Source organism: Manis javanica, chromosome 13 (genome assembly GCF_040802235.1).
Source record: "Manis javanica isolate MJ-LG chromosome 13, MJ_LKY, whole genome shotgun sequence".
Taxonomy (NCBI): Eukaryota; Metazoa; Chordata; class Mammalia; order Pholidota; family Manidae; genus Manis; species Manis javanica.
The window spans coordinates 96,436,140-96,578,019 of NC_133168.1; the positions used below are offsets into that span (position 1 = coordinate 96,436,140).

Sequence of the window (141,880 nt, forward strand, 5' to 3'; positions counted from 1 at the left end):
ATCAGCTGTGTTTCTGTACAGTAATAATGATCTACTTAAAGAAAGAAACGAAGAAAACATCCCCTTTACAAGCATCAAAAAGAATAAGATCCTTAGGAATAAATGCAACCAAGGAGGTGAAAGACCTGTGCTCTGAAAAATGTAAGACTTGAAGAAGACACAAATAAATGGAAAGATACACTATGCTCATGGATTGGAAAAATGAATACTGTTAAGAGGTCCATATTACCCAAAGTGATATATATATAGGCTCAACACAATCCCTATCAAAATTCCAATGGCATTGTTTCACAGAAGTAGGAAAAGCAATCTGAAAATTCATCTGGAACCACAAAGACCCTCAATAGCAAAAGCAGTCTTGAAGCACCTGACCTCTCCTGATGTTAGCATCTTGCGATAACCATAGTGCATTTTCTACAACCAGGAATTAACATTGATACAATACTAGTAACTCATCTACAGACCTACAGACCTTATTCAAATTTAAGAAGTTTTGCCTGTCCTGCCCTTTTTCTAGTACAATCTAGATCAATCTAGGACCTCATGTTGTATTTAGTCATCGTGTTTCCTAAGTTCCCTCTGGTCGGTGATAGATTCTTACTCTTTGTCTTTTGTGGTCTTGACGTTCTAAAGGGTACTGGTCAGTTATTTGGTAGGAAGTCCCTCAGTTTGAGTTGGCCTGATGTTTATTCACGATCAGACTGAGGTTGTGTGTTTTGGGGGCAAGAATATCACAGAGGTGATGCCGCGTCCTTGGTGCAGTTTATCAGGAGGCAGACGATGCCGACATGCTCTCATCGCTGGGGATGTTGGCTCTGACCACTTGGCTGAGGTCTGGTTGGCCAGGTTTCTCCATCAGAAAGTTCCTATTTTTCCCTTTGTAAATAAAAGGTGTCCGGTGTGGAGATACTTTGAGAACTATGAAGATTGCTTATCTTTCATCTCCTTTTTTTCACCCACTAGCAAAAAGAATAACTTCTTGTTGTTATTATTTCCTTGCTTGTTGCCTTTTTTCTGAGACATATATTTCACAGGTAACTTATGCCACATAATAAATGCATTTGCATTCCCTAGGGATTAAAAAAAAAAAAAAAGACTCACAAAAATCCCTTCTCTCAAGCAAGCAATTGTAACCCAGGTAGAGAACGCTGCCGTATCACAAAAGGTCGAGAAGAGCCAGTGAACTCGCCTGATTTTGCCAAGAGAGAGAGTTGGAGGTTCAAATGCAAAGGGCAGGTGGTTGGTGGACTTCTCTTTTATATGGAAAATCCCATTTCTTCTGGCCTGTGAGTATACAGTCATAAAGGTCTCAATATGAGGGTGCTGAGTGGTTGATAAGAAATTGGATCAGAGCCACGTGTAGCTGCAAATGCTCTTAGAAGCTGTACCAACTTCAGAAATAGGCCAGTGACTTTTTATGGTAGCTTTGTGACTGGCTTTCTGTTGGGTATTCTTATTCTTTCGAGTACAATTTAAGATGATTCTTGCGAGTTATCTAGGGAGGCACTCAAATCTTTGGCCAAAAAGGAAGTTTGTTTGTTTTTGAGAATAGTGGACATACAATATTATATTAACTTCAGGTGTACGACACAGAGATTCAGCAATTATATACTTTGCAAAATGCTCACCCCAGCAAGCACAGTTACCGTGTACCTCATTCTTGTCTTAGCACATTGGCCGGGGTCTCTAGTATTACGAGAAGTGAGTGTTGTGTAATCGACATTCCTGGCCTCATTTCTGAATTCAGTGGACATGTTTTTAAATCAGGGATTGGCTAACTGTGGCCTGTGGGCCACATGCACCCCATCACCTGTCTTTATAAATAAACTTTTATTGGAACACAGCAAACCCATTCATTTTGTCTATGACTGCTTATAAACCATAGCGCAGCTGACTAGCTGCCACAGACACTTTCTGGCCTGCAAAACCTAAAATATTGATATCTCGTTTTTTACAGAAAAATGTTGCCAATTTTTCTTCTGAAGTTTCAGCATTACTAAGTTAATTTATCAAGTTATGGAACAGTTAATGTTTTTTTTTCATCAAAATGCTTTGGGGAGATAATTCTCCCTTTTCCCCTGGATAGATTTATTATTCCAGATATACAAGATCATGATATAATGGAACCATATCCTTAACACCCAACTTAAAAAGCAAAACACATGTGGTTGAAGTTACCTGTGTGCCCTTGGTTGAATGCATTTCCTCGCCTCCTGCTCAAAAGGAACAATTACCCTGAATTTGTTCATTGGTGAGTTTTTCAAAGAGTTTTACAGTTTTGGCTCATATCTTTATGTCTTTGATCCATTTTGAGTTAATTTTCATAGATGGTATGAGGGGTAAGGGTCCAATTTCATTCTTGCACGTGGATTTCCCGTTGTCCCAGCTCTCTTGTTGGAAAAGACGATGCTTCATCAAATGCTCTTGACACCCCTGTCAAAAATCAATGGGTCCTCGATGCATGGATTTATTTCTGGACTCTCAGTTCTGTCTCATTGATCTGTATATCCAGCCTTATTGGCAGTATCACAGTGTTTTGATGACTGCACGTTAGGAAATCAGGAATTGTGAGTCTCCCAACTTGGTTGTTACATTTCCAGGTTGTGTTATCTCCTCTGAGCCCCTTGCAAGTCCATGAGTTTGATATTGCCATTTCCACAGAAAAAGATCTTTGGGATTTTGATAGGGATTTACTGAACCTGTGGATTGCTTTGGCATTGCCATATAGATGAGTTTTTATATATTTGCTGGCATGTTTTTATCCCTAGCTAATCCATGTTTGCTTTAAATGCCTTAAAATGTTCTATAACGGAAGCACACCGGCCTTTTTCTACCTGCAGTTTGCTGTTTTGCTCAGCATAATTCTGAGGTTCATCTCATGTTGTGGTGCATAGTTCGAATTGGTTCCTGTTCGCTGTTGGGTAGTATTTTTTTATGACTACTCGATTCCTTATTCCCTCTCCTGCTGATGAATTTATTCCCATTTTTTAATTTCTTTCATTTATAATGAAAATGTATCGTACATGGTACATGCATTTAAAAAAAAGAAACAACCTCACATTGGATGCACCTGTACGTATTTCCTTGGGCACACCTACGAGTCTCTCTAAAAGTCTCTGTAAGATACATTCCTATGAATGGACTTGTTAATTCAAGGTTATGTACATCTTCAATTTATTAGATCCTGTCAAGGTAGCAGTTTATTCTCACTCTAATTTGAGATGTTCAACCATTAAGCCATCCTTGCGTTCTGTAACTCCTTCCCTGTGGAGGCATAACATCCCCCTCTTTTAAGGAGATGCTAGATTTGCTTTTCTTATCTTCTTACCCTTTCTACTTCTGGACACACAAGTGAGATGTGCCTATTTTTTCCCTCTTGGATTGTCCTTGGATGGTTGGAGTATGTGCTCCTTTTTTATGTAGTTGATAAAGATGGAAATAATCTCTTTCTTGAAGATTTAGCAAAACCCATCTGAAAAACCAACTCGGAAGGTGCCTTGTATGGGGGAATAGAATTTTGATCATCATTTCAGTATTTTCTGAGATTATTCACTTTATGACTGCCTTTGGTTTTGGTCCTTGTTCTTAGATTTTTTAAAATTTGATTCTCTAGATTTAGTGGTATAAAGGTGTATGTACATGGTATACATCCATCTTTTAAAATATTTCCTTTGTATAAGTAGTTGGGCCTCCTGTCGGCCCTAATGTGTATTTAGGCCTGTTTCTCTTGTGGGTGTTCTCAAAGATCCAGCTTTTTATATTATTTTGTTGTCATTGCTGCTGTACTTCCCCATGTATTCAGTTCTGATCTCCTTAATGTTTCCCCTGACTTCCCTTGACTTTATTTTTTCTCTCTGTAGAGGATTGAGATGAAATGTACTGTGTTTCGCTTTTTTCCTCATAAATTCATGTAAGGCTACACATTTCCCTGTGGGTGCTTCTTTGGCTGCTTGTTTTATTCATGCTCAGTGATCTCTCTCCACAAGAGCACATTTTTGGTTGCACCCCACCAGTTCTAATCTGCAAGGGTCTCCATCATTCAGTTCTAACATATGATTTATCTTTAATTCACTACTTGCTGTAACACTTTCAACTATGTGGATTTGAAGAGCTAAATGTTGTCATTGACTTATAACTTTCTGCATTGTGGCTCTTGAGTGGAGTCTGAATGTTGGTGAGCTTTCCTTTACCACCTAACACACGGTTCATTTGGGGGATGGCTCTGAGCATTTGGACAGAATGTACATTTTTTTATTGGGTACCAAGTGTATGTAGATTTGACCAGGCTTGCTATTGCATTCTTCCCCTCAAGATCCTTGTTTTATCAATTTGGTCTTTCCCTTCCTGAGGTCTAGTCTCCGGTACCACTGTGGTCCTGTCCACTTCTCCTCATGGGTGTTTTTACTTTAAACATTTTAAAGTGATGTCATTAGGGACAAAGTGTGTATTTACGATATTTGCACTTTCCAGAACAATAGAATGCTTCAGCCCCACAGGTCCTTGGTGGTGGGAGGTGGGGGTCCCTCCCAGCCCAGGGCGGCCACGTGTGGCTGAAGCTGACCAGGGGCAGGTGGTGGAGTTCACTGATGCCCTGAAAACTCCTGGGTATTTATCATCTGTGTGACCTTGGGGAAGAGACCTGACCAGTCTGAGCCTCTTTTCTCATCTGTCCATTGCTGTGTTGTCAGAAGGATTAAATGAGATGGCATGAGCCAAGCATGCAGGAAGTGCCCGTAAATGGGGGTGGATGTTATGGTGTCCCATGGTAAGGCCGAGGCAACTGGAGATGCTTAGAGTCTTGGCGGTTATGTGTGTGAGTTAAGGCAATTCCTAAGGGCCTTCCTCTTCCAGGATGTCCTCAGATAAATCCCTGCTTGCCACTACCTACCCGGAACCATAGACCTGAGCATCTGAGCATCTGAATCAGAGTGAGGGTCACACACGTTTATTTTCCCCAGAGCCCCTCTTTGTCCCATTTCTAGTAAGCAAGGCAAGGTAGACCCACTTCAGCCTCAGTGGGCTTCGGGGATCAGAGAAGAGAAACAGGGATACCTTCTAAGAGGGGCTTTTAGTACTGGGCTTTGAGGAATGAATAGGAGTTCTCTGGGCAGAGTAGCCTGTTGGTAGTCTTAGATGATTCAGGTAGGACTGGGCTTGGGCTGGAGTCTGACATTTCAGTCCTTAGAGTCCCATGATCTGTGACTAAGAACAGGAATCCCTGCCCATGACTTCTAGAAGTCAGAATTCAGGGAGCTATTAAACATAGTCCTATGTGCCGCCACTTTGGCCCTTTCTCCGTTTCCTGGTCTTCTCACACACCTGGGGTGTTTTCCCACGTGAGCTCCGTTACACTCCCGTCCACCCCACCCCCAGTGTCTTTCCTCCCTGGCTTCCAAAACTCGCCTTACAATTAAAAAAAGAAACGCCTCTGTCTGTAGTTAAGTGTTGCATTTCCCCACTTTGCTGGTTATTTGTCCTTTTTTTTTTTATGACTATTCTTGCCAAAGATTTACCTATTTTTGGCGTTTTCAAAGAAGTTTCTGATTTTGTTCATGTGAAAGAAGCACCTCAGAAATGCCCGATTGGAGTTAGTGCCAACTTTACCTTTATTTGTTTCCCTGTTCTCATCACCTAATTTGAACACTTGTTTCATTTCTTTTTTGTTTGCTTATTTTCAGAATTTGTTTTCTTTGGGGTATCCGTTTGGCTGTGCCTCACAGGTTTCATGAATGGGCTGCTTGAATTGTTTGGTTTGAAAAACTTTGTAATTTCCATGTTGATTTCTTTCTTTGATCTGTGACTGACTTAGCAATGTATTTAAATTTTCCCGCCGTAGGCCTGTTCATGGGAGGCTCCCTTGATTATAGCATCTGCTCCTTGGGAGCCAAGATCAGGTTGTCTTACCTAATACTTGTTTCTTGGAATTTGTGAAGATCTCCACAGTTGATTTTTGTAAATGATCCATGTGTGTTTGAGAATTTTGGGGGCGGCAAGGGTGTACACCCCAAATGGCTCACCGTCCGTCCCCTGGGGTCAGACTCACTGGGTGGCCTCTAGCACGGGGACGTGGTGCTCCCAGCCTAGGGTCTCAGTTCCATCACTGGCCCTCCCGGAGGAGGCAGCACTGCATGGTGTCTGGGGGCTGTGGATGAGTGACCAGGGTAGGACTGCCAGCTGTGGGTGACTGGACTGCTGCCTGCCCCTCTCTGAGTCTCCTTCCTCATCGGTAAACTGGGCAGATGACTCCCACCTCGGGGCTGGCGGCTGGCACATGCTCAGCTCAGCGGTGGTCACCATTAAGGAGGATGTAAGGCAGCCCCTGCAAGACCAGAGCTTGGGTTTGGGGGTCCTGACCTGGCTGTGTGACCTTGGACAAGGAACGCTGCCTCTCTGTGTCCCATTCCTCACCAGCTTATTCACACAACGGGAGGTCACCTGAGCCCTCCAGGCCCTGCGGGACCCAGGGACGAGACAGAACGGACAGGGGGTTGGAGGGGGGGGCGTGAGGCGGGAGCAGGACAAAGACACCGGCCAGGGTCGGACGATCTTCTTTAATACAAAGTTGATTTATCTACATACACAGAGGTGGGAAATCCACCCGGCTGCTTCCGTTTGAATAAACAGTGTTGAAAGCAACGGCAGATTTGCTCTTGTACAAAGAGAAAAACTTACTTGCCCAGGGGTAGGGGTTTCCATCCTTCTGCCTCCGCCCAGCCACCTGCCCCCCAGCCCCAGGGCAGAAAGGGCTCCGGACCCGGGGCAGCGAGAACCTCCCCTGGCCCCGCCCCCTGGGGGCGGAGCTGCTGCGGCGCCGGCGGGTCCCTCAGGTGGGCGTGACCCTGGCGCCAGGGCCCCTCCCACCGCCCCGCGCTCAGACCCTCAGGTCCTGGATGTGTCTGAGACTTTAATTAACAAAAGGCAAAAAGAAGGAAAGAAAACCAGGAGCAAAACGACGTCCCATTCTTGAGCGGGGCGCGCTTTCTGATGGTGGGAAAAGGAAAAAGCCGGCCTGGGGCGGCCGCCGGCCGCGAGCGCAGCCACCGCGCAAGAACGGTTTTCTACGATGAAAAAATAGACTGTGAACAGAACAGGAATAAGCAAAGGTTTTCTTTTTAAATTCATTGATGGGTGAGTCTTTTTTTTTTTTTTCTGTTTGTTTCTTCTTAAAAAAAAAAAATGAAAAAAAATACACTATTTAAAAAAAAAAGGAAATGTCACCGGATACAGTCACACTGAGTTTGAACAGAAAGCTGAACGCTGCACGCCCCCAGCCCCCGAAGCCCGGCGCCCCCAAGCTGCAGGGCAGGGACGCTCCCGAGTTCGCGGCCCCTGGGCCCCCTCCGGGTCCGGGGAGAACCCCCGATCGCTCACCGCGCCCCCCACCCCCCCACCCTGGAATCTCTAGTTCTGGAGTCGAAAGGAATGTGCCGAGTATTCAAAGGAGGCGACTGGTGCCGGGGAGCTGGCTGGGGGCTGCTTCGGGGGGCCGCGTGGCTCCCGGAGGCCCTGCGGGGCTGCGGCCGCCGTCTCCTCCTGCCTGGCTGCTGGGGGTCCAGGCCTCCGCGGGCACCCCGGCAAGGGCAGAGGCACCTGGGGCGGGGGGCGTCTGGCCGGGGCGACCATGGCTTTAGGTTGCATAGTGGTCAAAGCTTCCGAGGTACTCCAGCGCGGCCTGGTAGCAGAACTGGTACTCGTCCTGCGGGAGGGGAGGAGATGGGGCCTCTAGTCGCTGCCTCCCCTGCCCCAGAGCCTCCCTGGAGGCAGCCACACTCAGCCGGGCTCTGCCCGGGCCGGGCCCTCGGGGCTGGGGGGCTGGGACTCCGGCTTTGACCCCATAGATGGGAGTTTAGAGGATGTTGTTACAACGCCCAGGATGACTGTATTTTAGGGAATACCTTCCCTGCCCCAGGCCTCCCGTTCCCCACCTGCGGGGCGGTGGGACCCCAGATCTGTGCCCCATGCCGGGGTCCTGGCTGGGCGGTGCCCGGGCCATGACCTGGGGGCCGGGCCGCCCCCTCACCTCTGTCTGCACCATGGCTGGCCTCTGCGTTCGCAGCATCTTCACCGTCTGGAAGATGTCCACCACGCCTTCGTACCGCATCCGCTCCAGCACAATGCTGAGGGTGATGAACACGCCCGTCCTGCCCACGCCGGCGCTGCGGGAGATGAGCGCAGCGTTCAGGGGAGGGCCCAGCCTGGGCTCCCCGAGGCGCCCTTGCTAGGCCTAGGATTCCCCAGCAGGGCGCTGGGCTGGGGCTGGGGGGGCGGGCGGCTCACCTGCAGTGGACAGAGATGGGGCCATCCTGGCCGAACTGCTCCTTCGTCTTGTGCACTTGGCCGATGAAGTCAATGAAGCCCTCCCCCGACTTTGGCACGCCCTGTTCCGGCCAGTCCGTGAACTGGAACTGCCGGACTGTCCGGGACTGGCCGTCCTGGGTGGGGACACAGCCGGGTCCCGCTGTCAGGGTCCGTGGTGGTCCCGTTCTCCACCCTGACGATGTGTCTGTCACCCACTGGCACCATCTTCCATTGAGATGCTCCTGCATCCCTTTCAAATGCCACCCTCCTCCACCCTAACCACCCAGCGACACCATCTCACGGCCCTTGCCCACCACACACCTGCTCCCTTCTCCCGTCTCCCCTCTCATCCGCCACAGAGACGTCCAGCACCCCCACCACACGCCCTACACTTCCCAAGTCCTGTTCTCCACCCCCCGCTGGCCACATACTCATCCTTTGCCAATCTCCTCCTCCACTGATGCCTGACGCACCAGTCTTATGCTCACTCAGCCAGTGGTGCCAGCCTGCAGCGCCCAGGCACTCTGCCCCACTGGCAGCGCCCTGACTGACGTTTCCCACCCTCGTCACCCTACCCTGAATTCTCGAATCCCCTTTTCTACTGCTTTGATCTGCTCTTGCCCAGCAGGGCCACCTTCCGCTGTCAGTCTTCTCCGCTCGCCATCTAATACCCACCTCCTCCATGTTGCAGCTTCACTGTCCACCCAGGGCAGCATCAGTCCGTCCGCCCGATCTCCCCCACCGCCTTTTCAGCGCCCTAACATCACCCCCACAGGTCGCTGCTTCCAGGGGGACGCCCCACCCACCCCTTTGTGTGACCCCCTTGGACTGTGTGTCCTAGGAGTGGCGCTACACATGCTAGAGGGGACACTGCGGGCAACAGAGGGACACGGCCTGCTCTTCACCCACTGGCTGGGAGGCGTGACCAGCCAACCAGTCAACTCCCTCTTCTACCCTCCACTGCCCACCAAGCTGATTCCTACCCCTGGGCCTTTGCTGGGGAAGCCATTATCCATTATCACTGGGCGATGCTCAGCAGCCCCAGGCGTCTGGCCCAGATGCCAGTACCCCCCCAGGACTCACCCGGGCATCTGTGACCTTGAACTCCCGTAGGATATACTGAGGCATGTTGTACTCCGCCATCGGATCCACCACAAAGTACTGGTAGCGGGCAGAGCGCTCTGCTGGCCAGTACTGGTGACACTTCTCCTGTGGAGGGGAGGGCAGCTGCGGTCAGCTTAGCCCGAGGCTGGTGCGGCCCCCCCGGCCAGCAGCCCCACCGGCCCGCGGCTCACCCGGCTCATCTCGCGCAGCTTGGTCAGCATCACCACGATGGTGGAGTTGCCCTCCCACAGCATGCGCCAGAAGTCCTCCGTGGTTTCTGCCAGCGGCCCCTGCGTCGCGATGTAGGCCTTCTGCTGCCTGTGGGGTGGGGTGCATGAGGCCAGGACCGGCGGGGAGAGGCAGGCCCAGACCCGGAACTGGCCCGATGCCCTCTGGTGGGTCAGGATCCAAGCAGGACGCCCACCCCCCTCTCCAGAGGCACACCCTCCATGGCCCTGCCTACTGGGGAATGGCGTCCGATGTGCCAGCTCCCTCCCCGTCTCATTCCACCCTCTCCAGGGCCCCACTGTGCACAAGGAGAAACCAACAGCCCCAGGGTACGTTCCAACCCCTCTAGGAAGCTGCAGGACCGATCTCTCCTGCCCTCTGCCACCTCCCTCGGGTGCGGTAAGCTTCACGGCTAAGTTCCCTCTTGCCTCTGGCCTTTGCGCAGGCGGTACCTTCCGCCTGGCACACCACCCCTTGGCTTCTCAGCTTGGCACTCACAACACTCGGGCTGTGTCATTCTTTGGGAGGGGGCAGTGCTCTGGGTGCTGCAGATGTGAGGCAGCGGCCTGAGTCCCCACCCACGAGATGCTAGTCGCAGCCACCTTCCCCCATTCCCACCATGACATTCAAAAAATGTACCCAGACATTGCCACATTCCCCCGGGTGGCAGAACTGCCGGGACTGAGAACCATGGACACAGAGGACAGACTGAACCATGTCACGGACAGCAGCCACGAGTTACGTAGCTTCCGCCGAGCTGTGACTCTGTCCAGCTCTGTCTCTCACGTAAACTGGAGCCCCTGTGGGGGCAAGGTGGGGACCCCAGAATGGCTGGGCAAAGGTGAGGTACCTGTAGCCATCGATGAAGCTGGCGTTGATGTAATCGGACCCCTCCACGCCCCGGATGGGCTGCAGACAGACCCGTGTGCTCTCGTAGGGCATGATGTTTACCAGGCGGTTCTTGAACTTGTTACAAGGCAGATTGGCACTGATGAAGCGGGATGTGTGGGCTCTGGAGTTGGCCAGCCTCTGTGGGGGAGGGCGCGGCCATCAGCATGGCCTCCAGCTGGGGGCTGGCCTTCTCCGGGGATGGGGAGGGCTCTGGGTCTTCAGCCGGAGGCTAATGGTGGAACAGGAGACTGGGGACGCCCTCCCGCCCGCAGCTGCCTCCGCACCCCTGCCGACCTTGAACTCGAGCTCCATGCCGGTGACGTGCTCGCCGGGCTCCACCTGGGCCAGCTTCTGGATGTAGGCGTAGAGGCTGCGGGCGGGCACCTCGGTGGTGCCGCAGCCCACGGCCTCCAGCAGGGCCTCGTGGATGAAGCTGTACTGGTCCTCCGTCTGCACCATGTAGTTGCGCTGGGACCGCATGAGCGTCACGTGGCCGTACACATCCACCGTCTTCTCCGGCTTGATCCGCTCCAGCATGGCATCGATGACGATGAAGCAGCCGGTGCGGCCCACGCCGGCACTGCGGGGACAGATACGGCCATCAGTGGCCCCTCGAGTAAGACGGACGGGGCGCAGCGGGAGGGCCAGGCTACCTGCAGTGGACCACGACGGGGCCTGCGTCTGGCGGGTTGCAGGTCTTGACTCTCCGCAGGAAAGCCAGGAATGGGGTCGGGTACTCAGGCACCCCGTGGTCTGGCCATGCCGTGAACTGGAACTGGCGGACCTCGCGTTTCTCACTGGAGCCGTTCTGGGGGGCCACAGGGACACTGCGTGTCAGCACAGCCCACCGCCCACGCGCAGAGGACGCCCAGCTCACGCCTCCAGATCACAATGCCCTGAGTGCCAGGCTGCGTGTCCAGCTGCCCCCGGTCACGGGGAGAGGGGGTCCCCATGGGCTCCTCACACCCAACGTGGCCAGCACCGTGCCCTTTCACCCCAAACCTGCTCCCACTCGTCCAGTCAAGGGTGGCTCCATCCTTCAGAGGCTCTGAACGTAGGACTCACTTCCCTCCCTCCCCACCTAACACATCTGCCTGTTGGTGGTGTCGGCTCTGCCTTCCGAATCTATCCAGACCCATCCATTTCTCACTCCCACCTTGGCGGCCACCCTGATTCGCCCCCATCACCACCCATCCAGACCAGATTAGTGCCTTCTGCCCACCCACTGTGGTCTGCCTTCCCCACAGCAGCCACCAGAGGGCAGCCGGGAGCACCTGAGTCAAGTCCCCTTCCTGGGGTCAAAGCCCAGGACCTCCCTGCCAGGCAGACCCTGCATGACCTGCCCCGTCCCCTCCCTGCCCTCCCCAGTTCCACCTCACGCATTCTACTCCAGCCACACGGGCCTCCCCACTGTTCCTCCAGTATACCAGGCACGGTGCTGCCCCAGAGCCTTTGCACGAGCCATTCCCGCTAACTCGAACACCCTTCCTCACCCCTTCCAGGTGCCCTGATCCACATTTTTCCCCTCTGCAAGTAAGATTTCTTGTCACTTTACAAATTTATCATCGATGTCTTATTTTTTCAACCAGACTACAAGCCCCACAAGGGCAGGACGTATTGTCTGCCTCCATCCCTGCTGTGTCCCAGAGCCCAGTCTGTGCTTAACCTGTGTGAATGAATAGAAAGTCCTCTCTTGTCTGTGTCCTTGGGTTTCTGGCACTGGGGCCAGCTGTGTGCTGGATGCGGAGAACGGAACCGGCAGGAGCCGGGAGCACTGTGGGGCCGGTAAGCACCTCCCCTAGCCGTCATGACAAAAAATGTCCCCTGGGTGGCACACTGCCCCAAGGGGGAACCACTGACAGGGAACACGGACGGACGGATGCACGTTACAGACGGCGGCCGTGGGCCCTGACCGCCCAGACTCACAGCTCTTTCCAGCTCTGCCTTCCACCCAAGACAGAGGGCAGGCCCAGGCTGGGTGGGGCCAGGGGGCGAGGGGCGTGTTTGGTTCATGGCTAAGTTGGGTTCTGCTCGTTCCGCCCTGTGGCTGGAGACAAGACATGTGCCCTTTGAGCCTCAGTGTGCCCATCCACGAATGGGGTCAGCCTGGGTCCGTGTGTTCGATTTTCTCTTGGTCCCACGGGGAGCTCCAGGCAGACACAGGGGCCCCGTCTCTCTCCTCTGTCCCACAGCCCTCTCCTGCAGCCCCCAGTGCCGGCCCTACCTTGTGCAGGGAGAATGTTCGCACGCAGAACGTGGCCAGCTCGATGGTGTCCAGCAGCGTGACCTGGATGAAGCCGTAGGTTTCCGTGCCCCTGTTGGGCCAGTACTGATCACATTTGATCTGCGCCAGGTGAGAGAACAGAGGTGAGCATGGGCCTGGGGGCGGGCCGAGGGCCTGGGGGCTGCAGGGGCCAGGCCTCACCCGGGACTTCTCCTCCAGCCGGGTCATCATGACAACGGTGGCTGAGCGCTGCTCCCACACCATCCGCCAGAAGTCACCGAAGGTCTCGGGCAGCGGCCCCTGCGTGGCAATGTACGCGTTCTGCCGCCGGTAGCCATCCACGTAGTTGGCATTAATGTAGTCACTGCCCACAATGCCTGTGGCCAGGTGGAGAGAAGCCAGGGCTCAGGGGGGTGTTCTGTCCCTCGAAGCAGTCTGCACCTGGCCCACTGCTTCCTGGAAGCCCTGCTGGACTGCCCCCCTCTGTCCCCAAGCTTGTCCACACTGGCCCTGCCCCGTGTCCGAAACAGGGCAAAGGGCCTGCATGCTCCGTGGAGAGGGGACGGGTGATGGAGCCGGGACGGTCTACCTTCGATGGGCTGGAGGATGACGCGGGAGTGATCGTAGGCGATGACGTTGGCGTAGCGGTTTTTGGGCTTGTTTACTTCCAGGTTGGAGTGCTCCCACGTGAACTGCTGGCCTGGATCGATGGACTGGTGGGAAGGAGTGGGAGGGGTCAGGGTGTGCGAGGCTGGGTCTGCAGGGGGTCTGGGGGGCACCGCTCACCTCGTACTCCTGGGAGAGCTTGAGGCTGTCGTTGGCCTTGAGGCGTTCCGTGTGCTCGGCCATGTCCGCGATGGGGATCGGTGGGTGGCTGAGCATGCCTGGGGGGGAGAGCAGACCCCGCCAGCGCGGGCTGGTCACTGGGGGGCCAGCTCGGTGGCTGGGGGCGGGGGTGCTCTATGGTGTGAGTCTGCATGGACGCGCTGCAGTTAGGGGGGGGGCAGGGGAAGGGGGTTCAGGGCGCCCTTGCTGGGTCTGCCCGCAGGCGGAGCCTCGAGGCTGTAGCTCCTGGCCGAGCCTGACACCCCCGGCTCACATTGTGCACCCATTCTAGCACCCCCAACCCAGATGGAGACGCAAGGACACCCTTTGGGACCTCAGACTCCTAGTCTCTTGTGGCAAGAAGCACGCAGGTGACACAGAAATGGAAAAGCAGATGCAGTGGGCTGGCCTTTGGGAACATCGCTGCCCCTGGTGAGGGAGGGAGACTGACATGCCTTTCTGCCCTTTTGGACTCGGAGGGACGGGATGGTCCTCTGCCTGGGGGGGTCGGGGATCAGGGAGGGAGGCCCAGGACGTGTGCGTGTTGGGAGGGGGCCTCTCCACTTGGGCGTGCACCTGTTTGGGGCTGAAGCAGGTGCACTGAGCGCCCCACCTCTGAGGCTCATTTCCTCCTCTGGGCAATGGAAGGGTGACATTCCTTACCTCCGGAGCCCCTGGCACATGGCGGCTAAGCGTGTACTCCCTGTGCACCCACGCTGAGCTATGTGCCAGCATGGGATTCGGGTGCTGAACGATTAGCTGCCTGGCTGGTAAAGTCTCCCCGTGTGCCCCCTGCACCCCCAGGTGCTCCTCTAGAGCCCACGTCTGAGGGGTCTGAGACTGGTGCCCAATTCACCTGGTGGGCCCCCGCCACCTGCCAGCAGGCAGGCTTCTGTTCTTAGGTACACTGTGTCTCCCTGCGTCCCTGCACCCACACACATACACGCAGTCGTGACCACTGACCTAAGGGCCCAATGGACCAGACCCCTGCCCCCCTCGAGAAGCCAGAGCGGGACAGGTGGGCAGAGATCGGAGGTGGGATGGAGGAACCAAAGATGAAAACAAACGGGGTGGCGGGGGGTGGGGGACAGCAAAAGGAAGCCGAGAACAGAGACACAGGAACTAACTTTCAGAGTGAAACCCCGGCTCCCTGAGGGGGCGGCTGAGGCCTGAATCTGCAGGAACAGCAAACAATAAATGAAAACGCGCCGGGGCCCCGCCTCCCCCGCCCCTCGCAGGGGGCACGCACCACGGCCGGCGACACACGCGGAGGGCAGGGCAACTCAAATGATGGGGGACACATGGCCACCCGGGCCCCACCCCAAGGACGCACAATCATGGCCATGTCTCCCTCTGCACGCTGGCCAGTCCTGGGTTGCAGCCGAGACTTCGGGAAGATCCCAAGGCTTTAGGCGGTCCCGTCCACAGGACCAGCCCCCCACCCCCAGATCAACCCGGCCTCGGGACCCCTGCTGGGGTCGGCAGAGGGGATCTTGGAGGAGATGGAGGGCGGTGCGGGAGAACGTGGGGTCGGGGAAGGACACCCGGGCCCATGCCATGAGCTTTATTTAAGGAAGATAGCAGCCAATCAGTGAAATAGATGTTAAAAACCCTCACTTGGATGGAAGCAGAACTGACTTACGCGAGCCCAGAGACAGAAAAAAGAAGGGAGCACATTAGGGGTGGCGTATGAGGCCTTTTCACTGTCCCTTATGGAGGACTGTGGCCATGAGCTAAATATTAATGATCCAAATAATGTGGACAAAACCAGAACTGATACGAGACAGTCCAGCGGCAGGAAAGAGGACAGAGCGTGTTAGGAAGCACGGAGGCCGTTCCCGGGTCCTTAGGGAGGCCTGTGGCCGTCGGCTAAATGCAAGTGTACGATCGCCATTTGGCTGGAGACGGTTACTAGTTAGGAGCCAGTTCAGAGACAGGAAGTAGAGACCAGGACAGGGGCAGAAAGACAGAGGAAATCATGCTGTGAGCCATCAGTTAAATACAAAATTCTTTGGTTGGAAGCTGCTGGCATGAGTCCATAAAGGGAGGAGACGGACAGGGGTGTGTGTGGGTCCCTGTACGTGGAGATTGTCAGGCAGGAGGACCTGCTTCATCCGGTTCTCCCGCCAGGCGTGGCCGGGGACTTTAGCCGAGTCCTGTTAGCCTACGGAGCCTAAGGAGGCACGGGGACTGTGAGCCCCCATCGCCCAGGAGGGTGGAAGCTCAGGGCATGAGGGAGGTGGAATAAGGCCAAGGGGAAAACCTAGCACCGGCTGCTGAATGGCCTTAAGACTAGCGATGGGAACAGGCGTAGCTTTTTCTACCGGAGGAGATAAGGGTTTGTTTTCAGATGTCCGTTAAGTTCCTGGAGAAGAGCGTGACCCCCGTTGAATGCAACTTTTCAAAGCCTCGCTTGGCGGCAGGCAGAATCAGACTGTGACAGTTCCAAGCCCTGATCCACGGAGGGGTTCGGGACCCGGGAATCGAACTGCACGAAGCCCAGCTCAGTGAGGGCGGGTGATGGTCCCCCAGGTGGTGGCTTCCTCTTCCCCTGTGCTACCACCCCATCAGCACCGCTCCTGGCTCCCTGTGTCGGCACATACCTGGCGTCTGGAAGTTGATGCGTCTCATTTCCACAGGGTCCTTGGGGTGGTGGGGGGCGAGGTCGGCGTTGTTCAGTAGGCATTTGGTGCGAGGCTCTGAGTCTTTGCGTTTACTTTGCGGAAGCAAGTGGGAGAGTGAGTGAGCACCAGTGCAAGCCCAGAGATGCACGTGCACACGTGGGAACACACACCAGGCACCACGAGCGGCACCTCTGCGGCCGGTGGGGGAGGGTTGGCGGATATATACCACCGGGGAATCCCAGGACTGGGCAGTCGCCCATCCGCCCCGCCCAAGCAGCCAGGCCACCCCTCACCCCGTGGGCGCAGGGCCACCCCAGCCCCCTCCTCAGCCTCCCTCCCTGAACCTGCGAAGGGCAAGGCCAGTTCTCACCTGTCAGGCTTGCTGCTCCAGAAAGCAGACACAGGTGAGCAGGAGGAAAGAAGACGGGTGAGGGGGTGCTGGCCGGGAAGGGCGGGTTCTGTGACTGTGGGTGCTTAACCTCTCTAGTCCTTCCTGCTCGGGCCCCCCCACCACAAGGAGGCATGTCTCAGTCCTCCCCTCCTACACTGGGACATGTCCTGTGGGGCCACTTAGAGCACCATTCTCATTAAACTGGCAGCCCTGACCCCAGATCTTGCTCAGGGGAGTGTGGGGCTTGAGAGGCGTGAAACCACTGGCCTGGTGTGAACTGCAGCTCTGCCATTTCCCAGACTGTGCGACTCTGACCGTGTGGCTTAACCTCCGAGCCAGAGCTTTCCTATCTGTGCCACAGAGGACTTCTGTGCCAGTCCTCTGAGGTAGCCGCTCCCCAGACTTTTCCAGACCCCCTTCCTTTTCCAGGAAGCCCTCCCTCCTGTCAAGCAGGGGAGGGCAGGGGGCTCACTTCTTGTAGAGCAAGATAGCAATAACAATGCAGATGATGAAGACCACAGCCAGCACAGGCCCGATCACCCAGATGAGGCCCTCCTCGCCATCCACGATGGGCTGGGGGTCCGGGTTATCCAGCTGGAAGGGATCTGAGAAGGGGCTGGCCGCAAATGTCTGCAAGAACGGGGGTGGCGGGGCTCCATCAGTGCCCACACTCCTTGTGGTGACCAGACAGGTCTTCCTCAAACACAAATCTATACCCCTCCCTACTCGAAACCCTTTTATGACCCCCAAGAACACTGACCCTGGTGGCCTGCGTGGCCTGGCTCTTGCTAATCTCTGCTGTCCCCATTCACCTCTGCTTCAGCCACTCTGAAGCTCGTTTTGTTCCTCTTGTACCTCCAGACCTTTGCACATGCAAATCCTGAGAATACCTGGTCTTTGCTGAACTCCTGTGCATCCGTCAAAACCCCAGTTCTGGACTCCCTTCCTCCAAAAGCCTTCCCCTTGGGATTTCCACAATCTCAAGCCCTTCCCTTTGTCTAGCCCTAGCCCTGGGAGCCGGTAGGATCTGTGTCTGGCTCTGAGGTCAAAGCCCTGGGGGCTGAGGCCACAGAGGGGCCTGCCTCAGTCAGTGGGTATGGCTGGCTGTGGGAAGACACCACTTGGGACTTACGGGCTCACTCTTCTGCAGCACGGCAAGCACAAAGAGAACATATCGGTGGCCAGGCTCCAGGCCCCTGTTGTCAAAGCCACCGTACTGCTTCTGGTCACCAGGATGGAAGGCAGGCGGCAACATGGAGAAGCGAGCGGCAATGTAGGGCCGGGGCACCTCCAGCTGGCGCGAGTGTCGCAGGCTGCGCCTCTGCAGCCGAGAGATGTCCTGGATAAGCTGTGGGAAGAGAGGCATGGGGTGCTCAGAGCGTGCCTGGGAGCAAACGGGATCCCAAAAACCAGGACAGGTCCGGGCCTCACAGGCTGGGCCCCAGCCCCTCACCTCCTCCAGGTCCATGTCTTCTGGGCTGCCTAGTGGGGTCAGAAACTGGCCCCCACGAGACTTGCGCAGTGGCACCATCACAATGAAGTAGTTCCTGTTGGGAGATGAAGAGTCAGGGGCACTGTCTGTAGGCAAGACCAAGGGTTGCTGTGTGGGGGTGAGTGGAAGAGCCCTGCTCTCTGAGGGGTCTATTCTACAGCGCAAGCCATATACAACTATAGTTCTGACTCAAGCCTCCAGGCTTTTGAGCACACTGTGCCTTCAACCTCAAAAGCCTACATGACAGTTATATTTCCCGAACTCCTACAGATCCTTCAAAGCCCTAGCTTCCATGCCCACACATTCTTGTAGCCCGTAATCCTTCTCTGCCTCCCACCCAGAGTCCTCCTCTTCCCATTGGCGACCCTCAACCCTGTTGCCTCTCACTGCCACACCATGGAGCTGAGAGTGTGTTTCCAGCTTTGTTTCCCCACTGGAACCCCAGAACTAGCAAACTGTCAGGCGGTATCTGGGAACACTGGAAGAGCAGGCAGACACACAGGCCACATTTAGTGACAGCTCCCATGAGAAACGCTGGACCTTCAGGGCAAGTGCACGATATGGGGCTGACATGACCCCCATTTTATAGACAGAGAGAGATCAAGTAGCTAGCCCCAGCCCTGCAGCTGGCTAATGATGAGGGGGGTGCCGGGGGTCAAGCATACTGGACAGGCACAGGGCTCTGGCCGTCGGGCAGATACACCATGATAAGGCCATCTGAGTCGGGCTTAGGGGCCACGCTGGGCTTGGCGCTGAGCAGGTTGAAGGCGGTCCAGGCGGTGACCGTCTGCTGGAGGCCCCCCAGGCTGCTGCCACGGTTGGTCAACACAAAGTTGTAGAAGGTGTTGGGTTTGAGGTGCGTGATGAGCCTTTTGGTGGTGCGGCCATCCACGTCGAGCGTGAGCCCATTGTACTGGATCTGTGGGGGAGCCGGCTCAGCAGGGGCTCTGAGCTGAGCCCCAACCCTGGCATAAGCCACCCTCCAGCCCACGTCCCGACCCAAGCCAGCCCTCCTGCCCACGGTGGCCGCACCTTGTAGGGTGTGGGGGAGTTGTAGTTGTCGGGGAACTCCCAGCTGAGCAACACCGATGTCTTCATGATCATCTTGACCTTGAAGTTCTTGGGTGAGACTGCGGGCAGTGGCCGAGCGGGAGAGAGCAGAAGAGAGGCCCGGTGAGTGCCGGACGGGCGGGGGGCGGGGGGTGGAGGGGGCGGCCCAGGCGCTCCCTGTCACTCTCTGTGCCTGTGCTCACGGCCTTACTGCCTGGCCCTGCCTGGCCCTGTCCCAGGTCCCTGCTGTGGGAGACGGCGCGGCTGCAGAGAGAAGGCAGGTCGGGGGAAGGGGGTGGGAGGGGGATGGTGGTGCCCCTAGGCACGTCCCACCTTTGCCAACGCCGGAGCCTCGGGGTCCGGACTTGCCTTGAGCGTCCACAAGGAAGCAGAAAAGTGACCACTTACCTGGGTGGGGGAGAGGGAGGGGGCTGGGGCAGGGGTGGGCGCGAGGCCCGGTCCGGCTCTGGTGCGGGGGTCCCCGCGCGCCTACCTTGGTCCCGCAGGAACGTCCGGTAGCGGACGGGGGGGCTGTAGGGGCCAGGGCCCTGGCGCGTGTGGGCCCGCACTTGGAGGTCATAGGCCGTGTCGGGCTTGAGGCCCTGCAGCGTGAGCACGTTCTCGGCGCCTGGCTCGGCTGCTGCCAGCAGCTCGGTCTCTCGGGCGGGGCCCGGGGCTCCGGCCTCCCGCACAGCCACGGTGTACTTGACAATGGCCCCATTGCGCTCGGCGGGCACGGGCGGCAGCCAGCGGAGCAGGACAGTGCTGGCTGAGGCGTTGCCGGCTGCCTCTAGGATCTGCGGGTGGCCGCGGGGCGTGTCCTCGGGGATGCTCAGCACCTTGGCCGCCTCCTCGCCCAGGCCGCCTCGGCTCCGGGCCGCCAGCCGGAACACGTACGTGGCCCCCTTGTGCGCACCCAGCGCTGTGTAGTGGTCCTCAGAGGGCGGGAACTCCAGGGTGGCCAGAGGCGAGTCCTCGCGGCCGAACTGCAGGCGGTAGCCCAGCACCTGGTCCTCGGCGGTGCCAGCCGGGGGCTCCCAGCGTGCCAGCAGGCTGCCCTCAGGGGTCTGCTGCACCGACAGGGTGGGGCGGCCCAGCACTGCGGGGACAGGGGGCAGGCGTCAGGGCCTCGTGGCTACCCACGGTTCTAGGAGCAAGGGCTATCATTTTTAAAAATGGGTCTCAGGAAGGCCTCACACCGAAGTCAAGACTGAAGGAGCTAAGGGAGCAAGGGGAACAGAGTTCCAGGAAGAGGGAACAGCCAGCGCGAAGGCCCTCGGTCGGCCCACGGTGGTGAGCGTAAGGGACAGCAAGGCAGGGGACTCAGAGAACCCGACGAAGGACGCCATCCACAGATGTCACAGCAAGCCTCATCTATTTACCTCCTCCTTTCGTCCCTTGCCTCATTTATTTGTCCCTTGCTTCCTGCTGGCACATGATTAACACCCGAGAGACAGCAGCACATACAAAACCCTTCCCTTGCCCTGTGGCTCTCACAGTCTGGGCGATCATCAATGCACCACGGTCCTGATAAGTCCTGCAGCAGAGCAGATCTACAAATAAAACCAGCCTTCTCCACTGCAGAACTCGTCAGGACCTTTAATGACCTGCCCTGAGCAGTCACAGCATATACGATGGTGTCTGTTTAGCAAGCATGGCTCTAATGCAAAATCCCTGAGAGAGGCGGAGGAAATCTCGGGAGGTTTCTTGGAGGAGGTGACATGGGCACTGGATGCTGGAGAATACAGAGACTAGGCAGATGAAGGAGCAGCACCAGCAAGGGGCTGTGTCCAGCCGGCCTTGAATGTCACACTATGTGGTCAGAGGTACAGCACTGAGAGTCCCTGGAACACACCAGACCGGTTCCCCACTCCAAGCCTTCGCCCAGGCTGTGCCCTCTGCCATGTGCACTCTCCCTGTATGTTTCTGCATCGCCTCTGTCCTCACTGCTGTTTCGGCTCGGGGGAGAAAACAGCCCACTGGGACTGAATGGAGGGGCCAGAAGGGGAAACTCAGGCAGGGCCGCCAGGAGAGGAGGCGTCATGGGGCAGCAGGGGAGTCAGACACAACCCCCCACCCAGGGTGCTCAGGGCTGTGCTGGGGGAGGCCTCCCAGAGGAAGGGGAGGAGCCCGCCAGCCCTGAGACGGGAGTCCGGGCACAGGGAAAGGCGGCACGGGACACAGAGCTGCAGAGGGTTCCGTCTGGCGGGGGCTGAGCTGGCAAGGCGGTGGGTGAGGAGGAGGAGGCAGGGCTGGGCTGTGCCAGCCCTGAAGGCCCTCCCGAGCAGCTCCCCCCCTTTGCCCTCGCTGTGCCCTCTGCCTGGTGCACCCGCTCCCCCACGGGCCCCGCATACCTGCTGCCATGGTCACTGCCACCTTGGGTTTGCTGCGAGCGCCGTCGCCTTTCATGGTGTAGGCGGCTACAGTGACGGAGTAGGCGGTCTCAGGCTGCAGGTTCGTGATGACCATCTCCTAGGGGCAGGGGGGTGCCAGTCAGCAGCGCAACCTGGGCTGAGGGCAGCCCTCCCCACCCTCCTCCCCATGCACACGTGGGGCAGGGCCTGGGGGCAGGGACGTGCACACGAGCTCATGCACACACCCTGATCTGCAGCATGTCCATGCTGATGGGCACACACAGCCTGACACGTCGTCACTGCCCGCCTGGGCCAGTGCAGCCCCCTCCCCCTGTCCTCAGCTACCACACTTGCCCCACAGCCTGGCCTCCCCCAGTGGCCACCAGAGGGCGCCTGTGAGCACCCGCGTCACCTCCCCTGCCCTGCCCACAGCCCTCCAGGGCTCCCACCTCCCTGGAGGTAAAAACCCTAATCTCCCCCACTGCCCAGCGGGCCCTGCATGACCTTCCCCATCTCCTGCCTTCCCTCCCTCCCCTCTCTCTCCCCTTCACTCACTCTGCCCCAGACACGGGGGCCTCCTGGCTGCTCCTCCCACACACCAGGCCTGACCAAGCCCCCTGTGCTTTCATCTGGGCTGTCACCCCCTCAGCACGCTGGAGATTCCCTAGACCAGCTCGGGAGAGCTAATACGTTTTCAGGAATTTTGTGAGCCAGGATTAAACAGCTGGCATTAAAAAGTAACATATAATCTTATAAATAAAAAAGACAAAGATAGTAAGTACTCAAAACGCACCCCTTCCTAATCGTTTTGTTAACTACTATCTCTGCTCACGGAGTTACCAGGTCTCCTGTCTCTGCGGTAGGAGACTGGAAATCACGAGCACTCGCATATCAGCATTAGCTTGAAGTCAACGTAGCGAGAATATTTACACCACGGAAATGGGCAAATTCTACAAATCAGGACTGTACCCGCCCACCCACCCAACCCCGAGAGCTCAGCGCTCAGCATTTACACTGCCATCTACACCTTGCCCCAACCAGAGCTGCAACTAGACTTGAGTTTGTGTCCTGTTCTGATGACCACCCCTTTCCCACGCGGACTCTGACGCCCGGGAAGTGGGGCTTGTCCTCTGTCTGTCATCGCCACCCCCTGAGCGCCAGCCCCGGGTCCACGCACAGCGGGCACACACACAGGCCATTGCCGCTTACTCAGGCACACTCACTGCACGACAGCACCCGACCTGCACACCCCCCCAAAGACAGCCCCTCCAGTCACACATGTGCTCATGTCCCCACGCATGCACACCCACAAACATGGTGTGGCATGCCTGGGAGCTGTGGGGTGGCCCTAGGTCAGGAGCATGAGGAGGAGGAAGAGGGATGCACAAATGGGGGGGGTCTCCTGCCCCTGAGCCTCACATTCAGTCCCTCCTGGGGTCTTGGTGGGAGTGAGGTGCTCACCCAGAACCACATGAGAACTGCCTCCCCAGGACTCAGGGCTGGGGGGAGCAGGTGGCATTGGGGTCAATTTAACATCAAACTTGGGGCTCTCAGAAAAGCCTGTGGCCTGTGTTAGGGGCCCAGAGACAGGCAGCATCTTGTTCAAAGTCACACAGCAATGCTGACTGGTTCAGGGCCTCCCGGTAAGCCTGGAGGGGTGGACACGGTGCACTGCAGGCCTCCTTTCCCACCCTGGGCCCACTGACCCATCCCATCCCTCAAGGGCCAGAATGAAGTGGACGCTTTGTCCTGAGGGAAATTTCTGGGTCAGGGGGGGAGCTGAGCTGGGTGTAAGAGGGTCAGGCTGGGTTGGTACATGACCCAGTTCTGATCGGCCAGCTGTGTCCACCAAAGGCCATGGTGCGGAGTGGAGGGTTACGGCGGTGGGGGAGGCATCTCAGAGTTGCAGGAATCACTTGAGTAAAGGTGTGGGGAGCGGAAGGCGTGAGCCTAAGGAGTAGGGGCTCCCCAGGTAAGTGGGCTGACAGAGGCCCCTCCCCCCCACCCCCACCGGGCCAGGCCTTTCCCTCGTGTCTGGGTCAGGCTCCCAGTCCCACTGGCCTGATCTGCAAACAGATTGCAAGCCCCAGCCCCTAACTGGGTGCACAGCCGGGGCTCAGGGGAGGAGACCCTTTAGGAGGGGCGTGCAGGGGGTGGTCACAGCACAGCACGGCCGCAGCAGGAGCACGGCAGTAGCCAGGTGGCGCTACTTACATATTCGGCCGTGTCGTCCGTCTCCCACTGAGCGCGGGAGGAGGCGGCAGGGGAGAGAGGAGGAGGTGAGCGGGGAGGCCAGGTGGAGAGAAGCAGCGGGGGCCGCCCGCCCCGCCCGCCCCGCGCACCTGGGCATCGGCCAGCATGACGTCCTTGATGCGCGGCGGACCGCGGGCCTCGGCGCCCTCCATGCGCACGTAGTGGACCTGGTAGCCGCGGATCTGGCCGTGCTGCCGGCCGGGCGCGGGCGAGCGCCACAGCACGCGGATGGCCGTGGCATTGAGCGCCTCCGCCTCCACCTTCCGCGGCGGCGCGCTGGGCACTGGCGGGGACGGGAGGGCAGGGGCGGGCGGGGCCGTTACTGGGGCGCCGAGTGGCTGCGGGGTCCCTGGGCGGTCTGAGCACTCACCACTGGCCGGGCGGGCATGCCTCGTGCACGCCTCCCACAGCCTGGGGAGGGGCCCTGCCCAGGAGCGGGCCACACAAGGTGATGCGTGCGGGCCATGCGCACCCTGTTCCGCGAGCTTGACCCACACTGCCTCCATCCCGCACTACCTCTTCCTGGTAGGAGCTCCCACCTTACAGATGGGGAAGCAGAGGCCCAGAGCCTTGACTCCGTGACCACAGGGCAGGGCAAAGCTGGGCGGTCCAGCTGCGTGGCTCCTACTTACTCCAACACGCGGCCAGCCCACTTGGCACCCGGGACCCTTCTCACCTGCCCCCAGGTCGGAGCCCCCACCCGAGGCCTGGCAGGAAGCACTGCTCAATTCTTCCCCACGCTTAGGGCATGACATGGGGCTGCCAGCCGACCTTTCTAGGCCAATGGCTGGGAAAGCAAACGAGGTTCCCAGAACCAAGGGGCGTGCGATTTTACTGGGGGGTTTCTCCCCATACCTTCAGCCTCTACCCCGTCTAAAGTCTACTGGAGGAAAGCCACACCTTTGCAGCTGAAAACTTTCTAGTTTGAAACTGGCCGTGGTGGAAATACTTACACCACAGAAACCGGCCAGCGCTGCAAAACAGGGTCTGTCCCCTGGAGAGCCACCTGCTAAACCTGACGAGGATGCGGCCGTCTACAAACTTTGCGGGCGGGATGGCCCAAATCGAGGAAGCTGCAGGTCCCGGCTAATCCCGAGTCCAAAAGCTAGAGTTCTGGGGTCAGGGGCCCTTATGTGTTGCAATCGCTGCTTGCTATTTCTTACACCGTTTCCACGGTTTTCCACCACTGGACCCAAATACAGGGGCTGCCAGCTTAACTTCCCAGGCACAAGGCTCAGAGAGAAAAATGCTGCCCGGAAGGCCTGCGCACTTCGTGTCTCCCTCTCATGACCGCGGCGTGTCCCCTTCGGCCAACAGCGAGCCCCGTTTTGCAGAGACAGAAGGCTCCGAGGCGGGGGCCGGGCTGGGCCTGGTGCTTACCGTCCTCGTCGGTGCGGACGACCACGGGCGAGCTCTCGGGCCCTGGTCCCACCTCTGTGTGAGCGACAGCCGTGACGCGGTACTCTGTCCACTTGTCCAGCGCCTCCAGCAGGATCTGGGTGGTGGTCGGGGGGATGCCGTTCACCTCCTTGGGTTGCGGGTCCTCCGAGCCCAGCGGGCGGTAGCGGACGCTATAGCTCACCAGGGCCCCGTTGTGCGTTTCCGGCGGCGGTGGGCGCCAACTTACCAAAATGGCTGTGGAGCGCGTGCTGACACATTTAACGTCTTGAGGGGGGGCTGACGGCTCTATTGGAGGGGGGAGAGCGTGGGGGGTGGGGAAGGGAGGCGGGATGGGTGGGGAGGGGGCGGGGAAACAAAAGATGGGAAAGAGAAAATAAAAAAGAAGATGATAACAAACAAAACAGAACCAAACCAAAGAGAAGTCGAACCCAAAAGAAGCGGGTGTCAACCAAAGGTGAGATGGGTGGGTGGGGATGGGGGCCGGGAGGGCTGGCCAAGAACACTGCGCTCACCACCCAGGGCTGCGCCCACCTGGCACACAGTAGGCCTCAGGTAGAGGGCAGCCACAGTCCCCATGGAGCACACCATATGCGTGCCAGGCCCTGTGTCTGGTGGGATAGCAGTAAAAGCCCCACTTATTGGGTACCTACTATGCACCAAGCACACTGCCGAGTGGGATAGCAGTAAAAGCCACATTTATAGGGTACCTACTGTGTGCCAAGCACAGTGACCCTGGGATAGCAGTAAAAGCCCCATTTATAGGGCACCCACTATGCACCAGATACTGTGCCAACTGGGATAGCAATAAAAACCATTTATTGGGCACCTACTATGCACCAAGCACTGTGCCAAGAGGGACAGCAGTAAAAGCCCCATTTATTGGGCACCCACTATGTGCCAGGTACTGTGCCAATTGGGATAGCAATAAAAATCCCATTTATTTGGCACCTATTATAAGCCAGGCACCATGCCAAAGGCTTCATAGAATAACAATATATTTTTTTACTGAACACCTACTGTGTGCCAGGCACGCCATCAGGACAGAATGACAGTAAACATTTATTGGCTATCTAGTATGTGCCAGGCACTGTGCCATGGGCTTCAGAGAGTAACAGTAAAATACTTATTCACTCAGCACCTACAATGTACCAATAGGCACAGCAAAAACTCACTTACTGGGTACCTGCTATGTTCCACGCACAGCACAGGGATAGGATAACAGTAAGCACACTAATTTACTAAACACCTACTGTGTGCCAGGGAAATAGCAGTAAAAGCCCCATTTATTGGGCACCTACTGTGCACTAGGTATGCTGCTAAGAACTTCATAGGACACCAGTAAAATCACATATTTACTGAACACCTATCCTCCCAGGCACCCCAATAGCTCACTTCAACTAGGACCACTTCATTGGCCTCACTCCAAGAGAAAATAATGCCCATCTTAGGTACCCACTGTGTGCCAGTTGGCATGCCAAAGGCTTTACAGAATAACAATATAAGTGCTGCTTATTGTACACTTGCTATATTGGTACCAGGCTCACGGCTTTATAGATAACACAGCCTAAATGTAGTACCTACTGTGTGCCAAGGTCTTTCTAGATCATAATTCTGGTTTGCGCCCCTACTGTATACCTGGATCACACTAAGCCTAATTTCCTGAGCACCTACTATGGGCTGGGCATGATTATAGTCCTCTATAAAGATAAAAATAGTGGTTGCCATTATGTGGCACCTACTGCATGCCAGGCACTGTGCTACGGGCTTTATCAGGTATCAGTAATAGTCCTCACATAATAAGTCCCATACTATGTGCCAGGTATTGCGCAAGGCCCCTGCTTGAGCAATTAAGCACCTACTGTATGTCAAATGCTGTTAGTAATGGATAATGGTAGTCCCCAGATATTAAGTACTTACTGTGTGGCAGGCATTGTCATAAGGACCTTATATATAAATGGCAGTAATTCTTACTCACTGAGTACCTACTGTTTGCACACATGCTGCCAACAGCTTTGCAGACAACACTTCCGTGTTTTGAGCTGAAACTGTCCCCAAAGCTGCGAGGGGCCCTTTTAGAATGATGCTGGCTCACTTCCGAGCCCCTACGTGTGCCTAGAGCCAGGCCAGCATGTTTAAAGAAAGTGCCACTCATTAGGCACTTACTGTATGCCAGGCATTGTGCCAAGAATAATCAATCATCATACTTCATGCTCCAGTTACCTACTGTGTGCCTGGCACAAGGTTAAGCTTGTTACAAACTACAAGTAGTTCCTGTTCACTGAGTGCCTACTGGGTACACAGCACCGTGCCAATCCACACTTGGATTTTAAAACAGCAGCTGCATTTAGGGAGTGCCTACTGTGTGCCAGGCAGCAGGCTAAGGCTTTGTTGAAGAACAGTAATAGTTCCTACATTATTAAGCACATGCTTCAGCAGAAGACTCTATGGGTTTAGCACCTCCTAAACACCTCCAGGGCCTGTGTTTAGGGCACTGATTGGTAATAAAACTCACGTTCTGTGCATTTTCTGCACAACTAGTACCCTATACCCTTTATAGACTCACAATGCACCTCCTTTAATTCTCAAGCACCCCTAGGTGGCTGGAACTATAATCCCGCCCCACCCCACCCCCAGCCTATGTCACAGGTTGGAGAACCGGTGTCAAAGCCTCCTTGCCTGGCTTCCTATTATCATTCATTTTGTACCTGTGGGTGCCAGGCCCCACCTATCCTGGTGCCTTTCCTGTATCATGTCTCCCATTTTACAGATGAGGCAACCGAGCCCGGGAAACAGCACGCTTGCCTGCCTGAGGGCATGTGGCAAGAGCCAGGATTCGAAGGTGGGCTCAGCTGTTGTCCACAGCCTGTCTTGGCTTGAGATTGGGACTTCAGACTTTCGCCTGTGTCTTCATCAGCTCGGGTCAACTGAGGATGGCCAGAGCCACACTCCCTCAGCTGTCCATGACTCTAGGGTCCGCCTCGCCTGGTGGGAGGCCCAGGAAGGTCATTGGCTTTGCTCAATGTCAAGGCACAGGAACCATCATGCCAGCCCCATTTGTTCACTGAGCACCTGTTTATAGAGTGTTTACTATGGGCAACCCCGTGCTGGGGTCTGGGACCCAGAGATGAATCAGAGGCTCCTGATCTAAAAGACCAGCGGCCACGTCAATGGCTTACTTCAACTAAAATGACCCCTGGCCTCAAAGTGAAACACCAGAACTCCCTCCTCCAAAATTAGACACTATGGGGGCCCCCTCCCCCATTTCTTGACCAGCCACCCCAACCAAAAGTGCCTGGGGGGATCAGGCAGGAGCAGAAAAACCAACCGAGGAATGTGCCAGAAGGAATGGATTCGCTGAGAAAGGGGGAGGAAAAATAAAACCAAAACCATAATAAAATAAGAAACAACGGTGATGGTGACGATGATGAGAAAAACCATAATAAAAGAAAGAAAGACGCCTTCCAGAAAACTCCCAGTCTGGTTACCTACCTTCCACTCTTCAACTGCTAACTTATAAGACTTTCTTACGAGGGAGGGAATGCGGAGTGCTGAGCTACAAGGCCAGACCGAGCTCTGGGTGGGTCTCCGGACGCAAGCGGGCCCTCAGCCCTGCTCCAGCCCCCCAGTGTGGGCACGCTGCAGTTCCTGGCGCCGACGAGGCGGGAAAGTGGGACGGTGTCTGGGGAGACCCACGGCTGAGTGGTCTGGCCTCCACCTACCCTTGACTTCAGCCTAAGAAGCCCGCAGTCCCCGGGGTGGGAGCAGGCACGCCTGGCCCTGAGTCTTGGCTGCCAGTTCTCTTGGGGCCCACCCAGCTTTCGGTGAGAAGCAGGGAGCCCCTTCTTCCCCACTCCCTGTCCTGGGCCGCCCCAGAGGTTTGCGTGGCTGGGCCAAAGCCGCTTTCTTGACAGCCACGGAGGCTGCCTCCTTCACAATCCAGCCCAACCTGCGTGATGTCTCGGGAGGGGGTGCAGTGCACAGGGCTCCAGATTCCCCATTTCTGGGCAGGCGTGCCTCCTGGGCAGTGGCGTGGAGTCTTAGGGGCTGGATTTGGTCTCTGGACTGTCTGTGCAGCCCAGAGTGGCTGGGAGGCACGCAGGTTGGGCCGTTTTTGTGAACCTGCTTGAGACCAGCGCGTACTCACCTTTGTGGCACCTGTGCCAGCCTCTCACGTGGCCACCCAAGCCACAGGACACCCTCACTGATCGCCTCACGCACAAACACACCCAGTGGGTGCGAGCGCCTGCTCGCCCGGTTCAGCAGGGGAAGTGGGGAGGGGGTGGCACTGGGCGGTGTCTCCAAGGCCCCCATCCCAGAGGCTCGGATGCCCCGGCCTGAGGTGCTGTTACTCTCAACTGACCCGTGGCCCCCTGCGTGCACACACCAGGGGGGCTCCAAGATTTGTACTCCGAGGCTGCTTCCGGAACAAGGCCTGGGAAGGCTACACCATGACTGACTGAGAAGGGGGGTGGGGGTGAGGGGCCACAGCAGCGGGGGCCACGCCGGCTCGGCTGAGTGGACAGGAGGGAGCACAAGGAGGGAGAGGCAGGGAGAGAGCGGGCAGGGGGCCTGGCTAGGCCCGGAGCTCAGAGCAGGCACGGAGGTCGGCAGCCATGGCACACGGCCCAGAGCCCACTGCAGCGTTCCGGCCAAAGGTGACACATGTGACGGGGAGGCCGGGGGGCACAGCGCAGAACTCCAGGCATCTGAGAGCCCTGTCCTGGGGCCTGCACTCCCCACTCCACCCCCTCCCCCATCTCAGCAATGGGGGGCTTGTCCCAGAGGACAAAAGGCCATGGGGAGGTGCCCTTCACGCCCTCTGGGAAGGGTGGGGCACACCCCCTCCGGCAGAGCATGGCCTTTTAATTAGCCCCAAATCCAGGACAGGAAGAGGAGAGGCAGTGCGGCCAGAACCACTCCCAACTAGGGATAAGACCACGTCCTCTGGGTCTCCAGGTCCGGAAGATGGAGATGCTGCCGCCTACGGGAGCCCCCGGGGCCACCCCTCACTGCACTGGTGGGGAAACCAAGGCACAGTGCGGGTGGACGTGTCCGAGGTTGAAGAGCGAGGTGGGGACGGGCCAGAGGTGCCCCCCACCCCCTGCGGCAGGCTCGCCCCGGCAGAGAAGGTTGGGGTCCGCGAGACACCTACTGGACTGCAGCGTGCGCTGCCGCACCGCCGAGGTGAAGGCGCCCAGGCCCTGCGCAGAGCGGGCCGCCAGGCGGAAGGCGTACTCCGTGTTGGGCTTGAGGTCGTCCACCACAAATGCTGTGGCTGGGTCGAATGTCCTGCCCACCTGGGGATGGGGGCAGAGGGACAGGGACACAGAGACACGGAGAGGCAGAGATACAGAGAGATGGAGAGACAGAGACAGAGGCACACAGAGAAATGCAGAAAGAGACAAACAGAGATGGAGAGACAGAGACACAGAGAGACAGAAACAGAAAGACGCAGAGTGATGGAGACGGATGGAGAAATAAGGAATGGGATGTGGGAAAAATTAGCAATAAATAGGGGTAAGCGGCAGGGGAGGAGAGAAATGCAGGCAGGGCCAGCAAGGCCCGAGGGCAGCCCGGAGGAGGGGGAGCCACCCACCCAGGTACCTCTCTGCCATGCTCGCCTTCCCGGAACAGGAGCTCGTATTTGATGACGCTCTCCTGCCGCGGGGGGCTCCACGAGAGCCCGATGCTCGTCTCGGACTTGGCCTCGGCCCGGAAGTTCATGGGCTGGCCAGGCACTGGGTGGGGGTGGGGAGAGGAGCAGAAGTGGGAGGCAGCCGGGGTGCAGACGGTGTGTCCAGCCCACTGGGGGTTCCCATTCCCCTGGAAAGGGCCCCGTGAACCTCAGCACCACCCTGAAGCAAAGGCTGTTTGTCTCCAGATGCTTCTGGAATATTCTCCACTATTCTTACTTCTCCTGTTTTCCCAGGGACCCCCTACTGCCCCTCGCTCTCAGCTGTCCACCTGAAGTCTTCCACCCTCTCTGCTTCCGGTGGAAAAAAAACAAAACAAAAACCCTTTTCACATCGATCCAGCACCCTCCCCCACCCCAAATTAAATGACAGAGAAAAACTGGGGGTGGTATTTGGAAACACAGGTCTGCACCCTGTATGAGCCCTCCGGTCCCCTTCACCTAGGCCGGTGCCTGAGTTTTCCTGAGGTTCCAGAAGTTTGAGCCCATAGCCAAGGACCAGAAACCCAGAGAGCTGGGACCCACACATACCTAAGTGCCCTGCACCCCCAACCCCATCCTTTAACCCAAGGTCTCTCTAGGGGGAGACCAGCCCACTGCCTCTGAGCACTTTGCACTTTGCACTTATGATTTCCAAACAGGAGGCACCCATCTCTCCAATGAGTGCACTGAAGAGGGGTCCTCAAACTCAGATGCAGCCAGCGGCCAGGCGGTTAATGGAGGGGAGGGAGGCAGGCAGAAACCGTACCCCTTTTAACTCAGACACAGCTGCCGGGATCTATCTGCATGTCCGCCCGGGTGTCCCATGGACTTCTCAAACTGGACTTTCCAAGGGAAGCCAGAAATTAAGGGTTTTCTGGGACAACTTCCCGTTTTGAAACGCTGGCATGAAAATAATTTGTGTTTAAAGCACCACATGGGACAAATAAACCACTTGGTTACTTCCGGGTGAGATCAGCCAGCCGTACGCCGGGAGCGGAGTCACTGAACCACTGTCTCCTCCTGTTCCGATGGCCCCGAATCCCACCGCGCCCACGGAGGCCGCACCTCCTGCAGGCATCTCACCTCCCTGCTGCGTCTTGACCTGGATGGGCTCCGAGAGGGGCCCGTCGCCCACGGAGGTGAAGGCCAGCACGCGCACGGTGTAGGTCTCGTCCTCGAGCAGGCTGCCCACGGTGGTCAGCAGGCTGTCGTCCACGTTGTGCTTCTGCCAGTTGCCCACGGGGTGCTCGGGCTCCATGGTGTAGTAGATGCGGTAGCCCCGGATCAGGCCGTTGGGCTCCACGGGCTCCTCCCACTGGATGATCATGGTGGTGGCGCTCAGCATGCGGGCCTGCACGTTCCGCGGCGCGCTGGCGGGGGCCTGCTCGCCCGTACGGGTGACCACCGACTCGCTGGGGGGGCCCTGGCCGATGGAGTTCACGGCCGACACCCAGATCTCGTACTCCGAGTTGGGGCTAAGGCCGCCGATGCTATAGCGTGTTGTGGTGATGTCCTCTTTGATCTGGTACGGCCCGTCCTGGCTCTTGGACTTATATTCGATGACGTAGTAGGACACAGGGTCTGGGTTGCCCGAGTCCCACGTGACGGTGATGCTGGTGGCCGTGTTCTCTGTTACCACGGGAGTCCCGGGGGCTTTGGGGAGGGCTGTGGGTATGAGGCACAGTCACACACATACCGGCAGGCACAGGGGGTGCTGTGTGACTTTTAGCCACATAGCTGCCCTCTCTGAGGTTTACTTTCCTCAGCAGTGACCACAGGCCTAGCCACCCCATCCTATCTTCTACACCGGCTGGCAAGCTACAGCCTGAGAGCTGGCACCTGTTTATAGAAATAAAGTTTTATTGGAACAAGGCCATGCTTATATATTGTCAATGGCTGCTTCAGCAACACGGTGGCAGAACTGAGTGGCCACAGCAGAGACCAGATGGCCCATAAAGCCAAAAATATCTTACTTTTTAAAAAATTTGTGCTCTGAGAAATATGTTTACTTTTGAAGGAAACGGACATGGCCCCTGGTCTCCAGTTCTCTCTGTGGTTCACTGTCAGCCGCAGGGGTCTTGTGTCTGTTCCGACTTCCCACCTGCTGTTCCCTGTACCTGGAATGCTCCACCCCTCGACAGCGTGTGGCCGGCTGCTTCTCATTCCTTAGAGCCCCCCACACCACCCTGGCCAGAGCCACTCCTGCTCAGGTCTAAAGCCCCCCTGAGGGTATCTCTGAGGTTTATGTTTTCACCACCAGCAGGGACCAGAGTTTTGTTTATAGCCGCACCCCTAGCACCTGGATAATTACGGCTTTCTCTCCCACTTGTGCCAAGATCTCATACCACACAGGCCCTAGGAAGCATGCACCAGGAGAATCCAATCCCTCAGCAACCCAACGGACACGGACACGTCCTGCGGTCCTGCCCCTGGAGCGGGGCTTGGCAAACGGACCACACAGGGCCCTGCAGGAGCTGTTCTCAGCTTTGCGGCCCAGACAGTCTTCGTGGAGACCCTCCAGCTCTGCCACAGACAAGGCATGAAGGAACGGGCATGGCCGGCCATGTGCCAATATAACTTCATTTATAAAAACAAGTGGAGGGCCAGATTCAGCCTGTGGCCTGTACTTTGCTGGCCCCTGTTCTAAAGCTAGAAAAATATTTGGGGGCACTTTCCTCCGAATCTTACCACAAACTGGAGACATCAGGAGAATCTGTAGCCCCTGTTTCTGCTCAGCACCCACCCCCTGCCGATCTTTGGCTGATTCCCATTCAACTTCTAAGTCTTTCTCCCAGCTTTCCCGGGAGGTGAGATCTTTACTCTGTGGGTCTGAATGGTGCTACGTGGCTCCTGTCTCAGTCCTAACCGGCTTGTACCACAGCAGCCTGGCTACATGGGTGTCTCCCACTTTGGACTATGAGCTCAGAAGAGCGAGACCATGCCTCGCTCCACAGGGCCAGGCCCAGAATCACACCGTCCCCTTCATAGCCACAAATGACCGAAACCAGAATGGTTAACTCAGAAGTCTTCCGCCTATCCGTTCCACCCGTTGCCTAGAGCTGGGGAACGACCTGCCTTCCCCCACCCTGTGGGCCCTGCTTACATTTCACTGTGATCTGGGCCACGGCCTCGATGACGCCCAGGCTGGACATGGCCACACACGTGTAGTTGGCGGAATCCTTGACATCCGTGAGTTCTAGCACATTCCGACCCACGGGCATGTCATCTTCGGGCGTCAGGTCCTCGGCCCCCTGCATCCACTTGACGTAGGGCATGGGTGAGCCCACAGCCACGCAGGTGATGTTCACATTGCCACCTGGCATGATCTCGTGGCTCATGGGCAAGATGGAGAATCTAGGAGCCACACGGCGGACTGGGGGCGGTGGGTGGGCGGTGGCGGGCGGGTGGGAGATGCACAGGGTTGGAGGGTGGGGTGGGAGACAGAATGTGGAGAAAAAAAGAAAGGAAAGCAGGAAGAAAGAGAGAAGGAAAGAAAGAAAAAAAGGAAAAAAAAAAGTGGAAAACAATTTAAATATAAACAGGGCTGTTTCTTTCCCCCCAGCTGAAAATTTTTTTTCTTCCAAATGAAAAGAAAAAAAAAAATTAAAGAAAAACAAATTTCAACACAAAGAAATCAAAACTTCAAAGGAAGGTACTTCACAAACAATATATAGATAGAGAGATATATTGATATATAATAAAAAAGACATGAAGCATTATTTCATAGCAACAGGGTTTCAGAGACCAGAGTGGCTGGTCACAGCACAGTTACGAACACAAAAATTTATCAGCTGTTTCTCATCTTTGCGGACAGACGTGGCTTTGGGGGGCAGTGCCTCCACCCACTCTCCCAAGCGGGGAGCTTGGGAAGATCCTGGCACAAGTGCTGGGGGCTCTGGGGAGGTCGGGTGGGGAGCAGGGAGGGCCTGGGAATAATTGGAAGCAGGCGGGGATCCGATCTCGGTCCCCTACCCTCAGGGGCCCCGCCCACATCCCGGGGGGCCCTCCAGGAAAAGATGAGAAACTCTAATGAAATTTTTGTGGTTTTTGGGTATAGAAACCCTTCTAAAAGCTTCTGTCGGATCTGACAAGTTTCCATTGATAGATGCAGCTCTCAGAATCACAAACAGCATGCAAAATAGGTTGGCTAAGAGAGAGAGAGAGAGAGAGAGAGAGATAGAGAGAGAGAGAGAGAGAGAATGCGACAGAGGCTGAAGAGGGGCAGAGAGAGAGGCCGGATCTCAGGGGCCTTCAGTGCACACTCGTGTGGGTGCCAGAGAGGATAGATGGAGAGAGAGAGAGAGAGAGAGACCAGGAAGAGGGGGGCAGCGAGGGCAGGGCAGAGAGAGAGAAAGAGGAGGGGGAGGGCGCCCACTTCAATGCTGCGTATTAATTCTAGCGGATGTGACCCAATGTGACATGTCACATTGTCACATCACAGCCCTGGCAGAATAATAGGATATTAATAATAATAACAATAATAATAATAAAACGAGGGAATGAACTTGAACGCTGAGGGAACAGGGACATGTTCTGTGCATTTCATTAGCGGGGAAGCGGATGCAGCCTTCTGTCCTGATCTCGCAGAACCATGAAGGCAGCAGGATGCATTTCGGGGGCTCCATTTTCAGAAGCTGGACAGGTTTGGGGGTGGGGGGTGGGTGGAAGGGGCGGACACTGAAGGGCCCTTGAACTTCGCAAAGGTGTTGCCTTCCCAACAGATGTGGGCACCTGGGGTGGGAGCAACCTGGGTCTGCCTGGCAAGGCCTTCCGGCCAGAAAGAAGTTATCCCTGGCCAAGATCTTGAGGCTTCGAGAAGCCACGTAGGTGGGTCCCCAGCTTTGAGTGGATCAGGGAATCTTGTCTCAAACTATGCATTTGACAGATCTGGGGGCTCAACAAGGCTAAATAGGGTCATGACATGACTGTCAGCAACCTGACCTGCCTCTCATTTTCCCGTAGTGTTTAGGTGCAGCTGCGTCACAAAGGGGGTGACTGGAGGGGGTCTGGCTGGCCCTACAAAACAGGGGGCTCCAGAGGGTAAAGGGAGGCAGCCTGGTTCCCTCTCTTCCGGCCTGGGTTACGAACCGGGACACCCCACCCCCTGCTCCCTGAATCCCGGCTGCAGGTGAACAGAGAGGGGTGCTCCATGGGGGAAGGGGGAGGGCCGGAAGGCCAGCAGTCCTTCGGAAAAGGAAGCCCCAGAAAAAGTCCAGAGTCACATGTAGAGACAGGATGGAGGAGGTGGAAGGGACCGCTGTGAAGGGAGGGGGCAGGGGGCAGGGGGAAGACGGAGGGGCCATGCAGACAGACTGGGGCTGAGGGGCGGCTTTCCGGTGGGACCGGGTGGAGGGTGGGGGCAGTCGTGGGGAGAATGGGGTCCGGCCAGCCAGCGGACGCGGTCCAGGCCAGCCGCCGGCATCCACAGCGAGGCAGGAGTGGGATGCCCGACGCTGCGTTGTCATGGAAACGGAACACGATGGGGGATGAGCGTGGGGGAGCTAATTAATCAAGGACAGAAAACGGCATCGACATCCAAAACAAAACCAGGAGAAACAAATGAAAAAACAAAGCGGAAAAATAAAAAATCCAAAAAAAAAAAAAAACAACACCCCAACCAAACAGAAAACCCCTCCGAAACAAAACACGAGAAGAAAAACAAAACCAAACAGAACATGGAATGGGTGTGGGGCTGAAAATCGGGGTCTGAAAGGAGAAGGGCTGTGGCTTCCCCAGGGAGATGCCCCCCTCCCCCCGGCAGAACACAGGGTCTGGCCTTCCCACCCAGCACCCAAGAGCCTTGGCAGAGGGTTGAAGGTGGCCACAGAGGTGAGCTTCGCGGGGAGAAAGAAGCTTCAGAGCAAACCAACCCAGGCCCCCTGGAGCCCCTCTCGGCCCACTTCTCAGGGACACCCTGCCCCTCGCTCAGGGCTGAACAGAGGTCCAGACGCTCTATCACAAAGCCAGGCAGCCTCCGGGAGGCCTCAGAATCTCAGCAAACCTCTCCAAGCAGAGGTGGGGGAGCTGATGTAACCGCAGGAGCCCTGTGCCCTTGGGAAGGTCCCTCACCCTCCTGAGGCCTCAGTTTCCCCCATCTGTGAAATGGAGGCAATTCATGGCACGCCGAGAAGGCTGTCAAGCTGGGGCGGTGCCAGGCACGAAGCAGATGCTCAGCCTGGGCATGAGGCCAGCAACGTTTTCCTTCTGGCTTTCCGGGGCGCTGGAGAGATCAACTACATTCTCTACCGTCAGGGAGTTTGGGGATGGCTTAAAGTCTAACAAAAAATGAAAGGAAACAGGACAAATGTCTATGGGATCCTCGTCTCGCTCTGTCCCTCCCAACTTTGACGGGTAAATGATTCCTCAGGCCCACTTTGTGGCTGAGGGAGGGGAGGCTCGGAGAGGCAGCGGGACCGTCTGGAAGGCCCACACAAGGCGTGAGGCCAGCGCTCAAAGCCGGGTGCCGGCTCCTTGCATGTTCCCATGATAAAGCAAGCCTTCTCTAACCACGGGAATAAGCAACAAGAGTTCTAGCCAGGCGTCTAGCTCTTACAAACTTTGTCTTAACCTCTGGGGACACCAAAGAGGGCAGAAGTACCCATCACATGTCAAATTAATAATGCCCGGTAAACCACCAGCTGACCATATCCAGCGGCCATCATCACAAAAGTCCAGAAGCCGTCAGCGAGAGGGTCATATCGACAGGGGTTATTGAAACATCAAAGGGAGCAAGAGCTAGTTTGGGGATTTAAAGGTTAAAATGTGGGCTGGACTTAACCCTGGGCAAGCTCAGCCATCCCCCCTTACCCTAACCTATCTCCTACTGGGACTGTCATCATTTAAAAGGTGCCTCTAACTGGGCTCAGAAGAGACGAGGCGATACATCCCGAGTATGTCAAGCACGTGCTGTACAGGGTTGGCACTTGAAAGCCAGTTGGATGTGGGAGGGCACTGATCTACAGGAGTGGTTTTAGTGCCCACGACCCCCAGCATCTGACGGCAGCCATCAGTGAACTGGATCTGCCCTTGTGCCATTAAGGCGGGCACCTGAGACACACCGCCCACCTGCTTTCTCACCCTCCTCCTTCAGCTCTAAGGGTGCACTGCAGGGAGGGGGCCGGTTTGCCAAGAGTCCGGGGAGGCTCAAGCCTGCTGGCACTAGGTGGCTCAGAACCGCCTGGGGGTCTCAAGAGGCCTCTTGCATCCCCCCAGCCAGCGAGGGCGGGCAGCCGACGCTGTGTTCTGCCCAGTTTGGTGGTGACACCCCCCCCGCCCCACGTCATCTTTCCACCCCCGGCTGCAAGCTTGAGGTGCGGGTTAGAAAGTAAGGTGGGCACGGAGCCCACGGGACAGAGTGGCCCCGCGGGACCCCCGCCCCCAATTACCGACCTGAATGGAGGGTCCAGGCGGGTTATAAGGGGACCACACCAGCCTTGGTCCTCAGCAGGCTCCAGCTGGCTCTCGTTTCCAGCTCTTCTCACCACCGAGTAGCCGGGGGGTCCCAGCGGGGGGACCCGCGTGGGTGAGGGGGTCAGGAGGGTGGGGGGGGGGGCGGGGGGGTTGGGGGTGGGTGGGTCGCTTCAAACCCCGATTCACATGGAAAAAAACAACTCAAAAACCGTCAAAGCAACCAGGAAACGACCCCTCCCCCAGGCGGGAAGAGGCAGAAACTCAAAAACCAAAAAGGGGGGAGGGTTCACGGGAAAAGGGGTAGGGGAGAGGGGTGGGGGAACTGAAAAGTGAGGTGATCTGGTTGAAGCACTGAGGTGGGGAACTGGACAGTGTCAGACATCTCAATGACCCAGCAAGCTGCAGCTCTGGGGTGCGGGGAGGGCGCTGCTGGGGTGCTCCCCCGGACTCCAAAACGAGGATGCGGGCAGGGAGGGTGCAGGAGAGATGCCAAGCCTCCACAGGTTTACTGAAGCTTAGATTACACCTGTCCGGGGGACAGGACGGGGGCCAAGGCCTAATTCCAAAGCCTATTTCTCAGCTGGTCCACTGCACCCCAGCCGGTGGCCCAGGGAGGGTGGGTACCACCCTGTGGCCCGCCATGTGTGTCTTCGGTCCCCTAACCTGGTCTCCACCATCGTGCCCTGCCCGTCCCACCTCCAGTTCCCTCTGCCACGGGAACAGCGTGCAAGGCCTGGAGGGACCTGGCTGGACCCCAGGCCCACGGGTTGACCAGCCGCCTTGACAGGCAGTCGGCATTTTGAGCTGGATGTTTTACTGTGCCGTGGCTATTTCTTTATTCTTTCCCTCTTTGGTGTCCTCTCTCCCTCTCTCTCTCTCTCTCTCTCTCTCTCTCTCTCTCTCTCTCTCTCTCCCCACTACTTATTTTTTCTTTCTGGTTCTAGCAGAAAATGGATGACATCTTGCCAATCGACTGACCCTCTCCCACTTGTCCCCCTCACTGCGGCCACCGGAGATGTGGGGCTTTCCAAGTGACAAGGTGTAATCTAATATTCCCCGCACCCCACAAAACAGAGGAAACAGCAATGCAAAGGGTGTGAGGCAGGCAGCAGGCGAGAGGTGTCTAGAGCGCAGTGTTCCTGCAGAATGCCCCCCCTCCCTGCCACCCGCCATGCCCAGAGGGAAAGCTTGCCCCCCCACCCCAGGAGCCCCCTCTCCCCTCGGGATGAGGGTGGGATGAGGAGAAAGGCTGGGTCTTGATCTGTTTTCACCTACCCCCAGGGTCAAATCAGGGGCCTAGGGGGGCAGATGTGGCCAGCTGTGGTCATCAGAATCTGGAGAGCTCCCCAACAAAACCCCAGTGGAAGATACAGGCTGCCAGGGGAGTTCCAGGACCACTATCTTTATCTACTCCTGTCTGGGGAGGCCAGGAGGAAAGGGGGACACCTACAGGTCATGTCCACCCATTATATGGCTTGCGTGCCAGAAATCCAATTTTAAAAACGATTTGTCCCATGGAGTTCCATGCTGTGATCGATCTGAAAAGGCCCAGAGAAGGCTCACAAAGGGTTCTGAAGAACACCTGGAAGTTGGGGCAATCTAGAACTCCCACTGGAGTTAGGCCAGTCCCAGACGTTGAGTTCAGCATTCAAGACCTGGCGTTAAATTATCCCAGCCCCATCTGGCTTCCTCCAAAATCCTCACGATATCCTAACTCCCTTGAGGGTGGTTAAGTTCTTCCCATGCCTCCAGCCTGCCCTGACTTTTCCCTGCACATTCCCATGATACAGGTGGACGGCACACCATTTAACTGTGTCCTGTGCATCGTGGTTCAATAATGCTATGTTGCTAGACCAGGTGGTTAAGGACACTATCTTTAGCCGCTAATCGACACCTTCAAGGCTTACAATTTTAGAGACAAGGAAGGAAATGAATTGCCAGGGAGAATGTAATCTGATCATCTTCCCACCTTGTCAAAAGCCTGAGCCGCATCTTCCCCAGGGGAATTCTGGGAGTAGAACTGTCAGCTACATTAAAAAATGGGCCTGGCTGTGACTTTGGCCCTTTGGGTCTCAGAGTTAAATTCCAGGAGAAGAAGAGAAAGCCTGAATATTCCACCCCCTGAACCACCCAGGGACAGCAGAAGCTGGTGATTGTGAATCAAAGTTAGGTGAGGGTGGAGAATCCCCCCAATTAACTCCTGGGACTGGCTGTTCTGGTAATCATGTAAACACTTGGAGCGGTCAGCAGAACACGCTAGGTGGCCCACTTCTGATAGGCTGGTGCTTATCTGCAAAGGTAGCTGAACACCCAAGATAGGCCTTTTTTTTTTTTGCTCCCTTCTGACTCTGGGGCCATGGGACTTCCTGGGGGAGCACCAGGGGGTGAGATGAGATCTGTGGCTCTGGGGAGGCCACTGACCTCCTGGGAATGGGGCTTGGAGCCAGGAGAAAATGAGATAATGGGATGGGTTCAGAAAAGCAGTAGCGAAAATGAGATCTGAGCAAATGAATTAGCTTCTGCCCTCTGAGTCTTTTCAAAGCAGTTCCCCATAAAACCATCTATTCAAACTGTAGATCTGTAAAGTACATAACAGGGAAACCGAGGTCCCCAAAGAAGGGGAATGGCTTGCCCAGGTCATTTGCTTCAATTCTTTACTTCTCTGTTCTAAAACAATCCCACTAATGGTCTCTTATGTGCCGTGCCCTACACAGGGCACTTAAGTATTAATCAGCCCAATGGAATCTTCCCAACTACCTTGTGAGCTACAATAGCTCATGGGACTCCAAGCAATCAAGTGACCAACCCAAGGTCACATTCATGGAGGTGCGGAGGCAGGGTTTGAAGCCAGGTCTGACCAAGCCCAGAATTTATGCTCTCACCACTAGGCCACACTGCCCCCAAAGTCCAAGTGGTCTTCAGAGACCCTCAGCCACCCCTTAGTTCCAATGAGGCTCTCACACTGGGTTAAAAAGGAGACAGGAGTAATACATCCCCTCTTACTGCACCTGAAGTCTCCCTGCCAACTTGGCCCTGGAAGTAGTAATAATTGGGAGTTTGGAAAGACAGATGAGAGGCAAGAGGGAATAGAGGTGACCCCAAACAGGCTGGCCTCCGCTCTCAATCACTATGCTAGGAAGCGAGCTGGGGGCCAGAAAGCCAAATGGGTATCTCTTTGGGGGCTGGTTTTATTTGCGATTGGAGTGTGAATCTCAAGGGCTTGCCTTTCCTCAGAGAGGTAGCAAAAGACGGGAACGTGCATCTCTGAAAGTCTGCAAGAGTGAGAGAGACACAGAGAGAAAGAGCTGAGAGGGGTGGGGGGGGCAGGGGGAGAGTTGGGGAGGCAGAGAGAGACGGGGAGAGGCTGCGTCCAAAGTTCCCCCGGGTTTTCTCCAGAATTCCACAGCTCTGATGCTCAGGTTCTCAGAAAGTGACCGTGCTGTGTTGCTGGACAAAAGACCCCTATGAGTGCGACTGGAGCCCATGCAGGAAGGAGTGGGAGAGGCAGCCAACCCCACCTGGGAGGTGGAGGTGTAGCACTGAAGGGCAGGATTACTGGCTATTTCTTTGAAAATCATACTACATTTTTCTAATGGGTGGTTCCATATTTGTGCCCAGCCAGCCATCACGTCAGCTGCCATTCTAAGCAATATCTATGCAGCAAGCATGCTTCATTTTTGGAGGATGGTTCGTTTTTAAGGTGGCCACTTCCCACCTGTAGACATGTTGCTACATTGAACAAGAACTCAAAATGCCAGTTGCCTGTTCAACTGTGTGCTTCAAATGCCTGTTTTGGGGGGTCCTTTGGGAGTGTGAGAGGTGGTTTCGTGCTGAGGCAGGATGGGAATGTGACTGTTGAAGCCCCCTGCTGACATGGTGGTCCTGTGGAGCTGGGGCGCCAGCTCTGGGTCAAAGGGGGCTGGTTGGTGAGGTCAGCCAAATTGGGCTGCTCTCTCCACAGACCCCACCCAGGCTCTGACCGCCTACCGTCTGTCTGTGCTGCTCCCTTGTACCCATGAGCCTGGGCGGTCACTTTCTGCCCTAGCATCCCAGCTGTGGGACCCCTTCCGCCCTCCTGGATGGTAGTTGGGACAGGAACACTGGCTTTTAAACCACAATGCGTTTGGAGAACAACCACAGAACAGCTCAGCCCAAGAAACCAAACCCACAGAGCACAGAAACACGAGACAGAACCAAAGACAAAAATGCTTTGGGGGAGAAGGGGGCTGGGTGGAGGGGATGGGAGGGGGAAAAAAAACAAACTGATCGGTTCCCCACCCCCAAAATGAAACAAAACAAAACAAAACAAAATAATACTACTACTACTTAAATAAAAGGAAGAAAAGAAAGGTAAACGAAGAAAACCAAAGTAGAAAAACAGAACGGAAGACGAGAAACACTCCCACAGAAGGCGTTGGGAATTCACCAAACCAAACCGACAAGAGTGGCATGCAGAGAAATTGTTACATTCTCCCAGCATGCATCAGGCCCAAGTTACCATGACGACGAGGAGTGCATAAAACTTAGCAACAACATTACCAACGGATGCATAGAGGCGACCACAATGCAAGCATCGCATGTGTGCGGCCGGCCCTGGGCCGGGCTGGGCACGGCTGAGGTTTTCGTGTCTTTCTGGGTTTTTGCTCTCGCTTGGTTTTTTTTTTTTTTTTTTGTCTTGCTTTGTTCGCTTTGTGCTTATAATTTGTATTCCATCATGTGTATGAACGTATATACGTATTCGGTTCGTTTTTCTATTTTTTTTTTCTGTATGCGTGTCTGCGTGCGTCTGTGTGTACGTGTGTGCGCGTTTCGTGTGCGTGTCGATTTCAGAATGTAAAAATGTGGGTAAAGAAAGTAAAAAAGAAAAAAACACACCAACCTTCTCGAAGCTCTGAGGGATGTAAAGGGGGTTGGATGCAGAACACAATGACATGAGGAGAAGAGAAAAAATAGGGGAGATACAGAGAGTAAAAAGAGGACTTCCCAAGGCTAAAAGCTGCAATAGTTTGTCGTTGTTTGTTTTGTTTTTTTTTTTCTTTAAACCAAAAAAAAAATTAAAATTAAAAAATAAAAGAACAGCAATGACAGTATTTTTTTTTTCCCCTCTGCTCTTTCCTGGACATATAAGATCTACATTTGCCTTCCACGATTCTTTTTTTAAATTCAATTTTGGAGCACCTGAGACCCAGACAAAGATTGGGAGGCTGGACCCCCCAAACGAAAGGAGGCTTGTGCCAGGGACCTCACCCCGGGTGGGGAACTGGGGAGGACACAGACGCCCCCCTCCCTGGCTGCGCCCGTGCTCAAGGCCCCACCCCTGCCCTGCTCCACGCCTGCTGTCCATACTCTCCCGGAGCACTGCCAGACGTACAGACCCCCACCCCAGGTGTTTGCAGAGAAATGAGCAACTTAGACGAAGGCCAGTCAGCTGGAGCCACAGATGTGCTATAACTCACCAGAGGTGCCGCGGCAGCGGATCAGACGTGTGCCCCCTGCCCGCCCACGCACCCGCATCCCCGTCCCTCCCCCAGTGCAGCCCCTTCCTCAGAATCAAGGTGTAAAACCAGGGACCTGCTCCCAAGGGGCTGGTGCCTGGTGGGGGCCGGGCTTAGGGTCTGTGCGTGGGGGAAGATGGCAGGGGCTCCGTGCGTCGAACGAGAGAAACTGAGGCCTGGAGAAGGGTGTGATGCCCACAGGTATACAGAGTCAACAGGGCAGCCCCGGAGTTTGACTGGGGCCCTGTTTCCCGGCAGGCAGATGCTGTTTCAGCCATGAATCTGACCAGAAACAGACATCAGGAGGCAGAAATGGAGGACAGCGAATGGTGGCGGAGCCGCCGGATTAAAACTTGTGAGAGGACCTAAGAGAACCAGCACAGGGCTAAGTGAGGCTCCACGGAGGCCTCTGGAGGCAGGGGGAGCCCCTGGTGCCTCTCAGGGGACACGAGACCCAGAAGGCGGCTGGTGCAGGGGTTTCCCGGGCCTTCGTCGGGTGCGGCGGGGGCTCTGGGGCGAGGACGCGGGGCTTCTGGGGATGACCGGGTGGGAGCCAGGGCCGGCGCTAAGCCCTGCGGGCGTGCCATGTCTGGTGTGGCCCCGTGAGTGGTTTCGGCCTAAATTAATCTCTTCCTGAGGGTTGGCAGGACAACGCAGAGAGCTCCAGGCTCGGGGACAGCGGAGACTGTGGGGACCGGCACGGGGTAGCCTGGAAGACCCCTCCCCCACTCCTAGATGGAGGGTGCTGGGGGGGTGGTAAAGCGGGGGGCTATGAGGCCACGGAGTTTGGAGAAGCAGAGCGAGCACATAGCAAAGGGGGGGTCACCGCACGACACACCACAGAAGCCGACTCGGAGGGCGGGGTGGGGGGGCAGAGGCCTACAGGCTCCCCCGGCCCTGTAGGCCCAAGACTGACACCCGCCGGCCCTGCCCCGTCCCCTTCTACCTCCCAAGTCCTGCAGCCCACAGGGTGTCCATCACAAGGCACGGGGTGGGGACTTCGAGCTGCCCCCCGTTTTACAGGCAGGAAAACCGAGGTCCAGAGAGGGACGCCGCCTCACCCGAGGTCCCCCCACAACGTGGGGGAGGGGCCCCTCCTGCTTGGGTCTGCAGGGGACAGGGGAGCCCGCAGGCTGTGAGCCCAAGGAGAGAAGGGGAGCGGGATGGGGCGGGTCCCTGCCTTCAACCTGGATTCGGCGTCCCCTACCTCGCACGTAGAGGTTGGCGGGCGAGGAGTAACGCACGCCGGCGCTGTTGGTCGCCACACACTCGTATTTGCCCTGGTCTGTCTCCTCGCTGCTTTCAATCTGCAAGGCCCCTGTTGGGAGAGGGGAGAAAGCCTGGCTGGTTAGGGGAGGCCCAGGGGTGCACTGGGTGGGCTGTCCGAGCCCTGTCTGGCCTGTCTCTTGGTCTGGCCGGGCCGGGGAGGCAGACGAAAAAGTTGAGTTAGCTAGAAGCCCTAGCTGGGCCGGGGTCTCCCCGGCTCATGTCCCCCAATCCCACGCCTACAGAACCTCCACTCTTACTGTAAAATTCAGGGAGCTGATGGCTGCTCTGCTGGCATCAACCAGTGCCCATGTGTAAATGAACACGGGTTCCTCAAGTGTGTTTGGAATCTGAGACCTCAGTATACAGTGCCCGTAAGTAAGCAGAGACAGGGTTGTATTTCTTTGAGGGTGTCTGAAATTTCAGCACTGGGTTACCTCCCATGACAGCTATGGTCAAGGATACTGAGACCGATCTACGTCACGTATGCTTGAAATTAAAAGCCTGGATCAAATCCTTCCATACCTCAAACTAACTTGCGGAGAGTCTGAATTTAAAGTTATGGATTTAAAGTCATCTAAGTCAGTCAGTCTGAATCCACCCATCTGTTTTAAAACCTCAGGCTTAGATGAAGGATCCTGGTGCTCATGAGTAACTGAACCAACTTCCTCAAGTGTGTTTGCGATTATAGTCCTAGATGCTTGTGGGTGAATGGGGAAATTTTCTAAAAGCGAAATCAGAGGTCTGAATGAAAACGTCTGATATCCACAAATAAAACTGAGGTTGAAATGCCCCAACTGTGTTCGAAAATCACAAGCCAGGATCAAAGAATTTGTTGGGCGAATAAAATGCATGAGTGAATAAAAATGTAAAGAAGATGCTAATCTTCTCAGGCATATTTAAAGTCACAGGCCCAAATCTAAGGTCTTAATGTCTGTGAGTAAATGAAAATAGGGCTGATGTCCCCTCCACGGGTCTGAAATCACAGGCCCAGATCAAAAACTTCACTTCCGATGAACTTATAAAAATGAATGAACCTTCTCAAGAATACAGGAAAACACAGGCCTTGATCAAACACTACAGTGTGCGTGAATAAATGAAAATGAGGCCAAGATTTCCCCAAGGATAGCTGAAATCACAAGCCTGGGACAAATCCTCATTTTCACAAGTCAGTGAGGCCAAGCAAACATCTCTTAAGTATGTTTGAAATCATGGGCCTTGATAAAATACTTGAGTGCCTGTGAATAAATAAAAACGAGGCCTAGGTTTCCACTAGTATGTTTGAAATGAGGGCTTGACTCAAAGTCCTCATCTCCTTAAGGAAATGAAACTGAGTGAACATGTGAGTGTGTTTGACTCACAGGCCAGGACCCCAGTGCCGCTGGCCATGAGTACGTGAAACATGAGTGACTATCTCCAAGTGTGTTTGAATTACAGACTTTAATCAGAATCCCTGGCCCCAGGAATAGGAAAATCCAGTCCAAGCTCCCAAGCAGAGCCCTCCACCCCGCTCTATTTACGGTTGTCCTTTGGAAGGGACATACCCACACATTGGGAGGCTCTCTTGGGGCCATGTATGAGGGTTCTGTCCCCATATAACACCTCCTTACTTCCTGGGACCTCAAGGCTCTGGGCAGGCAGACAGGTGTTATTATGGAGGCCCAGAATGGGCAGGGCGCCTGTTGTAAGTCACACAGCAATTTGTGGCAAAGCCAGGACTAGACACTGACTCTTCCCTAGGGCTACCATCCAGGCCTATTCTAGTCTGTCCTCTGGGGTAGCACCAGGAGGCTGGCCTTTGAGATTGCCCATCTCTCTGCTTCCTCGGGCTGGACCCTCCAGATGACAAAGAGCTGCGGAAACAGAAGGTGCCCCTGCACACTCATTTCACAGATGGGTAGAACCACGGCTGCGGAGAGACAAGGGCTGTGTACAGAGCGGTGGTCAGAAACCTGGCTCCCAGGGCTCTGAGTGGGCGTGGGAGGGGCTGTGCCTTCCCGCAGAGGACACAGCCCTCCCTCTGCAGCCAAGTGGCCTGGAGGCACACTCGGCCCCCCAGCCACAGACAGCGACGCGGACACAGAGACTGGACGGACACTGGGCAGGGTGGTGAGGGAGAGACGTGTGGAGGGGACCTGGGAGCAGTCCCCCGTGGAGCCTGGGGGCTGGGTGGGCAGTGAGAGAGAGCATGAGTGGGTGAGTGGGTGAGGAAAGAGCCTCTTACCTCGGATCGGAGTGCTTTCTGTAAGGGAAGCAGAGAGAGTCAGGTGAAATGTCAGAAGGCAGTCCAGGGGGGCCAGGGGGCCCCAGGGAGGCAGGGGTGCGGCGTGAGCCGGGCCTGTCCACTGCCCCAGGTGGAGGGCTGAGCCAGCCCTGGGCCTATGGACCCTGCAAGGCCTTGCTGTGGCTGACTATGGCAAGGCTCCAAGGAGCAGGGACTGGGGGCTTATCAATCAGGAGGGCTTCCTGGAGGAGTCGGGAATCTCCTGGAGGAGAGGCTGAGTCTAGAAGCCCCTCCAGACAGGCCTGAGGGGCCTCGCTTTGCCCCAGGTTGGGCTATGGCCTGGCCTGGCTGCCTTCCTTCTGGGCTGAGGGAGGGAGGTCTGCAACCCCCCTTCTTGTGAGGGGCAGGGAGCCACGGGGTTTCTGGGGATCTTGTTAGAGAGGAGGAGAGGGGTTAGTGCCCCAGGGCTGGGCATTAATAAAGCACAGGGAAGGTGTTACAGACAGGCCACGTAGGAGGGACCGGGGAGTGCAGTGAAAGGTGACAGAGAGCAGAGGCGGGGGTCCTGAGCCTCCTTGACTTCCCAAAGGAAAAGAGGAAAGGACTGTCTGTGTCTCCCTGGGCCTGGGGACAGGGACAACTCAGCAGACAGAGAAGGCGCCTGGCTGGAGCTCCACATCCTCAGCTCGTCTTCCTAGGGGAGATCTGGGCCCCTCCCTTCTCTGCCGACAGTCGGTAACCCCTCCAAGGACAAGAGGACCCCAGGGCCGAGGCAAGGAGCTGCCGCGAGGAAACAAAGCCCCTCTGCAAGCCCATTTTACGGATGGCCAACCTGAGCCCCAGAAGATGGGCATACCATGAATCGGGGGCAGGGGTGGGCCTCGAATCCAGCCCGCCAGCTTCCTGGGCTGTAAACCTCTAGCCTGAACTTTTCGGGGCCCTGCTATTCTCTCTTACAAAGTCCCCAACCCAATGAGGCAACTCTCCCCTCTTTATACGGAAGGAAATGGGAGTTTGCCTAAGTTTGCACTGTGGAGAACTAGAATCCAGGTCAGTGGGAATCTAGGGCAGCCCCTGCTTTGGGCTGGGCCACTCCACTTGGATTACGATGGCAGAGGCCAGAGGCCAGGGCACGGGACTTCCGAAGATGGCCAAGTAGCCCACGGCCACTAGAGTGAGAGGGGAAAGCACGTACCACGTGGGTACGAAAGCTGGTTCTGCTTCTCACCCCGACAAAGATGAGAAGGAACTATCATGGCTCAGCATCAGTCATTCTCACCTTAGTAAGAATTAGCCCAGCAGCTGGTTTCAGGGGATTCATGGTAGATGCTGGGAAAGAGGATGAGAAGTACCCAGTACCAGTCCTGTGGGAAACCGCACCCCATGCCCAGTCCACAAGCTTCTGTAATTTCATCATTTCCCAGCAGTCCCAAGGCCTGGAACGGGGCAGTGGGGCTCTTAGATTCAAAGCTATGCCAGCTCCAGAATAACCCTGACTCTCTCAGCTCCAATCGGGGGTCTGGCCAGCCCCTTGTTTTTTTTCCTCTTTTCCTCTTGGGCCCCTCTTTCGCATCCCCCTGGCGCCTGGCAGGGGAGGGTCGGGTGGCTGGTGAGGGGGTGGGGTGAAGCGTTAGTAAACATGCCACGTGGAGTGGGTCGCCGTTACTGTCACAGTGGCTGTTAGTCTGGGGGAAGGGGACGGGGGCGGGGGACAAAGAGGGGATGTTAGTTGTTGATGCGGCGAAGAAATGAGACTTACCAAAGGTTTCTGAGCATTTACAACGGAGGGATAAGAAAAGAAAACAGGAGCATTAACAGGTGGCGTTGCGGAAGCCTCTATCCTCACTGGGGTGGGGCGGGCAGGGGTTGGGGAGTTGCAATGATAACCAGATGTATTTGGATTAAAAAGGCCGCTTATGTTCATCCCGCACCTAGCGAGGGCCAGGCATTCCGTCACGGGCCCCTCCCAGTCATGCCAGGGGCATTTTATGTGGGCACCAAGCCCTGAGGTCTGGGCTCTTAATCATTTTGCTATATTGGGACTATGCTGACGGGAGCCAGTAGGGAAGGAGGTAGATTCCCGAGGTTGCCATCATTTCTGCAGCTGAACCCCCGAGCTGCAAATACCCTCAGACAGGTCGGTGAGGGAGAACGCTCTCTCCTCCCCAGAGCAAGGGCTGTGTCTCACCAGGGAGGAAATTCTGGGTGCGATGTCCACCTCTTTTTAGGGTTTGGTGGGTGGGAGGGTGGGTGAAGTAAGTGACGGGCACATGGACATTGGGCTCTCAGAGGATGAGGCCGGGCAGTGAGTGAAGGGCGGTACTGAGAGCAACTGAGAGGCCTTCAGGTAGGGGTGGTTCCAGGGCAGGGAGAGAGAAAGCCGAAAGTGAGGTGCCCCAACATGTGTGTGCACAATGGATTTAAACATGCCTGAGTGCACGTGGGCACATCCCTGCACATGTCTGCCCCCATGAGAACCACACTGAGATGTATGCACGCGGAGGAATTGCCCTGCGCACGTGTACACGGGAGGGAATGCAACACAGGTACACTTGTGGCCGAGATGCACATGGATGAGCTTCGCTCTGGGAAGGGAAGGCGAACCCATGTGCTGATGGCATGGCCTGCCTGCGTGTGCCCACATGTGGGAAGCAGGTCAGGCCAGCACAGGGAGCCCAGACACACACACGCGGACATGTCATGAAGCAGCAGGACAACTGACCCAACGCAGACACAGTTCCCCAAACAGACAGACTCACAGATGGGGCACATGGGTGCTGGGCTGAGACATGACTGGGGAGCCGCCCGACCAAGGGTGGCCATGGCCTTGTGCTCTGTCCACGGCCTAGACAAACCAGACAGACCTCCACCACCACCCTCTGCCTATCTTAGCCCTGTTATGTCCTTACTGTTCAGTCTGGGAGACATTCTCTCCCTGCAGCTCTCTATGGTTCCCTATTACCTTACCCATCTGGGTGCCCACTGCTTCAGCACTGGAGACACACTCTTACCTCTGCCTTCTGCAGCTCCCCTCTGTTCCTACCCATCTGGGCCCCATCAGTCCCTAGGGTGGGGACCCTGGCGATGCTGCCCTCCCCCTGCTGCCCCCCACAGCTCCCACGACCTTCCGGCCACCTGTGCTCACCGGATCGCAGTTGCTTGATGCGCCCATTGCTGGCACTGGGGTCCACGGGCAGGAAGTCCTTGAACCAGGTGATCTCGGGGTCGGGGTTACCGCTGGCAGCACAGAGCATAGTGGCCGTCCGCGTCCGCTCCACCACCTTCAGCTGGGGACCCATGTCGATGTTGGGGAAGCCAGGGGGCAGCTGGTCCTCTGCGGGCGGAGTTGGGAAGAACAGGGAGGGACCGGTCACTGCACAGCAGGCCCCCAGGGCACAGTCTCCTCCGTCCATCACACCAGGGGCTCACAATAGGACGTTGGGCCAGACCAGTGCTTCCGACATGGGCGCATTGGCCCCTTGGGGACGCCTGGGTTATTACAGTTCTTATATCTGGGCTGGGGGGCCCAGGGAGTTGCTCCTGGACTCCAGGATGGCTGAGCATCACTCTCCATTTATCACGATGGATCCGTGTCGCTGCCATGTCCTTAATGCCCAGCGCAGGGCCTGCCTACAGCAGATGCTCAATAGATTAGTAAGCGACTCAGTCTTGGTTGCTATCAACCCATGAGAGGCCGGCCATTCCTCCAGGCCTACGTCTCCCTGTTTGCTGGACAGATTCTAATTTTCCTTGACAGTAAAGAGTGGGGGTCGGGATGGGGGTGCAGGAAGGAGAAAATGCCCCTCCCTGGTTCTCAAGTTCCAGTGACCAGCGGGGACAGGTTCTGGGCTGGGGCGATGAGGCGCGCCAGCTAACTGCCGGGTGGCCTTCATTCACAAGCTCTGCACACTGCACTGTGGGCTCCGTGGCCTAATTTAGCTGGAGGCAATGGTGGGGAGGGGGAGGCAGCTCAGGGGGCCTGAACCTTCACTGTCTCTCTCCAGCACCCCTGACCCCTACCTCCCCAGCTCTGGTGTGGCCTGTCACCCACAGTGGGTGAAGAAGGAGTCCCTAGGGCCAGGGGCCAGGCTCCTCTGAGCAAATGAAAACAGCCCCTTGCCCCATTATGAGCTGGAATGTGTCCCCCCACAAAGTCCTATGTTGAGGCCCTGACCGCCAGGACCTAAGAATGTGACTATTTGGAGATGGAGTCTTTTAAGAGATAATTAAGTTAAAATGAGGTCATTAGAGTGGCCCTAATTCAGCACGACCTATGTCCTTATAAGGAGATTAGGACACAGACACACACAGAGGGAGGTCATGCGAGGCCACAGGGAGAAGACGGTACCTACAAGCCCAGGAGGAAGGCCTCCCAGGGACAAACCCACTCACGCCTTCATCTTGAGCTTCCAGCTGCCAGGACTGGGACACGGCATCCTGCTTAAGCCCCCAGCTTGTGGGGCTTTGTGGCAGCAGACCTAGCAAACGAACACAGCCCCCACTCAACCCTTGATGGGCAAGGGACAGATGAGTGACCACACGCAGAGCTGGGGAGCCTGAAGACAAATGGGCAGGGATGCTGGTTGGTACAACCTGGACCAGAAGGGACCATCAGATACCACCCACCAGAGACCCACGAGCCCTCAGCGCAGTGTCTACCATCTCACGTGCCCACGCGCTAAAGGCGGGATGCGCGGTCACTCCCAAGAGAAGAGGGCTGGAGACCAATCTGAACATCTGTCAACAGGAACTCATTACGCACAGGCCGGACCGTCCATGAGGTGCACTAGTGCCATAGGTAAGAGAAGTGTCCTTGCAAACAGACTTGGGACAAAGTCCAAGATACACTGCCAAGTGCACAGAGTTCCAAGTGAAAGATGGTGCAGACCAAGAATGGCACACGACAGTCCCCGGGCCATACCTGGCCCCTGGCTTGTTTCTGTTAATAAAGGTTTATTGGCACATGACCATGCCCGTCGGTTTCCATGTCATCCGTGGTGGCTTTCCTGCTATGAAAGCAGAGCTGAGGAGTTGCAACAGAGCCTGTCGGCCTGCAGAGTCAAAAATATTTACTCTCTGGTTTTGCAGGAAAAGCTTGCTGCCTCTTGGTATAGACAGTGCTGCTGGATGTGTGAAAAGGAAGTGATACATATTATTTGTTTACAAATGCCCAGAAGGGGTGCTGGGTATGGCAGGGGCATCGGGGCACCGGGAGGCAGGGGGTACAGGGGAGGGAGGAGGCCAAGATATGGCAAGGGAGAGGCAGGCACAGGCGTCATCCTGTGTCCTCAGTGGGACATGAGGATTTGGTCCCGGCCCAGGGGGCACTGCACAGAGGGTAGCAACTATGCTGGTACCTGTGCTGGTACCTTCCATGCCCTCAGAGATGGGCACTATTTCACAGAGGAGGAAACTGAGGCTCAGAGGATGCAAACCTACCCCAGGTCACACAAGGCCTCGACAAGGTGGGGACTTGTGCCTGGGCCTGGTTGAGCCCCGGAGAAGCAGAAAGGGCCAGCTGCAGTCCCCCAACACCAGCCTGGGCCCACAGGTGTCTGAGGGCGGCTGGATCCTGTCCAAGCTGGGTCAGGCCGTCTGTGTTCTTCTTGGGCCCGAGGCCTGGACAATGTCTCAAGTGGTTCTAATGGGCTACCAACGACATCACTGGAGGTAAAGGCCAAAACAACCTCAATTCCTGGTGCTCGAGGCTGGCTGGGGCGTGTGCGGGAGCACGCGTGTGTATGTGAAGGCAGGCATGTGCTGTTGGCAAACGCACCCACACTGCACACTGCCCCGTGTGAGCACTTCCTGTGTGTATGCGGCCCCGCAGGGGCTGGGGCAGGCTGTGGCCCCCCACCATTACCGAGAGGTCCTAATTAAACAAAAATGTTCATTGCGTACCACATTGTGCCCGATTCCTCGGAGTTTAATTAAAACAGCAGCACAGGAGGCGTGAGCAGGGTCCACAATCAGACAGCGGGGGAGGGAGGAGGCCCGGAGTGCTGGGCCCGCAGCCTAGATCTTCCAGCTCAGCCGGGGGTCTCCAGGGTTCGGGGCCCTGGCCGGGAGGAGGAGTGGACAGCTCCGCCCGGGGCAAACTCCCTGGGCTGGGCGCACGGAGCACCACATCCTTCTCGGCAGCCTGAACCCAGAGAGAAGCCAAGGAGGCCTGGGGAGGGGGGCAGGGAGCAGGACTCATCTCCATAAACTCGCAGGGGCTGGACGGCTGATGGACTCACAGCGCGTCCCTTTAACTCTAAGCGCTCACAATGGAGGCTGGCGGTCCGTCTGTGCCCAGGAAAGGTCAGGGTGCAATATGCGGGGGCAGAGGCGGGTCGGGGCGTGGGCCCCTCCTTCCCCAGGGGCGCCAGGACCCACAAAACCACATTCCCCAGGCCAGACGCTAATGGCAGAACGCTCTAAGGGGGGGGGGCCCACGCAGAGCACCCACTGGAGTCTGGGACAAAGTGCCCCCAGGGCCAGCGTGACGTCCCCTCCCAGGGCTCCAAGCTGACCCCTGCTCCCCTGCCCTGGAGAGCGCTGGAAGAACCCCACCCTAGGGGACACATACGGCAGCCACTTCCCACCCGATGGCCCTACATCAGCGTGTCAGAGGGTCCCTGTAGGCAACAGGCAGAGCCCACTCACCCGAGCTGCAGAATGGCTGGAGGCGGCCATCTGGTTAATACCCAAGTAACAGCAACGACAGTAACAGTAACAGCAGAGGGACAGAATCACCCGTGTTCCTCCCCTGCAGAGCCCTGTGCTACTCTAACGCCTGGATCTCCCACTTCGCTGTCCACGTAACTACTCCTTGTGGGGAGCATCATTATCATCCCACTTTGGAGGGGAGGAAATGCAGCTCAGAGAGGTTCATCTGCTTGCCCAAGGTCACACAGCACCAGGATCTGAACTCAGTGCAGGTCCCCATGCTGAAACTACCCTGCATGGGAGAAGGCAGCAGCGAGCGGCTAGCTGGGGTTCGTGGCAAGGCTGCCCGAACGAGGCCAGCAAGCAGCCCAGCAAAGCAGTGTTCCCAAAGGATCTGTGTGACCGTCCGCGGAAGCGGTGGGCAGCTGTTTCTGCCTGTCCCGTATCTATTCCTCCTGTGCTCCTTTGGGGGAACTGCCCCTCCATAACCCCCACTCTGTGGGGGGACACACCCCTGACTCCAGGGAGGGTTCTGCCAAGCAGAGGATTTGTTCCTCTGGCCAGAGTGACTGGCTCAGGGATGGCCCTCTGACCCAAGCCAAGCCGATGGGCAGCAATCCTGGGCCTTAGGTCCCCTCTCTGGGCGGGGCCTGTGAACCTGGAGTAATGGGAGGATCTCACTGAGGATACAGTTAGCAGTGGGAGAAAGCAAACCCAGAGGCAGAGAAGACAAGCCCTGAAAATGCTTGTCTGAGCTCCTGGATCCAGCCAAACCTGATGCTACCAATTCTAAGAAAATTTTAATTACACGGCCCAATGAATCCTGTTCCTTACTTGAACCCGTTTGAATTGGATCGGCCTCTTGTAATCAGAAAAGCATGATCAAGTTGACAGATGGGAAGGACTCTGGTTTCGACTGGCAAGCTCTGGGTCCCAGGGGTGTCACGGGCTGGAGAAGTGGAATCAAAGTCCTCCCAAAGGGAAAATCCTTAGCAAGACTTTGACAGACTGCTCTGGGGTTAGTCCCCAGAGTCCAGGGCCTGCTTCCCCCCCAGCTGCCCCGGAGGGCCCCATACCTCGGAGGACAGTGAGCTTGGCATGGACCGTGATCTCCCCGACGGAGTTCTGGGCCACACACTCATACACGTTCTCATCCCGGGGCGTCCGCAGCGGCTGGATCCTCAGCACGGCGCCCGCACTCTGGTCAAACTCAACCGTCTGCCGTGGGCAGGGAAGAGAGGTCAGGGGGAGGCTGGGGCCCAGGCGTGACGGCGGGAAGAGCTGTGGCTGCTGTCTGTACTAAGTGTGGGTGTCCCCTGCAGATACACTGGGGGCAGTGAAACAGGGCCTGGTATGTGCAAGAACAGGGGCATGGTGTGTATGTGGGGGCGTGACACGCACACGCCAGTCTGTGTGACAGGCGTGAGAAGGCATGCTGGATGCAGAAATGTGTGCGTCTCTTCACGTGCACAAGCACGGAGTTGTGAATTCCCTTCTGTGTGCTGTGGTGGTGGACGTATGTCTGTGTGTGTGAGGTACGATTCAGAGAGGGCAGGGCCCTGCTTGAGACCACACAGCACCAAGGGGGCAGAGCAAGCCGACTTGGCAGGGCCCTCACTGAGCAGGCCGAGGCAGGCTGAGGGTGGGAGAAGGGCTCTAGCCTGAAAGGGTGCCCAGCCAGGCACGCATGGCCCTGGCTGCCGAGGTGACTTCTGGGGCTGAGCTGCGTGGTCCCAACGGAGGCGGGGTGGGGGGGCACTGGCCCCAGGCTGTCTCCCTTCACCAGACTCACCTCAAAGCGCTGTGAATTGACCTTCTTGCCCTTCTTGTTCCAGGTCACCCGTGGCTTAGGGTCTCCTGTGGCCTGACACACAAAGGAGGCCACGCCCCCCGACACACCGATCTGGTCCCTGGGTTCTCTGATGAACCTGGGGGGCTCTGGGGACAGAGGAGGAAGAGGAGGAGCTCTGGTAGGCCCAGGCACGCGACCAGGATCCCTGGGACCATGCAGGATGCCCGCCACCCCCTGCTCAGCCGTGGAGGCACCATGTGGGCCCCACGGGAGAGAGAAGGAGAAGGTAAAGGCCACCACTGAACGCCCTTCCCACTCCTGCCCCCGAGTTCAACAGCAACACATGCTCACATGTAAACACAACCTCATGTGGGCCACAGAGGATGGTGCAAGAGGGCACCCCAAAACTCTGGGGGGTCCCAAATTCAGCACCTGGAGGCTCCCAGTGGTGCCCAGCCAAACCCCAGAGAAGACTTAGAAGGAGATAACGTGGTCTAATCCCCTCGTGGGACATGTGGAGAAACTGAGGCACCGAGTAGGGAAGCAGAGGTATCAAGGCCTCTGAGGCCAGAGCCAGGATTCAAACCCAGGGTTCTGGCCTCCAAAATCTGTGGGAGATGTCAACACACGGGGTCAGAGCTGGAGGCCAAAGCTCAGAAAGGGTAATCAGGGGTCCTGAGGCCACTAGCGGACCCCCAGTATATGCTGGTGTTACACACGTAGTAACATCTAATCCTTCCAACAGCAGTGAGGGCAGAGCCCTTACGATCCCTGTTTTACATGAGCGAACAAGCACAGGGCAACGCGCTTGTTTGCACACCAGCCAGCCAGCGGCTGAGCCTGGATGGGACTTGCACCGAGCTGACTCAGGAGCCCCCATTCTTGGCCCCTCACAACGATCTGATGCATTAAGACTCTCCAGGGAAGTGTCGAGTGGGAGGTACTAAGTCTTTAACAGCCTAGACAGCCTCAACTCTGCACCCTGGATAGCCAACGGTATCTGGTGGGAGTTCAGGACCACTGTTTCCTTTTTAGTGACTTCACACAGTGACCTTGGAATCACTCCGGGGGATTCTGGATTTCCATTCACAGCAAGCTACAATGATCCCATTAAAGGCATTCAGTCACTTTGGGGATTTTTACCAACAACCTCAAGGGCTGCAACATACTTACGAGCTACATAGCCAACAAAAGGGGATTCATTCAATGAATATCAGGCCATCCACAAAGTGGAATATTACACAGCTATAAAAAGGGACAGGGATGCTTCCGTAATGAACTCCTAGGGAAGGAACGGTAAGATGTACTGCGAAATGAGAAAAAGTGAGACATAAAAAATGTAGTGAATGTTACTGCTCGTGTGGTAAGAAAAATATAAAGGGGGTGAGAGAGAGAGAGAGAGAGAGAGCGTATGGGGTGTGTGTGTGGACAGAAACAGCAGCGGCCTCCAGGGACAGAAACCAGGTGGCCGACACAGGAGGCTGGAGGCCTCATACCTTGGTACCTTTTTTACACTTACAACTACTTAAGGAAAAATTAAAAAAACACTTTGTTAAAGTGTGAATAAAAAGGTAAGAGGATTAAAGAAAAATATGCTAGAGTGTGCGGTCTGAGGAGAGGCAGAGAGGGCTACAGTCAGGCTACAGCAACACCAGGTCTCTGGGCCTCCAAGATCAGTGGCAAGAGCTGAAGGCCACATGGGCTCACGTGGAAAGGTCTGGAAGCTTGGAAGCACCAAGCAGCTCAAGGAGGCCTCAGGTCCCAAGTCTGGGAGCCCAGAGCCCCCCAGTTTCTCCCATCTACAGCTCAGGCTGGGCTCTGAACAAAACCCGGTGCGTGTTCCAGTGGCCTGAGAGGCCTCGCCTTCTTGTTCCGAGCTCCACTCCTGCTGACGTGCCCGTGTGTGTCCCCTGGCCCTTGCTCTGGAAAATCGGCAGACCCACTGCGGGCAGGCATACGCGGCCTCATTCAACTCTTGGGTACGTATCCCGTTGAGGCAGTGATTATTAATCACATTATAATCAGCTTCGGGATGGTCACCAAGCTTGCACAGATCACACAGCTGAGAAACGACAGCACCCAGATTTGAACCTGGGTCTCGGTCCCCAAGCACGCCACGCCCTACACTCCTGTCACCTCCAGCCTTCTTTGACTCGGCACTGATCCCAGGACTGGCCTGCCTCCCTGGCCCTTCCTGGCCTGGGCCGCCCCTCCTCCAAGCCTCAGGAATGGTGACTAGGGCCATATGCGTCCTCAGCCAAGGTCGTGGGGAGAAGTCACCGTGGCTGGGTCAGGGATCTTCTGGGGAAATCCTTCCCTGGGGGGCCACTGGAAGGAAGGGCAGAAGTGAGCCACGGAGGGGGGGCATTCAGCGGCCTGTTTGTGACCCCAAGCTGGAGGTACACCCCCAGCACCCTCCAATCCAGGAACGGGACACATCAGGAGCCTGCGCTGTTCCCTCCTCCTCCCTTCATCTGCCAGCTCCAACCTCAGCTTGGCCAGCACCTCCCCTGGGGAGCCTTCTCGGATTGCCCCAGGTATGGTCAGGAACCCCTCTGTCCTCATCACAGCCTTGATCAGTCCTGACGGACTGAAATGCCTGGTTACATGCTACCTAGCAGGGTGGGCACAGGGCAGCTCCCACTCCGCAGGACCCCACCATACTTCCTGTGTCCAGTGACCCCTGAGAAAATGGGGCTCTTGACACTGACGGCCACCTAACTAACACTGGATGCAGTGAAGCTAGCTGCCTGCTCTCACCTGTGTTCCCCCACCTCTGCGGGGCGGATGCCTTCTCAGCCTAACTCCAGGTGGCCCCGGGGTCCCAGCCAATCCAGAAGAGCTTTCTCTGCTCGCTGTATCCCCCATTAGGAAAGTTCTTGTGGATGCTTGGATTCTCTCATACGGATAAACCCTCCCCTCCTCCTGCTGGGAGGGCCCCAGACACAAGAAAGAAGCCCTGGGGAATAGCCACCCCGGGCAGTGAGCAGGCGCTCATTTTGTGCAGGACCCGACAGGGCTCAGCACTATTTTTACACCCAAATCACAGAGGAGCAAAACTAAGGCTCACAAAGGGTGAGTGACTTGCCCGGGGTCACCCAGCCAGTAATGGGCAAGAGCTAAGACTTCAATCGGGTCCTAACTGGCTACCAACCCCTTCAGACAGCACATTCGATAAATGGGGTATACAGGTCTTCATCACTGAGAGCACCCCGGGTGTCCCTATTTCTTGGAAGAAGAGACAGAGGTTCAGAATGGTGACACCAGCAGGGTGGAGGCTGGTAAATTGGCTTGACTTTTGTTTTTCCATTTCCGATTCTGCAAAGAATATGGTGCCACTGCTGGAGACCTACCCACCAATCCCCTACAACTTCGCCTGGGCCAGCCCCAGGGCATCCTGGGGGCGCCCCAAAGGACCAGAAAGTGTTTCTAGAGCAGAAATCACTCCTCCTGGCACTGGATGGTGAACGCTTCAGCTGCCCACCTGGGTTCTGTGGCCAAAGGGCTCCAACCCCAAAGGGCTCCCACAGGACCTGGACCACTCCCGGAAGCTGGCAGTGCAATCAGGATGACCAGGGCTCCCCCGCTATGGAGCCCCAGGTGACAGAGCTCCTGCTAAATGCACACACCTACTGGGGTCATGATCCCAGCCTTGGAGATGGAGACCTGGGTTTGAGTCTAGACCACTACCAGCATCTAAAGTAATACAGTAATGAGAGAACACCCAGTGAGCCGGTGCCGACTGCAGGCCAGGTGACACGCCCTCCTTGCCCACCTGGACCAGAGCAGTGGCCTCTGTCCTGGTCCCCAGTTCCTGCCCTGGATCCCCTAGGCTGCCTTCCTCACAGCAGCCAGCAGAAGGCACCGTGAGCACCGGAGTCAGGTGCTCTGACCCTCCTCAGGGTCAAAGACCAAGACCTCCCCCGCGGCCCACCATGCCTTGCAAAACCTGCCCCATCCCCTCCTTCTCTCTCCTCCCCTCACTGTGCTCCAACAACAAGGGCCTTCTTGTTCCTCCAACATGCCAGACATGGTCCTGCCCCAGGGCCTTTGCATAGGCTGTGCCCTCTGCTTGGGACACTGTTCCCTCAGATACCCAGGGGGTACACTCCTCAGCGCCTTTAGGTCTCTGTTCAGATGGTACCTCCTCACTGCAACCTTCCCAGCTGCCCTCCCACCAATGTAAAATGCAGCCTCCACCTTCCCTTCCAGCCCTCAACTTCCTTCCTGCTGTCCAGCTCCCCGGCAGGTCCACCACACTAGTGACCCTCGCTCACTTGACTACCAGCCCCAGAAGGGGATGGGATGGGATGTTTGTTTTGTCCCGTGTCTAAACCAGTATGTGGCACACAGTAGGTGCTTCTTAAAAACAAACTGAATAAAGGAGAGCACAGACCCACCCGTGGTCACCAGACAGGGACAGGATTTGAACCCAGGCCAGGGTGGCCTCCATACTCTGGGATCCCCTCATCACAATGGCCACATTCCAGCCCCTGTTTTCCCACTTGTACATAAGGATGATTTCGATTCCATCATGCCCAAGGCTAGTAATTATCACTGGAACAAAACGAAGTGGTAAATACGTTACTTATTCTACTAGCATATAATGAGTAATGCCCAGCAATGTCCTTGCCATTAGCGAACTCTTACATACCCACAAAGCCCCAGGGCCAATGTCCTCTCTCCCAAGAAGCCTCCCCTGTCTCCGCCTGGGAAGGTTTGGTTGCCTGTGTGCCTGCCACCAGGGAGCTGGTATTTCCACCTGCAGCAAGGGAAGGTGAACTTTGTGGCTCACTCAGGAGCAACTCCAAGTAAAACACCTGGGCCTTGGTTTCCCTCCTTGGAAAATGCAGACTGGAAAGGGCCTGCTGGATTTTGTGAGGCTGAAGGGACATGAGCAGGTAATGCCTGTATTCAGCACTGGGCTTGGTGCAGGGCTGATGCTAGGGAAGCAGACATTTGTTACTGTTGTCACTATTATTTTGGTTTTTAGCGCCGTCATTACTATGAACTTCTGAATCTGTCCAGTGCACAGTAGGCGCGCCACTCGGCCTCATTCACGGAGCAGATGCTCCACTTGGCAAGACGTGGGGCCCCAGGGAAGAGGTGGGGACACATGTTCACATGCACACACACACGTAAACGCAAGCTCAGACGCCCGCACACCCCGTGCTAGGCCCTTACCTTCTGCTGCGCAGCCTCCGACCAGCAGGACCACGAGGAGGCCCACGGGACCAACCACAGAAGCCACACCAGGACCCCAGGCAGGTGCCATGCTTGGCAGTGACCTGTAACCTCCGACCTCAGCCCTGGAGGGGGGATGGCCCCCCAGTCCCTCAAAGAGAGGCCACAAGCCAAGTGTCAGTCGGGGCAGCGTCTGCAGAGACAATAGAGGGACTGGTGAGAGGGGAATGGGGCAACCCAGGGGGCTTTCCTGGAGGAGGCAGCCTGTGGACCACAGAGGAGCAGAGGAGAGTCCCGGGATGGGGGAGGGTTACAGGACAGTGGGGGAGGGTCGCAGGGCACTGATGGAGCAGAAAAACAGCCTCACTACGGGCTGTGTGTGCTCCCCCATATCCCTATGCTGAAATCTACCCCCCTGCCTCCGGGGGAGGGTAACTGGAGGGAAGGCCTTTGGGAGGGGATTAGGTCTGGAGGGTGGAGCCCCTGTGAATGGGATCAGTGCCCTTCTAACAGAGGCCCTGGGGAGCCCCCCGGCCACTTCGGCCACACGAGGACACAGCGAGAAGAAGCCATCCATGACCCAGGAAGCAGCCCTCACCAGACACTTCATCTGCTAGTGTCTTGATCTTGGCCTCCAGATCCGTGAGAAACTGATGTGTTTACAAGGCAGCTGGGCCGTGGCCTCCCGCTACGGTAGCCCGCACAGACGGAGAGGGCCCCAAGCCCTGGCTGAGCCCTGACCCCCGCTGAGCCTCAACCCCGATGGAGCCGGGACGTCAGGCCCTGGCCGAGCCTGCAGCCAGGATACAGGGTCAGCTCCTGGGGTGCTCCGAACACCTCGCAGGCTGAGCCTCTAGAGGGAAGAGGTTCTGGCTGATGCTGCCAATTGTCCCTCACAACCTGGCCCCATCCGGCCGCTGGACAAACCAAACACACACCCGCTGTCCTGCCCCCCTCTCCACCTGCCACTGCCCCTGAGGAAGAAGTGGGTATTCTGGACCCAGCCGAACTCGGATGCCAGCACACCCCTGCCTGCCTTGCTTCCCTCTCTGGCAGGAGGCCTGAGCTTGGTCCCGCCTCCGAGGCTTTGCCCTGGCGGTGCCCTCTGCTGGGAATGCCATCCCCCTCCACCGCGTGACAGGCCTCAGTTCAGCTGTCACTTCCTCCAGAAGCCCCCCCCCCAGCCCCATTCCACATCCCACAGCCTCAGAAATGACTAAGATCACCCTCCACGCATTTACCCCAGCCTGCAAATTAAATCTGAGTGCTTAGCACTCGATTCCCTTCCTCCCACAAGAATCTAAACTCTGCCAAGGGGCAGAGGGGTCCCTCAGCGCCTGGGCCAAACCCCGCACCAGCCGGCCCCCTCTGCAGGCTCCACTTTGGCCAGAGCCAGGGCAGAGGGCCAGGGAGGGCTGGGGAGGAGCAGGGAGGGGCCCAAGGGTGAGGCCCCCTTGGCTGGGTCAGCCGGGCACCCACCCCTGGGCGGGTCCAGGCCGCAGCCACAGGGACCGGGGCAGCCCCTATGATTCTGGCTCCCAAAATACCCAGCTGCGGTCACCTCACCCAGCCCCCAAGAAGCCCCAGGGGAAGGCTGGGCTGGTAGTGGCCCGGTCATGGCCCAGGGTGGAGGGTGGGAAGCCCGGCCTGGGGGTGGGGGACTCAACCTACCCAGTCAGACCATGGACAGTCAGCCCAAACACAGAGAAGGATGCCTGCACAGAGTTAGGACCCAGATACACAGTCAGACCACAGACAGGGAGAGCAGGGATAGTCACAGAGGTATTCACACCACCAGGCAACAGAGAAGGGTCCATGCGCAGTCAGACAAGTACAATGCACACACAGACCAGAAACAGGCACAGAATCAGATGTTGGACACATGCAGTCAGACAAGAAACATCTACAGGGTCCTGGTCAGGCAGGCAATACACGCACATGGTTGAGCTGTAGGCAAATACAGAGTCAGATTTGAGATGCCAATGAACAGAACACAGACTAGGAACTTGGGTGGGTGCACAGTCAGGCTGCAGATGGCCTCGCAGCCAGCAGACTGCATGTGCACCAGACCGTGAACACAGGCATGCAGAATCAGAGCCCCTCAGCCACACGTACGTGCACCGACAGGTTTGCACCAGCTGGACTACAGATACCCACACAGACACAGCCCTTCAGGGACGGGGATGACGGGGAAACAGGCCTAGAACACGGCCCCGTACCCTCTGCTCCCATCTTTAAAAGCAAGAGAGGCCGATGCGGAAGGGGGACATCCACGTTGGGGAAAGTGACCCACAGCCAGATGGGGCCGAGTGAGCATAGCATCTGGCCTCGCCCATGGGTGCTTGGCCACCTCTGGGTGGGGGGGGTCCAGCTCAGACCACTTGGGTTAACGGGGCAGGCCCTCAGACAGCACCTGCAGCCCAGAGGGGCTCAAACCCCCAGCAGGGTGACCTCCCTGCCCCAGCCTGTCTCCCCACCAGGCCAGCTGGGCAGGGGCCACCTGCACTGCACAGAGGGCTGGGGATGGGGCTGATGCAGAGCAGGGCCTGACACCCCCAAAGCCACCACTCCGGCCTGCAGGAGGGGGAGGAGGCAGGACACTGAGGGCTTTGAGGGCCCGGATGATGGAGCGGGAGTGCAGGTGGGAGGCGAGGGGCAGATGCAGGGAAGGGAAGGTCCCAGGGCCTCTGAGGCCCCCGTCCTCCCTGGAGGGACTTCAACGGTGCAGGTAGAGCCCCGTAAAGCCCATGCCCCTCCCGCCAACCCCAGACTCCTGGAAGACCCCGGTGGGGTGGGACACGGGTTCTGCAAAGCTCAAGGAGGATGTAAGCAAGAACCATCAGCTCTGCCTTCCATGTCTGTCCCCCATCTGCCCGCTTCTTACCCTTCCTTCCACCTGCACCTGGTCCCAGCCCCATCATCGCCCACCTGGATCACGACAGTCGCCTCCTGCCCACAACCCCCCTACCCCCCAGTCTGTCCTCTCCTCAAAGCCACAGGGTGCCCATGAGCCCGAGCCAGGTGCCCGCTCCCCTCTGCCCACAGCCCTCCTGGGCTCCCACCTTGCTCAGGGCCAAAGCCCAAGGCTTTCTTGTGGCCCAGAAGGCTCTGCAAGATCTGCCCCATCCCCTCCTTGCCCTCCCCTTGTCTGCCCCCTCGCTCACTCTGCTGCAATCACACAGGCCTCCTCACTGTTCCTCCAACACAGCAGGCATGATACTGCCCCAGGACCTTTGCATGTGCTATGCCCACTGCCTGGAAGGCTCTGCGTCCATATTTGAAGGTGTTACTATTATTTGACTGAGAATTAAATGATGAATGGGAACAGGGAGGGTGTCTCTGCACAAGGAACAGCATGAGGAAAGGCAAGCAGCAGTCCCAAGAAGGTCCTAGGGGGGAGATGGGGAGAGACTGGGGCAGAGGTGGGGAAGGATGGTACCCACAGGGCAGCTCTGGGCAGGGAGAGATGTGGCCGGGTTGGTGCCAGGCCGAGCCTCCTCCTGCACCTCTTGCAGTAAAGCAGCCTGGGCCACCAGCTCTGCCACTGCTGAGAGAGGGAAACTGAGGCAGGTGCATTAGGCTGCACGATGCAGCCATCCCCAATTTCCTGCAGGATGGTGTGGCCATTAAGAAGAGAACAGCCCCCCACGGGAGTTGCAGGAAATAATGTGGGTAGCAAATGAGGCTGGGCTGCTCCGGAGCGGGGGAGGAGAGGGGGCTCTGCAGACCCGGGACCTGGGGCAGATCCCTGCACACCCCGCCGGGCCAGCCACCAGCTGAGCCGCCTCTGTGCCAGGCACGGAGCTGCCCCCCGTTTGCTCCACACAGCTGGTCAAGGCAGGCTTGCCCTTCACAGACGAGGAAACGGAGGCCTGGACAGGAGCCAGGACTCACCCGAGGCCCCTAGCTGGGTGGGGCCCTGGGTCCATGGCCCGTACTTCATCACGGGACAGTGCCCTCCTCTGGCCACTGTGATCTCAGGGAAGTGGGTGAGCCTCTCTGGGCCGGGTGCACAGTGGCCAAGTGGCCTCTGAGGATGAGGGGGCACCCATTCCAGCCGGGTGCCAGGGCGCAGGTCACACGATCCTGGAACCGGCCTGGGCACTCACGTGGAGCAGGGAGCACAAAGGCATGATTATGACCCAGAGCTGGGCAGCAAGCAGGCTCTGTCACCCACACAAGGCAGGGTCTCTGAGAGCCTGAGGCTGCCCTGGTGCCTCACCCTGCCCCCCGCCAGTCCTGGGGGGCTAGGGCCTCATCTGTGTGACCCTGATGCTTAGGGCACTTCCCACGGCCCGACGCCAGGAGGCAGCGATGCTGGCAATGCTGGGAGTGGGGGCTCAGGGAGAAGCCCCCCGGGGTTCTGCAACTACCCCTCTGCCCTCACAGTCACCCCGACAGCTCCCCTGATCCCACCCCGCTCTGGGCCCATGAACCTTCCTGCTGCCTGAAACCCCTTTTCTAGGCCCTTGGGGCCCCTCGAGGGCAGGACTGGGCTTGCAGTCTTCTGGGATCGCGGACCAAAGGGTCAAGCACAAACTCCAGCTCTGCTGTAACTGACAGGCTCAGCTCGGCTCTGGCCAAGCCTCTCTCCCTCTTGGGGACTCACTGGCCCCCCACCCCACCACCAGGAACAGGGCAGGGCTGGGTGGGCCCAGCTCTGCCACCTTCCCGGAAAGGGCAAGGACCGGGGCCAGGGACCTGCCTTTAATTGACTATCGATTTGTATTGAGTTCTGTCCCCAAGGGTCCCTGTGGCCAGGAGCGGATGGGTGGGGCAGAAGAGGGCCAGGCCCAGCCCCAGAGGGAGGAATCGGTAATGCCAGCTGGGTGCCCCTCATGTGCTGAGCCTCTTAAATTCTACCCATGCTTCCTTCTGTTTGACATATGAGGAAACTGAGGCAAAGGTGACGTAGCTGCATGTCCAGAGTCATGCAGCATGGATGGGTTGGGCTGGGCTAAGATTTGGGACCAGAGGCCAGCCCTCAGCCAAGTCCAAGGTCCATGCTCCCTGGGTGCCCAGGCTGTCAGGCCTGCCCCTGCCTGCGGGTGCCCCAGTCAGCTTCTTGGAGGAGCCTGCGACTGACACCAGACCTGGCTGTGCCCATGTGCTACTCACACCCACCAGGGCCCCCCAGCGCCTGTGCCCCACATTCTGGGCCCTTCAGGATCTGCCCTGGGCGCAGCCTGCTGCCACTGCAGATTCCTGAGACCCCAGAATTCACTAGTCTGCTTCAGAGCCTTTCTTAACATGGGCGCCCCACCAGGTACACCCTTCCCCAGCTGGCGCACCTCTGAGCCACAGCCATGGATGTCCCTGTCCCAGGATACTTCTCAGTCTAGCCTTGACCTGCCTCCCTGGGGCTGGGAGGGACTGTGCCCAACGCTGTCCCTCCTCGGCCCTAAAACTTCCACGGCACCCATGAACGTCCAGTAAGATTGGACTCCAGAACTGCCAACTCCATCATGTGGCATGTTGCTCTGCACCCTTGCACGCCCTGTTGGTGCCCCTACTCACCGCCCTCTGGCTCACACATGCGTACTTATACCCGCTGTTCCTACCACCCAGCACAACCTTCCCTGTTCCCCACCAAATCTCAGCTTTCCCACTCACCCACCCTCAGGTCTCAGCGGGATTGTCACCTCCTCCAGGAAGCCCTCCTGGATGTCCAGGCTGGACGAAGGCCTCCTCTGGCTCCCCCAGTACCCTGTATGTTCTCCCATCACAGTTCTCCTTTCTTCATGGACCTGTCATCCTCCAGGAAGGGGGCCTGCACACCCCAAAATGCAGCAAGGCCTCTGCACACACTGGATGCCTACCACGTGCCTAGCCCAACTTAGCACATTACCCACATCACTGACTGGGAAACTGAGGCCAGAGGAAGACACCCAGAGGCCGGGAGGGCCCATACAGCCTCCAGCTGCGAGGGGTGGAGGTGAGGCTTGGGGCGGGGGAGGCAGGCCTTGGGAGGCCTGGCGTCCCTAGACCGGGAGACACAAAGCCCCTCTAGGATCGCCCAGGGCTCTGAAAGGGAACCCTGGGAATCCCGTCTCTGGAGGCCGAGCATGGGTTTGGGGGTGGTAATCGTGGTGGATGGAGTGTAGAGCTTAGGGGCAGGAGTGGGAAATGGGAAGGCAGAAGCTGATACGCTTACCCTGACCCCCAGTTTATTAAAGCCCCAACAGGCACTGTGTCCATCTGGGGTCCACAGGCCCAAGGGACACAGGGCAGTGGAAAGAGAGAAACTTGCTGTAAGTTTTGGAGTTTTGGTTAAGAGCAGGGATCCCAGCCACACATCCCCCACCCCAACCCATGCCCGGGGTCCTGCCGCCGCCTCCGCGGTCGGGTCCCAGCGGAAGGACGCAGAAGCCCCATCAGAGCGCCCCCGGGACTGGCAGCGAAGGCAGATCCGAGCCTGGCTCCGCCCCCAAGGAGATGGGGGAAGAGGTCGGGCTGGGGGCCCGGCGGGGGTGGGGAAGGGACCCCACGGAGCATAACGGTCTGGAGTTTTCCAAAGTAAGAGCGACTGGTCTGAATTGGGGGACGGGGGGGCGCCAGGCAGTGGAGGGCGGGCGGGCCAGGCCGTGCAGAGCGGAGTAGCGGGGGGGGGGGCACATGGGGGTCCCCCTCCCGGAGCCTGAAGCGGGGGCGACGGGAGGACAAAGCCCAGCGCAGACTGGGCCTCGGGATGCTAGGGAGTCCGGGCACACTCACCCCGTGGATCTGGGCTCCAAGAGCGGGCCCGGGCCCCGCGCTGCTCCGCAGGGCCGCTGCCGCGGGTCCCCGGTCCACGGGAGCGCGGCGCACAGGACTCCGGAGAGGCCGAGGCCCAGCTCGGCCCGGGGGCGGGGCCTGAGGGCGGGCCAGGGGCGGGGCCTGAGGACGGGCCCGGGGCGGGGCCTGAGGACGGGCCCGGGGAGGGGGCGGGGGCGGGGCCCTGGCCGGAAGTGGGGCGGGGGTACCAGTGGGTAGTCCCAGCTGGGCGCCCTGGAAGCCTGCGTCGGGTCCTACGGTGGGGGAAGTTCTCCAGGAGGGCACTGTGCTCCCCCCATATAAACACAAATCAGGGGCTCTTCGAGGAACACAGCACAGGACCCCCCCTCCAGGAATCCCGATACAAGAGGGAGCCCCACCCTGCTCCCCCTTCCCGCCAGGTGCTGATCGTGGCCATGGCGACGGATGATGGGCTTGATGCCCGACTCAGCAGCAGAGGGCTCCCCAAACACACCCAAATAAAGGAGGTCGGACGAGGGGCAGCGAGCGCCCCTCCCAGTCTGGGTTGGGTGGCAGAGGCCACACCCCCTACACACACACACACCACCGCCACCCCCACGCCCACCCCTCAACCCCCGGGTGCGGGGAGGCGGGCGCAAAGAGGCTTCCCTCCCGCTGCGAGTCCGGCTGGGGTCTGGGGGATGGATGGGGACACCGTGGCCGAGGCCCCCACCCGAGCCACAGCCCTGAAGAGAGGGCGGGGAGTGGGCCGGATTGGAAACAGATGGGGCCACCGTGCCAGGCCCCGACACCCGATCCGGAGTCGGGGGAGGGATGGGAGGAGGAGGGGCGCTCCGCGCGGACGGCCAATCCAGGCCGGCGCTGCCGCCCGTGCGGGTTTGAAATCCCCACCGGAGAGGCAGGGGGGTCTGGGGCCCCCAGCGAGTCCCAGGAGCCCAGGGAAGCTATCAGGGAGCGGCGGAGACCCTGAAGGAGACCCCGGGGTGCCACAGGGGGCGGCCCTCCCCCCCTGCTCCCAAGGCAGCCGGAAACGCCTCTAGTGCGGCCCTTACGGCTCAGGATTGACCCCAGAGCGCTGTCTGCTCATGTCACCGCACCGTCGCCCCATTTTCCAAAGAAAGAAGCTGAGAAACTGAAGCTACTTGCCCAAGGTCAGGAGAACAGGGACTGGAACCACCATCTGGGTTTAGAGGCTGAGCCCTCAGCCACAGTGCTGCAGGGGGCCGGGAGCCCCCAAATGACAAGCCACAAAAACTTAACGTCCCCCGTGGAGGCAGCAGTGCAGGAGACAGACAGGCCCCGCCCTCCAGAAGCTCCCGGCCCAGTGGGGCAAAGGAGATGGGCTTTGAGGGGGGGCACACTGGCAGCTGTAGGAGCCCAGTAGAGGCAGCCACTTCCCATGGCAGCCCACACACGCCTGCTATGGCTGCTTCGTGGGTCCACACCCCACCTCTCCTTAGCCCTGTACGTACCCTTGCTGGCTAATCTATTCGTTTCCCGTGCTGTGCCTCGGTTTCCCCCTCTGCAAAGCTGAGTGCGTAATCCCACCTCCCCTGGCACTACAGTGGCATGAGAAAGTTTCCAAAACACCAGGCACACAGTAGGTGCTGTGTGAATTTCTGGATTCAGGTGCGCCACCTGCCCCCTCTACACAGAGCACACAGTAGGTGCTGCCAAATACAAGATGCTCCAACGCTTTCCCGCCCCCACAGCCCAACCCTGGGTGGCACACAGTAGGTGCTTCATGTGGTGAGATACTTGTTACCCCAGCACCACGTGGGGCAACACAGGTGTTCTGTGCCAACATGGGTGTGCAATTGAGCAGCCTAACCTTTGTGGCTGTGCGGGGCACACAGTGGGCCCTCAGGAAATGCCACCAGGAACATAGTAGGTGCTCTCCTTGCAACTGCGGGCTGACAGCCCAGGCACAGGGCTTGTGCAGAGCCAGGTCTGAATCCAGACACACCCCACATGACCTACAGGAAGAACCTGCTCTTCTTCGAGCCTTAGTTTCTCCATCTCTAATATACACCAGGCACCCAAGTCCACGTTTCAGGACACCTGAGGCTGTGTGATCTGCCACACCCCACCCCAACTGGCCCTGCTTTCTCTAGGCCTCTTGCCCACATCTCCCTGGAGATAACCTCCCACTTCCAAGTGATGGTGGTGACCACGGCGACCTGGGAGCACACTCACCCCCATGGCTGGGGTAGGGAAGGTCCGGGCCAGGAATGAGGTGGCCCCATCTGCACAGAGCCCTGAATGTCCCCCATCACAGCTCTGGCCACCCCATACGTCTGCCACTCAGGTGCAGGGCTGGGGCCGTCTCTGTCTAGACCAGAGCCCATGCACCGTTCTGGGTGGGTCATCAGCTCCCAGCATAGGGCGTGCCCAGTATACAGCAGATTCTCAGCTATGCTGGCATCCACAGCCAGGACCTTCCGTATCCACGAGAGCCGTCTCCGATGCTGCTCCGCCCCAGAGCCCACACTGGATGGGGCCTCAGCAAAGCAGGTGTTTTCATCAACTCTTTTTTAAAAACAAACTTTTCTGAGCACCTGCTGAGTGCCAGGCCCAGAGTAGGGCTCTGGGAATGTAGCAATGACTGAGACTGACAAAGACTCCCTGCCTTCGTGGAGCTGACACTCTAGAGAAGGCAGCAGATGGGAAAGAAGAGAAATAAAATGCACCGAGGGACATCTGGTGAAAAGGGCTGTGAGGATGAACAAGAGGGGAAGAGCGGAGGCTGGGGGGACGACTCATGGGGTGCGACGCGACACTACGTGTGGTACAGAGTGAGGAGGTGACATCTGAGACCTGAAAGCGGTGAGGGAATGGGAGGGAGGCGTGGATGCCGGGGAGCAATCCAGACCAAAGGAACAGCTTGTGCAAAGGCCCTGGGGCAGCGCTGGGCAGGGCAGGCGTGTGGGAGGAACACCCAGAAGGCCCACGTGGTGGCTGAAGCCGAGTGAGCGAGGAGAGGGGAAGGGCACACCGGGTCGTGCAGGGCCTGGTGGGCCGCAGGGAGGGCTTGGGCTTTGATCTGGAAGGAGGTGAGAGCTCTGCAGGGCTGTGCACAGAGGATGGGGGCACCTGACCCAGGTGCTCACGGGCGCCCTCTGGTGGCTGCTTCAGGGAGGACAGCCTGGGGGAACATGGCGGAGGGGACTGCACTGGCTCAGGTGAAAGCAGAGGGAAGGAGTGGGCACATTATGGTTAGATTGTGGAGGCAGGGAGACAGAAGTTTCTAAAGGACTGAATGTGGGGTGTAAGTTAACAAGGGGGCTCCAGGATGACTGCAGGCTTTGCCTGAACACTTTGAAGGTTAGAGCTGCCACCACCGAGAAGCCCTCCTTGCTGCTCCACCCACCCTGTGCCCTTGAGGGCTGACCCCAGGAGTCCTGGAACGTTTGGCTGGTATATCCTCTGCATACATCCAAGAGGCAGCTGCCCTTGGGGAGGAACATGGGGCTAGATCACGTCAGCTCCTGCAGCTGGGACATTTGGGGGTTTTTTCAAAATAACTTTTCTTCTAATTATAAAATAGGCGCATGCAGCAGAAAATTAGGGAAAATCAGCATAAAGAAGAAAATAAAAATTGCCCATAATCCATCCCTCGCCTGGGGAGGAAATGTTAGCATGTGGTCATTTTCACTCATTCTTCCCACATTTATTGAGCACCTACTGTGTGCCAGGTCCCCTGGAGATGCTGCAGTGGGCATGACAGAGCCAGCCCTCCCACCTTCAGCAGGCTCACAGGCAAGGGGGCGAAATGGGTACCAAAGAGAAACAAACATTATCAATAATTATGCTGGGCAGTTAGAGGCCAACAAGAAAATAAAATTCACAGTGAAGCTCTAGAAGCCTGGAGGTGTCTGAGGGGATCTCTCAGAAGACCTGGATGAAGTGAGCGAATCAGACATACAAACACCCGTGGGAACAGCGTTTCAGGCAGGATGCACAGCAAGTACAAAGGTCCTGAGGTCAACTGCTTTGAGTCTTTCTCCTGTGTGTGCAAATGGGCACCATTATGAGGCCATTTGCCAGCATGCAGCCCACAGAGTTTAACTGCTCCCCACAACACCAGGAGGGACACCCACAGAAGAAGCTATGGCCTGTCATTTTCTGCAAGTAAGTTCCAAGCAAACGGTAACTCCGTTGGGATGTTCCCAAGCCTTGGAAACCTGCCCTGACATGAATGTAGGGAAAACTGCTGTGTGGGTACATCCAGGCAGAGTCCCTACTTCTCCCCCTCCCCCAACCTGTCCTACCTTCCTCACATTTGGAGCCCAAATTCCTGGAAGTTTCATTTAGGGACAATTACCAAATTCCACACCCTTTGGCTTCCAGAGCCAGAGAGAAACTGGCTGGGTAGCTTCCCCCTTTCCTAGGGCTCCAGGGCTCCCCAGGTGGCTGGAGGGGCCCCTTCCAGCCCAGCAGAGCATTCATGACCTGGGGCAAGAAGCACGTGCTTACCAGGCAGGAGTTCGCCTCACCCACATTGCACCACAGTCCTGGCACCAAGTCTGCATGCCAGCCACACAGCAGTGGGCATGCTGCCCACTACGGGCAGGCCCCAGTTACCTGTCTGCCCTTCTCACCTGCTGGTTCCCCCAGGCCCAGCCCTTTTGCTCTCCTTCCTGGCAAATCTAGGACACCTTCAGGTGTAGCTGGACCCAGCAAACCTGTTCCTCCTGCATCTCCCCATCTCAGCTGACAGCAGCTCCAGCCTCCCAGAGCCTCAGGCTAGAACCTGGGGGCCACCCTTGATACCTCTTCTCCACCCTGACTTCCCCACATGCCCCTGGGCTAGAAATGCTCTCAAGTTTCCCTCCTCAATTTCTCATGAATCTGTCCATCTTTCTCCCTGCATCCTTCCTACCCCCCATCATTACCTGCCTGGACAAGCACAGTGCCCTTTGCCTTGGTACCGCCACTCCCCTGCCTGGCCCCCAAGTCTGTCCTCCCTGCAGTGGCCACCTGGGTCAGGTTCCCCCTTCTGTGCACACAGCCCTTCAGGGCTCCCTCCTCCCTTGGGATCAAAGCCAAGCCTTCCCCACTGCCCCTCAGGCCCTGCATGACCTGCCCAAGCCCTTCCTTTCCTCTCTTCCCTGCCTCCCTCCCCCTTGCTCACTCTCCTCCAGCCTCACAGGCCTCCTTGCTGCTCCTCCAACCCGCCACCCGAGGTCCTGCCCCAGGACCTTTGCACATGCTTCGCTCCACCTGAAACACCTTTCCCTACGTTTTCATGGCTGTTTCCTTCTCACCATTCACGTCTTCCTCAAACGCCATCCTCTCAAAACCACCCCGGCTGTCACTCCGGCTCAAGTAGCACCCCTATTGACCTTTAAAACCACACATCCCTCTATTTCTTTGCCCCTCTTCTGGCACTTTTTTTAACTTGAGGTCATCTCTTGTTTACAGTCCAGATCTGCATTCTCCAGTATAGGAACCAGCAGCCACATGTGACTAGTTAAATTAAAATTAAATAAGATTAAGTCAAATTTAAAACTCAGTTCTTTGGCCACAGTGGCCGCATTTCCAGCGCGGCTGGCGGCCACAGTCCTGAGGTGCACAGACACAGCACATTTCTGTCATCACAGGAAGTTCTGGGAACGGGTCTGCTGGAGATTGTGGGAGTTGGGGGTCGGGGGGATGCGGCCAGGTGAGTTCTGGTCGCTGCTGGGGCCCAGGGCCTGGCATACAGTAGGTGCTCAGTAAACGCTTTCGAAATGAATGAACGAACAAATAAAGGGCTAAGAGACCTCGCGAAGAAGCCTGGAGGGACCGATTGCAGGACAGGGTACAGGTCAGCAGGCACTCTGCAGCCACAGTCCACACACCTGGGATCTGAACCTGGGTCCACCCTGCTTATAACCCAGGCACCCTCTGGAGGTCGCTGCTCCAACCCTGAGGGCAGAAATCTGTAAAAAGCTGCCCCAACCACAACCAGACCCCCGGCACCAACAGGCTGACCCCGCACTGGAAGCAGGGGCGGTAGGTGTGGCCCACCTGCCAGGCTTGCCAAGCTCCCACCTTAGCCAGCTGTGGCTGCTGTAATGGATGTGGCCGCAGCCTGTCTGCAAGATGCCTCTGTGCTCCCCAGGTCTCCAGTGAGGTCACGGGTGGCATCCCCCCAAATCCTGCCCTCCTTCACGACGGCTGCCATATCCTAACATCCTAAGGCTCTAACTGCCGGAACCTTGGAAGTCACCAGAAAAAAATGTTCCAGTGAAAGTAAGTATCGAGTTCTTCCATTTCCCCTGGATACTGTTGCTAACGCCAGCAACCCAAGTGGGATTTGGTTATAAAGAGATTGGCAGGTGCTGGTGTTAAAGATCACGCCACACCAGACTGAGCCTTCTCCTCGGACACTTTGGAGCTAAATGGGGAGTCGTCGGTGGTCCACCGTGCCACGGGATGCCTCCTCCACAGGGCACCCCAAAACAGCCCCACCTTAGGGCAGGTCCCCCACTTTAGAAATCAAGGTCCATAGGAGGAAGGAGCTCCCAGTTCTCTTTCCAGCTCTGTCCTCAGGTAGCTATGTGGCCCTGAGCAAGCCCTTGCCATGCTCTCAGCCTCAGTTTCTCTACCTGTACAGAAGAGAATTGGTTTCTTTGGTACCTGGGGTTTTTTTTGGGGGGGGGGGTTCCTGGCCTTTGAGATCAGGGCAAGTGAGGCACAGGCCAGAGAGGTCCTCAAAAACAGACTGACTGCAGCTCTTGACTCAATTTCCCTTGTGAGGGTGGGGTCCTGTCCGGGTCACCGATGGAACCTCATCATCTACCCTGAGCAGGTGCTACCCTGAGTTCTGGGGACACAATACAAGCTCCCAGGGCTTCCTTCTAGAGAGGGAGAGTGACAAAGGCCGCTGTGTAAAGATGAGGTGAAGAGGGCATGCTGGGCAGAGGGCAGGGTACATGCAAAGGCCCTGTGGTGGGAAGGCATACACTGAGTTCTAGGAAGGAGAGGGGGCTGGGAGACAGGATGGGGTGACAGCAGAAAGGGAGGGGCGGAGGGGCATGTTATTTGAAGAATGAATGTATTTGAGGCAGGAAGGATCGCCACACTCCTGCAGCAATTCTTTCACAAACACACCTGCATGTATAGAGCACCAACTGTATATCAGCCTCCAGATGGACCACTAGGGACACGGGATGACACAGGCAGCCGATGGCCCAGCATCAGGTAATTCCCCGGCCTATGCTGGAGGCCAACTGGGGCTGCGTGAGTCAGACCGTGATGGGAGACGCCCCTGGCATGGGGGCAGAGCAGGCTTCTGGGAGAGGAGGCCTCAGTAATGGGGGTGGAAGTGGAACCTTGGGTCCAGTCCCGTAAGGCTGGGGCCTGGAGAGCTGCTGAGGGGCTGTGGGGCAGGGCGGCTCCCGGCTCTGCCTGCTGTGTGAAGTCAGGTGTGGGCATGCCCTCTCTGGGATCCACTCCCCCCCAACCAGTTCTCAAATGCTGAGAGACCAGGAGAAGGTGGCATCTTTGGATGGGGGTCTGGTTCTGCACGCAACCCCATCTCCCACAAGACCTAAAAACACTCATTTCAAACTCGGTAGGCCAATGACTCAAAACAGAGGGGAGCACACAGCAGGTGCTCAATGTGTGCTGTTATCCCTGGCTCTCCCTGCAGGGCAGATATACATGAAGTAGCTCCCCGGGTCCCCTCAAAGATTGGTGTCATTATTCTCCCTGCTTTTCAGTTGGGAAAACGGAGGCGCAGAAGCTGGGCCCAAATTCTCACGAGCTGGGAGCTGAACGCAAGCTGGGTCTCGATGCTCCCCCACGCCCCTCATCCAGGCCTCGGTTTCCCCTCTGCAGGCCTCTCTCCTCTGCTTCAGAAGTCGGGCACAGGGTCCAGGAATTCACAGTGTCTGAACCTGGCCCACCTGGGACACCGAGCCATCTGGGGGAAAGTGCCGGCTGCCGCTTGGGGACCCAAGGACAGACCACTGGCTCCCAAAATGTATTAGTAATTATTTCCCAGCAGCCGCCCCAGGGAGCAGTGCTCAGCATAGGTGAGGACAGGGCTTCAGCAGCCGTTCCCAGAGGTCTCCCCACAAGCCTTTCCGCTCTCTGCGCCTCTGCCAGGGCTGCTTTTCCGTCCCCAAACCCATCTGGCTCCCTCCCTCACCACCTCTGTTCAAAGTCACCTTTTCAATGAGGTCTTCAGGGCAAACACCCTATTTAAAATTCTGCCCTTCCATGGCACCAACATTGACCTTTTCTGAATTTTATTTTTTCCAGAGCAGCAGACACCCCCCTGACATCTGATGGCTTTTGTTCTTCTGCGCTTTATCCTCCATCCCCCCAACTGGAGCACTAGCCGCAAGAGGGCAGGAAATCTGTTCTTCGCAATTCTTCCTGCCTGGGACAGGGAGCTGGCTGGCACACAGAGGACAAACGTTTGAGGAAGGGAGAGTCCCCTTTACCTACCCCCAGAAGCAATCTCTGTCTTTTTCCCATGCAGTTAGGGACCAAAGGTAATTCTAGAACACAGTGTGATTTTTTTGAGTGAAAGAGTATCATGCTGTTTATGTCATTTCCCAGCTTGTGATTTTTGCACATGACATTGTTATCCACTGAGCACACATGCCCCTAGATTCCTTTCACCAGCTGCATACTCTTTCTTGACAAGGCTGTGCACGTTTATGGCCATCCCCTGTTGGTGGACACTTAGGTTGGCTCCATGTTTTCTCAACCTCACCTGATGCCACGTGTGTGTGTTTGTGGAGTGCCTACCACCACCTCTTGGAATTTATCTGATAGAGACATTCCAGTGAAATGACACATGCAGAAGTCCTCACTGCAGACGATGTGATGCAACCTGAGTACCCATCAGTAGGGGATGGGTTAAATATATGGCAGTCCAAGGCACCAAACAGTAACACACAAGTTTAGTACCTCTTAGTATTATGAGATTAGTACTACAGCTATGAGAAAGGGAAGGGGAAGCCAGATGTACAATTATGAAATTACCATTAAGATACTTTATTTCCTAAGTGGGAAAAAAATATACCAAGGTACAGAACGGCGTGTAAAAGATGCTACCATTTGGTTAAACAAAGGAATACAAATCTACCCACCTACTGAATGTTCTCAGAAGATCTCTAAATAACCACACTTCCCAAAATGTAGCCATCAGCTGCACATGGCTGTTTACATTTAAATTGAATAAAATGGGATAAAATTTAAGTATCAAATCCTCAGTCGCACTAGCCACATTTCAAATGCTCAATAGCACATGTGGCTAGTGGCTAGTTTATTATAAAGCTCAGGTAGAAAACATGTTTATCATCACACAAAAGTTCTACAGGATGGTGCATGCAAACTAGAATGCATAGGCCAAATCCGGCCCCTTGGCTGGTGGTATAAATAAAGCTTTATTGGCACACAACCACATGCATTCACTCATGTATTGTCTCTGGCTGCCTTCACGCTACAATGGCAAAGTTGAGAATTAACAACAGAGACCTCCGGCTTGCAGAGCTGAAAAGATTTACTATCGGGCCCTTTAGTAAAAAGGATTTACTAGCCCCTATCCTAGGAGGCTGGTGGCTGCTTCTGGGAAGGAGAGGGGAGGGGAAATGAGGGCAGTAGAGAGACTCCTCAGTGGGTTCTTCTGATGACCTCAATTGTGCCCCATGCATTCGCGTTATCTGGCCAGGAAAAAGTATTAAAAACCAAAGATGCTGCAAAATGTAAGTGTGTATTTATCCTCCTGCTGGGGGCACCCGGAGGGTCTGGCACCATGCGCTGCCACGCTGGAAGTCACCAAGCTTCAGACATTTTTGTCAAGTGGATGAGCAAGAAACGGTACCTGGTGTTTTTACTTTGCATCTGCTGGGCAAGAGATAAAGAATCTTTAAATATGGATAAATGCTCACTACTCATCCATCGGTCCCTTGGACCTTGCCCATCTCAGGTGCCCAAGCATCCCACACAAACAGTTGAAGCCCAATAAATGCATGTTGAGCAGATGAAGGACTGAGGAAATCGTCCAGGGCTATGGCAACATTACAAAGCCTGGGATCATTGGGGCATCGAATGCCAAGCCAAGCATCTCCAAGGCAATCTCACCGATGGACATGGGGCCGGCCTGGCTCCCGAGGCAGCCAGAATGACTGGCCTCTTGGGCAGGAGCCCACGGACATCCTTCCTGGGGGCTGTGCTCAGCAGTGGGTGGGATGGGCAGGGAGGGTGGGGGTCCCACAGCCACAGGGGTTCCAAGCCGGGAGAGAGATTATATATTCATCAGAATCTTAAACAAAAGCCCTGCAGCCGCCTGTCAGCCAGGCTGTGGCTTTTATGGAAATTGGCAATGAATTACCCACAATGCTCAGCCAAGTGCAAGTGGTTCTTGGCCCAGATCCTAAACTAATTTTTATATGTTCGTGTGTATATAATTTCTCTCGTTCCCTCCCATCCCTCTTCCATCATTAGCAGAAGCGGGGGTGTGGGGGTAGGGTGGGGGTCTGGGGATGAGGGGACCCTGAGTGTAAGGCAGGGGGTGCTCACCAAAACTGCCCTCATCCCTCGAGCCCACCTGGCACCAGGCCCTGGGCCCAGAGTGTGTGGAGGCGGGAGGTGAGTGCCAAGCTGGAGCCAAGGGGAGCCTGGAAACCACCAAGAGCTGAAGCTGGCAGCCCAGGGGGTGGAAAACACACAGAGGAGGAGAAGGAGAGGGGAGAGGAGCAGGGTGGGGGGGTCCACAAGTGGGGTTCAGCGTCTGCCACATGCTGTGTGGCCTGGGGAAAGTGCCTCAACCTCTCTGGGCTTCAGCCTCCTGGTCTGCAAACCAGGCCCCACGCCACATCCCCAAGAGAAGGTCTGCAGCAGATCTCAGAATTTCTGCCCCAGGGATACAGCAGAGCCTGGAGCTGGCGGAGCTCCAGTCCCACCCAGCCCCATCCTACCCCGAACGTGAGGCTGGCCAATGTTCTAAGTGCTTCGTACAGAAGGCTGAGGAAAGGATGTGCCTTGCCCGGGAGACTGGCTTGTTTGTAGCGCGGGACGCCAGCTCCAATCACACCCACGGCCAACTCGGGAGCCACCGCCTCCAGGAGGTCCACGCCAGCGCCGCCACTCTGCTTTCCGGGAACGCCAGTAGGTGTTCTTACACGGGAGTCCCCACACCTGCCCCTGCCCCGCCCCGTGCATGAAGGTGCTTGGGCCAGAGGACAGCACGTCGTCTTTGATTCCGCTCAACCCCACCCCGCATCCATCCTCGGCCAGTCTCAGCGGCTCCTCTGACAAATCTTCCCAGAACCCACCCACTCCTCGGCCCTCCTCTGCCTCCATCTGGTCGGGCCCCCACCCCTGCCACCTGGACCAGCGCAGTTACCCCCACCCCGGTCCCCCTTCTCGGACCCTCGCCCTCCGTGCTGTGTTCTCCCCGCAGCGGCCACCAGAGGGTGCCAGTGAGCACCCGAGTCAGGTTCTGCCTCCTCTGCCCATATCCCACCACCTTGGGGATATAAACGACACGCACCCCAAGCCCCCAACCCCAATCGCCCAAAGACCGCATGACCTGTCGCGTCCCCTCCTCCCTCTCTGTCCTTCACTCACTCTGCTCCAGCCACACAAGCGTCCTCGCTGTTCCTCCAACACACCATGCACATCCTGCCTCCAGGGCCTTTGCACTGGCTGTTCCCATCAGGAACACCTCCCATATCTCCACGTAGTTCACTGCCCCTCACCTCCTGCTGGCGTTTACTAAAATGTCACCTCCTCAGAGAGCCCTGCCTTGATTCCATAGCCATTGCTTACCCCTTTCCCTGGCTTCATTTTCCTCAAAGGCATGCATCCAGTAGGCCCTTAATAGTTTGTTCCTTGTCCTTCTCCCTGCCACACTCCAGGAGGGCAGGGCTTTTTCCTCTGTCTTCTTCACCACTGTATTCCCAACCTGGATCAGGGCCCAGCATGTAGAAGATGCTCACTAAATAACCACTGATGAATTTCTAGACCCTCAGCAGGGTCTTAGACCCAGAAACAAATGATTGTTTTCTCAACACTCAGAAATAAGCTTTTCCCAGGGTCTGAAAGAATACCGTAGAAATCGGAAACCATCCCTGGGGAGGAGGAGGGGAGCTCCTGCAAATGGCTCAGTGGGAACAGCCAAAGAAAGAAAGACATTCCTGTCCCACAAAGCTGTTAGGGGGAAGCCCACGCTGGTTTGCTGGTGACGGCAGTGGGGACTGTAGACACTCTGTGGTGTGACTGGACAAGATTCAGCAAATGCTAAAATGTGCATATGCCACCCAGACCCTCACACTTGTGTTTGAAGCCTGTGCATGAACAAGCACTGTGGGCTCACCTCATGGGAAAATGAGAGAGATGAATGGGCAAGCCCGTTAGAAGGGGTCTGGGTACGTCGATGGCACACTATACAGCCCAGAAAAAGGAAGTGCCAGACCTGTATGTACCGACTCTGTTGTGAAAGGGCATGGCATGGAACACTGGACATAGGATGTGTGGAAAGAGGGAAAGAAGGGCAAAAGTAAAGTAATAGCAATAATAACAATAATCGCTAATATTTTAAGACTATGCATTGTATGCTAAACATTACACAAAGTGCTTTACATGTAACATCTCACTGAATTCTCTCCATTTTACAGATGGAGAAATTGAGTCAGAGAGAGGTCAGGACACCTGCTCAAGGTCACATAGCTGGAGGGTGGCAGAAGGGGGTATGTGGTGGTAAAGCCTGCTAGTAGCCAAGCTTAATGCCTGGTACACAGTAGATGCCCAAGAAATGCCATGGAGATGCCCAAAGGCAAAATAAACACAGGCAGGGATATGCCAGGTAGAGATGGTGTTGCTGGGGGCGAGGGCTCGAGTCCTCAATGCAAACATGTCGGAAACTGGGCTTTGGAGAGCGAGGCTGCTGGCTGGATGAGAACAATTGGCTGCCAGTCTCATTTCCTCCTGTGACAGCGCTGGGCAGGCCTGGCTGGGCTCATGACTGGCGGGCATCCAGGGTCAGCAGGGACCTCCCCACCTGTCATCCAGGACGTGTTCATCAAGAACAAGCGGAATGGTATAACATCCAGGGTGGATGTCAGGTGGGGACACAAGTGGGCACTTCTTGGGTGGGGAGTGGGGAGGCTGGCCCAAGATCTGTACGGCCCTCAGCAAACCTGTTCTTCTTGGCCTCAGACTGGCTCACCAGTCAACCTGTGCTTACAGAGAACCCCGTGGTGTGAGGTACAAGACCACGGCTTTGATGGAGTTTGGTCCGAGCCTTAAGCAAGTCATTTCCCTTCTCTGAACCTCAGTGTTCCCATCTGTCAAACCGAGTTGTCACCCTCTAGTCTGGGACAACTTTCCCAAGCCATGAACTTCAGATTCAGAGCAACCCCAGTCTACTGGCGACTTAAGCGCCTCGTAGCTGAATGGCCTTGAGCAAGCAGTTTAAGCAATACAGGTCTGCATTTCATCACCTGTTCGAAGCTCTTTGTTTGACCCCCTGGATCATGCTGCACCTGAAGCTGGTATAGTCTAACATCACATCTATTTTAACACCTTGTAACCATCTCAGTTACAAGAGCCAATCAATTCGTTTGCTTTGTTAATCACGCCAGTTTGATTTGGGTCTCTCCTCTGTCGAAGCTGCAGGCCCACTGTGCACCCGTGGAGAGAGCCTTATTAGTAGCAGGACAGGGAGCTGAGGGCACAAAATCGTGAAGATGACCCTTGCTCAACAGACAACTTGCCAAAGACCTTCAGACAGACCCAAACCTCTAGGTCTCAGGTCCTTCCGAACACAGCCACCAGAAAATGACACCCACATGGCGTCACCCCGATCAGGGACAGACGGAGTGCCTGCTTACTGAGCACCTACCATGTGCCCACTGACGGAGTGCCTATACAGAACCATTTATTTAATATCTACCTCATCCATTTGCTGAGCACCTACCACATGCCAGGCCCAGTGTAAGACACACAATTAAACTATTTTACTTTGAGGGCTCAGGGAGACTTTGTGCAGGAAGTCTGTTCCCTCTGCCTGGATGGAACACCCTTCACTGTCCTCTACCCCGTTAACTCCTACCTCCACATCTTAGCTCAGGCACCACCTCCTCCAGGAAGCCTTCTCTGACTTCCCTTCCCCCCATTTACTCTCAGAGCCTCCCATCCTCCCAGGTTCAAGCTCAGCAATTTCTGTATTTCACTGAGCTTAGGAGGCATCGTTATTTTACGTATCAGTGAGAAAAATAAATGCTGCCGAATAAACTGAACACAACTTCCTCAGCACAGAGAACTCTATAGACTTCAACCACATTTCTTTCCTAAACTGGATACATAGAAAGTATAAATAAAATATAGGGTTCAAGTTTTCCTAAAACTCCTCTGGGTCCTGAGCCCAGCTCTTCTGAATTGCTTATCTCCCCAGACGTGCCAATTTGGAGCTTTATACACAGCGCCAGTCCCTGTGCCAGCAGGCCCTGGGAACCTAGCATCTCCCATAGGCGCCGACCCCGGGATTGCCCTCTGAGCAGCCAATTCACCCTCGGAGGGATCCACGGGGGGGATCCGTGATGGCTAGGGCTCCCAATCACCCTTGTGTGGCCCTAACACTGTGCGCTGCCAGCTGGTACTTAAGGAGCTGCGGTGATCAAGGCAGAAATAACCGCTCTGCCTAAAACCCTTGACACACAGCAGGTGCTCAAAAAATATTAGTGGGATAAACAAATGAGTCAGACTTCACAGGAAATGAGAGTTCAGAGAGGTCGGGCAACAGCCACAAAGTCACACAGCTAAGTGAAAGGTGAGGCCAACTTCAAATCCAGGTCTAACAGAATTCCCAGTGCCCCCAACCGGTCCACACTGCTGGCAGCACTTAAAGTACTTTTCCTAAAACCAGGCAGGCAGGGACCCTGACCAACATCTCCACTAAGAGAAGTCAAAGTCATATTACAAGCCTTTAAACATGTGTGGTCAATCTATAAATTAGGAAGTAGTATGGCTGATAAGTGGTTGAAAGGCAAGCTGCACCCCGGTCAGGCCCGGCTGGTCATCCTGCTTCTGGTCACCAGCTAGCTGTGTGACACAGGCAAACACGCAACCTCTCTGGCCTCGGCATCCCCATCTGTCAAATGGGTATGAGTCCCTCCCTCACAGGGCTAAGATTAGTCTGCCTTCAAACTCTATCCCTAATCTACCCACTTTCCCCCTCTCCTCCGTCCTCACCTTGTGCAGCCCATCGCTGCCCCCCTGGACCTCTCCTCCACCCTGGACCTCGGATCTTCTCCCCAGCAGTCTGTCCTTCCCGCTGCAGCCACCAGAGGGCGCCTGTGAGCACCTGAGTCAGGTCCCCTCTGCCCATGGCCTCCCAGGGCTCCACCTGCCTGGGGTTAAAGCCCAAGTCCTCCCTGCACATATATGTGCTCCTGTCCCTTCTCTCTCCCCCTCACTCACTCTGCTCCAGCCACACAGGCCTCCTCACTGTTCCCCAACACACCAAGCCTGGTGTTGCCCCTGGGCCTTTGCACGGGATGTGCCCCCTGCGTGCAACATCCTTCCCCTACATATCCACTTGGTTCCCTCCCTCACCTCCACTGGGGCTTTACTCAAACTGTCACCTCCTCATTGAAGCTGTCCCTGAAACCCCACTTAAAATGACAACCCTCATCCCTCTGTTCCTAAATCTTCTTCCAGTTGTTTTCTCATCACCATCTAACACAATGCCTGCTTTATTTTGCTTATTGTCCCTCCCTGACCAGAACGTGAGCCCTGCAGAGGCAGGCACATCCCCCTCCTGATCCCAGCAGAGAGCTCAGCAGGCAGCAGGTAGCCAAAAAACCCTCCCCAGTGACCGAAGTCACAGATGCCAGCGAGGCGGCGGCTGCAGCTGAACCAGCCGCTGGGCCTCCGGGGCTGCAGCGGAAGCGTCCAGGCCTCCTCCCAGGGGCCCTTCCTGTCCCCGTTTCTGAGCCATCCCTGGATTCTACCCTCTGCCCCCTTTCCTGGACCTCCAGCCCTGGTCTGTGCCATCCGGCGGCCCAACACCTGCTGAGCAAACACAGGAAGCAGAGGCGGCCTCTGCGCTGCCTGTGGCCCAGGCAGGCACGGCCCTCCGGCAGTTTAATCCTTGTCTCCGTGGGAGGCAGGACCCAGAGGCTGAGGCAGGACCTCCAAGCCAAGCAAACGGACCGACTAGAGACGTGCCTCCAACTCCCTGATCCTGTTCCCAGGAGGAGCGGGCACTCGGATGGCGCCTGATAAGAATTTAGCGAAGACATGTATTATTTATGCACACCGCACTGCCCTTACTGAGCCCAGCGCTGCTCCACTGGCTTCACCCCGACTAATTCAACAGCTCCTGCCAAGGACCCTGGGAGAGAAGGGTTATCATATTTATTTTACATATGGGGACACTTAGGCTGGGAGAGGTAAAATCACAGCAAATTAGGAGAAGAGCTGGGACTTAAACCCATGCCATCAGGGCCTAGCGCCCAGCTCTTAACCATAAGTGACAGTCTCAGTAAATGGCAGGAATAAAACAGGAGAGGAAGATGTAATTTCTACACAGCATTTGCTCTGTGGTGGTGGTGGTGGGGACACAATGGATGCGCCTCATCTCTGGAACACTTCCCAAGAGACAACCGAGGGACATAAGCCCATCTTAGGATGAGGAAAACTGAGTCCCTGAGGGAGGAAGTGATGTCCTCATGGCTCCCAGAAGTGGCAGGCCTAGAGCTGGCCCTAAATTCACCACCTCCTTTCCTCAGATAGGTGACAGAGGTCATGTCAGAGTGGGCCAAGTGCTGGGAGGTCGGCTCATGCCCCCAGAGCATCACTCACTGTGTGCCAGCCCCCAGGTGGAAAACCTGCAGGTGTCTCATTTACTGATGGATAAACTGAGGCTCAGAGAACTTCAGCTTAAGCCCCCAAGATGTCCCCAATTCACAGACAGGTAGACTGAGTCTCAGAAGTTCCACCAAATGACCGAGCCCCAATACATGCCATTTCCAAAAGGGTAAATGGAGGCTCGGCAAAGTTCTACCACTTGCCCAAGGTCACATGGACTGCAAGAGGTGGCACTGGGACTTGAACCCAGGGCTTCTGGAGCAGACTTGGGACGGCAGGCCACAGGATCCCTCCTGGGCTGGTGTGAGCCTGCAGCACAGGCTCTCAGCTCTGCAGACCACACGTCCCTTGGCGGCCATGCCTCAGTGGAATGCCCACAGGGACACACAGCACACAACCTAGGTGACACTAACTGGTAAGTGCAGGGGATGGGAGAGCAGCCCTGTGGGTGGCTGCGCTTCTTCAAGCACAAAAGGGGGAAAAAAACACCTAACACCAACTGTATTTTTAAAAATCCCACAGCAGTAAGGCAGCCGACCCGTCAGCACAGCGTCACATCCGTGGGCAGGCAGAGGCCCCAGAACGAGGGGACGCGGCTATTTTAAAGGGGCTATTTCTGGAGGCGAGGTGAGAACACGGGGGCGAGGAGAGGAAGGATCAGGAACAGCCGCTGGGTCCAACTCAGCCTGCCCAAACTGGCCGGCTTGGCAGGTGGGAATTAAAAGGGAAACCTTGGGAGCCACCTGCTTGTTGAGACTGCAGGCGCTGGCACTGGCCAGCCGGAAGACCTCAGGCTTCCTCTAGGAGCCTCATTTCTTCCCCTGCAAATGGAGATCCATTTATGCAAAACACAGGCGTGATCCCTACTGTATACAGGCGCTGTGGTGGATGCAGTAGAGGCGGCAGGAAAAAAACACCTCCCCCGGGGAGTCCCAGCCAGAGCTGGAGGCAGATGATAAGTAAGATGCATACAACGTGGAGATGATGACAAGTGTTTCAAGTAAAAGCAGAGCAGGAAAGTCGGGGGGGGGGGGGGGTTGGGGGGGGTATTTTGCAAATAATTTTACAAGTTATTTGGTAAATAACAATTTTGCAAATCATAACAGGAAGGTCAGAGGAAGCCTCCCTTAAAAATGAACAGAGATGTGGAGAGAAGAAAAGCACTATGTCCTGAGACTCACGCACTGCTGCTATCAGTCATGTTGGACTGCAGGTACCAAAAATATTGCAAGAGATGCGTAATTTCTCGCTTCGGAGTTGGTGTTTCAGGGCTATTTTGTCACCCCACAATCATCAGGGTCCAGACTCCTTCCATCGCTTTGATTCCTCATTCGTATCCATGATAGCTGCCTCATAGTACAAAATAGCTGCCTGAATACCTACCATCACCTCTACATTTTAGCTGGAGAGTAGAAGGGAACATGCACTACCTCCCTTTGAAGACAATTCCAGGAAATTCTGTTAATGTATCCCACATATCAGAATCAAATCGTACAGCACAGATAGCTGCGAGGTACACTGGGAAATGACCATTTTTCAGCAGGTGACCATGTGCCCAGATGAGTCATAGGGTTCAACACTGGAAGAGAGGAGAAGGAATATTGGGGGACAAACACATTGCCCCAACGGCGTCAGGTCTTAGGTTTCAAACCGGTGCATCTCAGAGACTTTGGTTTGGATAGAGAAGGTAGAAGTCACTGGGGCTAGCCCCCTGCCTCCGCACCTGACTGGCTTTCACTCAGACCAGAGCCAACCTCCTCAGAGACTCCAAGGTCAGAAACAGTGGTCACAGCCCAAGTTCCAGCTCTGCATTTTGGAGTCCCCCCCAAAGCAGGACACCACGTGTGGTCTGTGTTCCCTGAGGGCCAGGGCCAGAGGCACCAGGCGTGGCCGGTCCTTCGTGTGCCTGCCTGGTGAGGATGCCTGGCCAATTCATCTCCTTCTCCTCAGTAAACAACTGTCAGGGAAAATAAATAGTTTTTAATAGGCTCATTAATTGAATTCAGGAAGAAATAACCTTCTCCCCGGGCTGTCGGGAAGGAATCTTTCAGACGCGACCAGCAACTCCAAGCGCCTCAGTCTGAAGGTGGGAGGCGACGCAGCTGCCCAGTGAGGCCGGGAGACCCCCAAAGAGCTCAAACCACATTCAGTGACAATGACTCAGCTGGCAAAGGGGCCATCCCCGACCCCAGCTTCTCCTAGCCTTCGGCAGGTGGGAAGTGGCTGGCGGGTGCTAACCTGGCTTTCACGCCTCCATAGCCCTTGGCCTCTGTTTTAAGCCTGCGGCAGCAGTGCAGTAATTTAATGCTACTATTATTATTTAAAAAAAAATTTTTTTTTTTGCTCTCATCACATTTATTTTGAAGCTTCCACCCACTTCTATCAAGGATGTACCCAGTTCCTGGTCACAGGAGTAAGACAAAGTTTTTGGTTGTAAAAGAGAATGGGTTTAAAGAAAACCATCACGTCTTCAAAAGGCGCATGTCGCAGTGAGCAGCTGAAATTTGGGTGGTGTTGGGTGGAACGCTGGACGGGGAGTCCAGCACCTCGATGCGGCCTGCCAGGTGACTTCAGCATAGACCTGGGAGGTCAGAACTGACCCCCCCACCCGCCGAGGGCTCTGGCCATGCTGGCGTGACTCGGTTTCCCCACCGAGACTCTGGTGGTCCCAGGGCAGGACCCCTGCCCACGCTGATCCGTGCCTGTGTGGCTGTGGTTTTGTCTGCCTGGAGCTTGCTGCTGGCTGCTGCCAGCCTGCTCTGGGCACTGCACAAACCCTCGGCCCCAATCCTCCCCAGCACCCCCAAGCCCTCTGTCCCCCAAAACCTTTACATGCAGGTCTCCTGATTGGCTCCCAGAGGGCATTAATTGTCCTATATTGCCGTAGGGTGTATGGCCAGTTACTGGGGGCCTTCAACATGCCAGCACTTTCCAAGTTTGCTTGGAACCAATCCTACCAACTTCCCAAGATACGGGCTTGCTCCCATTTTATAAACAAGGAGGCTGAGGACCTGGCAGGTGGCTCTACTGACCCAGGGTCACAGGGCGCGTGAGGCCAAGCCGAGACTCCAAAGCGGGTTTCTTCAAATGCCAAATGCAATCCCCAAAGGGAAGGCTGGCCCATTCCCAGGGGGCTCCCCGGTGACCTCTCTACCCATCTGCCGGACACGCAGGGGCCAAATAAACATCAGGATTAGCTGAGTCTTAAAATCACCTGGTGCAGCTACTATGTACTTTTGGGGGTCCCCGGCTCCTTTGGGCTTCTCACCAGGAGACAGGAAACCTCATGGACATTTCAGGATGCCCTGACATCAGTCTTCAGGACCCCTGACTCTCGACAGCCAGACATCTCAGACCTGCAGAGACTCAGAGAGCGCAAGCACGCGGCCCGCATCACACAGCACCTCCACTCGGGATCTGGTCTCCTAACCTCTAGTCCAGGAGAGAGGGAGCTGAGCTGGGGCAGCTGAGCTGCCGATCCAGCCTCGACCTGCCTTACCCGGACACTGAGGCACCGAAGTTACTCCAGGGTGGTGGCGGCGGCTCTCCAAAGCCAGGCAGGCTGGTGCAGGACAAGTGAGAGGGAGACAGGCAGTGGGGAGAGGGTGGAAGAGCCGGCAGGGGGCTCGGCCAACAAGAGGTGACTTTGGGCGCGCCACCCAGAAAAGCAAAGCAACTTCTCGGAAGTCACACAGCTCGTAAAAAGCAAAAAGCACACCTGGAACCCACCCCGGCCTCCCTCTGCTCCCCAGCCCCCAGTGGGAAGCAGCCTTCTCGCCACGTAATTGCAGGGCCCAGTGCAACATGAAAGCCAAGCCCCCTGAGCAAAACTGAAGACGCTCGAGAAAGCAAGAGCAGAGATAAACCAAGTACAGACCCTCTGAACCTCTGCACAGAAATGGCACCTCGGCTCATTTCTGGTGGACAAGGAGCTCTGAGAAAGGCTCCAGTCATTCCGGAGTCTCATCCCCACTCCATGCCTCAGTTTCCCCATCCGCGAGGTGGGGCGACAGCTGCTACCTCTCAGGGCCACACGAAGGACGAAAGAAGCCGGGGCAGAGCCAGAGCCCAGGGCCAGGCGTGCGGAGTGGGCTCTGTGACGCGGGACCTCACGTCTGCCCAAGTCATTTCCCCCCTGTCGCAGCTGCTGGGGAGATGGCGGGTTTAGGGTTCCATCCTCATCTCCCCTGATTGCTCACAAACATGGGGGTGGGGCGGGAGGACACAGTTCTGGGCACCCAGCACTGTATCGATATGACATCATTTAATCACCAAAGACACAAGCAGGCAAGGTTTGCCCCGTTTCACGGCCAGGTGGAACAAAAGGGAAAAGCCCTGGATACAGCAGCTCCGCCCGAGTTCCAGACCTAGCACCGTGGCCGGAAATCCCGGCCATTCATGCTTTCTAGAATCCATACGTTAGGGGCGACCACCCACTGCTGGTAATCAAGTGGGCAGGCAGGCTGGGGCAGGTGTGCGTGAGTAAGCGCAGCGTTCCAGTCCGGCACGGCCTGCGAGTGTGGGAGGGGGATGTCCAGGCCGCGCTGGTGGCCTGATTTCTCGCCGCCACAGGTCTTACGCATGAATCAGGAATTCTAAACCTCAGCACTGCTGACATTTAGGGCCCAATTGTTCTCTGGGGCCGTCCTGGGCACCTCCCTGGCCCCCACCCACTCCATGCCAGGAGCTCCCCCACTGTGACAACCCCCACCGATGTCCCCAGACATGGCCCAGTGTCCTCTAGGGGGCAAAAGCAGCCCTGGTTGTGAAACACTGCAGCAAACTCTACAGATAATGCGGGTGACCCTGATGCCCGAGCCCCGGGTGCAAACAGGTATGTTCCAGAAAAGATGAGAGAGAGAAAAGGTCCTGCAGACAGAAGGTAATTCACATCCCTGCCCCATGGGATGAACCAGCTTCCTTCTCCACACTTAATCTTAGTCAAGTTTATCATTATGAATAATATTAATATAATCAGAGCCAACGTTTATGGAGCGCAGATGCCGGCCCAGGCCCTGTTCACAGCCCTCCCATGAGCTATCGTACCGCTGTCTCTAAACAGCCTGGTCGAGGTGGCTGTGACCCTTAGACCCATTTTACAGCCCAGGAAACTGAGGCTCTGTGGAGGCAAATGAGGTACTGAGGTTACACAACGAGCAAAGGGAGGTATTTTAAGGAAAAGAATGGCCTGAGGATATAAAATCGGGCAATTCCACATAAAATCTAGATTTCTGGTTTTTCTTGGGAAAAAACAAGCAGATCTGTTTGTGGAGCTATTCGGGGCTGCTCAGGAGGCTGGGGGAGACTCCTGGGCACACACCACCCACTGGCATTACCTCTCCAGCCCTGATGGGCACTGGGGTTTGAGAATGATATTCCTACCATGTCTTCCTGCCTTAGTTTCCCTCACTGGACTGATGTGAGGAGACCCAGACCACCTTCCAGTGCAAGGCCCAGGGGGCAGGCAGGCATGGCTGTGTGGCCTTGCGCGAGTTCCTTTCCCTCTCTGGGCCTTGGCCTGACAGCTGTTCCAAGAGGTATTTCATGAGCTTCAGGCCTCTGCGGGTGCTAATAGTTGCACCCAAGCTCTGTGGGGGCTTTTGGCAAACTGTCTGCACATGTTTAAATTGCAACTCGACCTCCTCAGTATCGAGACCCTGGTATGATCTGCCCCCCCCTCCTTGGACACAGGACTGAAACCACCTTGTTTACTGCTGTATCCCAAGAATTTCATTTTAATTTGCTTTATTTAAAAAGAAAGAGCATGTACATAGTTGTCTGCCAGATGTACATTAGTTCATCCATCTCTCGTAATACCATCTCACGAGTGAGACAATCCCAAAGAATCCATTTTACAGATGAGGAAACTGAGGCACAGCGCACTTAAGTAACTAGTCCGAGGCCCCACAGCTGGTAAGCAGCAGAGCCAGAATTTGAACTCGGAGGCTGGCTCTCAAATTCGCTGGCAGCTGGTATTCAACAAATAGTGTAACTGAATGAATGAGTTGGTGAATGAATGAATGCTCGCACACCACGCTTGTGGACCCACTCCTTTCCCATGCCTTTCAGTGGGGACGAAGTGAAAGCTGAGACCTCACAATCCGAATCAACCCTGCCCTGCCCTGGGCACTCCCTCAGACCCACAAGAAAGCCGGGGACCACAGCCTAGGACTTCAGGAGGGCCGGGAGCCTCCCAAGGCAGCCGCCTGCCCTCTGGCACCTAAGATGCCGCCAGGCACTTAGCTTGGTCCTACCGCAGAAGTGGGGCGGCCTTGATTAGGCAGCCAGTGACGGAGAACGCCCCACTTTGCAGTGGCTGAGTCATCCCGACATTTCTCTGGTGCTGGACCCCATCGAGGGGCTGGAGGCGGGGGACAGGGGCTACTGGGGAGCCCCCCGCTGAGAAGGTCCATCTAGGTATTGATAAGTTACTTGCATTAACTCACTCATTCCTCCGAACAATCCCTTGAGGTGGGTGGTATTATCGCCATTTTACAGATGAGAAAACATTAGCACAGAGAAGTAGGGGAACTTGCCTCCGGTCACACAGCCAGCAAGTGTCGGAGCACTATCTGAACCCGGGCAGCCTGGGTCCCATGTCCATGCTCTGACCCTCTGAGGGGGGCAGCTGGGAGCCCTAGGTGTCTGTAGTGACTCTCAGGTGCCGCCAGCAGGCGAACTGTCATCAAAAAGGCTTCTCTGACCCACCAGCCCTCCCAGGGGCTAAGACTTCAGGTTCTGGCTTCCTTTGGCCCTGGTTAAGATCCCTTGTTCTGTCCCTGACAGGCTGTGTGACATCAGGCTCTCTCTGTGCCTCGGTTTCTCTCTCTGGGAAATGGGGCTCTGGGCACAAAAACTGCACTGGAAGGGGGCACGAAGGTTAAGGGCAATGAGGATGCGGCTCCTGTGCTCACTCAGCATAGGGGTTGGCACAGGGCGCCAACTCCAAATAAGTCAGAGAAGCTATTATCATCCCCTCGACATCCCCTCATTTGCTGATCACGGGGTTAATTATAAGCAGCATTAAATTATACACACACAGATGCGCCAACCTCACTTCCCCAGAACCCCTGAATTTCCACCAACACTCAATTACCCACGCGACAGTGCGACTTCCCGGCCCCTCTCCACTCAGCCCACCTCCACCTGAGGGTCCCCAGGCCTCGGCAGCTGTGGCTGCTTCACCACGCGGGATCTGGGCAACGCAGGACATGGCAGCCAGCAAAGGATGCATCAGAGACCCAGGGGAGGCATCTCACACTGCCACATCTCCTGTCCTGGCTCACCATCAAGCCGGCTGTGATTGCCCTGATCTTAGAAAGCAAGGCAATGGAGAGGTCAACCAACCAGCCCAAGCTGGCACAGCACTGTCAGAGTGGGTGGCACAAGTCAGGACCCCAAAACCAGAGGCATAACCTCATTTGCAAGCTAGGGGGCTCCCGCCCAGAGGCAGATGCCACGGAGAGAGGGAGAGGATGGGCAGCAGGGAATGGGATTTTTCAGTTCTCCCAACAGGAGGACAGGAGACTCCCACCTTTGTATGAGGGGCTCACAGCAAAGATTTAATAATCAAACACACACAAAAACTCAAAAGCCGCACAGACCACCCAAGGAGTTCCGGACAAAACCTGCCCCTTCCAAAAAGGACATCTGCAAATCAGCACCGGTTAAGGCATTTTTGAGGGTTGGTGTGGGGGTTGCTGTGACCCAGAAACCCGAGCTCCAAGCCCTCCCTGCCTCCGCACCAGCGTGGAATCTGCGGGGTGAGAAGGGACCAGGGCTCCGGACAGACATGGTGTCCTTTCAGGTTTGCAGTCCCCTGGGGCGCCTTGAACCCTGACAATGGCAGAGGGGATTCCGTGGTCAGTCGGAAGAGCACCTACCCCCCAGGGCCAGCCTGGTCAGGCCACGGGGAGGGGCAGAGGACCAGCAGCTCCACGGAGAAGGGAAAAAAATAAGAGAGACAAAAACAAAGCGACTGGAAAGTCGGGCCCTGTCCGTGAGTCACTCCCACCAGCTCGTTAATTTCGCCTTTGCAGGAAGTGTAAGCCAATTGATTTTTCATATTCCCCACGCACCCGCCCCCCAGCCCCAACGCTTCTGAAATATCAGCCAGAGACAAGACAGAAAGGGTACGTCGGGGTTGGTTTTTTTCCTTTTTTCTGAGTCGTTTCTTTCCATGACGGTGGAGGGGGGGGGGGGGAACCCATCTACTACGCTTGATAATACACCTGAGCTTCTAGAACACCAGAGGGGTGACGAACTGGACCACCCAGTTAGGAGACCCCGTGTCACCACTTCCTGTGCATCTCAGAGCTAGGACCTGCCTGTCTCTGGGCTCTCCGTCCCCTTTTGTGACAGGTTACACACACTTGAACCTAAGCCACCTTCTAGCACCCTCTCTCCTGCAAGCTGCCAGCCTTCTGGTTTCAGACAACAGGCAGGTAGAAAAAAGACAAAATTTAAAAACCATCTGAAAAGCTTTTGAACACCCATTCCCCACCCCAGGACACGCAGTGATGTGACTTCGTCCACAGACGAAGGCATGTTTGCGTGGGGTAAGCACAGCAATCCTGCACAGGCACAGCATCATGCCTTCATCTTGTCCCTTTCTGTCCCCACCGGAGGCTGAGCCACCCTGCCTGGCAGGCAGCTGGGGTCTCTCCACATACCCCGCCCGGGGCATCTTTTGCTGGTGGGGAAAGGACAGAGCAAGGGCAACCTGTACCAGCTTTGCCCCAGTGGAGTGGCACCTCTTTGCAAATCCTGGGAAATGGGATGCCCACCCATGGAAGGGTGTGTGTGAGGAAGCTGCCTCAGATGCAGAGAAAAGCCAGGCACTCTGGTGTCTCAGACACCCTGCCTTGGGCCCCTGCCTTGCTCCAGGGGCAAGAGACCCCAGGAAAGAGCGGCCACAGCCTGCAACGCACCCGCCAAGCCCACTGCACTTCCCGAGAACCTTCTGCTGGCTCCGAGTCACTCCACAAATGGGGCCTAATGCAGCTTTGTCAATTATCCCCCAAACCCGCTGGGTTTATAAATATCTGTCTTTATTTTTAGGGTTTTCCTCCCCACCCCAAACTCTCTCGACCTCTCACCTCTCCCCAGGCATGCAGGCTGTACTAAGTTCACGGGAAGCAGGTGAACTTGGGGCTGCAGGGTCCCTGCGTGTAATTGCCACACCACGCTCAGAGCCACATCATCTGTGTCTGACCCTCCCGAGCCACCTCGCTGACCACCATTCAGGCCATGCAGCTGCTCGAAAAATCAACTGAGCCACAGGTCTCCCGGTACCCGGCTCCCAGAAGTGGCGATTGGAGGTGTGAGCTCCACTCCCACAGTTATGACATGCTGTTCAGTGCCAACCCAGAAGGCAGGAGGGGAAACTGAGTCACCTCCCCCAAAAGCAGTTTGCCGAGTGGAAGTAGACTTGTCTCCTCGACTGGTCCCAGGTCCAGGAAACCCCAGGCAAGTCCCACACACTGTGCGACCCAACAGACAAGAAAACAGGTGGATAATGCTGGCTCCTGAATTGTCCGGCCAGATGCCACCACTAAATCCCTGACAGCCAGGTGGTTTCTCCCCTTCTAGGCACTCCTGAAACCTTGGCCCAGAGCCATAGGCCCGATGTGGGGAGCAAAATGCCTTGAGTCTCCGAGTGGGGCCCACAGACATGTGAAGATGCTCAGAATCCCCAAAGAAGCAGGGGAAAAAGGCAATTGAAAGGCTCAGAGAGGAAGAAACAGAAGTGTGGTCAAAGGGCAATAACATTCGTGCGGAGAGCAGCAGGCACCTGGCCCTCAATGACCCTCCCTCTGCACCCACCACATACCCAGCTCAGGGGCCTGCAAGGGACTCTGGGACAGGACGGAAGCTCCGGGGAGCCCAGCCCACCACCCCAGCAACACCCTCCAATGCCACAGTTGGGCCATACCAGAATGACCCATCCCGTCCCCCGCAGGGGTAAAACCAGGCCTTGCACAGCCAGGCCAATGCCTCTCCTCTCAGGACAGCCACTGACAGGACAGTACCAGACCCTGACACCCCCTGGAGGCCCGATGTCATCGGCTGGGGTGGCAGGAATAAAAAAGCACATGAGCTCACCAGGCAGGCCGGGTCTCCCGCGACCAACGTTTCGTTTGCCTGAGTCCAATTATACCAACTCTCAGGGCACTTGAGAATGGCGGGTGGCAGCCCCCAAGGGGCTGGGGGGGCCCAGGCCCCACACAGAAGTGCACCGTCATGGTGAAGGTGCCCCCAGGGCCCTGGGGAATGGGGCAGGATGCAGCTTTCTGGAGAAGAATGGCGGTGGCAGCAGGACATGTCCAGCGGAGGACACTGGAAGCCTGGGTGGTCCAGCCCGAGCCCCTGGTCCAAGCTGGTGGGCTCTGGGATTTGGGGGCGGGAAGCAGCCACCCCCAGCCCCAGCTGCCTGCCTTCTTCAGCCAAAGTATCAGCTGGCAGAGGAAGAAGAAAGCTGAGGACAGAAGGCAGGCGAGATTGGCAGGGGGAGGGGGCACATAGGAAAAGGACCCTGGGGGGGAGGGGAGCTATGCAAATGGCAGAATCCGGCGAGTCCCTCGGCCATTAATACCAGCTCCACGGGCAGCAGCTGGGATGACAGGAGTAGAGGCGCCGGCTGGCTCTCTTCTAGGCGGAAGGCAGCGCCAGGAAAAAGCACGGCTGCCCACACAAAAGGGACCTCTGCAACCCAGAGAAAGCAGCCATGGGGGACATCGAAACAAGGCCAGAAGCCCAGCAAAGTCTGGGTGGAGGCCACTGAGGGCCCAGAGCACTTGGGTCCCTGTCCTTGGGACTCTCGGGGACCCTCTTGCTTTGTCCCCGCTTCTGAGAGTCCCAACGCCCAGTCTGGGCATCTCCGATACCCCACTCCACCAGCTGTGTTGGCCAGAGGCAGGAGGACCCCATGCTCATAATGGGGACCCCCCCATATCGAGATGGAGGAACCCCAGCTGAGCCCAGGATGGGGAGGAGAGGCGCCCCCTCCCCATGGAGGCACTGGGGAGGTTTGTCAATTTGGGGGAAGAGGTCCCTAGGGGGTGGCTACATTTGAGGAACAGTTGCAGAGGAAGGGACAGAACTCAAAAGCTGCGTATTTGCGGGGCTACTAGAGGAGGATCTGAAATCAAAGGAAAGGGTCACTGTGGAGGAGGTTCCAGATTTGGGGAGGTGTGGCTGGGAAAAAAATCCGTTTGGGGGAGGTGGTGTTCCCTGATTTGAGAATTTGGGTGAGAAAGCAGATGAAAGGGGGTCCTCCGATTAAGAGGAGTTTCATGGGGAGAGTGTGTAGGATTTGTGGGGGAAAGTGCTCAGGGGGACCCTAAATTTGGGAGCGGTTTCCATAAGGAGCAGCGAACTTGACCGCAGCCTGTCCGAAACCTCTGTGCTGAGGGCACAGGCTCTCTAACTCAGGGGGCTCCCCGCAGGGCGCAGCGCCCCGCGCCCCCTTCAACCTGGTTCCGACGGCTCCGCCCCGGGGTGACGTCACCACCCCTCCCCCCTAGCCCCCGAGGGGGCTCCCGAGGCATGCAGAACCCGCGGCGGGCTGGCGGCCCGAGGGGTGGCTTCCCTCTCCCGGGATCCCCACGGGGCCCCCAGCATCAAGGGGAGGTCGGGTGCCCGGCGCCCGCGCGCCTGTCCGCCGGTCCGTTCGCCAGAGTCCCTGGGGCTGGGGGCTGAGTCTCGCCCCGCCTGGGGGGTCGGAGGGGTCGCCGCGGCCGCAGAAGGGTGGGGCTAGGCTAGGATGCCAGAGGGGCGCCCCCCAACCCTCCAGGGATGGACGAGGCCTCGAGGGCGCTAGGGGAAGGCGGCGTTGGGTCGGGGTCTCCAGGGAAGGTGATTGGAGAGCGAAGTCGGCAGACACAGCAGTCCCCTTGGGCGCACCGGCCAGTCCCCTTCGCTCCCACCCGGATCCCCCGGTCCCGGGCTCGTCTCCACTCGCCGGCGTCCGCCCATCTCAGCACAGCGCCCCCTGCCTCCAGGGCCCGTCCAGAGAGCCCGGCTGGGCGCCGCCTGGGCCAGCAGCCCCTCCGCACACACGCGCGTCCCCCCGGCGCGCCTCTGCCCCGCCCGCAGCCCGGGGTGGTGCAGCCGGCGGCGCTGGGCAGCTTCCAACACCGCGCTCCCGGCGCTCCCAGCCCCCTCCCCGCCGCGGCGAAGCCCCCTGCCCCGCCCGCCGAGGCCCCTGCCCGCCCCAGCCCAGCCCCTCCAGGCATTGTTCGGACACTGCTGGCCGGGCGCAGCGGCTGGGCGTGCAGCCGGCTGCTGCGGAGCATCCTCCGAGCACAATGGCCGTGCAGGCTTCCCCGGCACAAAGCCGGCGCGCTGCCCACTCCGCTGCCTCCCAGACCCCCGCTGGAGCGCCTGCATTTTTTTTTTTTTTAGTCTAATTCCTCATTTTTCTGTCCTTTTACCTGGAGGCTGGCTGGGCTGGGCTCCCCCGGCTCTGCCCCGCTTCACATCCTGGCTGTTGCATGGGATCCGAGCGGAGCCCGAGCGCCAGCGGCTCGCGGCGTGCGCGCGCCGGCCGGGCTGCCGGGCGGGCGGCGCGAGGACACTCACTGCGGCTCGCGCTCCCCTCGCGCCGGCTCGCGCGCCCCCCAGCCGGTGACGTCATCCTTTCCGCCAGCGCCGCCGCCGCCGCCGGCCGGGGGCGGAGCCGGGGCGGGGTTGCCCTCACGTCACTGCGCAGCCGCGCAGCCGCCACTCCCCCCGGCCAATGAGGCGGTACGGCGCCATCACGTGGGCCGGGGGCATTTAAAGAGCCGCCGAGCACGTGGGGCACGGGGTGCCGGGCTTCGCGGAACACGTGGGCGGTGGTGTCGGCGGCATCTGCGGCGCGAGGGTCCCTCCGCACACGGTTTGGAGCAGGAGGCCCAAGCTGTGTGCGCTGGCGCAAAAGCAACAGTGCCAGACCAGCCCTGCTCTAAACTCTGCTATGGCTTCCCTGTGTCCTGCGAATAAAATGCAGCCTCCTCTGTGTGGCCTGTCTCTGGCAGTTCGCGCCCACCTCTGCCTCTGGGTCTCCAAGCTCCAGCCAAGCCGGCTCCTTACAGTTTGCCCAATCTGCTCACCGCTGTTCTTCACCTGGAACAGTGTTCCTCCAAGATCTTACCCTACCTCTCTTGCTGGTTTCTGCTAAACGGCAGCTCCTGGGAAAAGCCCTCCTTGACCACAGCCACGAGCCAGCTCCATTCTCCGTCCTGTCATCTGTTTTCATTCTGGCAACGTCAGGGTGTGACGACTCAGGGCTTGGGGATCCCTGTGTATTGGCTGAATGAATGAGGGAATGGCTGCAGAGTTATTTCCTACAGAGTGAACACTTGGCAAGCATCCTACCTAATTCCCATGTCCTGCTGCTGTGGAGTTAGGACAAACCAGAGTAGGAACCCTAGCTCAGGCAATTGACCTGCTGTGCAAGGCCCTGAGCCTCCATTTTCCCATGTGCAAAATGGGTTTGCTTATCTGGGTCTCAGGTTCCCATCTATGAAATGGGGCAAGGTAGCCTCTGCTCACAAGTAGAGTGTAAAGATGAAATGTGCTAGTGTGCCTGTCTGGGCTGTCACTGATGCTGGGAAATGGGATGATAAAAAAAGGACAGAAAAACAAAAGGGAAGGCTTACCACGGGAGGTAAGACACCAAATGAGATTGTGCATCCAGGGATGTTGTGGACATGGTGAAAGCATTTTTTTTCTTTCAAGGTGTATGTTTGGAGAGGACTTCCTGTCCACAAAAGGACTCAAGTTTAGAATTTGGAGTTGTTTCCTCCAAAATCGTTGATTCATTCATTCTGGGCCAAAGATGCAGATATAAAATCAAAGGCATTAACCGAAAGAACAAAACAGGAAGGCAGAAGTCATAGATAGGAGAAGAGAGAGGAGAGAATGAATAATTAAACAAGGGGCCTAAATTAAGCTTGGAGTTTCCCAGCGGCCAGTGCAGTAGCCAGGTTTGCAGAGCCTATTTTAGTCCTCCTTCCTAGCTGTGTGACCCTGACCTAGCTGTTGACAGTCCAGCCTTGGCTTCCTCATCCAAGCAATGGGGGCACAACCCCACCTGGGGTTCAAACGGGATGATCTGTGCACAGATGCTTAGCATCATTTCTCAGCAGCAGGAGTTGGTTAAGCATTGCATGCTCAGTGGAGGCAGAATTAAACTGCTGGCTCTGGAGGGCCATGGCGTGATTAGGGAAGGGACCTTGACCAGGTCACTCTGAGCCTCACTGTTCCCATATCTGCAAAAAGGGAACAACATCTCTACCTTCGAGGGTTCTTGTGAGCAGCAACGGAAAATGGGAGTAAAATAGGGTGCGTGTTTGCCCAGGAAACCCACTCATTCAAACCATTAGTCTGTGTGAAGTTTGTTTTAAAGGCTAAAAGGACACAGAAGTAAGCAAAACAGGCTAAAAGAGGAGCTAACAGCTCAATGGAAGAGAGAGACAATATCTCACTCAGGGTAAAAACCTGTCTTCCTTGCAGCCCACAGGTCCCGCCCTTGTCACCTCCCTGCCCTCGCCTCCTCCAGTGTCTCCCTTGCTCACTCCACTCCAGCCACAACAGCCTCTTTGCTTTTCCTTGCAAACATCAGGCATAGCCCAGCTTCAGGGCCTTTGCACTGGCTGTCTCCTCTGCTTCGGCTGCTGTTCTTTCTGCTTGTCCCAAGGCTGGATCCTCCTCATCCTTCCAATCTCTGAGAGACTCTCTCTGACCATCCTGCTAAAGTTCATCTTCATCTCAATGCCAGATTATTTTTTTTACTATTTGGAATGATTTTATATTTGGGCCAGTTTGCTTGTTTTCTGTCTGTTAGATGTGCCTCTGTCTGCCCACTTATAAATGGGGGGTAGTAGTAATCTCTGTCTCATAGGGTTATTGGTAGGACCAATGAGTTACAGCATGTCAAGCGCCTGGCACATAGGCCAGTAAGAGGATGCTTGGTAAGTGTGTGGCCATCAGAAATGGAAAGACCAGGCTAGCTAGCCAGGTGACCATAAAGAATCAATTCAAGAACAGAATAGTCTAGCCTGAGAATGTCACAGCCTCCAGGCAGTCCAAGGAAGTTGATAAGAGTCAAAAAGGTGTTAAGGATTCAGTAACACCAAACCAAGACTCTCTGCAAGCCAAAGCTTGAAGAGAACAGATCATGCGCTTCTCCCCGGGGGCACAGCTTAAACCTCAAAGTTCCACGATGTAGAAAACACTAAAATTGGGAGATGGGCATGGTGGGCTCGAGGTCTCTAGTATGTCTCCCAACCATGGCGCCTGGCAAGCTGTGGGTGTGACTCATTGTTTGTTGGGTGAAAAGCTCAGTCAATGAACATTTCTATCTTCTGCAAGGGGTAGGGGACCTTCTCCACCCTCCTCCTCATTCCCTCTGCTCCAGCGTCTCCCAGAACCTGATAATTAGCTCTATTGTGTTTCTGTTGAGACAACTTCCAGGGAGCCATCAGCTGCCCATAACTGTATATAAACAGGCCTCCTTGTGCCAAGTTCAGGATTGTCTGCACAGAATGCAGTCTTAAATCTCTGCAAGGCAAGTCAAAGACATCTCCCCTACAACTTTGCCCTGTGTCAGAGATTCCAACATTGTTATACATGCCTTCCAGTTAAACATTGTGGTTCTCCCACCCCCCTGCAAGCTCACCTCAAATGCCAGAGAGAAAAGGACAGATGGGAACACCCCATTTGCTGAGCACCCGCACTTTACTGGGTTCCATGTGGGGTTTCTTTGGAGGGGATCCACTGATTTCGTGTATCAGATAAGCACTGGGGTTGTTGTGGAGTTAGAACTGGGTGCTAATCCTGACTGTGGCATTTGACGACATCCCTTCATGATAAAACACTCGACAGGCTAGGCATAGAAAAGCACTCCTCAACCTGATAAAGGGCACCTATGGCCCACACTTATGCTTTTCCCCTAAGATCAAGAACAAGAAAAGGATGCCTGCTACCACCATACCTATTCAGCATTGCACTGGAGGTTATAACCCAGCAATTAGGCAAGAAAATGAAATAAGGGGCATCCAGATTGGAAAGGAAGAAGTGAAACTATCTGTTTGCACATGATATCATTTTGTATATAGAAAATCCTAAGGAATCCACTAAGAAAAACTGTTAAAACTTGTAAACCAGCTCTGCAAGGCTACAGGATACAAGGTCAATACACAAAAATCTATTGTAGTTCCTATGCAGTAGCAATGAATAAACAACATGAAATTAAGAAATACCAATCCATTTACAATTGATCAAAAAAAATAGAATATGAAGGAATACATTTACCCAAAGAAATGCAAAGCTTGTACTATAAAAACAACAAAACACTTGTGGAAAGAAATTAAAGAAGACCTAAATAAAGAAAAGGCATCCCACTTGTGGAGGGTCACAAGATTTGATGTTTTTAAGATGGCAGTTTTCCCCAAATTGATCTATGAGTTTAACCTGAACTGTACTAAAAATCCCAGCTGGCTTCTTTGCAGAAATTGACAAGCTGACTCTAAATATCATATGTGAATTCAAGGGACCCAGAATGGCCAAAACAATCTTGAAAAAGAACAAAATTGTGGGGCTCACACTTGCCTATTTTGAAACTTATTGCAAAGCTACAGAGCCATCAAGACTATCTGGTACTGGCATAGGAACAGACATACAGGCCAATGGCACAGAATTGAGAGTCCAAAATAAACCCTCATATCTATGGGCAATTGGTTTTCAACAAGGTGGTCAATTCAGCGGGGGGAAAGAATGGTCTTTTCAAGAAGTGGTTGTGGAAAAGCGCATATCCACGTGCAAAGGGATGAATTTGGATCCCTGCCTCATGCCATATATGAGAGTTCACTCAACATGCATCACAGACCTCCATGTAAAAGCTAAAATTAGAAAAGTCTTGGGCAATAGCATAGGGTTAAATCTTCGTGATCTTGGATTGGGCCATCGGTTCTTGGGGGAAGATGAAAATATTCTGAAATTAGACTGTAGACGGTTAGTGATAACAATGTGGTGTGTCAGTATACTGAAAACTATTATATACTTGAAATGGGTGGATTTTATGGTGTGTGAATAATATCTCAATATCATTAAAAAAGATCTAGGCTATGCCACCTTGCATTAGGCCACCCCTGAGCAAATCATGTGTTGTCTCCTGTTAGTTGCACTTTTTGTCTTAAAATCAGGTATAATTGGACTTACCTCACTTGGGGTTTTTGTGAGGGTCCACAGAGCCACAACACAGGGAATTATTTTGGGAAATGAAAAGAAATAAATGAATCCAAATATCCAAGAGAAGGGAACAAGGTTGAATTAACCAGGTCCAATCCTAGTGCAGAGTAGTATACAGCTGTGAAAAAGGATTGGCAGCGTGGACTCCCCACCCTAGGGAAGGATATCCAGGATCATCTGATAGCAAAAACACAAGGGGAGAGCTTTGAGGACCATGTTCTACCTTTTACCTCAGTTTTCAGCTTATCCTTCCATTATTTCATTATGAGCAAATGCACCTATTTGCATATAAACCCATCAAACTTGAACAGGTTGTGAAATTGATAAGTCACTCAAACAATTTTTTTTTTAATGGCATCATTTGGCCTTTGTGGTGACAGAATAAGTCTGCTGCTTGATTGTGGTGGTAGTTAACCTAACCTGGTTGGGTAGTGCTTTCCCTAATTCTTCCTCAGACCCCTCCTGTCTCCATCTAGCCTCTTCTAGACAGAGAAGAAACTGAGGCAGCCCCAAACCTCTGGAGCAGGAAGAGCAGGGGGCAGACATAGGTCGGAGCTCAGGGTTCTCTGCGTGGACCTCTTTGCTCCTGCGGCATTGTGCATCTGAATCTGTAGGAGTTTCCTAGTGCTGCTGTAATAATAAAGTACCATGTACCGGGTGGTTTAAACAGTGCAAATATATTATCTCATGGTTCTGGGGGCTGGAAGGTGTCAGCAGGGCTGGTTCCCCTGGAATGCTGTGAGGGGGAATCTGCTCCAGGCCTCCCTCCTTGGCTTGTGGACAGCTGTCTCCTCCTTGAACCTCTTCACATTGTCTTCCCTCTATGCAAGTCTCTCTCTGTGTCCAGTTTTCCTTTTTAATAAGGACACGGATCCTATTGGATTAGGGCTCATGCTCACGACTGTATTTTAACTTGATTACTTCCGTAAAGACCTTATTTCCGAATAAGGTCACATTCTGAGGTTCTGCAGTTTAGGACCCCAACATATTTCTTTGGGGGGGCACAATGCAACCCATAACAGACCTTTATGCAAGAGGTGACTCAGTGGCCACGCATATAGGACTTCAGATGTTCCGGGGTAATTAAGGGGCTTGTAATCTCCCCAAGACATACTAATTGTGATGCTGGACCCTGGTCCATAAACCACGAGCGTCCCTTTGCTGACAGCAACAAGATGCAAGCTTTGGGGGAAGCTGTGGGATGCGACGCTGCAGGCCAGGCTCTGGGGCTTGCCCAGCGCATGCAGACATCAAGGACTTTTATTGCACCACCTCCCTGGAGAACCCAACGACAGTCTTTAAAACTGGCTGTTGAAAATGTCGCAGGGGCTTTTTGTGTCACCCGTTCTAAGGGACAGAGGCTGGATTTTCCACCAAGGAGGGGCTGTGAGGATCTGAGGGACACGCCTGGCCTTGCCACCCAGACCCGCCACCCCAAACCTTTTGCCAAGCTAGGTTGCCATCCAAACCTCCTACCCCCATCACTGTGGGCCTGCAAGCCTGATACCTAGACATCTGGGTGATCTCAAGTTCTACACACACAGCACAAAACACCGCAGAATCTCTGACGCCCAGAGCTGTTCACGTCTCCATTTTCTTTGCAGGAGGAAGTCCCAGGTGAGTGCTACAGGGTTTCTGACCTGCTCACTCACAGCTGCTCAACGCCTTTCCCAGGAAGGAGGGAGCCGGCCTTCCTGTGCCATGAACCGGGGGCCACAGCTCCCATCAGACAATTTCTCTCGGATTTGTTCATTTCAAGCCTGGGTCTTCACTGTTTTTCCTCTGTGAACTGTTGGTCTTATTTATCCATTTGACTTGTTAGTTTTCCTTGCCCTCTATAAACATTATATTTGTACCTCCATCCAGCACTAGGGAAGTTTCTTTTTAAAAAAGAAACCTAGTTACTTAAAAGCAAACAAGTGGATGTGGAAAAAAAATATTTAGGTCAGGCACACCCAGGACTCTGGGGTTTGGGGAGGACAGGTTGAATTATCCTGTTGAAACTCGGTGACACCCGAGCAGTACGTGCCTTCATGAGACCCATTTTACAGATGAGAAAAGTGAGGCTCTGGGAGGTGACATCACAGGCTCAGGGACAAATATGGAACAGAGACCAGTCTGACCTCAGAAGCAATCACCTTTCCTTCCACAATGGTCCTGTCTCTGGACGTCTGCGCCTGCCTCTTTCTGCCACTCCATGTTTTTGCCAACTCCTGTGTGGCACCTGCAGGAAGCCCCCTGACCTTTCCAGCCCATGGCCCTTGGTCTTACTTAAGTCACTATGAAAGCTGGGCTGGGGGCTGGGGATGGCAAGAGGCTCAACAGCCCATCCCAGAGCCAAGCCCACCAAGGGGCTTGCTGAGGGTGCAGGGCTTCCTTGTGTGTGAACAGGTTTAATTAGCTCATTTGCATATCATACCCAGATGCATCCTGGGAGTAGAATGCAGCATAGTTACAGTGAGGTGGGGGGAGTCCTGGACCACCCAGAGAGGTGAAAAGAGAGGAAAGGGCTTATTCTGGGCAAGCCAGAAGGCTCTGAGCTGGAGGGCACAGGAAAGAGTGAGGTACAGATCACCCTAAGAGCTGTGGGGTCAGTGAGTGACATCCCTTCTCCTCATGACAAGCCAACCATAAAGGTACATAAAACCAGAAGTGTGTTTTCCCCAGAAGGTGATAAAGCTGATCTCAGTTTTCCTATCTGCAATTCAGGTGCATGGCACAACCTTCCAAGCATTGAGTGAGCAGCCACTGTAGGCAGATAATTCAGTCCAACCTGTGTTAGTCACTCTGGGTGTCACTAAGTCAATCAACAAACATCCATGTGGCTTCTCAGAGCAGTACCTGGCACAGACTAATCATTTAATAGATGTCACAGTGGGGTTTTTTTACACCTCTAGAAGAACCTGGTCCTCAGGAGAGGGGACATGGTTAGGCAGGACACACAGTGGACACACATGTCCTGACAGGGCTAGAGCTTAGACGTCCACCTGCCACCCTCTCAGGTTCCCACCCAACCACCCGGCTACGAGTGGGATCGTCCTGGCAGTGGAGATGATGCACAGGATAAAACAGGAAGTGCTGAATAAATCCGCTCACCTCCTGTCCCAGTTACCGTGGAGCTCCTCTCTAGCAGATGGCCCTCTGAAGCCCTTGGTGGTGGGGCTGCTTTTCCATTTCCTGAGAGACTTGGGACTCCTGCAGCATTTCAGGTGCTGCACATACCCCTCACCCCCAGCCTAGGGTCCTCATGCCCCAATATTATCATCACTCTGCTTGGAACAGAAAGAAACCGAAATATTGAGATGTTTCTGAGCAGGCAGCAGGTGGCCCAGGGGGCGGGTAAGGTTGGTGATTTCTGTCCATTTTACAGCAGAGCAAACTGAGGCTGAGAGGGAGGGGACACGCTGGCATTCACACAGCTCGGGAGAGGCAGGGCTGGGCTTTGGGCCTGGGTCCGACTCAGCTCACCTGTTAATTCACCTGTGCACCTGACAGAGACTTACTGGTCCTGGGAAAACAACAGGGAACACCCCCAGGCTGACTTTGTATAGAAGAGATGGACATGAAGCCAGATAAATAAGTGTATGGTGGGAAGTGCCAGGGAGGAAAATGAAGCAGGAAAGAGGAGGAGTTGGGGTTGCAATTTTAAACAGGGGGTCAGGGAAACCCTCACTATGTTTGTACAAAGGCCTGAAAGGCAGTGAATGAAGGATATCCCAGGCAGAGGGCACAGCATATGCAAAGGTCCTGGGGCAGCACCACTATGCCTAGCTTGTTGGAACAACAAGGAGGCCAGAGTCTGTCTCAATGTCACAGAGACCTGATTTTCAATTCCAGCTCCACTGTGCAGACCTGGCTGGTCATCTGCGTCTCTGTGCCCCACCTATAATATGACAAGGGGCACAATCACCTCCTATTTTTGCACTCCATACTCCTGTTAATACAATCAAAATGTTTTCACTTTTTTTTTCTCCTTTTTTTCTGCTTTGCTCAGGCCTGTGAGGGGGGTCCCTGGAAAGCGCTGGGAACAGTGTCTGGAACAGAGAGTGTGCTCAATGGTGACACCTCCAGCCCTGGGCATGACCAGCCAGGTCTGCACAGCGGAGCTGAAATTGAAAATCAGGTCTCTGTGACATTGAGTCAAGCCAAACCAAGGCTGCCCTGGGGTCTCAGGTTGGGGGTCCCCTCTACACGCATCTGACAGACTCTGGGAGAGGTGAGGGGTGTGGGAGGTCAGCAGATTCCCCCAGAGCAGGAAACCCTCTCTGATACAGGCTTGCCTTGCACACTTCCAGTGATGGGACCCTCATGTTCTGCATGGGAGATCCACCCCGGTTTGGGGCAAGGCTACGAGTTAGTTTTCCTTTAATCTAGTTGGTCTCTGCCTTCCGCCTTTAATCTCTCTCCTTTGTCCTGCCTTCTAGAGACTGCTCAGAAAAAGTCTCCCTCCTTGACCTACTCGTCTTCCTATTTCCCGCCTCCCTCTTTTTAACTGGCTGTCTCTCCTCCTCCAGGCAGCCCTTCAGCTTTCACGCTAAGGACCAGAATTGGAGAACAGATGAACCCCACAGTTTGGAGTCAGACACTCCACCGCTCAGCAGCCCTGCGGCCCAGGACAAGCCACACCATCTATTTGTGACTCAGTTGCCTCATCTGTAAAACAGAGGAGAATATTCCTTATCTTGGTTGCCTCTGTGGCCTCGGTACCCAGCTCAGGGCCTGGCATGCTGCAGATCCTCAATAAATGTTTGTCAAATGAATGTCATTTCCTTTCAGTTATCAGCTGTTGATTATTCTTCATATGCTCCAGTCTGAGCTTTCTCAAGAGCTTTCTCCAAGGACTCCCAGAGGAACACTCACCATTCACCAGAACCCCTGAGGCCCAGCCAACGTCTCTCTGCTTTGTCCCCTTTCTTCTCCACACCAAGCTCCTTCCTGACTCACAGCCTTCGCACATGCTGATCCCTCCACCAGGAATGCTCTTCCAGCATCCTTTGCTTTTTATCTTTTACATGGCAGCTGAGACGTTAAATGAGGACCCCTCCCGGCTCCCTTCTTGAGTTTAAATCATTGAGTTTACATAATTAGCGAAAGGTAATTATGTAATTAATTGCCTATTATCTGTCCTCCCACACGTTCTATGTGCCAAGAGGGCAGCGGTTTTTATCTGCTTTTTTCACACTTGTAGCCCCGGCACCTTGGACTGCAGCTGACGCACATTAATGAACCCGACATACAGTAAGTGCTTGATAAATGCTCGTGAATGAGAAAACTGAATGGCATGTGTTATACCCTCTTCGACCTACTTCTTCCCCGGGTTCCAGCTTATCAGGGTTTTCTGAAGCGAAAACGCTTCCTAGTGAGGTTGGGAGCAGAGAGAGCGGCACAGTCACCTCCCTGTTTCTGCACTCCCTGCTCCTGTTGATGCGATCACAGTGTTTTCACTACCCACCCCCTTGCTTGTCTCTGCTTTTCTCATTTGGGAGAGGGAAACGTTACAATGTGTTGATGTAGTCGCACGTGTTTTAAGCCTTCAGATAATTCAGACTTGAGAATCAAGTGATGGTGGGAGAGCTGAAAAAAAAAAAAGGAAGAAAGAAAATACATTCTCGTTTATTAGGAGAAAGAAAATGCCCTTTCGATAAGACTGGAGCTCGTTAATGCCGGAATATAAAGATAGACACTTCCTGTCCGCCTCCTGCAAACTTCACCCGCAGCTGCGGGTGCCAGGCCCTCGAGCATCGCTGGGCAGGGCGGCCACAAAGAGAACGTAATTGCTCCGGAGTTGGAGCCCTACTTGCTCGCGGAGTCCTGCCAAGACTGAACGAAGGTCACAGAGGACGGGAGACGCTGCGGGGAGGGAGCTGTCCTTGGGGCGCTCCTGGAGACAGCAAGAGTAGATGCTCTGCCCCGGAGGAAGGGGTGCTTAGATTTTGCGGGAGCCTGTCTGGGTCAGATCTCTCAGAAATGTGTATCCTCCTGGGGACGGCGGTTTCTAGCGGATTTATGGGTACTCACGGTGTGACCTTGAATACACTGCCTGCTCTCCTTGTGCCTCGGTTTCCCCCTCTGCCCAACATGGGTTAAAAATTTGAGCATTAAAATGTGAATATCAGTTGTAATGATTTGCTGCTATTATTAGCTCTTTGGTTACCCTTCATAATACCTCCTCTGGGGTGTCTGCTCAGCCCGGGGGCTTTTCCTGAGAACTGCCCCCGACGCTCCACCCCACTAACACCGTGCCCCTTGCTTTATTCACAGTGAGACCCCCACCCCTCCTGTCCTAGCGGTTTGGGCCAGGAGTTTGGAGGGAGGGCCGCAGAGCAACCAGGCGCTGCAGACCACACCCCTGCCCCGGGGAGGGAGCAGTAACCGAAGAGTGATTGTGGATCCTGACAATCGCTACAAAGAAATAAAAATATGGTAACCTGATGGGGAGACTTGAGCCATGTTATCTGAGGGGGAGCTGTTTGAAGAGCTAAGCAATGCTGTTGGGGTGAGAGGGAACAGCGAAGGGAGGGCCAGGGCTTTGGTTTTCATTCCTGGGACAATGATAAGAAATTGTCCCGGGGTTTTGAACATGGAAGGGATTAAATCTGCGGCTTAAAAAAATGTCGATCTGCGGGTAAGATTCCTCGAGGGAGGAACAACCTAAGACGGGCACAGTCGCAGGGGGGCCATCAGGTGAGAAATTGGGGATCAACAGTGGTGAGGCTTAGAACGTCACCCCCCCTGTTTTGAGAGAAATCTGCATCTGTGGATGTTTTAATGCCCTGTCTAGCCTGGATTAGCACATAGTCTACAGGCACACACCTGATCATCTACATTTGCTCTCTTACAGCACTAAACTATGTTTTCTACCTTTATTTTGCATCTACCTACCACTTCAGCATTTTATTAAAAATAAAAATAATAATAATAATAAAGAGAGAAATATAGGATCCACATATAAATCAAGCATAAAAATCAAACGAATATTCATATTTGACCTGATTATTTATAGTTCATAATGCGTGATCAAAACCGAAAGTTTCTGTGATGACCGCCCTTGTACTGTTCACCATGTAACTTATTCACCATGTAAGAACTTGTTCGTTATGCTTCAGAAGATTGGAGACTGACGAGAATTAGGCTGGGGGTGGATTAATGATTGTGCATTGAGCATTGACTCCCCTATATAGAATTTTATTGTTGTTAACAACCATTTGATCAATAAATATGAGAGATGCCCTCTCAAAAAAAATAATAATAATAAATCATATGGCATTAATATGAAAAAAAAAATGTCGATCTGGAAAATGAAGGAGTAACGTTTCCTGAAAAGAGAAAATCCGGCCTGTGTTTACCCCACATCTTCGACTGCACACCTGCTCGTTGATGGGAAGTTGCTGCTTGGGGGCTGCACCGAGAAGGATTCTGAGCCTGTGTCCCCGTTGTGTAGGAGAAAAGGGGCTGTAATCTATTAGTAAAGCCTGGGTCCTGTCTCCTTGAGAAAGAGGTCTGTTATCGATTGGTGATGTCTGTCATGGACCACTGAATAGTCTATAGCGGTGTGTCTGGTATATGTTTGTTGTCCAGGGTTGACGGGCTGTTTCTGCTCAAGGAAAATCCTCCACACCCTCCTGAAGAGGACAGTAGAATGGATCCTGGACTCACATCAGGGTTCGGAAGCTGCACTGCTTCTTCCCTGCGTGACTTTCGGCAAGTGGCTTCCTGTCCCTGAGCTTCATTCCCTCCTCTGCAAAGAAGGACCAGAATTCTCACCCTCGTGGAGTTGTTCTGTGCATTGTAAGAAGTGGTATGTGTGCCATGCTCAACATGCAGGAGGGCTCGGCTGTGGGTGCCGTCGGCCTCTCAGGGCCCCCTTTACTGTGGCCCAGGGTCTGAAACCAAATCAATTTTATCTTCAGACCCAACTCCAGGGTTGGTTCCAACTCTGTCCTCTAGACCTGGCTGGATACCCTCAGCTGCATCTTGCACCTGGGTTCTGTCCCCAGAACTGCCAACACCTTGGCATCCACCCACCCACCCACTGCCATGCCCCCATCTGGAGGCAGTGCCCGTGAAACAAAACGGGGACAGGGAAAGATAGGCCTGGGACTCTCAGGGTGGGGGTCCCACACCTGGCCTCTACTCGATTCTCCCCACGCGGGCCTGCCGGGGAGCGTGCTCCTTGCCAACCTGACTGGAGACTGTCCCTACGCCTGGCTGCCTCCAGCTCTTGGCCTGCTGTCCTACCGTCAACATTTATGTTTGCAGGTGGCTGGGACCACTTTGCAGCCTCTGTTATATGGCACAGACTAGAGGGATCTTGGGGAGGCATGACAAGGGGACACCTCAAAAACATTTTGCTGGTAACTGACTTTGGAAAGAAAGAAATGAGCAGGATGAGGCTGGGTTGAAGCAAGCTGGGGGACAGAAGGCAAAGGTGGTCCCCCCTAGCTACCCCATCCGCCACTCGGCCCCCTGGCTCCCACCCCCGCCTCGCATCCCTGACACTCCACCCTCCACTGAGGCTTAAATGTCACCTCCACTGAGAAACCTTCCTTGATTGCCCTGTCTGAGCACATGCCCAGATGGAACATTTCAAGGCACAAGTCTTACCCTGTCCCTCCTCTGCTCAACTTCTCCTGTGACTCTCCTTCTCCCCAGGCTAAATCCCAGATTCCCTGCTGCCCAGGAGGCCCCTACAGCCCCTGAGCCATGCTTTTCCTCTTCATTAGCCCCCCATCTGCCATCTTCCCAGCTGGGTTCCAAGCTCCTGAACTTGCTTTGTGTCCTCGCAGAGGCCATCTTGGGTCCCACCCCCAGGCCTTTGCACATGCTGTTCCTTCTACTCAAATGCTCTTCCCACCTATTTTCTCTTGGCCAACTGTTCAGCCTTCAAGTCTCAATTCCAAAGTCGCTTCTCCATGGAGTCCCCCTTGAGGTGGTGCCCCCAGGCTAGGTCAGAGGCCCCTGCTCCGGGCTTCTGCTGCTACGTGTGTCTCTGCCATCAAAGCTCCAATTGCCTCTCGAGCTCCAGCTCTGTGGCAGGCGCCAAGCCCATCCTCGCACGTCTTCTCATTGAAATCTTCATTGCTCTAAGGAGTTGCTTCCACGGGCACCCCCACTGTCAGGTGCAGACACTGGGGCATGAGATTTGTTGGCTGGAATTCTGGTCTGCCTGCCACACTGGGGTTTGCATCCCGGCTGTTCCTCCCATGTGCAGAGTGATTTTGGACTGTGATTCTGGCTCTCTCAGACTCGGTGTCCTCATTGGCATTACGGCTGCAGGTAAGGCTTGTTCAGGGTGACCACAGAATGAAGAAATGAGCAGCATCTGTCGGCCTGTTTCACACACTGCAGCCACATCTCTTGAAAACATGGATCAGATCCTTCTGCAGGTCTCCGGTGCTCTCAATAAAGTCCTCATGCCCCCCTGTGGCCCAGGAGACCCTGCACAACCTGCCCACATCCCCTCCCTGCCCTCTCTATCTCCCTCTCTTCTCCCCACCTGCTCCCTCTGCTCCAGCCACATGGGCCTCCTTACTGGTCTTCCGATATGTCAGGACCCTGTCCTGCACCAGGGCCTTTGCACGGGCTGGTTCTGCTGCCTGAGACACTGTTTCCCAAACTCTTGGCTGAATCCCCAGCTTCTCCTCACCACTGAGCCCTCAGCTTAAAAGTCACCTCCACTGAGAAACCTTCCTTGATTGCCCTGTCTGAGCACATGCCCAGTGATTCTCAGCCCCTACGCATTTCTTTTCTTAGCTCCAATTCCCACTTGGTAGGAATCCCTGCATTTGCCAGGGATTATTTACCTGTCCAGTGTCCACCTCTCCTGCTAGAGCTGTGCCACCCTGGGCAGGCCCCTTGCCTTCCTCCAAGCCTTAGTTTGTCCATCTGTCAAATGGGGTATGAGCCACCAGATGGTGAGCCGCAATCAGCCACTTCATTGCCTGCTATGTGCTGGCACCTGGAACAGTGCCTGGCACACAGTAGGTGCCCGGTGTACGAATGCATGAGCAAACAGACCAGTTAGCGGATCCATTGACTGGCTCTCGGAGGCCCATTTCCAACCTGCTCTGTGTCTCTGGGGCCCGTGAGCTGGGGCTAAGTGGAGAAGTGCAGGATGCAGGTGGCCCTGTGGCATTTGCCCACAAGTGTGGGGACTTGCTCTGCCTGGGAGGGACAGCAACGGGCTCGTAATGTCCAGTGCATCTTGGCTGCTGCATCCCTGCCCGACCACATGTCAGAGGGCACATGTGGGAGTGTGTGTGGCTGTTCCCTAACGTGTGCCGGGCCCTGCGTGGCCACATGGGCCTGCCTCACCCTTGTAACACACCAGCCCGCATCCCCCTGCCACCCTGTCGCCTCCCTGCCACACCACATCAAATCATCCAGCTGCCTCCTGGCTGATGCTCCGGAGCCAGGTGGAAGGGCAAGGCGCTTGCGAGCTTCCCAGGAGGACTAGCGTTAATTGAGCACTTGGTTACCCGGTCCCATTGCCAGCCCTGCCCTTCAGTCCCCACACTGACTTCTCCCACAGTCCTCTACGGCAGCAAGTAGCAGAGGCCGTGTTCCAGGTGAAGAAGACAATATGCCCGGCAGAGAAATGACTGGCAGGTGCAGGAACTTACTGCAGGGTGACCTGCAAGCGCAAATGGACATGGCAGTAGCCAGAACAGAGGCCCGCCTGGCCACCGTGTGCGAAACAGACCAGCAGAAAACCACCTAGATGTCTGTGCGCAGGGACCGGTGCAAAGAGCTGGTTTGACACCCCAAAGGTTTGCAAACAGGTGTTCTAACAAAAACCTGCGGGTGCAAATTTAGAGCAGCACCGTTCACAGTAGCCAACAGGTGGAGACAGGCCAAATGCCCCTTGTAGATGCGTGGGTGCCCACAGTGGGTCCTTCCACAGCCCGGGATAGGATTCGTCCTTAAACGGAAAGGGAATGCTGATACACGCCCCAAGGGCGAACCAGGAAAATTATTATGCTCAGTAGAACAAGCCAGACACAGCAGGACAGACCCTGTCTGATCCCACTTCCAGGAGGTCCCCAGAGGAGCCACATCCACAGAGACAGAAAGTGAGTGGTGGGGGCCAGAGGCTGGGGGAGACAGTAGGGAGTGAGTGTTTCGTGGGGGACAGAACCTCAGTTTGGGAAGCTGGAAAGTGCTGGAGATGGAGAGGGAGGAAGGCTGCACACTGTAGGAAAGCGCTTGATGTCACCAAGCTGTGCACTTGGACGTGGGCAAGATGGCGCCTTTGACACAATGTGCATCTAACCACAGTCAGAGAAAAAAACCTGGTTCATTTCCTCAGAGAAGTGGTAGGCAATTGCGTGAGTGTGTGAATCCACATACCAGCAAGAAATGATCTCAGTATGTCTTGTTAAGTGAGAGCAGAGAGAGTGCAGGACCCCATTTGGATACACAGGTGTACGCATGTAAAAAGCAGACAGGGAAGGAAAATCTACAGGTGCTTTTGTGTGTACACGCCGTCTCGACCTGTAACAATGACTGCCTCTGGGGATGGGTGCTGGGTGACCAGGGCTACACTGAGGACGGGGACATTTTGTCCCCTGTGAACTCATTTGCACCTCAAAGGCAGAAAAGCCCTGATCCCAACAAGCCCAGTGCTGCCTTTGACCAGCTGTGTGACCCTGGGAAAGTCAGTTAACCTTTCGGTGCCTCAGTGTCTTTGTCTACAAAATAGGAATGGTCATACCCACCTTGGAGGGCTGTTGGGATAGGATAGGATGAATTATCAGCAATCAGGTGTGAAAATAGGGCTTGGCATAAGGCAGGAGCCATCTAAGCGTGGCTCTTGACTTGTATACCCTGTTCTGTCCTACGGATCCAAACAAAGAAATATCTAAGACTGAATTTTTTGAACATTGACTGGATGGTCATATGTTCAAAGCTTGGAGAGTACATAGCTCCCAGCGCCCAGCCCGCAGTCGGCATCTTCAATCTCTGAGCTGGTGAGCGCCCCCTCTCTTTTACCTGCTCCCATCCTCAGCACCCAGGGACCCAGCCTCAGAGTAAGTGACGCAATCTGGGGAAACCAAGTCCCTCTGGCCGTGAGCACTCCCGCAGCACCTCACCTGCACAGGGGGTGAGGATAGCGAGGGCCCTCCTGGTGTTTTGTTCTCAGGGGAGGTGGGACAGTGGGAATGGGCTCCTATTTGTCTTAATTAGCATCTTGAAGGAGCCGGTTGCCATGACGTCGGGAGGAAGTCGCTGGCTGGGGTGGAGCCTGGCCACGGGTGCCCCAGGAGGGACCCCATTCCACCTCCCCCAGCGGCTCTCTGGCCTCGGGTGGGTCTCAGTTCCCATCCAGATCGTCTTCTCACCGTGTGACCCATTCCCTCTTTTGTGAATTCGAGCTAATAAAAACATGTCCTCTCGAGGGCTGTGGGGAGAATTTTACAGGGTATGAAATGCCCAGCTCTGGGTTAGGAGGCCTAACTCTGGCAGTTGTTGTCATTGGTGATTTCATTGGGAGAAAGTGGTTTTAAATATGATTCCATTTATGATCCCCAAACCCTTTCTATGCACAGAAAAATGTCAGGAGAACGCACACCACAGTGGCAGCCGAGCTTAAGTCTGGGGGCTGCAATATAAGAAGCAATAATCGTAATTAATGTTTAACCAATATTATATGGTGGTGATTTAAATAATCATACTTATAATTTACTTATTTGAAAATAATATGGATTAACCACCCACTATGTGCTGTGCACTTTAGGTGCATAACCTCGCTGTGCATGTAAAGAAACAGGACCAGAGAGGGTATGTGCCTCAGGGCCACGCAGGATGGCAGGGCAGAGCTGGGACAAGACCCCCTTGTGGGGGCCTCCACTTCCTCATCTGTCCAATTCTGCCCGCTTCTCAGGGGATGTGAGAGAAGCAGAGGTGGGTCCCAGTGATTCACCCGCAGAAATGTGCCGCAGGTGCTAAGAGGCCTTCGGCCCAAGAAGCGCATCGGTGAGCAGAGTTTGGGGTGCAAAGGGAGAGGTGGGCTGCCCCAGCCTTGCTCCAGGGCCAGCAAAGCCCCCTGAAGGGATTCTTCTCAGCTGATAGGACTGTTGTGGGCCCTAGACGTGGACCCCAGATGCTGTCCCTCAGAGAAGGGCTTGGTGGGAGGAAGCTCTGTCTGACCTGCCCGCAGCCAGGGAGCAGGGAGGGGCAGCGGGCTGGCTCGGGGCCACTCAACAAACACAGGTTAACTATGGCGGGCAAGTGCCAGGGGTAGGGGAGGGAATCAAGGACACAGACCTGGGTGTGACTGGGAGGATCTTGGGAGAATGACCAGGAGGTGCCAGGGAGGCAGTAGGACAGGCCTTGGATTGAACAGAGTGCAAGGCCCAGCATGCTGGACATGGGGGGATTGGCTGGAAGAATGGACTGGTACAAATGGATGGATGGGTGGATGCTGGATGCTGGATGGATGGACGGACGGATGGATGGATGATGGATGGATGGATGGATGGATGATGGGTGGATGGATGGATGGATGGATGGATGATGGATGGATGGATGGATGGATGGATGGATGGATGATGGATGGATGGATGGATGGATGGATGATGGATGGATGGATGGATGGATGGATGGATGGATGATGGATGGATGATGGATGGGTGGATGGATGGATGATGGATGGGTGGATGGATGGATGGATGGATGATGGATGAATGGATGAATGGATGGATGATGGGTGGATGGATGGATGAATGGATGGGTGGATGGATGGATGGATGATGGATGGATGGATGGATGGATGATGGATGGGTGGATGGATGGATGAATGGATTATGGGTGGATGGATGATGAATGGATGGATGGATGATGGATGGATGGATGGATGATGGATGATGGATGGATGGATGGATGGATGATGGGTGGATGGATGGATGGATGGATGGATGATGGATGATGGATGGATGGATGGATGGATGGATGGATGATGGGTGGATGGATGGATGGATGGATGATGGATGGATGGATGGATGATGGATGATGGATGGATGGATGGATGGATGGATGATGGATGATGGATGAATGGATGAATGGATGGGTGGATGGATGGACAGATGGATGGATGATGGGTGGATGGATGGATGATGGATGGGTGGATGGATGGACGGATGGATGGATGATGGGTGGATGGATGGATGAATGAATGATGGATAGATGGATGATGGATGGATGGATGGATGATGGATGGATGATGGATGATGGATGGATGGATGAATGGATGATGGATGGATGATGGATGGATGGATGGATGGATGGATGGATGGATGGATGGATGATGGATGGATGGATGGATGGGTGGATGGATGGATGGATGCACGATGGATGGATGGATGGGTGGATGGGTGGGTGGGTGCAGAGATAGCACTCCAACTCTGAACTGTATTGACAATAGCCCACTTGTCCCAGCTGTGTCTCATTGAGCAGAGTACGTGTTGAGCACACGGCCTCACCAAACCCTGGGGCTGACTTTGCTGGAGGAGGTCCCACCGATGTTTTCACTCTGGAGTTGGTGCATCTGAAGGTCAGAGAGTTAAAGCTCTTCCTTAGAATCTCAGTGGTAGCCCTTCCTACCGCTGCCCTGAGATACCCCGGTGCAGGTGATCTCCCAGCGCCCAAATCCCATGGCCACTTCTCAGTCCCCACCCTACTCTCGCTCCCAGCAGGATCTGACCCCGCCAGTCCCTCCTCCTCCCGGGAGCTCTGCCCTCGCCGGGCCCCTGGGAGCCCCACCCACCTGGACCCCCCAGCCCTGTTCTCTCCCCTGAATGCTCTCAAACTCTCTGCCAGCAGCCCTGTTTCTCGGCTCCGTTTCCAAACCCGGGACAGCCCTCAAGCGTCTTCTCTCTCCTTCGCCCCTCACCCATCCCCATGGGCTCAAAATCCCCTCTTCGATCATCAGCCGCCAGATTTACCTCTTCAGGAGGCATCTCCCCGCTGAACGCCGGACTCCAAGATCCCGCTGGCCCCTCGACATGTCCTGTGGGCACCAGTAACATGCCGAGGCCGGATCTGGAACCCCACACCGCCTTCCCTGCCAACCGCTCCCCCCACTCCCCATCCCGGCTAACGGCACCCGCACCCTTCCAGGTGCTCGGGGCACACACCCGGGCGTCATCGTCACCCTCCTCTTTCCCCCACACCCCACAGCCAGAAACTTTAGAAACTTACATTGGCTTTGCCTTCACAACCCATCCAGAAAATGCCCCCTCCTCTACATGCCCTGGTCCAGCGCCATCACCTCTACCCTAATCTGCTTCCACCCTTGCCCCCAAGGTCTGTCCTCTCCGCGGCGGCCACCAGAGGGAGCGAGTGAGCACCCAACTCTGGTCCCCCTTCTGTGCCCACAGCCCTCCAGGGCTCCCCGCTGCCTCGAGGTCACAGCCAGAGCCCTCCCAGCAGTCCCCAGGCCCTGCACGACCTGCCCCGACCCCACCCTGCCCTCCCTGCCTCCCTCACTCAGCTCCAGCCACAGGGGCCCCTGGCTGTCCCTTCAACACACCAGGCCGGGTCCTACCCCAGCGCCTTTGCACGTGCTGGGCCCTCCACCAACATCCCCCGACCAACCTGTTTAAGATTTACTTCCCTATAAATCTTCATCTTCTTTCCCTGCTTACTTTTCTTTTTCTTAAGCTCTCAGCAGCATCTGACCCGCCGTATATTTCACCTGTTTACTTTATAACGTCTGATGGGAGCTCATGAAAATGGAGATCTTCACTCTGTTCTGTTCCCCATTTATCCTCCCAGCACCTAGGACAGCGTCTGACGCACAGTTAATATTTGTTGAATAATTAAATACTTAAGGGAAGTCCCAATCCATTCAATGAGCATCTACTCTTGCCAGACCCTGCAAGATTGGTCCAGAAAAAAAGAAAATACAATTAGAGACAGGCGGATAAGCCCATAACCAGCCCAGACCGTTGTTTCCCGACTTGGCCCCCAGACTGTGGCAGCAGAGAGGGAATTCCGGCTGCCCCAGCTCTTTCCGAGGGCTGCGACTAGGACCTCCACCCATGGCCTCCGCTCCCCCTCTAACCCCTCGAGTTTCCCACTTTGAGGAAATTCTCCTCCGACAATGTTCAGAGAATCTGGCCCCGCACGCTCGCCCAGCAACACGTGAGCCTGGGAAAAACACGGAAAGGTCAATGTCTATAATTGAATTTTCTCCGAGATAAAAATAGCATCTTTGTAATCGTTTAAATGGTTCTGAGGGAAGGAGGGAGGGACACAGCAAGAGAGAGAGAGAGAGAGAGAGAGAGGCGGGCCTGCGGTTGAAAAATTACAGGCTCTGATTTCCCGCTGACCTGAGTGCCGGCTACTCCTAGCGAAGTGACCTTGAGCGCGTCACCCACCCAAGCTGCTAGGGCCGCTTGCTTCCCCGGTAAACTGTGTGTGTGTGTGTGAGATGGTCGTCACACAGAGTTCCAACGGCTGGGTGCTCAGCGGCAGACAGGGCTGGGCAGGGGGCAGGGGCTTGACCCAAATGAATGGACGCTTTGGTGGGTGAGCTGGAGGGGTGCTGAGGTGGGTCTGCGCCTGCTCCTCTGGGCCCCAGTTTCCCCTCTCTACACTATAGTAGGGGACTCTAGTCTCTCTCTGCCCTGCTGATGAGAACATCCGTACTGCGTTGAATGGGCTCCCCGTTCCATCTCCTGTCCTGCGTGTGGCCTGGGGGAGGAGCCGGGAGGGGTACCTCCATGCATTACGGAAATAAATTTCCTCCCTATTAATTTTCTACGTGGGAAGATTCATCATCAGCTCCCATCACCTCTTGGTGGAGTTGACAGTGAGTCAAAAAAGCCGCCTCCCTGCCAGGGACAAGGAACTCTTGCCTGGAGGTCCTCCTCTGCTGCCCTCGCCAGACCCATTTCTGGGCTCCGGCAAGTCACTTCCCACAGCTAAGCTCAGTTTCCTCATCTGTCAAACCGGCTCCCTGGACTCTTTGATGATTATCAAGGCCATGGATGGGAGCATTCAGCCATCGGCCCAGCGCAGAGTTGACGCTCAGCCAGTGTGGCCCAGGCGATATTTGTGCACCATATTCCGAGCCCACCTCCCAGCCTTTGTGTGAGCTGCGTCCCTGCCTCCCTTCTCAGCCTTCGGAGGACTCCCTTCCCCTCTCTGCACGATGGTCATGGGAATGACAGCCCTTACGCGAATGTCGGGACCGTTAAAAGAGAGAATCCATGTGGAGCATGGTGCCTGGCACGTCGTAGGTGCTCAATAAATGCTCCATAAACAATAATATTATTCTCTGTGGGGCTGCAGGCGCTGGTTTCCACTGTAGAGTGGGCAGAAGCTGGGGAATGTCATCGTTTATCAAAAGGGTGGGAGGACATGTGATTGCAGGGGGCAAAGTCCCAAAGCCCATCCCTCCACCCCCACCCCCACCCCGATTGACTATCTTCAAAACCAGAAGGGACTCTCAGTTGGGGGTACAGCTCGGGGGAAGAGGATCTGACTGCAGAAGGGACTCTCTTGTTATTATTTCACTGTGTTTCTTTGCTTTAAGATATTTTCCCTTTCTTGGCCTCAGTTTCCCCCACTGTAACAGGCGGTAGGTTGGATGGCTGCAGAGGACCCCGGTGAGGCCCTGACTTTCTACTAAGCTAAATATAACAGGAGGTGGTACTGTTTTTTTTTCAGGGGAGCAGCCTGTGAATCTCCGTTTGGATCGGAGGGACACCTGCTTTGGGCTTGTATACGCACACGCTTGCAAAAACGGGCCCCAAAATGTCAACACACCGGGTTGAAAAATTAAACAAGTCTTGAGGTGTGGCTCATGAATGAACACAATACGTACTTGCCAAGCACAAGGGACACCACGGTTAGTTACCTTTCGGGTTGGATGGCTGAGAACTGGGTAATCTGCATCAGAAATATACATCAAAAACGTTTTGATCATTGAGTGAAGTTCACCCCAATAAAGATAAGAATACTGAGCACCAAGAGAGAATCGTCCTGGAACCTAATGATGATGGTGAAATCGATAGTACAGCTAAAAATCACAGACCGTGAGCTTTCTTAGGATGTCCTGGAGAAGTGTCCTCTCAATGAAGAGTCAATAAGCAAACAATATATTTCTAAGGACAAAGAGAAAATAAGGTAGGCTCATTCAGTGGGCCATGTGCAGGAAGGACCTAATCCCACAATTCTTTGCTCAAGGGATATAGTCCTCTATTCTTTCATTTTCTGCGTGTTTGCATGTGAAAATTGATCTAAAGAGGGTTATATGAAAATTTCTAATAAAGTTGTTTTAAATTAGTGGAGAAGGAGAAGGGAAGAAAGGAGAAAGAAAGACCTTATAATCATGGCTGCCCCTCTGATTAGTCATTTCAGGACATTTTCCCAAGAAGGTAATTGTAGATGGGAACATACAGGTAGCTATTGAGGTGCTATTTCCGGCTCTATAAAAGTGATACATCAGACACAACCTAAATGCTTAACAATAGAGGACTAATTTAAAAAATGCTGTGTTGCCATTCAATGAATTACAGTGTGTACAACAACAGAAAAAAGACTGAAAGGAAACATACTTAGATGTTGGCACTCTGGGACAAGCGGACAGTGGTTTTATTTCCTTTTGGTTTGTCCGGATTTCCTAAATTCTCTGCAGCTAACAGAGTTACCTCTGTGATCAGAGGGGGGATAAATTACATCACAAAAATCTTCTTAAAGAAAGAAGAGGGTGGGATAAAGGAAACCAACGTAACAGTGGGGGTGAGGTGGAGACACGATCCTAACTCTATCCTTACTAAGGGAGGCGCTGTTAAGAGATGGTCTTGTTTTCTCACCTTTGGAATGGAAATAAGATTGATAAAACCACACGGGTTAATGGTGAGGATTTGACAGGCCCGGTTGTGTAGGGCATTACAGACCTTCACGGCACACTGTCACCTCTTGTCTGGAGACCTCCCCAGCCTCCCCTGGCCTCCTGAACTCCGTGCCCCTGGCAGCCCAAAAAGAGTTTCTGGGAAGAAATCATTGAGTAGGCCTCTTCCCTCTCTGCTCAGACCCCCTCTGCCCGGTGAATGATGTGGCACCATTCCGCTCCACTGGGCGATGAGGAGACAGGCATGGAGATGACAAGCACCTGTCCAGGCCTCCCTGATACCAGTGTCACTCACCTATTGAGCAACAGGTGCTCGATTTGAACTCCAGATGGTCTGGCTCCCAAGGCTACGCGCCTAACCACACAGTTTGCCCCTGTCCCCACCCTGTGCCCCTCCCTCTCTCTCTCCCCCTTGCTCACTCTGCCTCAACCACACGGGCTTCCTCATTGTTCCTCCAACATGTCAGGCACAGTGCTGCCCCAGGGCCTTTGCGTGTGCTGTGCTCTCTACCCAGAGTGATTTTCCCCACAGAGACCCATGTAGGTCTCTCTCTCACCCTCTTCAATTCTTTAATCAAATGTCACCTCCTCAGAGAAGTCCTCCCTGACCACTACTCCACCTGAAGGAGCTACGTCCCCATCACTACTCTACCCTCTCATCCCACTTTATTTTTCTTCATCGCCCTTTCAAAACCTTTCATTATTCTCTGCATTGATTAGTGCCTGTGTCACCTGAGATTTTTCCCAGCCTGGTGGTGATTTTGTCTGTCCAGCTGATGTGCATTGCAAGGCTTAAAAGGGGACTTGGCACACAGTGGGAGCTCAATAAATACTTGTGCAGTGAATGAATGAATGAATTCTGGGAGATGGAAGGCTGATAATGAACCATTCACAGACACGGACACAGGGGTTCAGGGAGGGGACCTAGCCCAGGTCCTGTAGCCACTCGAGGCAAAAAATCGGGATTCAAGCCTGTTGTTCCTTCTGGTTATTCCTCTGAAATGCTCTGGTCGGAGGGCCTTGCGGGGCTGCTGAGCAGCTGCTGGACTCCAGCCACCCAGCAAGTGATCCCACCGAGGCTGCTCCATGGGGCGCATCTCCTGGCTCAGCTGTAACATCCCAGGGTTGCCGTGGTGGTGGGACAGTGGTGGGGAGGCCCCGCCGGCAGCTCGTGGCCCTCCACACGGACACACACACACTCCGGGCCTCTCTCCAGCCTCCACCCCGTCACCCCTGCGCTGGGCTGGCCCCACTAGCAGGCAGCGTACGGCACACAAGTTGTGCGTCTGTGGGTGGCAGTGGCACATTTCCGGGGCATGTCCGTTCTACCAAGAGAAAGAGGGGGGAAAGGTCACTGCAGCAGAGGATGTGGAAAATCGAACCAGAACAAGACTTTGCTTTGCGCTGATCAAGTTGGGGGGAAATTGGAAAAAATGGGATCAAATCAAGTATTGACGAGGGTGAAGAGAACAGGACTCGTGGAGCACCAAGTAAAACCTCCGCACGGCAATCGGGTGCCAGTCCTAGGCCCAGACGAGCACCTACATGTGTGTGCAAATGGGTGCGTTCAAAGGGGTGCCCTGCGGAGTCGGTGTGTGTCCGCCGGGTAGGTGGCTGTTGGAACCTGGGGAGAGACAGAGAATATGCAAGGAAAAAGACAAATAAAATGGTGATTTCAGGCCGTGATAGGAGATAAGCATCCCCCCAAAGCAGGGGGATGCCGAGAGGTGAAAGGTCAGCAGATACAGCTTTAGCTGGGATAATCAGGGAAGGTCTGCCTGAGGAGGTGACATTTGGGCTGCGACTTGAATGATGAGGAGACAGCCATGGGGACTTGTGGAGGAAGGGTGTCCCAAGCAGAGGGTACACAGACTGTGCAAAGGCCCTGGGGCAGCACCCTGCCGGGCATATTGGAGGAATAGCAAGGAGGCTGGCGTGGCTAGAGCAGAGTGAGGGGTGGTAGAGATGGAGGTGGAGAGGGCAGGGAGAGGTTGGAGCAGGTCGTGCAGGACCTCGTGAGCCACAGGGAGGACTTGGGCTTTGATGCGGAGGGAAGTGGGAGCGCTGGAGGGCTGTGGGAACAGGAGGGGGACCTGACTCAGGGGCTTGCAGGTGCCCTTTGGTAGCTGATTCGGGTAGGACAGACTGTAGGGGCCAGAATAGGGTCTGACTCAGGTGCTCCTGGGCGCCCTCTGGTGGATGATGTGGGGAGGACAAGCCACAGGAGCGTGGGTAAGGGGACCAGTCAGGGGCAACCGCATTGGTCCAGGTGGATACGAAGGAGGGTGGAGAACATTCCAGCCTCAGCTACCACCCCCTTGAGTTGCTCATCCTCAGAGCACTGGCAAATCCTTGCCTCCCCAACACCACCTGCTGGAGACATCCTAGAACCAGTCACCCCCGAGAAACTGTCCTAGCCAGAGGTGCCCTTTGAGGCCCAGAGATGCCCAGCATATTCCGCAGGTCACACAGCAACCCAGGCACAGGGCCAGGTCTCGGGCCTCTTTGCCACCACCCTGCTGGCTCGGCTGCGCTCTACCTCCTCTTCTGGGGACAAAGATTAGGAATTTGTTTACTGATATTATTTTTATTGATTTTGAAACACATGCTCAGCAAAAGAAAAAAAGACAGCGTTGGTCCAGCTGCTTGTGCGATGTCAAAATGATTCCTTTAAGCTGTCCTGGGCGTGTGGGCAACTGGGTGTGAAAAGCCGGAAGTTTCATCTTTTAGATTTTTTTTTTAAAGCCACCGTTCCGAGTGACCAGTTTGGCCTGTTCGCCGTCAACTTGCATGATTTTAGCAGCAAAAGCCCCCTCAGCTCCGAGCAAAAGGAGATGGTTGGTCATCTTACTGTCATGAGAAAACCATGTGAAAGACACGTACGATGTGGGCAGGTGGGGTAGGGTGGGTCTTCGGATGGGTGTCATGGTCATCTCACATGGTCACGTGAGGAGCATTCATGAAAATAGATGACCTGCTGTTGTGCCCGCGGGTCTGCCATGAGGTGTCTGCACGGTATGTATATTTGGTCTGCACACTCCAGTTCCCAGCTCTGTGTCCCCAGGGAACATAAAGGCAAATCCGCATGGGGTGGGTTACAAGGGCTGGGACAGAGTGGGGGTATCCCGCTGGCCTCATCTTATTGTTCACAGTGAGAAACTTGTTGGATTCTCCCCGCTTCCGTGTCCATCATCTGCTTTCCTCTTCATACACATTGTCTCATCCTTGCATCATCTGGGCTGGGGAATTAGCATCTTGCACCATCCTGGACTTAGCCATGAGCACCTCCTAGTTGCCCTATTGCCATTTGGAAAAATAGCGCTCGTGTGTGCCAGGCATTGCCTGCATGGCTTGGGTTCACCCACTGGGGCAGGCGCCTGGGACATCCCCATTTTCCAGATGAGAAGAATGCGGTGCCGCAAGGCAAGGCCTCTTGTTCAAGGACCGATGAGAAGAATCAAGTGTGGGCAGCCAAGACCCCCGAGGCTGTGCCACCTGGCTCTGTGCCTCGCTGCATGGTGGCATTTTGCTTTATTATTTCCCGGGTGCCCCGTTAATCGTCCGAACCAAGCAATTAGCTCATCCTTTATATACAGACCGATGTCTAATTGTCCAGACCATGGAACCGGTGACTCAAAACCTCCCCTCCTAATTGTCTTCTCTGCACAATTAGTACCTCGTTATATATGCTTCTGTGGTTGCCTGCTCGTCTATACTCTACCAACCTCGCTTCTAATTGTCCGGACTCCATGATTAATACCTTGTACTAGTCTGTCCTCTCCCCTCTGTACAGTTTAGAGCCATGCTCATTCCTGGGGTGAGGGCTGGCAGGGCCCAGAGGAGGGAAATGCAGTCTGTGCCTAGAGGGAGGTCACTGCCTGTTGGGGAAAACAGGAAAATGCAGGATTCGCCCTGTGCTTGCGGGAGCCACAAATCCTGGTGGTAGAGAGGTACACAGAACGCAGGCGCCCTCTGCTGGAGAAGAGGCTATGGCGTTTGGGTCATACAGGATGCATAGGAGTTTGTGAGATGGAAGGGTATTCCAAGCTGAGGGAACAAAATGTTAAAGACTTGGGTGTTGGAAAGAGTTGAGTGTTAAGGTGGGAGGTAAGAATTATTGGAACAGTCTAGGTGAAGTGTGGATTATGGCAAGGGAAATTTTAGGGAGATAGAGAAAAACTGAATGAGAATCTTACATAAGGACATTGAAAATCAAGTTACGGGCCTTAGATTTTACCCTCTGGGGATTCACGAGAGGGTTTGAGCAAGAGAGAGATTTAATCAGGTTAATTTTTTTTTTTTTAAGAAATAAACACTCTAGTTGCTGTAGGTAGAGTAAATTGGAGAGACAGAGAATGAGACCAAGAAGTAGGTGATTTTCATTGCCCGTAGATAAGAATAAGGTGGATTGTTGGGTCAGGAACCACATTTGCTGATGGGTGATTTGTTATGTGGTCTTATCACAGCACTAACTGGCTGCTACAAGGCTTGGTAAAAAGACCAAAGTCTCCAAAGTCAGGCTGCTTTTGATAGAGCTGGAAATGGTGGCCCAAGACCTACTTCACACTGTCCTTCCCTTCCGGAGCAGCGCCGTCTACACATCTCAGAAACCTCCAACGAGACAGGCATCCGGCCTCCCACAGCTGCGCCCTGAATTAAGAAACTCAAGGGGTTCCAATAGGTTCTGTGGTAAATTGCCCGTGAAAGTACCAGGAAAAACTTAGCTCGGGGGGAGGTGGGGAGAAGATCTGTGATGATATATCTACAGGGAAAAAAAAGGAAAGGAAAATTTGGGAGCTCGGCGGCGGAATGTTCTATCAGAACCTTTTAAAAGCAAACACAGGAGACATGAGCAGTTTTTTAAATGACAGACAATACAATGGAAGATAATATATTTAAAACCCGTATCAGTTGTTAACAGACCATAAAAATACAGCTACATTAATCTGGGCTGTCTGTCACGGGCCCTCAGAGCAGCTGTGTGATTTTATAGTTTCCTCCTGGAGATTTTCCTTGACACTTTCACAAATACATCTCCATTTATTTGGAGAAGGACAACAGAAATATTGCACCTTTTTCTTTTCTTTCTTTCTTCTCCCTCTTCTTCCTCCGCTGCCTCCTGTAACAGCCGGGACGTCTCATGGAGCAGACTGCACAGGTCTTTTTTCGTTTGTTTAATTTTTTTCAATATTTTTTTTTTCTTGGATAAAAGTTTCTATCAGGTTCTGGGCCCTCCAAATTCAGAACTGTGGGGAAAGGCCAGGTTGGGACTGAGCATTGCTGTGTGTCTGCAGACAACTCTCTCCCCCTCTCTGAAGTCTGTTGGAAAAGGCTGTGCACATCCCTGTTCCCTGTACTCTGTGGGTGCAGAGAGCCCTCCCCACACATGGCTAAGCTCACACCCTTGTAGGGCCCTCTGTGCCCACCATCACCACCACCATGGCCGCAGCTCACCTCCCTGCCCTCACCTGCTCCCTCACTCCCCTTTGCTGGCTCATCTTCCTCTTTCAATACCTAGCTCGAGTGCTGCCGCCTCTGAGAGGCCCTCCCTGACTACCTCCAGGGAGGTAGGATTTTGGTCACTACTATCTTCCTTGTGTCTGGAATAGTGCTTGGTACACTGGGGTACTCAGTACCTGCTTGCTGGGGGAAGGCATACACGGAGAAGTGAGCAGCTCACTCCTGGCTGGGGCAAACGCTTGGAAGTGGGATTTGCAGTTAGGAACTGATCCCCGGAGCGTGCGGTGTGCAGCCCCTGGCTCTCTCCCCTTCCAAGGAGATCCTATCTGACGAGCAGCATGGACCCCGTGTCCGGCTCCATGCATCCCCACGTCTCTGGGCTCTGCCCCCTCCCCATTAGGGCCGGCGGAGGCCTCCTGGCCGGGAACAGGGGCCTCCCTCGTAGCCCCAGCTCCGCCCCGCCACCTCCCATCACGGCATCCCCGACATTGCATCTACCCGCAAACCTGCTCCCTGCTGGGGGAGGCCCGCACAGATGTCTCCTCGATGGAACATCTGGGCTGCGTGTTGCCAGCAGCTGGTGGCAGCTGGGGCTCCGTGAAGCTCGGCGACATCTCCAGGAGGTCGGGGGGCCCTGAGTCGCCTCCTGCTCCCACCATCTGTCTGAGGCCAGCGTTTGTCTGACAGTTTTTCTTGGCCAGGGAGAAAAGGGCCCCAAACCTGATTGGCATCCCTAAACCTCCATCTCCCTCCCTCTCCACTTCCTTCCCTCAGCAAGACCTGGGCCTTTATTCCAAATTGCACCCTGAATCCAAGCACTTTGCTCCACCCCCCACACCCACTGCCACTGCCTGGGGAGGCCACTGTTGGCTTGGACTCGTGCAATAGTACCTCTCTGGTTTGGGCCCAACCATCTCCCTGACCTTCCGGTTGTTCACTCTGTTCCAGACACAGCAGCCTCCCTACTCTTCCTCCAACACGCCAGGCATGGTGCTGCCCCAGGGCCTTTGCCTGTGCTGTTCCCTATGCCTGGAGTATTCTTCTCCACAGATCTCCCCATCACCGCCTCCTCATCCTCCAGGTCTCTGCTCAAACGTCACCTTCTCCAGGAAGCCTTCCTGACTTCCCTTGCATAGTCAGTCTCTGTCCTGGCTCTCTCTCATTCAATCCACTCTAGCCACATGGGCCTCCTTGCAACTCACTGTCCTGCCCCAGGGCCTTTGCCCTGGCTGTTGCCTCTTCCCAGAACCATCCTCTTTTGCCTGGCAAATTCCTGCTCATCCTGTTAGCCCCAGTTTCAATGACCCCTCTTCCAATCTCCCCTCTTTGAAGAGCCTCCCAAGTCCCCTCACCAGATTCCTCCTGATCCCAAGGACCTGGGTGTGTCTGTGTCCAGCTCTGTCTCGCCAACCATCCTGGTACCTCTTGGGGACCTGTCAACACAGGGCTGGACACTCATTAGCCACCATAAAATATGTGCTGACCTGAACTCTCTTTTCTTTCTTGGCCTGGGTTTCCTTGCAAAATTTCCATGGATCTTGGGGTTGGCCGCAGCATGTGATCCAAGGGAGGGAGTGGCTGGAGGTCTGAGGCAACCATCTTGGATCTGGGCTTGCCCAGTGGGTTGGCACCTTAAATTTGTCAGCGTCACTGGGATGGCTCCACGGTCCCTCCTGGAGATTTCAGAAGCGTCTGAAGCCCCCAGCCCCAAACCTCGCTTCAGCCTGGCCCTCAGTGCTGCCCCAGGGCCTTTGCCTGTGCTGTTCCCTCTGCCTGGAGTATTCTTCTCCACAGATCTCATGGCCAGGCTAACCAAGGTACTGGCCCCTTCCTGGCATCTTCCTCTCTATCCCAGATGCTTGTCCCCACTTCCAATGGCAGGGTCACTTTGGAACATTCGATTGCATTATCATAAGCCCTGGAGCCTGGTGGAGAAAATTGGTCCTGGAGCCGTGTGACCGAGTTCCAATGCTAGGCTGCCATTTTGACCTTGGACAAAGCATTTGACCTCTCTGGGCCTCAGTTTGCCCATCTTTAAAATGGAGATGTGGTACCTACCTCTTAACCTTGTAAGGATTAAACTACATTCTGTGCATTTATACCTAAAACAGAGCCCCACACGTGGGAATCACCCCAAGGTAGGAGCTGCTGTTGTCTCTTTTTTTTTTTTCCTAACCCACCAGGGTCCAGTCCCCAGGCATGCTGAGTACAGGGTCTCGGTCCCCAGTCCCTTCTCCATGGCAGCCACCACCACTGAGAGAAGGTTCCAGAAGCACAGGGAGGGGCTGCCTGGCGGCTCCTCTCGGTGCCACATTTGCAGAGGGAGCCCAAGGCGCTTTCTTAGAATGGAGGTTTGGGGGACTTTGGGGAGCTCAGAGGGGGTGCGGCTAAAGGCTCCAGCCCCAGCCAGGGGGCTTCAGGCTCTCAGCAGCCAGAGGGGCGAAGGTGAGAAAAATCTAGGTTCCACACCTGCCCTGCCACTGTATGTGCCTGGAGACCTTGAAGAAACGCAGCTCCGGCTCCTAGAGGTGACCCTGGGGGTGACCTTTGCCTGCAGGCTCAGCCAGCCAATGAGGAAGCCCTGTGCGGCTGCCTGGAAACCGTTTCCATGACACCCGGGAGCCGCGGTCCCTGGAAGGGCCTGGTCTGAGGGTGAGGGGCTGGCGGGTGTGGGGGGGGGGAAATGCTTGCTCGGTAACCATGGCAACGCCAGCAGCTGCGGGAGGCGAGCCCAGCTGGCGCCCAGGCGCCTGCTCCCACCCCTCCCCGGATCCTGGCGCAGATGGGGACACTGAGGTCCAGAGACCCGGATCCTCTGCTCCAGCTTGCTCTTCCGAGATGAAGATTGCACCGCGTGTGTGTCAACGTGGGGGGCCCTCATGGGAAAAGGTGGGGCCTTAGGAGGCAAAGCAGAGAGCCTGCCAGCTTGGCCAAGGCAATCTGAGAGGGCTTCCTGAAAGTGGCCAGCACTTCCAAAGCTTCATCCGGGCGCCCCACCTACTCCACCATTTATTTATTATTTACCTTCCAAGTGACTCATGCCTCCTTAAGTAAGTGTATTTAAAAACAGTGTCTGTTTCTGTGCTTGAAATGGACAGCCGGTTGCACCTGCCGCAAATAGAAGGTGGGTGACAAAACGCACAGGATGGAAACGCCACATGGCTCTTCCCCCGAGTGGGGTGTTCCTGGCTGTCCAAGGCGGGGAGCCGGCAGCACGCTCTCACTTGGCTTACAAGAGGGTGCGGGAGACACAGAAGAGTGTTAGCATTGCCATTGTCCCCAGTGGAGACTCTCAAATTTACATCATCAGAGGGAATAAGAGGATTGGAAATGGACTCACTTCCCATCTTGCAAATTAATACTCTTCGTTTCATAACCCAGAATCACTTTGGGCCCCAACATGAAGGGGAATCCTGACCTACAGAACGAGGATTTGGTTAGGCGCAGAGGAAGGGTGTTCTAGGCAGGGGCACAGCCTAAGCAGAGGCTCAGAGGAAGAGCTGAAGAAGGGATGGGGTAACTGGGAGAGGTTGCCCTCCCCAGGCCGGGAGGAACGGGGTCTCCTGGTCTTTCTGATGTTTTCCAACGCGGGAGGAAGCAAAGCAACTGAACAATGAGATCCCAGTGGGAGGGGCCTGGGGCTCTGGGTTCTGAAGTACTGTGTGGAGCTTTCTGGGAGGAGGGAGTGGCATCTGAGCGGTGATTCTAGAAGCAGCAAGAAGAGAGGGGAGGTGGAGCCTGGCAAGGTAAGGAGCCAGTCCAAACCTCAGAGTTGTCCTGTTCGTATATTAAAGGCTCTGACAAGTACTGCAGGAGAAACGCCTGTTGAACAGTTTCCCAGATGAGCTAGAACATTAACTATCCACAGCCATTTCCTGGACACATTTTTGGAAGGGGTCCCTTCATACCGCTGCCTTCTCTGGGTCTCCTCTTGCAGCTAGACTGTGACATGCAAAGGGTTAACAAAACTAGAAATAAAATAAAAATTAAAAATAGTTGTTATTCTTTTCCCAAGAAGACATTTACTGGCTTATGTCTCTGGAGATCCCCAAGGGGTCTACTTTCAGGTATGGCTGGATCCAGGAGCTGAAATGATGCTATTTTTTGAAACATATGCCTTTATTGAGGCATAAATGACATATAAACATGCAAAACTGTCCAATTTGATAAGCCTTAACATATGTATATTTCCATGGAACCATCATCACAATCAAGACAATAAATTGATCTTCCCCCACAGTTTCCTTGCACCCCTTTATAATGCATGCCCAGCTCATGGAGAAAGCCTGGCACATAACAGGACATGGACCTTGAGATCATGAAACCTTGGTCAGGGCTCTGTTTTCATTGCAAACAAGGACACTTAAACAGGTTTGAGTAAAAAAAAAGAAAAATGCGTGCAAATGGGTTTCGGCAACAGCAAGATACAGGGGCTCCACCTTCAGGCATAGCTGGATCTAGGAGTTGAGATAACATTATTGGAAGTCGGTTTCTTTCAGTTTCTCAGCTTGTTCTTCCTCTGGGTGGGCTTCCTACACAGCCAGGCATCCCTTTCATGGAATCAAAAGAGTCTCCAAGCTCCAAGTCTATTTCCCAGTCAGCCATCCAAGGAGAAATGGGAACCCTCCTGCCTATTGGTCCGAGCAGAGTCCATGGCTGATTCTGATAGGCTTGGCTCAGGTCACATGCCAACCCTGAACCAATGGCTGTGGACAAGGAATATGATATTCCCATGAACCAGCTCAGGGTTATCCCAGAGTCAGAAGCATATAAGGTGTCAGCAGGCCTGGAGTGGGGGAGCAGGGGTTCCCCCAAAGGCAGAGCCAATATCTGTCACCTGATGGCATCTGAAACAGCTAGGGTTTAAGTCTTGGGCTCATCACAGCAGGCTGTGTGATGTTGGGAGAATGGCTTGTCCTCTCTGGAAACGTTTCTCCATCCATAAAAAGAGAGCTGTGTGGAGCCGGTGACGGGGTCCTTGAGCCACAAGGCTGCAACGAGTCTGGAATGCCTGGCAGCAAGGGGAGGACTCTGCCTCCCTCCCATCTCTGTCCCCTGACCCCATGAACCACAGACCCCAATTACCGAGCACTTACTATGTGCCAGGCCTTGTCACATGGCTCCACACACCCCAGGGCTGCGAGTCTCAGTCCACCCTAGAGTAAAATTCATAGACAACATAACCAACCTACGCATGTAATTTCAAAACACATAACTTACTACTTATAATATAAAGAAGAAATAAAAAGAATATTCTTTATAATAAAACAGCGTGTTTTGATGCTTTAGCACAATCACGACAAGACACAGCAAGGTCAGCAGAGGCAGCTTCTGCCTGGTGGGACCCCATCACTGGTTCCTGAGACCAAGACAGTTACCTCGACCCTGGTCCTTGGGCTTCCGCCCTCGCCCCCCAGTCTGTCCTCCCTGAAGCAGCCACAGGGGGCGCTCACAAGCACCTGAGTAGGTCCTCTGCCCTCTGTACACAGTCCTCTGGGGCTACCACCCCTCTCAGGGTCAAAGCCCAAGTCCTCCCCACTGCCCACCAGACCTTGCCTCACCTGTTGCCCCCTCCATGCCCTCCCCTTCTCTCCCCATCACTCACTCTGCCCCAGCCACACCGGCCGCCTCATTCTTTCGACATGCTAGGGAAAGTGCTGCCCCAGGACCTTTGCACACAATGTTCTCAGAACCCGGAATGTTCACCTCCCAGACATCCCCATGACAGGTTTCTCCTCATCCCTGAAGTCTCAGCCCAAATGTCACCTCCTTCACCTCCTTTCAGAGCCCCTCCCTGACTCCCGGCTCTCTGCACCCCACTTCCCTCCCAATGCCATCCTTCCATTTTATCTTCCCTGCCCAAACGCTTTCTAGTTTATCTTTAATTCACTTACTTCTTTGTTGTCTGACTCTCTGCCTTGGTCTAGGAGCCCCGAGGGAGACAGGACAGCCCCCAGTACGTGACAGGCATCCAATAAGTGTCCCTTTGTGGAATGCATATGTAAGTGCATCTTCTCGTGCCCACTTCCTGGACAGGGAAGCTGAGGCACAGAGAGTCTAGTTTGCCTGGAGCGTGAGTCCGGCTCAAGGCACTGCAGGGCCCACGCTCTGATCTCTGATGCTGACACCCTGGCTCCTCGAGGCCCCAGACCCTGCGCAACCAGGAGGGAGGCAGTTAACCCTCCTGCCCCCACCCCCACTCGAGTCACCAGGCCTGGGTCACTTTGTGCTGAATTCACACATCCACACACAGTTTCTGGCTCCCTCGGCTCACCCGCCCCCCAGGGGGAAGCATATTCATTTCCATGGCAACCGTGTTGTCTCCCCTCTGACTAGGGCTGACTGACAGCCACTGGGGCCAGATGAAGTCACTCACCACCCACGCAGAAGAGTGGAGCCGCCCTAAGTGCCAGCAGCAGACAGACTCAGGTTTTCTTTACGCACTGGCAGGCAGGAGCTGGGGGAGAAGATTCCGCCCCTGGCCGGCCGGCCTCCATGACAGCTCTGTGACTGGGAGTCTTAAAGACCCTATTGGCTTTGGGGCGCCCCGGATAGCTCAGATCCCAGCGGAGTCAGACTGAGTGTCCCAAAGAAGAGGTTGCATCTGACCCGTTTCTGTAACTCCCAGCCCCAACACTAGGCCTGGCATACAGTAGGTGCTCAATAAATGATTGAAAAAGAGGGGGAGAGAGAGGGAGGGATTATTGGCCAAAGCCCTTTAGTTCTGACCTAATAGCCTAGTCATCTTCCAGCATTTCCTTTACCAAGTGACCTTTTAGCGATCAGCTCACACCTCAGCTGTCATCTTTGTCAGGAATGTTCAGGGAAGGCTGAAGAATGGGGAACTAAGCCTCAGAAAACAGGATTCTTGCCCTCAAATCCCTTCCTCACCACCACGCCGCCAGGGGACAGAGGCTGCTGACTGGCAGAAATGGAGTGAGAAGATTCCAAGGCTCCTTTCTTAATGATTCTAAGATTTGGTGACAATTCTAAGATTCTACACCTGGGATTCAGCAGCAGAGCCCGAGCTTTCACAGTGCTGGAGGTCCCGCCGTCATTCCGAACTCTTCTGACTGATCATATGATTTATTAATTCCACAAAATGTATGGACCACATGCTGTGAGCCAGGCCCTGTCCGGGAGCTGGAGACACAGCTGGCACCAACCAGAAAACTCTCCCTGCCCCCAGCTGGCCCAAGCCTCCATGCCAGCTACCTGATGGCGAACTCTGGGGTCATGGGTTGGTAATGGTTACAGACCCAATTGAATCTTTCAGGGTCTGTCTCTCTGTCTCTCTCTCTGCCTCTGTATCTCTCTGAATCTCTTTGTTGCTGTCTGTCTCTGTCTCTGTCTTTAGGTGCTTCAGTCCCTGTCTCCTGTGTCTCTCTGTGTGTCTCTCTGTCTCTACTTCTCCCCCCAGCCCTGACGCTGAAATCTGCAGGCCATTCCCACTGTCTGCAAGGAACCCAACCTTCTCCAGCCACCCGAGGTGGGGAAAACGTGAAGATTCTCAACTCCTACCCTGCTGCACATCAGCCATTATAAGCGACAGCGCGTCGGGCAGAGTCGGTCACTGTGACCCGCTCCATTTCCACCCCCACCTCTGCTCCCCACTCCCGGAGCCTCAGTGTCCCCATCTGTACAGCGACATGATCAGTAGACCATCTTTCAGCCCCCCAGATTCCCAAGGGCCACTCCCTGCTCGCTGCCTGAAAAAAATCTCATTAATCCCCAAACACCTGGAAACAGAACATGAGGTGTGTGAATAATTTATTTTGTGAGTCATTTTAATATTTTATAATAATTGTGATGATCTGTTTGGTTTTATGGAGTTGTTTGGGTGTCATTAAGGGAGTGCGGGGATGGGCCTTGCCTCTGCAGCGCCTCCAAATCCTGCGGCGACACATTCCCCCCCCGAGGGGCACAACTGGGGGACCAGTTGAGGGAAGGAGGCAGTCTAGAGGGGTGTTGAGGGGGACCAGGTGGATCAAGACTGAGGCTATGGATCCGTCTCATATGCTTTTAATGATTCATTCATTCATCCATCCATCCAAACATTTACGCACTCATTCAAACTGTCTCTTAGGGCTTGAATGTTTATGTCCTCCCCTGACCCAAATTTATAATGTTGAAGCCCCGCCCTGCAGTGGGGTGGTGTTTGGAGGTGATCAGGCTTAGGTGAGGTCGTGAGGTGGGGCCCCTATGGCGGGATTTAGTGTCCTTATGAGCAGAAGGAGAGACCAGGCCTCACGTTCTCTCGTCCACGTGAGGATGGCCACAGAGAAGGCAGCAGTGTGCCAGCCAGGAAGCGTGTCCCCACTGGGAACCAAATCCGCCGGTACCTTGACCTGGGACTTCCCAGTCTCCAGAACCGTGAGAAAGAAATGTCTGCTGCCCAGGCCATTCTGTGGTGGCTGTTTTGTCATGGCAGCCCAAACCGATCAAGACACCAACCCAACGGGCCTTCACTGGGCTTAGGTCGAACTCAGATTCCCCACCATGGCCTAAAAGAGCTCCCCAAATCCAGCCCTTCTGTGACCTCCCTGCTCTGCCCTCCTCCCCTGCCCCACACTCCGCGGCAGCCACGCTGACCTCCCTGCTGCTGTTCCTCCAACCCACAAGCACATTCCCACCCCAGGGCCTTTGCACATGCAGGGCTTCCCCCTGACGTGCTCTGCCCCAGGCTCTTCCCGTGATGACCCCCGCTCACCCTTAAAGCCCTGGCTCACATGCACCTCCCAGATCTTGCAGTGGTAGGAGTTTGGGGAGGGGGGTGTGCAGTGGGAGGGTGTGCTTGGCAGGGAGCTCCGTGTGGGCAGAACCTTGATGCCTGGAGTGTTGAGACTGAATCAGCTGGATGTAAGTGTGCGCAGGCGGAGAGGTGGGCGGGGCTGGGAGAACCAGATTAGGGGAGAAGATGCCGGAAGGAAGGCGGTGGAGCTGGGCTGGAGAGGATCTTGCAGATGAGGATGAATAATTTGGGCTCCATCCTGGAAGAAAACATTTCAGTCCAGTCCTAGCCAGAGCCACGTGGGCCCACTCTGATGTGGCTCGTCTCCCACATCTCAGCATCTTGAAATGAGCCCCAGACCATCCCAAAGCAAGAGACACAGAAACCCACGTTTAGCATGATCCGTGAGCCAGCCAGACTCTATGCGGAACTCAGACGCCAGACCCTTTGAAGGCTGGAGCCCCGGGTTGGCACTGAAAATTTTATGTTTCTCCTTCCCCTCCCAGATCCTCTCTAACTTCCTTTCCATCTGTGCTCATACCCCGGGAAAGGTTCATCTGCCCAGACAGAATCCACAGTCTCCCATTGGCTAAATCCTGTTGGGTTCCACCAATGGCAGGCAGCATTAGGAGATTAGAAAGTAGGAATAGAGAGAGGCTATTGTATTTACTCTCCCAACTCCTGGTCAGCTGCATTGCTGCCGAGCAGCTGGGCCCCTTCCAAGTCTTAAATCCACTAGATTCCAAACAACGATGTCACCCTTCCCCCACTCAGTCCCACACCTGGTAACAGCTTGCTGGAGTTGCAGACCCCAGGTCCCACACTATGCCCTGGGGGTTTCCCACTACTCTGCCTACCTCTGTAAATAATTCCTTTATTAATTGTTCCCCAATAACTCTTTGAGTCACTGTCCATTTTTTCCAGGAGTGCAAATGATTCAGTTATGGAACCATAAGTGTCTTTTAGCCCTTTTCTGGAGGGTTAAAGCCTCATAGGACATGCCATAATGTTATCCAACATTATCAAACAATGACCCTCCTACAACTGGAATCTTAGGCCACCAGCTCCCTAAAGTCTTAGCTTGGAAAGCAATCTGGCAGTTCCTCAAAAGGTTAAACAAGGAGTTATTTTATGATCTAGCAAGTCTGCTCCTAAGAAATATTCCAGAGAAATAAAAACTCATGTCCATGTAAATTCTTATATATGAACGCTCATAGCATTATTCACAATAGCTTAAAAAAATGGAGGGGGATAATAAATGTCCATCAATGGATGAAGGGATAAGTAAAAAGTGGTACATCATAAAATGGAATATTATTTGGTCATGAAAAGGAGTGGTGCACTGGCACACGGCACAATGTGGATGAACCTTGAAAATATGATGCTCAGGGAAAACAGACCTAAAAGGCCACAGAGAGTGTGATTCTATTTATATGCAATATCCAGAATAGGCCAATTCCAGAGATATAGGAAGTGGCTCAGTGGTTGCTATATTCTTGGGCAGAGTGGGGAATGAGTATTGACTGCTAATAGATTTCTTTTGGGGTGATAAAAATATTCTAAAATTGTATTATGATGGTTGCACAACTCTGTGGCTATACTAAAATCCACTGAATTGTAACACTTAAACTGGGTAAATTGCATGGTATACAGATTATCTCAAGAAAGCTGTTTAAAAATGAAAAATATGAATTCAGAGAGCTCTCTGATACCTTTTACTCAATTTCCCGCAATGGCAACATCTTACAATATCATAAACAGGAAACTAACGTTAATACAATTCTCCAACCTTTTTCAGATTTCGAGTTTTTCATGTATGCATTTGTGTGTGTGTGTGTGTGTGTGTGTGTGTGTGTGTGTGTGTGTGTGTGTATTTCTAGGCAATGTCATCACACATGTAGATTCCTGTGACCACCCACATAGTCAATAGATAAAACAGATTCCGTTATAAGGATGTCTCATTCTATCCTTTTACAGCCACAGCCACCAGCCCCCTCCTCACTGGGATACCATAGTCTGTCCTCCATGTCATAATTTCATCATTTCTAGAGTTCTGCATAAATGAAACTATATAGTATATAACATTTTGATGTTGGCTTTTTTCATTCAGCATGGTTCCCTTGAAATGCATCCAAGTTGCATTTATGGCTACTTATTCCTTTTCCTTACTGAGTAGTATTCCTTGGTATGGATATACCACCATTGGTTTAACCATTTACCTATTAATGAACATCTGGGCTGTTTCCAGATTTTGGCTATTTCAAATGAAGCTACTCTGGACATCCATGCACAGGTTTTTGTATGAACATAAATTTTCATTACTCTGGGATAAATGCCCAGGGGCACAATTTGGCAATATGGCAAGGACAGGTTCAGTTTTATAAAACTAAACAACAGAACTCTCGCAGACTCTTCCAGAGAAGCTATGCCATCTGACATTCCTACCAGCTGTGTGGGAATTGTTTCATTTCTCTGCATCTTCACCAGCATTTGGCATTATCACTTTTTTCTATTTTACCACTTGGGCAGGTGTGTAGTGATTTGCCAACTGTGGTTTTAATTTGCATTTCCCTAATAGCTAATGATGTTGGACATCTTTTCGTGTGCTTATTTACCATCTGCATAGCCTCTTCAGTGAAATGTCTGTTCCTGTCTCTGAACGTTTTTAAACTGGGTTGTTTATTTTCTTATGTTGAGTTTCAAGAATCCTTTATGCATTTTAGATATACCCCCTTTATTGAATACTTGCAAGTATTTTCTCCTAGTCTGTGGCATGTCTTTTCATCCTTTTGAACAGTATCTTTCAGAGAGCCAAAGTTATTGATTTCTTGCACTGATCAATTCTTTTCATTTATGGTTCATCCTTTGGGGTCATGCCTACAAATGCTTTCCCTAACACAAGGTCTTGAATATTTTCTCCTACGTTTTCTTCTTAATGTTTATGGCTTTACATATTACACGTAGGTCTATAATCCATTCTGAATTCTCTTCTGAGTGTGATGCATACCCTGAATATAATTCTAACCTGGAGACCATAGGGAGCTGGTGAGGGTTCTGAGTGACAGGAGGCAGAGCTGGGAAGAGGACTTAGACAAGTAGACTCAGGTAGCTCAGGCCATTATCGCTCTGGGCCTTGGTTTCCCCAATCAATAAACAGACCAGACCCGAGGATATAGGAGGTCAGTTACAATTACATGAAGACACATCCCTGGACATTTGACTCGGTGCTCCTGAAGCCTTCGGAGAACTCTGGGCAAACTCCAGTGCCTCCAGAATGTGCCCGAACCTGGGTCCCTGTGCCCAGATGGTAAGCACGACCTGGAGGGAAAGGGACTCAGTGGGACAGAGCGGGACTATGAAAAACGGAACGCCGTGACTCCTTTCTTCCTGGATGGCAAAACCAGGTCATTTTTCAATTCTAGTCATTCTCCTTCATACATAAAATGTGCCAAGAGCCAGTTTCCCGAAAATCTAAATTGAAAGTAAATAGCATGGGGACAATTCTCGGTGATAAAACCACCCATTCTGGAGCTTCTTGGGATAATATTTATTCTCCCCTCCTGCTAATGGCTCCAGCCGCCTCCCCAGGTTATTAAAGTAATGCGTTTGCTTAACCTGACTGGCCATAGCCCACCCAGGGCTGATTGCACCCCGAGTGGAGCCCCCCGCTACCCCCTCTGCCAGACAATTGTATTAACCACTGCTGGTTTGCAATTACTATAAATCAGTAAGTGCTTCGACCCGGATTTGTTTTCTTTTATTGAAAATGTTTAAACTTCATGCATTGCTAGTGCCACTGCCCCAGGTTGGATTTAACTCTTTCTCTGAGGCTTGGGGGTCTGCTCTCAAGAGACTTTTGAGGGTAGTGGTGGTGTTTGGATCACCCCCATTTCCAGATGAGAAAACTGAGGCTCCCAGGAGGCGACTTGCCCGGGGCCACCCAGCTGGGGGGGCACGGCACTAAAACTGCGCTAAGGTGCTTTCATTTTAGCACCCAGTGGAGTTAACAGTTCTCGCGGTGGAGCTTAGAAAATGCAAACAAGTCTTCAGAAGACACTGACATCTCCTGTCAACTGAGAGATACCAAAAGCTCATGTCGGGGGACACATCCTTCCAGAGTTCTTTCTGTGCATGTATATGCACTCGTATGTGCCAAGTGTTTACTGAGTTCTTTCTGGGTGCTGGACACTGCTTTGGGTGCTGGGGATACAAAAAATGAAAACAGACTTACATGAGATCGCTGCAGGCAGAGAGAAAGGAGTGTGCAAAGGCCCTGAGGCAGGACTGGACCAGGCCTGTTAGAGGAGCAGGGAGACTGGAGTGGAGAGGATGCAGGTGTGTGGGGGTGAGAGGCAAGAGCGAGGAGGTCAGCAGGGAGAATTCAGGGTGGAATCGGGGAAAGGGGAGACCTTAATGTAATTCTTAAAGGTGGAAGGCCAAGGTTTGCAGAGGATGTGGGTGGCACCAAGATTCTGGCTGAGCAGCTGCAAGGATGGGGCTGTCCTCAGCCCACGGGGGTGATGTGGAAGGAGCAGATCTGGGGGGATGGCTGGGCAGAGCACAGCTGTGTTACCATGAGAAACCCCCTTGATCCCCTGCGTGGAGACATGGAGAGTCAGGGGACCCCAAGTCTGGCACTCAGGGTCAGCCTGCTGTGGAGACAGGGTTGTAGGCTGTCCTCAGGGTGTTGACAGGGTTCAGGGCACAAGAATGGACAAGGCCACCTGGGACAGGTGCTGCTGGGGGAGGGAAGAGGCCCAAGGACCCAGCCCGCGGCCAAGGAGGGAAAGCGGGGGACACGGAGGGGCCCCAGGGAGGTGGGAGGGAAGCCAGGTGGCAGCAAGAGCCCTGAGGGGTTCCCAGGAGGAAGAGTCCCGCGGGATCAGGCCCCGCACAGGGGGCGGGGGGGATGGGGAGGACATCACTGACCTTGGGAGGGACCTCAGTGGTGGAGGACCCAGGTGTGAGAAGCCCCCCTGGAGAGCGACCCGGAGGGATACGTGAGGCAGCTCCGAGCTTTGCCGTAAGAAGGGGTGAAGCCAAGCGGGAGTCGAATTTTTTCCTGTGAAAGAGACTCGCTGTTCAGAGCCCACATATGTGACAGAGGAAGAACGAGTTGTGTCCCAAGCCACGGCCTTGAGTGCGGCTCGGGGGCCCCCACACACACTGTGTTCATCCTGCCTCTATTGTCTAGTCTGCAAAATGGGCGTGAGCACGGGGGGCACAGGCACCCAGCAAAGGCCCAGGCCAGGGGCGAGTCTGTCCCCTGCTGGCAGGTGTTGGCCCTGGGGCGGTGGCGGAGTGCAGCCCCCCCGCCCCCCTGCCCCCCCCCACCCCCCCCCCCCCCCCGTCTCCAGGGACGAGACAGTCTAGGAAAAGGGAAAACTAGGTGCGCATTCCCCTGGTGAGAAAGGGCCCCACAAGTCAAAGCGCTTTTTCAAAAATAAATAGCCTGATTAGCATAAGGTATGCAAATGTATGCTAATGTGACAACTATTAAAAGATTTCAAATGTCGTTGAGGGAAAACACACACACACCGGTCGGAGCTGGGAGGGGGTGGGGGTGGGGGTGGGAAGGAAGGACGCAGCCCCGACTTTGGAGAAAGGTCGGGGCTGCTCAGTCCCAGTGTCAGCAGGTTGGAAGGACACAGGTTATTTTGGGGGGGACCCAAATTATCCCGGGGCTCTCTGTAAATCCCCTCAAGTCTCCCACATACACTGCCAAGTGCTTAAAAACTTTGTCCAGGGTGACAATGCTTCAAATGCCACCATCACACTTTCTGGGAGAAGAAACACAGCACAGGGGACAGGCCCAGAATCTGTCCTGAGAATAGGTTAAAAAAGGACTCTCCCCCACAAGAGACACCCCCAAATCTCCCAAGGACCTGGAAAGGTATGAGACTGTTGCTCTCCATCACAAGTCCATCCTCGGCCTCTGTTGCTTCAGGAGAAAATTTCCATTCCCTGCTTGTCTTCCAAGGGGAGGGACCTCTTCTCAGGGCCCCAGGGCTGTCCTGTCTCATGTAATCAATCACCACAGCGATTTCCTGCCAGGAGTTACTGAAAGCATCAGAGACGTGATGTGACTTCCTCCGGGTCACACAGCGACTGCCAGGCTGCCTCAGATTTCCAAAGTACACTCCACCTTTCATCATTTTCTCACCATTTCTACCATTAGTTCCTGAATGTTTTCCTTCAAGTCTAGATCAGCTTAAAAGGGAATTGTTTATCATGACTGTAAATAAAAAGCTAGAATCACTGACCGTAAGGAGAAACTAATTCGATGAGAACGAAATCATATTATTAATTTCTGAGTAGAGATGGTTGGCTCTGAGGCTCTGAGCTTGGAGACGTGTTCAAAGGGGAGATTCCCAGGGTCACAGAAATGTTCAAGGCTGATTAGCACCCACTTAAGATTTTGTTTTTCAAAAAGACATGAAAGGAAGCATTTTCTCACTATGAGATTCAATGGTATTTCAAGTGGTTTTACATCTTACTAGAAGACAACCCTAGAATTCTAGAATTATGGCCAGGGATCCATTTGGGGGTCCATACTGTCAGCATCCTACCAGCGTCTCCAGAGATGGAGAAAAGATAGCTTCACTCATAAATAGACCCACCCATCCATTCACCATCTACCCACCCATTCACCCATCCACCCACCATCCATTCACCACCTACCCATTCATCCTGCCAACCAGCCATCCATTCATCCATTCAGTAAGTATATAGGCAGCAGCTACTGGATGCCAGGCACTGTTCTAGGTAAGGGCGACACAGTCGTGACCAAGACAAATCGGCTTGCTATCCAATAGGAGCATCTCAACTCTTGAAGACATTTGCCATCACTTGAGCAATATGAGGTGGATTAGGGACTTTCTATTTTTTTTTTGTGGTAGGGGGTCATCCTGGTGGACATGTGCGCTTTTTCGGACCTGCATTCTTTCTCCCCATCTTCAGCAGGAGCAGCTACACCCTGGTGGGAGCTCTGCACATCATAGACACTGTTAGAGCCTTAGTCAGACCCACGTGTTCTTCCCTCGGGGCACACAGCAAGACTACGTTCCCAGCACCCCTTGCAGTTGGGGGTAAACACGTGACCAATTTTAGCGAATGGAGTGTGGGCAGAAGTAACCGGACTTCCAGTTCTGGCGCATGCTTTTCCCCGGACGAAGATGAAGGAACAAACAGCAAGACAGAAGGGGCTGATC

General features: G+C 54.9%; 1 protein-coding gene across 10 annotated transcripts; it reads right to left on the minus strand.

Moving 5' to 3' along the window:
- Positions 1-6,532: 6,532 nt before the first annotated feature.
- Positions 6,533-96,977, minus strand: PTPRS (protein tyrosine phosphatase receptor type S). Of its 10 annotated transcripts, XM_073220490.1 has the most exons (36): positions 67,546-67,680; positions 60,832-61,024; positions 55,648-55,793; positions 54,932-55,073; positions 50,350-50,538; positions 44,922-45,032; positions 33,913-34,182; positions 31,893-32,474; positions 30,740-30,873; positions 30,288-30,432; positions 25,362-25,420; positions 25,115-25,229; positions 23,824-24,017; positions 23,696-23,722; positions 21,482-21,599; positions 19,621-20,226; positions 19,110-19,207; positions 18,743-18,996; positions 18,039-18,132; positions 17,718-17,933; positions 17,058-17,215; positions 16,565-16,576; positions 16,174-16,286; positions 14,698-14,745; positions 13,532-13,629; positions 13,335-13,458; positions 12,947-13,122; positions 12,746-12,865; positions 11,175-11,329; positions 10,816-11,101; positions 10,481-10,659; positions 9,594-9,720; positions 9,382-9,507; positions 8,278-8,432; positions 8,021-8,156; positions 6,533-7,696 (listed from the first exon to the last, which is right to left on the minus strand). In XM_073220490.1, exons 2-36 carry the CDS (start codon positions 60,920-60,922, stop codon positions 7,628-7,630), a joined length of 5,673 nt encoding a protein of 1,890 aa, XP_073076591.1. In that variant the 5' UTR covers positions 60,923-61,024; positions 67,546-67,680; the 3' UTR covers positions 6,533-7,627. The 10 variants fall into 10 exon arrangements, with proteins under 10 accessions (XP_073076591.1, XP_073076586.1, XP_073076587.1 ...); XM_073220485.1 differs by lacking the exon at positions 67,546-67,680 and adding an exon at positions 96,819-96,977 and having other exon boundaries at positions 25,115-25,420; XM_073220486.1 differs by lacking the exon at positions 67,546-67,680 and adding an exon at positions 68,713-68,833 and having other exon boundaries at positions 25,115-25,420.
- Positions 96,978-141,880: the final 44,903 nt, after the last annotated feature.

Excerpts from the sequence above, each read along its gene's own strand:
- PTPRS (XM_073220485.1), bottom strand. The coding sequence starts at position 60,922 with ATGGCACCTGCCTGGGGTCCTGGTGTGGCTTCTGTGGTTGGTCCCGTG. Across the intron at positions 45,033-50,349 it reads CATCAAGCAACTGCGATCCG|GGGCCTTGCAGATTGAAAGC; the intron begins GTGAGCACAGGT and ends CTCTCCCAACAG. Across the intron at positions 13,123-13,334 it reads CATCCTCCAGCCCATCGAAG|GCATTGTGGGCAGTGACTAC; the intron begins GTAGACCGTCCC and ends ACCTGGCCACAG.